The 144179-nt window shown below is 45.8% G+C and overlaps 2 protein-coding genes across 4 annotated transcripts; one reads left to right on the top strand and one right to left on the bottom strand.

Moving 5' to 3' along the window:
* The first annotated feature begins 32109 nt into the window (after positions 1 to 32109).
* DNASE2 (deoxyribonuclease 2, lysosomal) lies at positions 32110 to 101639 on the top strand. Of its 3 annotated transcripts, none has more exons than XM_044278952.1 (7): positions 32110 to 32156; positions 89394 to 89502; positions 90294 to 90465; positions 95691 to 95763; positions 99044 to 99205; positions 99282 to 99479; positions 100770 to 101639. In XM_044278952.1, the coding sequence occupies exons 2-7, from the start codon at positions 89411 to 89413 to the stop codon at positions 101102 to 101104; spliced, it is 1032 nt and encodes a 343-aa protein (XP_044134887.1). In that variant the 5' UTR covers positions 32110 to 32156; positions 89394 to 89410; the 3' UTR covers positions 101105 to 101639. The 3 variants fall into 3 exon arrangements, with proteins under 3 accessions (XP_044134887.1, XP_044134889.1, XP_044134886.1); XM_044278954.1 differs by lacking the exon at positions 32110 to 32156 and adding an exon at positions 88228 to 88312; XM_044278951.1 differs by lacking the exon at positions 32110 to 32156 and adding an exon at positions 88605 to 88778.
* Positions 61790 to 81879, bottom strand: LOC122925610 (tetraspanin-1-like). The gene is made up of 3 exons (XM_044276967.1): positions 81695 to 81879; positions 68237 to 68311; positions 61790 to 61909 (listed from the first exon to the last, which is right to left on the bottom strand). Exons 1-3 carry the CDS (start codon positions 81797 to 81799, stop codon positions 61790 to 61792), a joined length of 300 nt encoding a protein of 99 aa, XP_044132902.1. The 5' UTR covers positions 81800 to 81879.
* Positions 101640 to 144179: the final 42540 nt, after the last annotated feature.

Genomic DNA, 144179 nt, shown 5'->3' with positions numbered 1-144179 from the left:
AGGAATGGGAGGGCTCTGTTGGTGTTTCGCTTGCCAGGGAGGAATTTCATTTGGTAGGAAATAAAAAAAATCTGATTTGCTAGGTTATGGCAGAAATGGTTAAATAAAAACTGAGCGTTTTTGGGGAGGAAGAGTAGGGACCAGGGGCTGTGGGGAGGCGGGGTGATTGAGGATGGTAAGGAGAGGATAGATCTATAAGAAAGGAAAAATGTTTCCTTTTTTTATATATTTTTTTATTTTTCTCCTTCCTTCTTCGGAAGGAGCAAGCGGCACGCAAAGAGGGCGGCAATATATATAAATGTAATAATTGAATATGAGCAAATTTTTATATGGATGTAAAAATGCTATCTATTAAAAAATTGCAAATGGTTGAAAAAAATGTAATAAACATTTATATGAAAAAAAAAGGGGTGAAAACCAAGGGACTGCCAGGATAACGCCTTCAGGATCAGCCCAAAGTCAAACAACTTGGTTGACACAGTGGGTACACACTTACTACCTGTAACATTATAACTGTTACTGTGACACAGTGAGAGGTTTGGTCTGGAAAAACAGGTATTTTCCTCCCAGCATGTGCTGCTGGGCTGATTTACAGCCAGGTGAGGTCAAATACTGGACCGGATTTTAAGTGCCGGTCCGGGTTTTGGAAGCACCTGGCTGTCCTTAAATAGGCAGCTGGGCTCAGAAGCGACGTCTCTGTGTTGGGATCTGGGAGCCTTGTGTCTGGATGAAGGCTTGCTACCTGTTTGGCATGAAAACAGGTTGGTGCTGCTATGCTCAAGGACTCTTTGAGGCAGAATTGCCGCATGGTGTGAATTACCACCAACACCGCAAGGTGACTTTTTGTTTGAATATGACTGTTTGTTTTGTCACTTGCCTAAAGTGTGAATAAAACACTGAACTGTTTGATCCAAAGAACTTGTTGTTGCCTCTATACTGCGTCCGCTAATTCTGTCTACCAGAGTGAAACCCCACGGCACACTTATGGAAATAAGCCCAATTTTGTTCTTCTACCTGATTTAAAAATTGTGCTTTACTCTTCTCACTTGAAGGTGGCTACGCCCCACTGCAACGTAGCAGGCACTCTCTGGTGCCGAACAAGAGTAGAGAACCACATTAACGTCAACGTGTTACAAAGCAACACAATAGAACTGGAACAATGAGTCTTTTTTTCCCCTGTTCAGTGCCACTTGTACTGTACTTTACTTGCAGGAGGAGGTTACTACAGCCTCTGTTTCAGTAACTTACTGGTTTAGTCACCTGTAGATGCTTCCTCCAACTTCTTCAGTCAGAGCTTGGCCAGGTAGAACTTGGTTTAGCTTTTATGATGCTCTGTGGACAATAAGCAACTGCTACCCCTGTAGATGCTTCCTCCAACTTCTTCAGTCAGAGCTTGGCCAGGTAGAATTTGGTTATAGCTTTTATGATGCTCTGTGGAGAATAAGCAACTGCTACCTAATTAAACAGCAGTCTATTTCAGGCTCATCAGCCTCTGCGACTCTCTCAGTCTCTGCCATGAGTGCTTGCAGATCCAGGACTAATCTCACCCTGTCTCACAGCAGTGTCATAGACTCTACTCCTCAGACTTTAGTCACTTTTTTCCATGCCTCTTTCTCAGCTCTCCAGCATGCTCCTCAGTGGCTGACTATGCCCAGTCCTCCTCTCTAATAGTTGGTCTCTTTGTCTGACACGCACATTTCTTCACACACAAGGTGCCAAACCTTCGCGGTTGAGGACCCAGTTCCGTCACCATATACAGATGCTGGGACTGAAATGGGAACCACATTCACGCCAAGTTATAGTAATTGATATACAATAGGGGAATATGGGAACCTGTCCATATACACATAACAATGTAATGCTGACATAGAGGCACACAATTACTGGGTTCACACTTCACCCTAGGGCACCTGGACAATAGTTCTTTCTGACGGACACCATCCATTCCTCCTACAGGACGACATCCAGGAATGCCATAAATTAACACAGGAAATGGCGATACCAATGAAACAAAGGTTCAGTAGCTCTTACAATAGGTGATTAAATTATTATTTAATGTACAAGTAAATCTAATTTCTTCCTTAACCTGTTACGGACATAGGGCGTACCTGTATGCCTGATGTCCTGGTACTTAAGGACATAGGCATACAGGTACTGGGTGCCTGGGTCAATGCCGAGGGGGGTCCTGTGACCCCCCTGTATTGGCGATCGCTGCAAACTGCAGGTCAATTCAGACCTGCGGTTTGCAGCGCTTTCGGAAGTTTCTGATCCCTGCGCTCCGTGACCTCGGGGATCAGAAAGTTCAAAATACCTTTTTTTAATGTTTACCCTCCCACTGTGCAGCCCTCTTTGTGATGTGCCGGCAGGCGCAGCAGGGGGCGGGGAGTGTCATCCGCCAGCCCTCCCTCTCATTTTCAGGATGGCCGAGTGGTTAGCAAGCAGAGTGTCAGCACATTGCTGACACTCCGCTTGAAACGACTGACATCATCACACAGATGTCAGCCGTTTAACCCCTTCCATGCCGCGATCTGTAGGGACCGCTGTATGGAAGAGGTTTACAGGGGCTGCCTTTTAAGCCCCCGATTCTTGACGGGATCACGGGTTACCAGGCTTCCGGCTCTTCACAGGCTTCCGGCTGTCCATGGTGATGATCAGACTTCTGCTAAAGGCAGAAGTCTGATCAGACTAAGTAAAGTGAAAATACAGTACAGTACACTATATAGTGTACTGTATTGTATTATACAGACATCAGACCCACTGGATCTTCAAGAACCAAGAGGGTCTGGGTAAAAAAAAATGTAAAGAAAAGTGAAAAAAACACATTTATCACTGATTAAAAATTAAAAAAATTAAATTCCCTACCCATGTTTGATATCACCGCGTCCGTAACGACCTGATCTATAAAACGGTCATGTTACTTTCCCAGCACGGTGATCGCCATAAAAAATAAAAATAAAAACTATGATGAAATTGAAATTTTGCCCACCTTACTTCCCAAAAAAGGTAATAAAAGTGATCAAAAAAGTTGTATGTATGCCAAAATAGTACCAATCAAACTGTCACCTCATCCCACAAAAAATGAGCCCCTACATAAGAGAATGGCCCAAACTAAAAAAATTATAATAATGGCTCTCATTCTAAAACATTACTTTTTTGTTTCAAAAATGCTTTTTTATTTTAAATGTAAAAAAAAAAAATAGACATATTAGGTATCGCGGCATCCGTAAGAGCCTGCTCTATAAAAATACCACATGACCTAAACCCTGAGGTGAACACAGTAAAAAAATAAAAATGGTGTCAAAAAAGTCATTTTTTGTCACCTTATATAGCAAAAAGTCGTATGCCACCCAAAATAGTGCCAATCTAACCGTCATCTCATCCCACAAAAATGATACCCTACCTAAGACAATAGCCCAAAAACTGAAAAAACTATTACTCTCAGACTATGGAGACACTAAAACATGATTTTTTTTGTTTCAAATATGATATTATTGTGTAAAACTTTAAAAAATAAAAGAAAGTATACATATTAGGTATCACCATGTCCGTAACGACCGGCTCTATAAAAATATCATATGACATAACCCCTCAGGGGAACACTGTAAAAAAATGTAAAAAAATAAATAAACTGTGCTGAAAAAACATTTGTTTTGGCACCTCACTAAAAGTGCAACACCAAGCAATCAAAAAGGCATATGCCCCCCATGGTGCCAATCTAACCGTGACCTCATCCCGCAAAAAATGATACTTTACATAAGACAATCGCCCAAAAAATAAAAAAAACTATGACTCTCAGACTATGGAGACACTAAGACATGTTTTATTTTGTTTTTTCAAAAATGATATTATTGTGTAAAAACTAAATAAATAAAAATTGGGTATACATATTAGGTATTGCCATGTCCATAAGAACCTGCTCTATAAAAATACCACATGATCTAAACCATTTTTTATAAAAACGGTGTCAAAAAAGCAATTTTTTTGTTACCTTACATCACAAAAAGAGTAATAGCAAACGATCAAAAAGTCATATGCACCCCAAAATAGTGCGAATCTAACCGTCATCTCATCCCGCAAAAATGATACCCAACCTGAGACAATCGCCTAAAAACTAAAAAAACTATGGCTCTCAGACTATGGAGACACTAAAACATGATTTTCTTTGTTTCAAAAATGATATTATTGTGTAAAGCCTAAATAAATTAAAAAAAGGTATACATATTAGGTATCGTTGCATCCGTAAGAACCTCCTCTATAAAAATAGCACATGATCTAACCTGTCGGATGAACATTGTAAATAATAAAAAATAAAAACGGTGCCAAAACTGCTATTTTTGGGCAAATTTTCCATTTTAATCCATTTTTTCCTGTAACAAAGCAAGAGTTAATAGCCAAACAAAACTCAATATTTATTGCCCTGATTCTGTATTTTACAGAAATGTCCCATATGTGGTCGTAAACTTCTGTATGGCTACACGGCAGGGCACAGAAGAAAAGGAAAGCCATATGGTTTTTGAAAGGCAGTTTTTGCTTGACAGTTTTTTTCAAACCATGTCCCATTTGAAGTCCCCCTGATGCACCCATAGAGCAGTGATGGCCAGTTCGCATTGTTCGCCCGCGAACATATGCGGGCTGCCATCTTTTTTCACAAGTCCGGCGAGGCACAGGTAAGCCCTTACGTGTGCCTGTGCGCGAGCCGGTCTGAAAACAAGTGCGGTCAGCGGGAGCAGGCAGTTCCGAGAACAGCCACCGGGGGCCTTCATCGGGCTTTTCGCATGGTCGCCGCTATGGTAGATGACCTGGGGTATACTGATATAGTATAAACCTCAAAAGGGTTTTCCTGCCTTATTACATCTTAATGGGGTATGTAAATAGAGTTGTGTACACCAACCCTATCTATAGGCCCTATTAAGATGCAATCGGGGGTCTCCCACTCAAGATCCTCTGCCCATATTTAGTTTTGTTTTTTCAGGGACTGTCTCTCAGACCTGTTACAGGCAAGCTACAGGATAAACAAACTGATACCATATGAACTGCAGCCAGACTTCAGTTATCTGAAACAATAGGGACTACAATTGGAACCACATTAATGCCAAGTTACAGTAATTGATATATGCGAATATGGGAACTTGTCCGTTCATATAAACAATGGAACACTGGCATAGAAATTTCTTTTCTGAGAAGAGTTTGTAGACGATATCATCTTTATATAAGGGGGAATGAGCTTGGATGATTACCAGCTGCACCTCCATGTTACAGGCAGTGGGTGTGGCCCCACTGCGCCAACCCACTGGTTTGACCTCCGGCTAGACTTAAGGGCTTTATCCTGGCAGTCCCCTGGTATTCACCCTTTAACCCCTATACAGGGATCAGGATTTGGTTGCACTGGCGGCACCAGGCCGCTACCTCTTGAAATAGTTACAGAATGGGTTGCTTACCCATAGGGGTCAGAGACACAGAGGGGTCAGGCAATACTCATAGTCATAGGCAATACTCATAGATAACAAGCCAAGGACAGGGCAGGCAGAGTTCGTGTGAATCTGTTAAACTAGTCTGAGGTCAGACAGGAAAAGGTCAATACAGTAAACAGGCAGAGGTCGGTACATGGGTAGACAAACAGAACAGCACACCTTCACTAGGAACTAGCAAGCTAGATAACCTAAAGCTCAGACACCCTCCCATGGGGGATGTTGCCTTAAATAGCCTAAGGCAGTGATGGTGAACCTTTTAGAGACCGAGTGCCCAAACTGCAACCCAAAACCCACTTATTTATTGCAAAGTGCCAACATGGCAATTTAACCTGAATACCAATATAGTGTATCTTCCATGTACTTTATCATGCAGCTATAATAACCTGCCTGTATTCAATGTGCTGCCTATAGTGTGCCCTGCGCTGATGAATTGCAGGAAAAGTCTAAGGCACCATAGACTTTTTCCAGGGCACGGGTACCCACAGAGAGGGCTCTGAGGGCCGCCTCTGACACCCATGCCATAGGTTTGCCACCACTGGAGGGAGTAGGGTGCGTGCACTCTGGTGCTTTAAGAGCCGGGAAGCACGAACAGTAGTGGCATTCTAGGAGGGCCTAGCAGAGAGGTGCAGGCCACAGCCCGCAGAAGACATGTGGGATGCTGGCGGTTGGACCTGCTGCTGGTGGCTAGTGGAGGGCAAGCAGGTCCTGACCGCAGCTGAGGATCAGAAAGGAGGTCACTGGTGAGAAGAATACCTTCACTACAATTTACATCATGTACCTTTCTAACAGGTCAGAGAATAAAGATTTTTGTGTGAGTGTTTTTTAATTTGAGAGGTGAGCACATCCCACAGCTGCTCGATGGGATTGAGATCTGGGGAATTTGGAGACAAGTCAACTCCTTGACATGTTACTCAAACCATTCCTGAACAATTTTTGCAGTGTGGCCAGGGCATTATCCTGCTGAAAGAAGCCACTGTAATTAGAGAATAACGCAGTCATGAAGTGGGGGCTTGTAAAATGTTTGATTAGGTGGTTTATGTGACATACAGCAGCACTTTGACCAACTCCACCGGCTTGTCTTTTTCTTGTAGTGCTTCCTTGTGCCATATTCTCTGTAGGTAACATCTTGCAGAGTTCAATTTTATTTATTTTTTTATAATTGTGTTTTTATTAAAGTATTATTGAAAAGCATAATACAATAGTATCATTATACTGAGTATTTTCAATTATATTTTTTCAAATAATGCAAATATCCATACATCAAGGAAGAAGAGAAAAGATACGAACAACAAGTTACTGGTAGCAATGTCATCAGAACAGTAACAATGGGTCTAGACGATAGACCAACTACTATCTGGCACAGGGGTCCTCAAACTACGGCCCGCGGGTTACATGCGGCCCTCCGAGGACACTGATCCGGCCCGACGGGTGTTTTGGCCGTTTCCGCAATTCTGTAGGCAGCTGTGGTGGCTGCAGGGCACAGCAGGAGATGAGCGCTGCGCTTCCATTGCGCTCATCTCCATAGTGATCTGCATCGCCGTCCTCAGGACAGCGATACAGATTGCTGTTCTGTGGCAGGGGAGGGAGATGCGTCTCCCTTTCCTGTTCCTCATCGCGCAGCTTTAGCAGTACAGAGCGGGACACGGGTCAGAAGAGGCCTGCATCGCACCGCATCGTAGAGTATGAGTGTTTTTTTTATTTTATTAAATCAGCCAATTTTTCTGCCACACTTATTACTGGCACATGGGGGGGGGGGGGCAGCAATTGGCACTTATTACTGGCACATGGGGGGTGGCAGCAGAGAGGAGACTGGCACATGATGGGGGGAGAATTGGCACTTATTACTGGCAAATTGGGGTGGTGGAAGAGCAGAGAGGAGACTGGCACATGATGGGGGGAGAATTGCCACTTATTACTGGCACATGGGGTGGCAGCAGAGAGGAGACTGGCACATGATAGGGCGGAGAATTGGCACTTATTATTGGCACATGGGAGGTGGCAGCAGAGATGAGACTGGCACATGATGGGGGGGGGGGAATTGGCACTTTTTACTGGCACATGGGGGGTGGCAGCATAGAGGAGACTGGCACATGAGTGGGGGGGAGAGGAGAGTGGCACTTATTACTGGTACATGAGTGGGGAGGAGAGTGGCACTTATTACTGGTACATGAGTGGGGGGGAGAGGAGAGTGGCACTTATTACTGGTACATGAGTGGGGGGGAGAGGAGAGTGGCACTTATTACTGGTACACTAGTGGCGGGGAGAGGCACTTTTCACTAGCACATGATTGGGGGGCATCTATGGGGGCACCTCTTACTGGCACATTATTGGGGGGCACTATGGGGACATTTACTGAGGCCACAAAGAAGGGGTATTTTATATGGGGGACTCTGTGTGGCACTAATATTATCAGTGGTATTATCTGTTTCTGCAGTATAGTAGTGGGGAGCTCTGGATCCGCCACTGGTTCTATTCGCCTTGCCACGCAGGCGCACCTCCTTCCAGACCTGTGAACCTCATGTGCAGCTGCGTCACAGGAAGTCCGGAGAAGAAGAAAGGAGAAGGAGATGTTCAGGGGTAGGGAAATGTGTTTTCTCGCCCATTTTCCTTGGGGGACACAGACCTTGGGTATAGCTCAGCTCCCTAGGAGGCGTGACACTAAGTAAAACTGTTAAGCCCCTCCTCCATCAGCTATACCCTCAGCCTGGAGATAGAGGCTACCAGTTTTTAGCTTAGTGTCCAAGGAGGCAAGACACTCCCTGCTACTGCAGGGCTGTTTTCTCCTTGTTATTTTTACTTTTTCTTCTAATTTTGTTATTTTATTTTTTCCTAGGGATACCAGAGACGCATTAGACCTCTCTGCTCTCCCGGGGTTGAGCTGCGCCAGTGCCAACTTATCTGCACTGCTGCCTCCCCCACAGAAGCAATAGGAGGATCTGGGCAGCAATGGCTCCCCTACATCCCGCCAGCTAGGGGGTCGCCCGCACGCCAAGCCCCTCTTCCAGCTTCCTGCCACTGCGGTGCCAGTGGCTGAAGGGGCGACCCTGCTGGAAAGGACTGAGGGTGAAGACGTCGGACGGTGAGATGGCTATTCCAGCCCATACCCCGTCCCTATCTGCAGCATCTACCCCTCTGGGTAAGGGGGGCACCCGTGGTCGCTCATTCTGAGCGCTCATCTGCAGGACAATGCAGCACAGCAGCATCCTCAGCACCCCCACGCCGTTCCCCCCCCCCACGCTGCTATCTTTCTCCCCCCCCCTCCCCCTCATTCGGGGCTGACTCCATTTTTCTCTTCTCTCTCTCCCCCTTCCCGCCGAGAACGGGGGGCGGGGCTTAGCGGTCCCGGCAGGGGGCGGGGCTTACGCGCGCGTCATTTTGGGGGCGGAGCTACGTTCTCCTTCACAGGAGACATTTCAAGCGCTGGAGGGGGCGGAGCTTGTTCCCCGCGCTTTCTGCTGAGGTTTCCCGCGCTTCCTCACTCCTGACAGGAAGCTGGGACACGGTGGGGGACTCTAACCTCCTGTGTACATCGCTCGGCTTCTGTGGGCGCTCTCTGCTGCTCACTGCTGTTCACTGCTTCTCTGCTGCTGCTGATCTGGGCCATCTCCTGACGTTCTTCTGAGGCACTGGTAGGACAGTTAACCCTCTCCTAACCCTCCTGGTCATAGCTGCTATAACCCTTTGTGGTCTCTATATTAGAGTACAACCACACTTCAGCATGTCAGATCCCACAGGTGCCCCCAAACCCTGGTACCATGCCTGTACCGCCTGTAAGGAACTTTTTCCGCGTGGGCAATCTGAGCCGCATTGCCTTGCATGTCAGGCCCCGGTGCAGGGCCCGCTTCCCGCTGCGCCCCCCGGTGCCTCTGAACCCCCTGACTGGGCTAGGTCTCTGTCTCAGGCGGTGGAAAGCCTTACACACGTAGTGGGCCGTCTCGTGGATAGACCGCCTCTCCCGCAGGCTGCCACAATCCCTGTCGCACCCGCTGGGACTACCGTTTCTGCCGCCCCCACTGGTTCCCTGCCTCCCAGCGAATCTTCCAGGGCCCGGCATACTCAGAAACGTTCAAGGGTTGAGCGCACATCTTCTCCAGATGCTTCGCTCTCTCAGCCATGCGTGCGAGCTCAGTCAAGTCTATCCTCTCAAAGGGATACGCTTTCTGAGGGAGAACTGGCGGATTCGGACGTGGACATGGACTCAGAGCTTCCGTCCAAATTGGCGTCCGCGGTGGGGCATCTTGTCACTAGCATCCGTGATACCTTTCAGCTACACGATGACCCCCCCAGCTCTGAACAGGCCGGCGTGTCCTTTCTCCGCCCCAAACAGGCCTCCAAGGTTTTTCCCATACACGCTGATTTTTCTTCTGTGGTATCCAAGGCTTGGACTCGGCCTAACGTCCGCTTTATTACACCCAAAAAGCTGGACATTTGTTATCCCTTTCCAGCGGATTCTGTGACCACGTGGACATCCCCGCCTAAGGTTGATCCTCCCGTGGCTCGCCTGTCCAAAAGCACTACTATTCCTGTACAGGACGGATCTTCCCTCCAGTCTGTTGAGGACCGTCGTACGGAATCCCTCTCCAAGGCCATATTTACTGCCTCTGGTTCGGCCCTTAGACCGGTCTTTGCCTCCGCCTGGGTTGGCAAAGCGGTCTCTGAATGGGGTTGCAACTGGAACGGGAGTTAGGTTCGGACGTCCCTCTTCAGGACCTCCGTTCCTTAGCCCAACTAATTGTTCAGGCCGGAAAATTCGTCTGTGAGGCCTCCCTTGATGCGGGTGCCCTCATTGCCCGTTCCTCTGCCCTGGCAGTTTCTGTCAGGAAGGGAACTCTGGCTGAAGGTTTGGGCGGCGGACGCCGCTTCCAAACGCTCTTTGGCCGGCCTACCATTCACGGGTTCTCGCCTGTTCGGAACCCGTCTGGACGAACTTATATCAGAGGCCACGGGTGGGAAGAGTACTCACCTCCCCCAGTCCAGGCCAATGGGCGCCCCCCGTGGTCGCGCTGGTTCGTCCCGTTTTCGGTCCTTTCGCAAGCCCACCGGGTCTAGACCCGCGGCCAGTTCTTCTTCCTCTGGCCCAGCCCAGGATAGACGCAAGAAGCCGTTTTTTCGGACGCAACCTACCTGGCGCAAGTCCCAGCCTGCACGGGCTCCCACAGGCCAGCAGCCCTCTGCCTGAAGGTGCGCCCCCACCCACCCGGGTGGGGGGCCGCCTTCTCCTATTCAGGAACGTATGGCGGGCCCACATCTCAGACGCATGGGCGCTCGAGATTGTATCTTGCGGATACAAAATCGAATTTGCGTCCATTCCGCCAGACCGTTTCTTCCGATCCCGTCCTCCGCGAGATCCCGTACGAGTGGCCGCCTTCTTCGCGGCCATTCACTCTCTAATGGACAAGGGTGTCGTCGCCCCCGTGCCTCCGACGGAAAGGTTCAGGGGGTTCTACTCGAACCTCTTTGTGGTTCCCAAGAAGGAAGGCTCAGTGCGTCCGATCTTGGACCTAAAACGCCTGAACTGTTTTCTCTGACTGCAGAGATTCCGGATGGAGTCTCTCAGGTCCGCAGTGACCTCCCTGGAAAGAGGGGATTTCATGGCCTCAATCGACATTCAGGATGCATACCTCCACGTTCCGGTTGCTCCATGTCATCACCGCTTCCTGCGCTTCGCGGTGGGGGACGATCACTTCCAATTCGTCGCCCTTCCCTTTGGTCTGGCGACGGCTCCTCGAGTGTTCACCAAGGTCCTGGCCCCTGTCTTGGCCCTTCTACGTTCAAGAAGTGTTTTTCTTCTCCCATACTTGGACGACATCCTGGTCAAGGCACCCTCCTTCTCTCAGACATCCCGCAGTGTGGAACTCACTCTGGAGACCCTGACGCGGTTCGGTTGGATTATCAACCACCCCAAATCTTCCCTTACCCCCTCCAGACGGCTGATCTTCCTGGGGATGCTCCTGGATACAGAGTTGGCGGAGGTCCGCCTTCCGTCGGACAAGCGTCTGGCCCTTCGCGGGTCGGTTCGCAGTCTCCTCCGTCATCACCGCCCTTCCCTTTCGAAGCGGTGCCGTTCGCACAATTCCGATCCCGCACCTTTCAGAGGGCAATTCTGTCGGCCTGGGACAAATCACCGAGGAGTCTGGACAGGACCTTTCTTCTGCCTCCCCTGGCTCGGGCTTCCCTCGGCTGGTGGTTGCATATCCCTCTAAGGGGGAAGTCCTTCCTTCCACTGAACTGGCTGGTGATTACCACAGATGCCAGCTTACGGGGGTGGGGGGGGGGTTTTCCCTCCCCGGTCCGTCCAGGGCATTTGGTCTCTATCGGAGTCCAGACTTCCAATCAATATTCTGGAACTGAGGGCGATTCTTCTGTCCCTCAGACACTGGACCCATCTGCTGAGGGGCCACCCTGTTCGGATCCAATCGGACAATGCCACGGCTGTGGCATACATAAACCATCAGGGAGGCACTCGCAGCGCTGCAGCGATGCAAGAGGTGACCCTCATTCTCCTCTGGGCGGAGACGCACGTGCCGGCCTTATCTGCGATTTACATCCCGGGGGTGGACAACTGGGCGGCGGATTTCCTCAGCCGGTCCACCATCGACCCGGGAGAATGGTCCCTGCACCCAGAGGTGTTCGAAGCCCTTTGTCTTCGCTGGGGTCGCCCCGACGTGGACCTCATGGCCTCCAAATTCAACCACAAGGTCCCCCTATACCTGGCCAGGGCACGGGACCCGAAGGCATACGGCGCCGACGCGCTCGTCCTTCCGTGGCGCGAATTCTCCCTTCTGTACGTCTTTCCTCCTTTTCCCCTCCTGCCACGGGTTCTTCGGAGGATCGCGGCAGAGGGCGTCCCCGCGATTCTAATCGCCCCGGATTGGCCCCGCCGGTCTTGGTACGCCGACCTAATGTTGCTGTTGGCAGACGCACCGTGGCCACTGCCCTCCAGGGAAGACCTTCTCTCTCAGGGACCGATCTTTCACGAGCATTTAGGCTCGCTACGTTTGACGGCGTGGCTATTGAGACCGCCGTCTTAACGCGACGGGGTTTCTCCGCGGACGTAGTCCGCACCATGATCCGGGCTCGTAAGCCCGTATCCTCTAGGATCTGCTATCGGGTTTGGAGGTCCTATCTGGGGTTCTGTGAGTCCCGGAGCATCCCACCTCTCCGGTTTTCTCTTCCCACAATCCTGTCCTTCCTCCAGTCGGGTCTGGACCTGGGGCTGTGCCTCAGTTCTCTGACGGGTCAGATTTCAGCGCTGTCTATTCTTCTCCAGCGTCCCCTGGCCCCTCTAGGGCCAATTAAGACCTTTTACAAGGGGTGGCTCACTCTGTTCCGCCGTACCGCCCTCCAGTTCCTTCCTGGGACCTGAATGTGGTGCTCTCGGCGCTCCAATCAGCCCCCTTCGAGCCTTTACGGGAGGTCTCCCTTCGCCTTCTGTCCTGCAAGGTCATCTTTCTTGTGGCCGTCACGTCTCTCCGACGGGTGTCGGAGTTAGCGGCTCTTTCTTGCTCCGAGCCTTTCCTGATCTTCCACCAGGATAAGGTTGTGCTTCGGCCTGTCCCGACTTTCCTGCCAAAGGTGGTCTCCGCCTTTCACATCAATGAGGACATCGTCCTTCCGTCGCTCTGTCCCTCTCCTTCCCACCCCAGAGAACGGGAACTGCACCGTCTGGATGTGGTCAGGGCGTTGAGGATTTACTTGGAGGTCACCGGGTCCTTTCGGCGCACGGACTCCCTGTTTGTGGTTCCGGAGGGTTCGCGCAAAGGGTTGGCGGTCTCCAAGGTGGCTATTGCCCGTTTCATTAAGCTGGCGGTGTCTGAGGCTTATCGAGCCAAGGGCAGACCTCCGCCTTTCGGCGTCACTGCTCATTCCACCAGAGCAGTCGGAGCTTCCTGGGCGCAGAGGCATCGGGCCTCGGCTGAACAGTTGTGCAAAGCAGCCACTTGGTCCTCTCTGCACACTTTCACAAAGTTCTATAGGGTGCATACGCATGCATCAGCGGATGCTGCTTTGGGCCGCCTGGTTTTGCAGGCAGCGGTTTCCTGATGCTCTGGTGGTGTTCCGCCTTGGGTTTGTGGTCCCTCCCTTCTTGGACTGCTCTTGAACGTCCCAAGGTCTGTGTCCCCCAAGGAAAATGGGCGAGAAAAGGAGATTTTTGTATAACTTACCAGTTAAATCTCTTTCTCGCTCTTCCTTGGGGGACACAGCACCCACCCTTCTGTGTTTGGTTACAGGGTTATGGTCTGGCGCCCCGTTGGGTTGCTGGCTGGTTGTTTCCGTTATTGGTTGTTATCCTTTCACTACTTGGACACGCAACTGGTAGCCTCTATCTCCAGGCTGAGGGTATAGCTGATGGAGGAGGGGCTTAACAGTTTTACTTAGTGTCACGCCTCCTAGGGAGCTGAGCTATACCCAAGGTCTGTGTCCCCCCAAGGAAGAGCGAGAAAGAGATTTAACTGGTAAGTTATACAAAAATCTCCTTTTTTCACTTCAAAATAAGATATGTGCAGTGTGCATAGGAATTTGTTCATAGTTAAAGGGGTTTTCCCATCTTGGACAATGGGGGCATATCGCTAGGATATGCCCCCATTGTCCTATAGGTGCGGGTCCCACCGCTGGGACCCGCACCTATATAGAGAACGGAGCCCTGAAAGTGAAGGAGGGCGCACTACGCATGCGCAGCTGCCCTCCATTAATTTCTATGGGGCTGCCGAAAATAGCCAAGCGCTGGCTCGGCTATTTCCGTCGGCCTCATAGAAATGAATTGGAGCATGGGCAGTGCATGCGCGGTACGCTCCCATTCACTTTCGGGGCTCCGTTCTCTATATAGGTGCGGGTCCCAGCGGTGGGACCCGCACCTAACTATATGCCCCCATTGTCCAAGGTGGGAATACCCCTTTAAACTATAGTCTGGCCCTCCAACGGTCTGAGGGACAGTGAACTGGCCCCCTGTTTGAAAAGTTTGAGGACCCCTGATCTGGCACATGAAAATATTACATCATATCTCTTGACCGGTATATAAATGGCATCGCCATGTTTTATCCACAAGGCAACGAGAAACACATACTAGTGAAATACAACAAGACTGGACACAAAAGGGATAGACACATAGAAGTGTATCACCGTAATCATCCCAGGGTTGCCATATTCGGTTATATTTTCCAATCTGATCAGTTAGGGTAGCTGTAAGATATTCCATTCTTCTGATCTCTAATATACTGGCTAGTAAGTCTAAGTGAGCAGGCGAGTCTGTCCTCTTCCAGAAACTAGCTATCAGACGTCTAGCTGCCGTTAATATATGTAAAATCAATGTCAAAACGTGTTTTTTCAGAGGTGTAGGAGGCAAATTCAAGTAGAATAGGGGATCTAAGGGGAACCTAATGTTCGATGGCTGGAATAAGAGATTCTGAGTCGATTTCTAAAATGGGACCAGTAGTATACATTGCCAAAAAATATGCATATGGGAGCCCACCCCTGTTCCACATCTCCAACACCTATCCGAAATATTGGAGTCAAAGTATCTCAGTAATTGTGGAGTATGATACCAAAATATTAGTATCTTGTACAAATTCTCCTTGTGGGTAGTGCAAGTAGAGGATATTGCAGCTCTTCTCCAAATCAGCCCCCATTCTTTTAAGGAAATAGGACAATCTAAAATCGACTCCCACCTGGACATATATGAATGTTTATTGGTTGTGGAAGGAGAGGATGAAAACAGTATAAGGCTACTTTCACACTAGCATTCGGGGCTCCGCTTGTGAGTTCCGTTTGAATGCTCTCACAAGCGGCCCCGAACGCATCCGTACGGCCCCAATGCATTCTGAGTGGATGCGGATCCACTCAGAATGCCTCAGTCTGGCACTGTCTGGCCTCCGCTCTGCTTAGCAAACGGATCCGTCCAGACTAACAATGTAAGTCAATGGGGACGGATCCGTTTGAAATTGACACAATATGGCTCAATTTCAAACGGATCCGTCCTCCATTGACTTTCAATGTAAAGTCTGGACGGATCCGTCTGACTAACTTTCACACTTAAAATTTTTTCTGAAATATAATGCAGACGGATCCGTTCTGAACGGATCCCATCGTCTGCATTATAGGAGCGGATCCGTCTGTGCAGACACCAGACGGATCCGCTCCGAACGCAAGTGTGAAAGTAGCCTTACATAAATCTCAGAAATTAGTCCTCTAGTTGAATTCGAAAGTTTGCATAGTTTTTCAAATGCCGTCGGTGTGGAGACCTGTGATGAGCCAAATAGGCTAGTAAGCAAATGTCGTATCTGCAGGTATTGATAGTTGGCAGAATCTGGTAACTGAAATGAGGACCTGAGTGTATCAAATGGCAGCATTTGCAGGTTTCTGTAGTCTACCACATCGGCGAATCTGAACAACTTATTAGAGAACCATGGTTTGAAAAAAGATGCATGCATACCCATCGGAAATAAGGGGTTGAACAAAAAAGAGGTCATGGAGGAGTTGTCAGAGGCCAAGTGAAACCGTGTTTTGTACCTGCGCCACAACTCATATGTAAAAGACATTGGCCCCAACAACTGTAGTAGTAACGTAGGTGGGATAGGTGACCACAAAAGAGAGTTGGGCTGTATAGGCGACATCCACAGCTTCTCTATTTCTATCCACCTAGAATATGCATATAAAGCTGACCATGCCGGCAACCGCCTAAGATGAGTAGCCCAATAATAACGAGTGATATCTGGTGCCGCCAGCCCTCCTTGTGTCTTAAGAGCTGTAAGAGTACTACAAGCTATTCTATGTCTTTTCCAATTCCATATAAATTTTAATATTGCGGACTAAAGTGCTCTTAATTCCTTTCCAGGTACTGGAACTGGAAGGGTTTCAAATAAATATAGTATCTTGGGCAAAATAGACATTTTGACGGTGGCTATACGACCTAAAGGGAAATAGGTAAAGACATCCACTTAGTTAAAAGGGCCTTAATTTCTCTAAAAAGGGCCGGGAAATTTTGAGTGTATAAAGTAGAGTAAGAGGGAGTCAGCTGCACTCCCAAATAACGTAAAACCTTATCATTCCATCTGAAGTGAAAGTTAGACTGAAAAGTAGATAGCCTTTCCGGAGGGACGTTTAGTGGGAGTGCTTCTGTTTTTGTGGTGTTTATTTTATATCCTGACAATTTACTATAGGAATCTAGTAGTTTAAAGAGATTAGGGAGAGTGACATGCAGGTCAGTCAAAGTAAGTAAAATGTCGTCCGCGAATAGGGATATTTTAAATTTTACCTGATTGACCTTAACTCCATGTATATCAGGTTGGGATCTAATGGCAGCTGCCAGAGGTTCAATGCACAACACAAAAAGAAGAGGTGAAAGTGGGCATCCCTGACGTGTACCATTATGGATGGAAAACTGCTGAGATTGAATATGTGGCATTTTAAATTTGCAAGTACTGGTGCTGCCAAGCAAATAGTGGTAATATGTCTGTGGTTACCGTAGCCATGTTGCCTTGTTCAGGGATACCAGATGATATGGCTGGCCACACAAAGCTATGCTATGCTCAACCCCAGTTACCAATGGCCGCACGAGTTTACCACACCATCTGGTCTAGACCTTACATTTTTACTGTGATGCAGACATGTCAGTGTAAGAATCATCTCTATGCTCAGCTGTAGACTGTGAGATAGGAGCAATATTTACCGGTATAATTCTCCCCATGCTGCAGTATGTGCGGGTGTGGAAGATGCATTGGTTAATGCCCAGGGTGAGGTCATCTCTTAATTGTAGAGCTAATTGCACATCCAATTAAGTGGTTACAAGTCTTACTAACTAAAAATCTAAAGTGCAGTAGCAGGAACCAGAGCTCAAGGAGATCCTTTCACCTGGATTAATGGTGACTCTGAATCCAAAATTTCACCCTTCAGTAATAAATAAAGTATAAAATTAACTGTGCTGAATTGCAGCTGAGTTCACGCTCAGAATTGCAAGGAGATGTAATACAGCATCCAGACAAATCCTGTACCTGCATATGTCTCTGATGTAATACAGAAGCAATCTAACAAAATACAAATCCTGGCACGCTCCATTAGACTCCATATTATAAAGTTATTCTCCTCTAGATGCACTGCTTAAAAATCCAGCATCTCTGGAATATATTTTATTACATTTTTATGTCGTTTTTACTCCATTTTTAGTTTTACATTGTACAAAAAAATTGATTATTTTTTCTTTTCATCACCATTTTCTGACAGCTATAAACTTTGTAGTTATGCGTACGGAGCTGTGTGAGGGCTCATTTTTTGCGGTGAAATCTGTACTTTTCAGTGATATCGTTTTGAAAAGTGTATGACTTTTTGACCACTTTTTATAAAAAAAAAATTTGGGGAGTTAAAGTGACAAAAAATGGCGAATTGACCGTTTTTTCCCCCGTTGCCATATGGGATTAATATTGCTATATTTAAATAGTACAGGTGTTTTTGCACATGCCCATGATGTGTATTTTTTATTGGTTATGTATTTTTATTTTGGGGAAAGGGGAATAATATATTTTGAACCCGGACATATCCCCTTTTTTACCCAGGCAGGCCCTCTGATATGAGCATCGGAGCATTTCATACTCTGAGGCTCTTCTTTGCCCTGCGCTGAATCGCTAGGACAGCGCTAAAGCCAGCCCATTAGTGCCACGATACAGTGCAGGGCAAGGAAGAGCATCGGAGCATGAAATGCTTCGTTGCTCATGTCACAAGGCCTGCCTGGGTGAAAACGGGGATATGTTTGATCCCGGACAACCCGGGTGACTATAACTTGCAATCATTAGATTGCCTATTGTGTTCTGTGATGGCTATCAAACACCTAATTTCCAAAATAACAATACAGTGCTGCCACCTGCTGACCTGTATTGGTAAATTTTAGTAATAGCTACTGAAGCCTGCTTGAGGCTTCCGGCTATTACACTAATGTAACAGGTTCCCCAGTCTCAGATGGGAAATGCTGTTATGGGCCCAGAAGTGTGCAGCTCCCGCTTCTGGATCGCTCAGATGCCGTGTCGCCCCCCCCCCCCCCCCTCAGTCTCTTGGGGTTACAAGGAACTATTAACCCTGATTTATGTGTGGAGTATTATAGGCCATATCGTTCCTATTGCTGATTAAAGGTGTAGGGGTGAACCAAGCAATACAAAAAGGGTTAACTCTGCACTGAGGCTCCCAAGGAATGTGTTAGTTCATTTGTCCCTTTGTTCTATTGTGTTGGTGATGGGATTAACAGCCTCCCGACCGCTTAACGCACGGATGCGTCCGGGAGGTGGTCGATTCATTCCTCCTGGACGCATCCGTGGGTCATCTCGCGAGAGGCGAGATTTCCTGTGAACGCGCGCACACAGGCGCGCGCGTTCACAGGAACGGAAGGTAAGCGAGTGGATCTCCAGCCTGCCAGCGGCGATCGTTCGCTGGCAGGCTGGAGATGCAATTTTTTTAACCCCTAACAGGTATATTAGACGCTGTTTTGATAACAGCGTCTAATATACCTGCTACCTGGTCCTCTGGTGGTCCCCTTTTGTTTGGATCGACCACCAGAGGACACAGGTAGCTCAGTAAAGTACCACCAAACACCACTACACTACACTACACTACACCCCCCCCCTGTCACTTATTAACCCCTTATGAACCCCTGATCACCCATGATCACCCCATATAGACTCCCTGATCACCCCCCTGTCATTGATCACCACCCTGTAAGGCTCCATTCAGACATCCGTATGATTTTTACGGATCCACGGATACATGGATCGGATCCGCAAAACACATACGGACGTCTGAATGGAGCCTTACAGGGGGGTGATCAATGACAGGGGGTGATCAGGGAGTGTATATGAGGTGATCACCCCCCTGTCATTGACCACCCCCCTGTAAGGCTCCATTCAGACGTCCGTATGTGTTTTGCGGATCCGATCCATGTAAGGTGCTCTTTGGAATGTGTGCCCCTTTGCCCACCGCCTGCAAAAAAGTGTCACACATGTGGTATCGCCGTACTCAGGAGAAGTTGGGCAATGTGTTTTGGGGTGTCATTTTACATATACCCATGCTGGGTGAGATAAATATCTTGGTCAAATGCCAACTTTGTATAAAAAAATGGGAAAAGTTGTCTTTTGCCAAGATATTTCTCTCACCCAGCATGGGTATATGTAAAATGACACCCCAAAACACATTCCCCAACTTCTCCTGAGTACGGCGATACCAGATGTGTGACACTTTTTTGCCGCCTAGGTGGGCAAAGGGACACACATTCCAAAGAGTACCTTTCGGATTTCACAGGTCATTTTTTACAGATTTTGATTTCAAACTACTTCTCTCGCATCTGGGCCCCTAAAATGCCAGGGCAGTATAACTACCCCACAAGTGACCCCATTTTGGAAAGAAGACACCCCAAGGTATTTCGTGATGGGCATAGTGAGTTCATGGAAGTTTTTATTTTTTGTCACAAGTTAGTGGAATATGAGACTTATGGAATATGAGAGAAAAAAGAAAAAAGAAAAAAAGAAATCATCATATTCCGCTAACTTGTGACAAAAAATAAAAAGTTCTATGAACTCACTATGCCCATCAGTGAATACCTTAGGGTGTCTACTTTCCGAAATGGGGTCATTTGTGGGGGTTTTCTACTGTCTGGGCATTGTAGAACCTCAGGAAACATGACAGGTGCTCAGAAAGTCAGAGCTGCTTCAAAAAGCGAAAATTCACATTTTTGTACCATAGTTTGTACAATTTTTTTTTTTTACCCAAACATTTTTTTTTTATCAAAGACATGTAGAACAATAAATTTAGCGAAAAATTTATATATGGATGTCGTTTTTTTTGCAAAATTTCACAACTGAAAGTGAAAAATGTAATTTTTTTGCAAAAAAATCGTTACATTTCGATTAATAACAAAAAAAGTAAAAATGTCAGTAGCAATGAAATACCACCAAATGAAAGCTCTATTAGTGAGAAGAAAAGGAGGTAAAATTCATTTGGGTGGTAAGTTGCATGACCGAGCAATAAACGGTGAAAGTAGTGTAGTGCAGAAGTGTAAAAAGTGGCCTGGTCATTAAGGGTGTTTCAGCTAGGGGGGCTGAGGTGGTTAAGTAGCCGACTCCGGTGTAGAAGAGTAGATCACCCTCTGATACATTCAGGAGATAATCCCATCACATGTGTCTCCTCTTTCCCTATTGTTTCATTAAGACACTGGGGAGGGGATGTCTGTTTGCATGCTGTTCATGTTTGATTAAGTTGTGTTGTTAGACCTCTTGAACTGTATATGTATACTGAGTTAGTCCATTGTCTTCGTTAACTGTATCACAGGCACTGGGGGTGTGCCTCTGGCCTGTGGAATTGTATAAATTGTTAGTGCTCGCTGGCATTAAAGTGTCCTGTTTTACACTAAATGAAGTCTGGGCTCATGTTTGGGGGATTGGGGAACTACACTCTGGGGATTGCTATAATCATTATACTCTCCAATGTATAATCCCTAGCTCTTGTAAGAGCTGTTCCTGTTTCGCTCTCTGGACTAAGGAGAGGTTCACCCACTGGAAGCTGGAGCCCGGCCTTGGGTCCAGGGTGGGTGGAGTACGTCAAAACCCCAAACCAAGCTGCGGTGGTTCATGGGGTTTGCGGTGGTTATGGTGTAGAGTGCGGTGCTGATGGTCCTTGGCGAGTACTAGGAGCATCATTCGACGGAGGCACCCAGTCGGAGTGGCAGGCGATCCGTCACAGGCACCATCTTCAAAGTGCCAACTTCCTCCATACATGTACGGTGGAGGTCGCAAAGGGGTTAAAGGGTCATTAGGTTTTCATAAAACTTTTGATACAGCATAGAGAGTTCTGAGGGTCTGAGTGAAGAATGGTGATGATCGGCAGGGTTAATATTCGAATTCGCAATATTCCGCAAATATTTTGTAGAATATTGGTCATATATTCGCAAATTAGAGAATTCAAGATTATATTCTTGATTGAGAAAATCGGCAATGTATCATTTGTGTAATAACCCACGTGTGCAAAATACCGGCGTGGGTCACTTATGCTACATTTTTTAAGCTGGTATAAGTTTCGTGAGACTGGAGAAAATGGTTGACACGGCAGAACATTAGAATAGCTTTATTTGCAGATAGAGTGCTCCAATATATTTGCGCTTGCGCTTTTTGGGCAATTAATGATGCGCATATTTTTTCGCAATACGTGCAACTTGATAGTAAGGGGCAGGCAACTTTTCGTTGCTAAGCTGTGACAAAGCCTTCTCATTGGCCTACAAGCTAGAAGAAAGGAGGGATGATCACCTGATGTGTACTGTGTTAAAAAAACAAACCCAAAAAAAACTAATATTCATCATTACGAATATATAGCACTATATTTTAAAAAAATTGCGAATTCTTGAAGTGCCGATATTCGCGATAAAAATTCGCTTTCCGAATATTCACGCTCAACACTAGTGATTTTTTTTTATATATATACATTTAGGACCAACCTGGGTAAGGTTATTTTTACTGGATTTACAAATGCCTAACTAGGCAGAAAACCTATCTTGACCCAGATATTAAAACTTCACTTTTATTGGATTAACTCTAAAAGGTGTATATGCGACTTACAACCTTTGATTGGACTAGGACAAACCAAAGAATGAAAAGTTAAAAATACAAAGCACCTCAACTCAGGCGACAGTAGATGCCTACACTACATGAGGGAGAGAGAAAAAAATGCACTTGAGTGAGGCTCCTTTCATACCTGTGTTCAGGTGTCCGCTCGTGAGCTCCGTTTGAAGGGGCTCACAAGCGGCCCTGAACACAGCCGTCTGGCCCTAATGCATTCTCAGTGGAGGCGGATCCACTGAGAATGCATCCTTCTGCCAGCGCTTAGCTTCCGCTCCGCTCAGTGAGCGGACACCTGAACGCTGCAAGCAGCGTTCGGGTGTCCGCCTGGCCGTGCGGAGGCGAGCGGATCCGTTCCGACTTATAATGGAAGTCAATGGGGACGGATCCGCTTGAAGATGACACCATATGGCTCAATCTTCAAGCGGATCCGTCCCCAATTGACTTTCAATGTAAAGTCTGAACGGATCCGCTCAGGCTACTTTCACACTTAGAAATTTTTCTAAGTTATAATGCAGACGGATCCGTTCTGAACGGATGCAAACGTCTGCATTATAGGAGCGGATCCGTCTGATGAAACATCAGACGGACCCGCTCCGAACGCTAGTGTGAAAGTAGCCTGAGAGATAGTGCATTTTTTTCTCTCTCCCTCATGTAGTGTAGGCATCTACTGTCGCCTGAGTTGAGGTGCTTTGTATTTTTAACTTTTCATTCTTTGGTTTGTCCTAGTCCAGTCAAAGGTTGTAAGTCGCATAAACACCTTTTAGAGTGAAAATCGTATAAATTGAAAAGAGACTGGGCACACCTCCAGATATTTGGCCACTGTTTTTAATAGTTAAAATGGTTAAAAGTAATTTAAACAGACAATAATAGAGATAATGTTCAGACTGACATTTGTATAATCGGACAAGTAATGATCATAAAATTTTCAATAGATGGTGAGCACTATTATATAAAATCCTAGATAATAGATGACACTAAAATACTGACTCATAAAACTTAAAACACATAAAAGGCTTAGGTCACTTGAAATACCAAATCATTTGCGGTGATTTAAAAATGGAGTTCGATAGCAGTCATTAAAGTGGCATACGTATAGCCTAATTGCGGAGAATAGCTAGCACTGGTCTGGGAGAGTTCCTTGGGAGTTATCGTAAAAGGCTCCGTGTCTCATAGGCGGCTTTGTACTGCCTAATAGCGCATGCAGTGAGAGCAAGGAGAAGTTGAGCAAACAGCGGCGTCCCGCTGTATGTGCGCTAAAACAGTAGTGTCCTGTTAGATTGTGGGTATATTGACCTATAGGTCGAAATGGTCTTACCCTCTTGATGCGACTCCAGCCGTCCTGCGCAGATCTAGTATACTTGCGTTATCTTTTCCTCCAAAGAGTCTTACCCTGACGTAGACTTATACACGTGGGTCCGCCGGTTTGGCTTCGGATCCAATTCGGTGTAGTTTTCTACGTGGGTTTTTCCATGGACGCTGGGTAAAAGTCTTTATCCTTATGGGTAGTGCACTACTCCTTTGGTTGATAGGGGGGTCCGACCAAACGCGTTTCGGGGCTGAGATATCCCCTTCTTCAGTGGTAATCAGACCTCCCCCCCCCCCGAAGTGTCTCTTTTATAGTGAAAAAAGACTTCAAATCTAGGTCCGGCTCAGGTCATCACCCGGAACTACTCCCGGTTTTTTATTTATTTAACCCTTGCATTTCTTTTACCAACTTGAGCGCAATGGTTCCATTCTTTAATACATCCTCCCATTTTTCGTACGTATAGTACACTCGTCTATGGTTTCACATATATTGTAAATGACTGCAAAATATGTGCACGCACATCTATATATTTTTCCCTCATAATTGACCATTTTATTTTATTTCAGAGCGGTGTTTGGATAGTAGCGCTCTGTAACATTGATATACTTACATCTCAATAAACAGTGATAATAAAATATATAAAAAATGTATCATAAATTATGTCATAAAATATACAATGCACGGAAAACAAGGTACATAATGTCCCGAATTTATAGTTAATATTGTGAACACGTATATTTAAAATTATAAAATATATGCATGAAGGATGGAACACGGATACTTCCCATAGATTCTATGTGATAGAGTATGTGGTTTTTTATAATTTTTTATATTATTTATTTTAGATACTATCTTCCAAAACACGTAGTTTGTTAATAATAATTTATAATAATTTATTTGTGTACTAGGGGATCCTCCATCCGGAACACATAAGTGCCATGAGGGCTCACTGCCGAGGGGGACGCCCACCCAACTGCCAAAAACGTTGAGTGGAGATCACCCCCGGCAGGAAGCCCCCACTAAGTTCACAAGAAACCAAACAACTCGTATTCCGCATTGAGGCCTCCCGGAATCATGGTTTCCAATTCGAAAATTCTCCGTGTTTCCATCCTAGACATCCTATTAATATGATTACCTCCTCTCCAACTTCTAGGAACTTTGTCTATAGCCACAAATTTTAGGCAAGTTGGGTCACTATTGTGGGCAATCTTAAAGTGTTTGGATAACGAGTGAGTTTCCACGCCTTTTTTGATGTTTCCTATATGTTCCGCGATTCTTTTTTTCAAGGTTCTTTTAGTTCGACCTATATACTGTAATTTACACGGACACTCGATAATGTAAATTACATTCTCTGAGTGGCAGGTCAGAAACTCCTTTATGTTGTGTTTATACCCATTTGTTGTTGAAATCACCTCCTTAGTGTGTTTACCAAAGGAGGTGATTTTGCAATTGCAGCATTGTCCACATCTAGTGAAACCAATCAAATTCAACCATTTCTGTAAAGTTGGTTTTTCTAATCTGTCTTCCCTGACTGTTGGTGCTATTTTATTGCCCAAATTTGGTGCCTTTGTAAAGATTATTATAGGTTTGGGAGGGATGATTGTTCCCACCACCTTATCCTTTTTAATTGTATCCCAATGTTTATATATAATGTTTTTAACTTTTTTATGTTCACTACTATACGGTAAAATTATTTTCAACTGGTTTTCCTTTTTAGTTTGGTCTTTAGTCAATTTTTCTTTCTCTCTAAAAAATTCTCCCCTTTCCATGTTTCTCACCTTAGTCAATACTGATTCTAAAATTTCTTCTGGATACTCCTTATTTAAAAATTGTTGTTTCATTTTCACTGCTTCAAGTTCAAACTGTTCCACTGTTGTGCAGTTACGTTTCAATCTGCGGAATTGACCCTGGGGAATGTTTAAAAGCCAACTAGGTAGATGACAACTATTAAATAAAATGTAACTATTACGAGATGTTGGCTTTATATATGTGCAGGTCCTTATTTTTCCGTTTTCAACGTAAATTTTCAAGTCTAAAAATTCTAGGCTTTCTCTACTGTTTGTGCCCGAGAATTTAAGATTAAAAATATTATCATTGATGGAATTTAAAAATGTTTCAAGTTTTTCGGGTCCTGATCGCCAAATAAAAACCACGTCATCAATGTATCTCTGCCAGAGCACCAGGTCCGTCCCCAGTTTGGGGGCCACTATTTGGTCCTCCCACTCGGCCATAAACAGATTGGCATAACTGGGGGCGAACCTGGTGCCCATGGCAGTACCTCGGGTCTGTAGGTAAAAAGAACCGTTAAAATAAAAATAGTTGTGCATTAAAATGAATTCAATTCCTTCAGTTAAAAATTCTATTTGTTCTAATGTCAGTCTTTTTTCTTGTATTAGTTGTTTTCTAACGGCTTCCTTTCCCTGTCCATGATCTATAATTGTGTACAGGGATTGGACATCTAATGTGCCCATTATCCAATGATCCTCAAAATGCATATTTTCTATTTTTCTTATAATTTGTGTTGTGTCCTTTATATAAGAGGGTATTTTTTTAACTTTTACTTGGAGCAAGGAATCAATATATTGAGAAAGATTTGCAGTTAATGAGTCTATGCCAGAGACTATGGGACGACCTGGTGGATTATTTTTATCTTTGTGTATTTTGGGGATACAATAAAAAACTGGTAACCTTGGGTATTTGTTCAGAATAAAATCATATTCTTCATTATTTAAAATCCCAATGTCCCTCCCCTTTATACAAAATTTTTCTAGGTCTCCATAAAATTGGTCAGTTGGATCTTTGCTTAGTTTTTGGTATGTATTACTGTCTAATAACTGGCGTAAACATTCTATGTTATATTTTTCCACATCCTGAATTACAATAGACCCTCCTTTATCCGCCGGGCGGATAACAATATTCTTTTCTTTTTGTAATAATTTAAGTGCCGTGATTTCTCTATTTGTTAAGTTGTTACGTTTATATTTAGTATCTGTCTTAATTTTTCTGATATCTTTCATCACATATTCCCTAAAGCTTGTCATTTCCTGACTTAATTCGTTCCGTGGATACTTCTTGGACTTATTTTTAAGGGTCGTGTGTATAAAATCATCTTTCTGAATGGTAAAATTAATGACTGGATTTAATGGATTTTTCAAAAAATATTTTTTCAGACATAATTTCCGTATGAATTTTTCGACTCCAATAAAAGCCTCGAATTTGTTCAGAGGTTTTGTAGGGGCAAATTTCAATCCTTTATTTAATAGTTGCTTTTGGGTGTCTAGTAGTGTTACTGAACTCAAATTTATAATGGCGTCGTTCTCAACTGTGGGTGTTATTGTCTGTGATAATTGTGCCTTTTTTCTAAGACCTCTTCTTGTCTTCCTCTCTCTGACTCGTAGTGTCTTGTCCTGTATTGGTGATTGTGATTGTGATTGGGATAATCGTTCTGGGGATTGTGATTGTATCTGTGATAATCGTCTTGTTGATTGTGTGTTCTTTTGATTACAGGTGTTCTGTACCCCTGTTGTGTATTTTGGATTTTGTTTCTCAAATTGTATTGGTGATCTGAGTGAATGTTTTTTTGTGCATTTTGAGTCTTCATTATTGGTGATTTTTGTCTTGTTCGTGTTCGGTGATGTGGTGGGGTCCCATCTAAAAAATGGTCCCTTTCTTCTAAAATTTCAAACCTATTTTGAGTTGGTATATTAAATGCGCCACTTTTCACTGGATCCCTGATCTTGGATTGACCTTCCTTTCCATTAGATGTGGATGTTGCCCCCCCCAATATATATTCTGCTTCCACTTCCCTATTGGAAACTGCTCTTTCGTATGGGCCTCTTTTCCTATAGTTTAATTTTTTAACCTTTTTATCTATTATTTCCCGTTCTGTTTTATCTAGGTTACTGCAGACTTTACTTTGGATAGTCAGAAATTCTTCATTTTTCGGGATTTTGTCTATTTTTGCCTTCATATCTAAAATTTGTTTAGTGGTTTCTTCTAAAATTTCCTTACGTCTTTTTATAATCAATTGTGTTATAGCAACTGATTGTTCATATAGGAGAGTCTCCCATTCTTTCATAAAACCCGTATTACATAGATCAGATGCCGGAATTTTATTAATCAATAAACCTTTAGGAATTTTATTAATTTCTATACACCTGCTCAGTGTCTTGACTTCCCACCTTTGTTTTAATTGGCGGATTAGTAGTGTTTCCAATTCATTGAAGACACTAGTAATACATAAGTCTTCACCTATATGATCAGAATTTACACTTTCAAAAAGGAAATTTTCTACTTTTTGTTTTTTAGTTTCAATGTGGTCCCAAATATCCATGGTGGGGCAACGAACCGTGCAGTCAAACGGGGTGAGAACGTTACGATAAATACAAAATAGTTTAAGACGCACAGGTCTGAATGACCACCATACAGGGTGCCCACAGTCGAGTAGTAACACCCCACTACTCAAAAAGTGAAAATCGTATAAATTGAAAAGAGACTGGGCACACCTCCAGATATTTGGCCACTGTTTTTAATAGTTAAAATGGTTAAAAGTAATTTAAACAGACAATAATAGAGATAATGTTCAGACTGACATTTGTATAATCGGACAAGTAATGATCATAAAATTTTCAATAGATGGTGAGCACTATTATATAAAATCCTAGATAATAGATGACACTAAAATACTGACTCATAAAACTTAAAACACATAAAAGGCTTAGGTCACTTGAAATACCAAATCATTTGCGGTGATTTAAAAATGGAGTTCGATAGCAGTCATTAAAGTGGCATACGTATAGCCTAATTGCGGAGAATAGCTAGCACTGGTCTGGGAGAGTTCCTTGGGAGTTATCGTAAAAGGCTCCGTGTCTCATAGGCGGCTTTGTACTGCCTAATAGCGCATGCAGTGAGAGCAAGGAGAAGTTGAGCAAACAGCGGCGTCCCGCTGTATGTGCGCTAAAACAGTAGTGTCCTGTTAGATTGTGGGTATATTGACCTATAGGTCGAAATGGTCTTACCCTCTTGATGCGACTCCAGCCGTCCTGCGCAGATCTAGTATACTTGCGTTATCTTTTCCTCCAAAGAGTCTTACCCTGACGTAGACTTATACACGTGGGTCCGCCGGTTTGGCTTCGGATCCAATTCGGTGTAGTTTTCTACGTGGGTTTTTCCATGGACGCTGGGTAAAAGTCTTTATCCTTATGGGTAGTGCACTACTCCTTTGGTTGATAGGGGGGTCCGACCAAACGCGTTTCGGGGCTGAGATATCCCCTTCTTCAGTGGTAATCAGACCTCCCCCCCCCCCGAAGTGTCTCTTTTATAGTGAAAAAAGACTTCAAATCTAGGTCCGGCTCAGGTCATCACCCGGAACTACTCCCGGTTTTTTATTTATTTAACCCTTGCATTTCTTTTACCAACTTGAGCGCAATGGTTCCATTCTTTAATACATCCTCCCATTTTTCGTACGTATAGTACACTCGTCTATGGTTTCACATATATTGTAAATGACTGCAAAATATGTGCACGCACATCTATATATTTTTCCCTCATAATTGACCATTTTATTTTATTTCAGAGCGGTGTTTGGATAGTAGCGCTCTGTAACATTGATATACTTACATCTCAATAAACAGTGATAATAAAAATATATAAAAAATGTATCATAAATTATGTCATAAAATATACAATGCACGGAAAACAAGGTACATAATGTCCCGAATTTATAGTTAATATTGTGAACACGTATATTTAAAATTATAAAATATATGCATGAAGGATGGAACACGGATACTTCCCATAGATTCTATGTGATAGAGTATGTGGTTTTTTATAATTTTTTATATTATTTATTTTAGATACTATCTTCCAAAACACGTAGTTTGTTAATAATAATTTATAATAATTTATTTGTGTACTAGGGGATCCTCCATCCGGAACACATATGTTCCGGATGTGTTCCGGATGGAGGATCCCCTAGTACACAAATAAATTATTATAAATTATTATTAACAAACTACGTGTTTTGGAAGATAGTATCTAAAATAAATAATATAAAAAATTATAAAAAACCACATACTCTATCACATAGAATCTATGGGAAGTATCCGTGTTCCATCCTTCATGCATATATTTTATAATTTTAAATATACGTGTTCACAATATTAACTATAAATTCGGGACATTATGTACCTTGTTTTCCGTGCATTGTATATTTTATGACATAATTTATGATACATTTTTTATATATTTTTATTATCACTGTTTATTGAGATGTAAGTATATCAATGTTACAGAGCGCTACTATCCAAACACCGCTCTGAAATAAAATAAAATGGTCAATTATGAGGGAAAAATATATAGATGTGCGTGCACATATTTTGCAGTCATTTACAATATATGTGAAACCATAGACGAGTGTACTATACGTACGAAAAATGGGAGGATGTATTAAAGAATGGAACCATTGCGCTCAAGTTGGTAAAAGAAATGCAAGGGTTAAATAAATAAAAAACCGGGAGTAGTTCCGGGTGATGACCTGAGCCGGACCTAGATTTGAAGTCTTTTTTCACTATAAAAGAGACACTTCGGGGGGGGGGGAGGTCTGATTACCACTGAAGAAGGGGATATCTCAGCCCCGAAACGCGTTTGGTCGGACCCCCCTATCAACCAAAGGAGTAGTGCACTACCCATAAGGATAAAGACTTTTACCCAGCGTCCATGGAAAAACCCACGTAGAAAACTACACCGAATTGGATCCGAAGCCAAACCGGCGGACCCACGTGTATAAGTCTACGTCAGGGTAAGACTCTTTGGAGGAAAAGATAACGCAAGTATACTAGATCTGCGCAGGACGGCTGGAGTCGCATCAAGAGGGTAAGACCATTTCGACCTATAGGTCAATATACCCACAATCTAACAGGACACTACTGTTTTAGCGCACATACAGCGGGACGCCGCTGTTTGCTCAACTTCTCCTTGCTCTCACTGCATGCGCTATTAGGCAGTACAAAGCCGCCTATGAGACACGGAGCCTTTTACGATAACTCCCAAGGAACTCTCCCAGACCAGTGCTAGCTATTCTCCGCAATTAGGCTATACGTATGCCACTTTAATGACTGCTATCGAACTCCATTTTTAAATCACCGCAAATGATTTGGTATTTCAAGTGACCTAAGCCTTTTATGTGTTTTAAGTTTTATGAGTCAGTATTTTAGTGTCATCTATTATCTAGGATTTTATATAATAGTGCTCACCATCTATTGAAAATTTTATGATCATTACTTGTCCGATTATACAAATGTCAGTCTGAACATTATCTCTATTATTGTCTGTTTAAATTACTTTTAACCATTTTAACTATTAAAAACAGTGGCCAAATATCTGGAGGTGTGCCCAGTCTCTTTTCAATTTATACGATTTTCACTTTTTGAGTAGTGGGGTGTTACTACTCGACTGTGGGCACCCTGTATGGTGGTCATTCAGACCTGTGCGTCTTAAACTATTTTGTATTTACCTTTTAGAGTTAATCCAATAAAAGTGAAGTTTTAATATCTGGGTCAAGATAGGTTTTCTGCCTAGTTGGCATTTGTAAATACAACACTAGTGAAGAGACCGCAAACAGTCGCTAGAAGGAGTAGGGCTGTTTCACACGAGCGGATGCCGTGCGTGACATCCGCTGCGTGAATGACAGCCAAGACCCGATGCGGACAGCAGAAGCACGGAGCACTAACATAATTGATAATGCTCCGTGCCTCTCTGTGATCTCTTTACTACGAAATCATAGTGACAACTTTATCTCACTGTGATTTTGTAGTAAAGGGGTCATAGAGAGGCACGGAGCATTATCAGTCATGTTAATGCTCCGTGCTTCTGCTGTCCGCATCAGGTCTTGGCTGTCATTCACGCAGCGGATGTCACGCACGGCATCTGCTCGTGTGAAACAGCCCGTAAGAAGCACTTATATATGATACTCTCTCTCCTTGCTGCTGAAGAAGAAATGAAACAGACTCAGTAGAATGTCTTTGGGCCTGTCTTGATTTCGTCCCCTGCAATGAAGAAAGAGAATGTTATATGCAAATGCTTCTCTCTCCTCGTTCCAGGGATGGTTGTGGTTCTCAGCCCCACTGATCAAAATCTTTGGTATGCCTCTACAAAATATCAAATGTTTTATGAAAAATCAGTGATCCTTTACCTTGTCAATATCTTGGTTAAGACAGCAGTGGCACCAACATTTCAGCAGATAGGCCTTCTCATCAGCAGTGATGATAAATAATGCTCTGTGGTAGGGGTGTAGCTATAAGGGGGTGCAGAGGTAGCATTTGTACCCAGGCCCTGCTGCCTGATGGGGCCCAAAGGCTCCTGTGCTATGTAAATACCTTGGGGCCCATAAGCTTTAGTTTATGCCCCTGCTCTATCGATATTCTTCTTTCACACTGATACTAGTAGAGCAACATGGAGTTTGGGGAACTGAGCTCCATTTCAGAGAAAGGCTAGAGTCGCTCCTGTAGTACCTCTGCAGATCCCCGCCTCCCATATATAGTCCCACTTCTGTAGTCATCTCCAAGGTGGAATACGCACATGTGCTCCCTGATGCTCACTGTCTGCCTGCTCATTGCACTTTTGCATTAGACTTTTGTAATTGTTCTGTTTGTGCTGAGAGTGCTCCTCATGTAGATGGAGTGTAACCTGTGAGAGAAGGAGGCAGTCTCACGCCCACTGTACATGACATAGTTTTCCTGTGACTGTTCCAGGAAGTTCGAGGATGGCTTTTGTTCAGCTTCTCTGAGGCGCAGGAAGGTAAATAGGCAGCAGATATATTACTATGTGTTCTTGTACATAAGTGTAAACCCACTTGACTAACACAATGCTAACACATTCACTGCCGGTCCTGCCTGACAGACTGACAGCACAAACATGGGGAAATGTAAATAAACCTCAGAAATCGTCTCACTATGAGGAATGGCACATGCTTCCTGTTTAGTGACGTCTGTCCAGCGTGCAGAGACGTAAATCTCAGTGGACAGTGCATACACAGTGACAACCCCCTCTATGATGTCTATCTGCAATTGAATGAAACATCCCACTACTGCCACTGTCCACAATTCTCCAGGTCTTCCATACATACCTGGTCAGCGGAGTCATTTGATGGCTTGGTCCCTCGCAAGAGTAGCTGGAGGACCTATTATGAGAATGCATATTTGCATCCCTTTCTTCCCAGAATTCCAGAGTAGCATGTATTGCTTATAAGTCTCCTCACACCTATTAATGCGCTCTCTCCCCAAGGAGAGCTAGTACCCCCAGAGTAGCATGTATTGCTTATAAGTCTCCTCACACCTATTAATGCGCTCCCCCCCCCCCCCCCCAGATCCTGACTTAGGCCTCTCACCCAGTTAGGCCCTTAGGCCAGTACTCTCTGCACTGCACTGATGAGGGGCAATCACTCCAAAACAGCGGTCTGCAGATGAGGTGTTGGCTTATTTAATATCCAAGTCATGTCTCAAGGCCTATTTAAAAGCCTCTTTCAGACGGGCGTTGCGGGAAAAGGTGCGGGTGCGTTGCAGGAAAGGAACATGTGTGATTTTTCCGTGCGAGTGCAAAACATTGTAATGCGTTTTGTACGCGCGGGAGAAAAATCTGCATGTTTGGTACCCAAACCCGAACTTCTTCACAGAAGTTCGGGCTTGGGATCGGTGTTCTGTAGATTGTATTATTTTCCCTTATAAGATGGTTATAAGTGAAAATAATAGCATTCTTAATACAGAATGCATAGTAAAATAGCGCTGGAGGGGTTAAAAAAAATAAAAAATAATTTAACTCACCTTAATCCACTTGATCGCCCAGCCGGCATCTCTTCTGTCTTCTTTCTTTGCTGTGTGCAGGAACAGGACCTGTGGTGACGTCACTCCGGTCATCACATGATCTATCTCCATGGTAAAAGATCATGTGATGGATCATGTGATGACCGGAGTGACGTCACCACAGGTCCTGTTCCTGCACACAGCAAAGAAAGAAGACAGAAGAGATGCCGGCTGGGCGATCAAGTGGATTAAGGCGAGTTAAATTATTTTTTATTTTTTTTAACCCCTCCAGCGCTATTTTACTATGCATTCTGTATTCAGAATGCTATTATTTTCCTTTATAACCATGTTATAAGGGAAAATAATAATGATCGGGTCTTGTGACTTTCACGCAACCCCATTTATTTCTATGGGGCCTGCGTTACGTAAAAAAGGACAAAATAGAGCATGCTGCGATTTTCACGCAACGCATAAGTGATGCGTGAAAATCACCGCTCATGTGAACAGCCCCATAGAAATGAGTGGGTCGGGATTCAGTGCGGGTGCAATGCGTTCAACTCACGCATCGCATGCTCGCGGAAAACTCGCCCGTGTGAAAGGGGCCAAAGGGTTTAACATCTGTTGGCATTAGAGGCAGAGCTTGCTAAGAGCTCATCTGCCTCATTTATAAGCCTCCTTAAATGGATTCTGTCACCTGGATTTTAGCTACCGAGATTTTCACAACTTCCTTTTCGAGTCGAGCGAAGTGCGCAGACAGCCGGCGCATGCGCGATTGCTTACATGAAGCTGCTGCCAGGACACTGCGCGGGCCGAGACCAGTGTAACCAGGGCGCAAGCGCGAGATTACAGCACACTGGAAAAAATCGAAATAAGCAAGGAGAGGAGTGAATAATTAAAAGAGGGGCGGTGCTGGGCTCCGAGATAATGGGCGCAGCTGGGCTCCAACAGACAGAGGAAAATCCCCTTCGGCTCCTTATAGAGGTAATTTGCATATTAATAAAAGCGATTTTTACCCTAAATGACAAGACGGATGGGGGTATGACTAGTATATTTTAAACTAAATCGTGGAGACTGCTGTAGTGATGTGAAAATCTCAGTAGCTAAAATCCAGGTGACAGAATCCCTTTAAGGCGCTCTCCCCAAGGAGCGATTGTACCCCCCAAATCTTAGCACTACACATGTAATGGTGACATATTCTATTGTGTAATTTGGTATGTGTGATACCATGGATATAGTGAGTAGTGTTTACTGTTACTTGCTGCTCCACCACTTGTGAGTGCAGCAACTAAGCCAAATTTTAAAGCAGTTGGCCATTTTTAAATACCTCATTAGGGAATAATTACAGTGTCTCATTCAGGACTTTCCCCATATAACTGGACTGGAAAGCAATTGAAAAAAACAAGTCTCTCTGTCTGGAGGGCTGGGCATATCGGTGCATTACATGAGCCCTGATTACAATGGGCACTATGTAATGCATCTTTCCCCCTGTGGTGGCGCTGCAGAGTAACAATTGCTAACGTTCTGAATGTTCTAGGTTCTAGGAGAACCATCTAAAAAAAAATCGGATATCAGAAGTGGACAATTCCCTGAACATGGAGTGCTTTTGTTTTACGATCTTTTGGTTGAATTTGTGTGAAAGGAATATAGAGATTAGAGCGCCTGCTACCTTCTTCTGCTTCCCAGAAATATCCATAGTTCTCCTGGCAGCTCCAGATGACCACATATGGAAATGTCTGATTTACTGTTTGCCTTGGACATTCTCTGTCAGTGATGTTATCCAGGGTGTCTTACTGACTAATAGTAGATTACATGTTTTACATTAATTAAAAGGGCTTAGTGTAGGCCATCAATATATAATCCATGGGGGTCTGCCTCTGGGCACTGATGCGAATCAGATTTTGGAAGGGGCCACACCTCGGCCTGTTCCTTGGCCTGTGGCTGTGACTGGGAAGCATAGCCACTATACAATGTACAGTGCTGTGCTAGTTATACTACGAAAAGATTGCGCACTTTTCTGAGCTCTGAGCACAGCAGCCTCTTCAAACAGCTGATCAATGGGTGTTCTGAGAGTGGGATCCCCACCGACCAGATAATGATAACCTAACCTGAGAATATTTAACTCCTAGAAAACCCCTTTAAAGGGATCAACAGTATCACATACATCACAGTGCTAAGTAAGACTGAGGGCACCGAGGGCAGGCCCTAGCCACTCAGCTCCTCCGTTCTGTTTGTTCAGCCACTCCCCTCTCTTGTTGATTGACAGGGCAAAGATCCGATGACAATTAGGATGCCTAACCATGTCAGTTTAGCAGAGGTGATATTGGTTGTGTCTATAGGTCATCAACAGGGCCGGCGTCAGCACCTGGCATACCTGGGCAAGTTCCAGGGCTCACTGCTTCTGGGGGGCCCACTGCGCTGCTATGAGCGCTTCCATCAATACAGATGGAAGAGTCATTGCTGGAGCGCAGGGAGCTTTGTCACATGAAAGCCTTTTTCAGCAGCATGCAGAGTCCGGCTTCCGCTGTCCCCCTTACAAGCTTCCCTGCTGTGGAGACTCAGACACGCCCCCTCTTCACTCCAGCAGAGCAGCACCTTACCATACCAGCTTCAGACACGCCCCCGCTTTACTACAGCAGAGCAGCACCTTACCATACCAGCTTCAGACACGCCCCCGCTTTACTACAGCAGAGCAGCACCTTACCATACCAGCTTCAGACACGCCTCCTCTTCACTCCAGCAGAGCAGCACCTTACCATACCAGCTTCAGACACGCCCCCGCTTTACTACAGCAGAGCAGCACCTTACCATACCAGCTTCAGACACGCCCCCGCTTTACTACAGCAGAGCAGCACCTTACCATACCAGCTTCAGACACGCCCCCGCTTCACTTCAGTAGAGCAGCACCTTACCATACCAGCTTCAGACACGCCCCCGCTTCACTACAGCAGAGCAGCAGCTTACCATACCAGCTTCAGACACGCCCCCGCTTTACTACAGCAGAGCAGCAGCTTACCATACCAGCTTCAGAGACGCCCTCCCTTGCTGGAGCGCAGGGAGCTTTGTCACATGAAAGCCTTTTTCAGCAGCATGCAGAGTCCGGCTTCCGCTGTCCCCCTTACAAGCTTCCCTGCTGTGGAGACTCAGACACGCCCCCTCTTCACTCCAGCAGAGCAGCACCTTACCATACCAGCTTCAGACACGCCCCCGCTTTACTACAGCAGAGCAGCACCTTACCATACCAGCTTCAGACACGCCCCCGCTTTACTACAGCAGAGCAGCACCTTACCATACCAGCTTCAGACACGCCTCCTCTTCACTCCAGCAGAGCAGCACCTTACCATACCAGCTTCAGACACGCCCCCGCTTTACTACAGCAGAGCAGCACCTTACCATACCAGCTTCAGACACGCCCCCGCTTTACTACAGCAGAGCAGCACCTTACCATACCAGCTTCAGACACGCCCCCGCTTCACTTCAGTAGAGCAGCACCTTACCATACCAGCTTCAGACACGCCCCCGCTTCACTACAGCAGAGCAGCAGCTTACCATACCAGCTTCAGACACGCCCCCGCTTTACTACAGCAGAGCCGCACCTTACCATACCAGCTTCAGACACGCTCCCTCTTCACTCCAGCAGAGCAGCACCTTACCATACCAGCTTCAGACACGCCCCCGCTTCACTACAGCAGAGCAGCAGCTTACCATACCAGCTTCAGAGACGCCCTCTCTTAACTACAGCAGAGCAGCACCTTACCATACCAGCTTCAGACACGCCCTCTCTTCACTCCAGCAGAGTAGCACCTTACCATACCAGCTTCAGACACGCCCCCGCTTCACTCCAGCAGAGCAGAACCTTACCATACCAGCTTAAGACACGCCCCCTCTTCACTCCAGCAGAGTAGCACCTTACCATACCAGCTTCAGACACGCCCCCTCTTCACTCCAGCAGAGCAGCACCTTACCATACCAGCTTCAGACACGCCCCCTCTTCACTACAGCAGAGCAGCTGCTTACCATTCCAGCTTCAGACACGCCCCCTCTTCACTCCAGCAGAGCAGCACCTTACCATGCCAGCTTCAGACACGCCCCCTCTTCACTACAGCAGAGCAGCAGCTTACCATACCAGCTTCAGACACGCCCCCTCTTCACTCCAGCAGAGCAGCACCTTACCATACCAGCCTCAGACACGCCCCCACTTCACTCCAGCAGAGCAGCACCTTACCATACCAGCTTCAGTCACGCCCCCGCTTCACTACAGCAGAGCAGCAGCTTACCATACCAGCTTCAGACACGCCCCCGCTTCACTACAGCAGAGCAGCACCTTACCATACCAGCTTCAGACACGCCCCCTCTTCACTCCAGCAGAGCCGCAGCTTACCATACCAGCTTCAGACACGCCCCCACTTCACTACAGCAGAGCAGCACCTTACCATACCAGCTTAAGACACGCCCCCACTTCACTACAGCAGAGCAGCACCTTACCATACCAGCTTCAGACACACCCTCTACACAGGACGTGCTGCCTGAGGAAGAGAGAGACCCCAGCGAAGCAGAAGTGTGAAGTCTGTGAGTGAGGCCGCACTGTGACTGTGTCTTTTCTGTGGGACAGGACCGGGGGGGGGGGTGTCAGGGAACTCTTCAAGCTGCTGCTGGATGCTGTAGTAGACCAGCAGCTTCATGCTATTTGGTTGTTTTACTGCCTCATTAAGCAGTTTGCCTCCATGACACATGCCCTATATCCTTGTCTCCTTTCCTCCCTCATGTATGCAGAGCTCCTGTTCCACCCTCTGATCTCCTATTGCTGCCCTGCACAGACCTCCTGCCACTACTTCTTGTATGAATCCCCCTCAGAGCCCCTTCCACCTACTTGCTGTGTCCACCCCTCCTGTCCATCCAGGGCCCCAGTCACCTGTCTTAGTTCTCTGCCATTCATTATAGTGGTGTATAAACTACATGTACCATAAGGATCTTCTAATGTCACAGGGTCACGTGACTGTACCCCCCCACCCTGTACTATGCCCCCTTATACCCTGCATTGTGCCCTCTTACCATACCCTGTACAGTGCCCCTTGTCATTCCCTTTACTGTGCCCTCTTATACCCTTTTATCCGATCACTGTATGGTGGTGTTATCCAGTTACTGTATGGCGGTTTTATTTGGTCACTGTATGGAGGTGTTATTCAATAACTGTATGGCCATAACTGTATCCCCCTTCCCTGCCTACGCCACCTATGGTATATTTAGACTTGCATGAGTGGGGAAAAGTTGCAGATTGCTGACCACCAGGACCAGGCTGTGCGCTCTGCCAGTACATGGCGGCCCCCCTCTCTGCCCCACTGTGTACTAGTGCTTATTCTGACACTAAGGCTGGGTTCACATCACATTTTTGCTATCCGTTTAATGTATACCAAAAACATATACATTAAATAATGACTCAGACCATACAGTTCCATAGTAAAAAAAAATACATATATGTTAACGTAAGTATTTTTTTTACTGGAATCTGCAGTAGGGTTGTTGCGGGTATCGAAATTTCGATATCCAATCGATACTTTTGTCCCGGTATCGATACCATACCAGGATTTCAGTTTTTTCGATACTGGGCTGCGCTTCTGCGCAGTCTAGTATCGCTGAACATGCGCGAGCTGCTATCGGCGCGCTCATGTTCTCTCAGCAGCACGGGGAGAAGGAAGCTGTCCTCCTCCTCCCTCCCCCCTGTGCTGCTGCCGCTGCCACCAATGAGAAAAGAGGGGAGGAGGAGGGGCGGGCGCACTGCGCCACCAATGAGAAGAGAGGGGCGGTCGCACTGAGCCACCAATGATAGGACTATTCCCACACAGAGCAGCGCCCAGCGATGTCTCAGCACTCACCATTAGTCCTGGGCGCCGCTCCGTTCGCCCGCAGTGCCCCATTACTGTCTCCTCTCCTGCTCCACATGCAGCTGATTACTATCGGAGCGATGTGGAGGAGACATCAGCTTCACTAGTGGGCGTTCCTTCTCCCTGCGCTGCGATTGGACAGCGCTACAGCCAGGGAGAAGGAACGCCCACTAGTGAAGCTGATGTCTCCTCCCCATTGCTCTGATAGTAATCAGCATGTGGAGCAGGAGAGGAGACAGTAATGGGGTACTGCGGGCGAACAGAGCGGCGCCCAGGACTAATGGTGAGTGCTGGGACATCGCTGGGCGCCGCTCTGTGTAGCCTGATACTTAGTCTGGACCCAGGAAAAGTAGTCAGCCAGTCTTTAACACAATACAGGAGGCGGGTGCCGGCAGCAGAATCACATTGCCGGCACCCTGCCCCTGACAGGGTGCTGCGATCAGCGGCAGTTAACCCCTCAGGTGCGGCACCTAAGGGGTTAACTGCCGCTGATCTGCCAGTACCCGCCTCCTGTATAAAGGGGTAATTATGATTGGTGGTGCAGTGTGCCCCCCTCAACCCCCCATCCCATTAAAATCATTGGTGGCACAGTGCGCCGGCCCCTCTCAACCACCCAGTATTAAAATCATTGGTGGCAGTGGGCACAGGCTCCCCTCCCCCTCATTGGTGGTGCAGTGGCAGCTTCTGATCGGAGCCCCAGCTGTGTAAGCCTGGGGCTCCGATCGGTTACCATGGCAGCCAGGACGCTACAGAAGCCCTGGCTGCCATGGTAACATCCCTGATGCTGTGTGGACAAAGCTGTCATGGTCTTACCTCCTTGCTGTTCCCTTCGTTTGACATGTGCTGGCGGCCATCTTGGTTTCTGGGTTTTCTTGTAGCCTCCCACCCTGCGGCTCCTCCTTCCCACTGGGAGGAGCTGGATGCCCAGCTCATATATATAGGAGGTCTGTGGCTTCAGTTCCTTGCTTGGTCCTCCTGTGTTCACATGCTTCCAAGACTGCTGCTGCTTTTGGTTCCTGATCCTGGCCTCGTCTGACTACCCCGTTGGTTCCTGATTCCGGCTTCGTCTGACTACCCCGTTGGTTCCTGATCCTGGCTACGTCTGACTACCCCGTTGGTTCCTGATTCCGGCTTCGTCTGACTACCCCGTTGGTTCCTGATCCTGGCTACGTCTGACTACCCTTCTGGTTCCTGACCTCTGTCTCCGCAAGACCCTGCTTCGGTCTAGCCATCCGTTTGGACTTTGCTTACGGCTTGCTCTTCAATAAAACCTTCTTCTTCTCCACTTATCTCTGTTGTACGTCTGGTTCATGGTTCCTTGACATTAGGACCAAGCCATGAATTCTGACGGTACAGGGCCACCCTCGCTACCTACGCTGGTTGCCAGACTTGATCAGCAGGATCACCTGTTGGGTCGGTTCGCTGTGGCGTTGCAAACCCTGCTTGAACGCACGGCTCATTTAGCTTCCGTTGCCGATGGGTCGGTTGTCGCTCCTGGGCCCGCTCCTACTGCCACTCCAGTTGTTGCGCCAGAGTCTACCCCGACACCTGTTGCTGCGCCTGTGGTGTTTCGGGGTATGACCGGTTCTGCCCCCCTTCCACAGCGCTTTGGGGGAGAGCCAACTCAGTGCCGAGGTTTCCTTAACCAGGTGGGCATTTACTTCGAGTTGCTGCCACATGCCTTTCCTACTGAGAGATCAAAGGTGGGCTTCTTGATCTCGCTGCTCTCGGACAAGGCCTTGGCCTGGGCCAGCCCTTTATGGGAGAACAACAATCCGGTGGTTGCCGAGTTTTCCGGTTTTGTTGCTTCTCTTCGGAAGGTATTCGATGTGCCGGCTCGTGCTGCCTCTGCTGCGAAGCTCCTTATGTCCATCAGACAGGGTTCACGATCCGTAGCTGAATACGCCATTGAGTTTCGTACCCTGGCAGCAGAGGTGGGCTGGAATAATGAGGCTCTGGTCGCTGCTTTCTCTCATGGTCTCTCGGATGCCTTGAAGGATGAGGTTGCAGCTAAGGACCTACCAGTGGAGCTCGAGTCTCTTATTTCTTTCCTGATTTTGATTGACACCAGACTCAGGGAGAGACCTTCCTTTAAGGAGAGCCTGCGGAGGTCTCCTAACAGATTGGCGCCTACGTTTGCTGTCCCACCCGTGCCTCCCTCTCCTCCCACGCCTCCTGGGGATGACTTGTCTGGGGGTGAACCCATGCAGCGGGGGTTTGCTCGCCTTTCCGAGGGGGAGAGGGCACTCCGGAGACGCGAGGGCCGATGCATGTACTGTGGTCTCGGTGGGCATTTTCGGTTGGCATGTCCGAACCGTCCGGGAGAACGCTCGCACCTGAGGTCCTGTCGGGGGCAGATCTTGGGTGGAGTCTCCTCGTCCCCGGTTTCCCGTGTTGACAAACCACTGATTACTGTTGTCCTCTCCTGGGTCGGGGGCTCGGTGACGACCCAGGCGTTGGTGGACTCTGGTGCTGGTGGTTTGTTTATTGATGGTGTGTTCGCCGCCGCCAATTCCATTCCTCTGCAGCCTCGAGGTTCCCCACTGGCTCTTGAGGCGATAGACGGCAGACCCCTTCTGCCGCCACACGTGACTCATGAGATCCCTTCCAGTGGGGATGGTCATTGGTGCCGTTCACAGAGAGTCGGTCTGTCTCCAGGTTATTTCGTCTCCACACTACTCGGTGGTCTTGGGGTACCCCTGGCTCCAGAAGCATAATCCGACTTTCGATTGGAAATCGGCCGAGATCCTCTCGTGGTCACCGCAGTGTGGGGCTAGTTGCATCCATGGGCCTGTCAAGTTGCTGAGTACTTCCTCGGACTCTCTGTTGCCTCCTGAATACGAGGAGTACCGGGATGTATTCGATAAGGTGCGTGCGGTTGCCCTACCTCCGCACCGCCCATACGATTGTGCCATAGAGTTACAATCTGGTGCCGTTCCTCCTCGTGGCAAAGTCTATCCACTGTCGGTAGCGGAGAATGAGGCCATGGAGGAGTACGTGAGGGAGGCGCTTTCACGCGGACACATTCGCAAATCCTCGTCCCCGGCAGGGGCTGGATTTTTCTTTGTGAAAAAGAAGGGCGGTGAGTTGAGGCCTTGCATCGATTACAGGGGTCTCAATCGCATCACGATCAAGAACGCTTACCCGATACCCTTGATTTCCGAGCTGTTCGATCGCCTCAAAGGGGCCACGGTCTTTACCAAACTCGACCTGAGGGCGGCATATAACCTGGTAAGGATCAAGGCGGGCGATGAGTGGAAGACCGCGTTTAACACCAGGACCGGTCATTATGAATCCTTGGTTATGCCCTTTGGGTTGTGCAATGCGCCCGCAGTCTTCCAGGAATTCATCAACGATGTTTTCCGTGACCTGTTGCAGCAGTGTGTGGTGGTCTATTTGGATGACATCTTGGTATATTCTGAATCCATGGAGGCCCACATTCTGGATGTCAGACGAGTGTTGCAAAGGTTACGAGAGAACAAGCTGTTCGGTAAGCTTGAGAAATGTGAATTTCACCGATCCCAGGTAACCTTCTTAGGTTACATCATTTCCGCTGAGGGGTTCTCCATGGATCCTGAGAAGGTTTCGGCTGTCTTACAGTGGCCCCAGCCCAGTGGTCTTCGTGCCCTGCAGCGCTTTTTGGGCTTCGCCAATTATTATCGGAAGTTCATCAGGGACTTTTCCTTGCTAGCCAAGCCTCTCACGGATCTGACCAGGAAGGGAAGTAATCCCCAGGTCTGGCCGCCCGAGGCCATCCGAGCTTTTGAGGCTCTAAAATCCGCATTTGTGTCGGCTCCGATTCTGTCGCATCCCAACCCTGGGTTGCCGTTTGTCCTCGAGGTGGACGCGTCTGAGACGGGAGTAGGCGCCCTCCTGTCTCAGCGTAGAACACCGGAGGGTCCTCTGCTTCCTTGTGGGTTTTACTCCCGGAAACTGTCTTCCGCGGAGTGCAACTATCAGATTGGTGACAGGGAGTTATTGGCCATCGTGCAGGCCCTTAAAGAATGGAGGCACTTGCTCGAGGGCTCGGTGGTTCCGGTTCTCATCCTGACGGACCACAAGAATCTGACCTACCTCTCTGAGGCCAAGAGATTGACACCACGTCAGGCCAGATGGGCTCTGTTCTTGTCACGTTTTAATTACGTGGTCTCCTACCTACCCGGTTCCAAGAACATCAGAGCGGATGCCTTATCACGGCAGTACTCCGAGCTGTCCGGGGAGGAGTCGATTCCGACTTCGGTCATACCTCCGAATCAGATCCTGGCCGCCATTCGCACCAGCCTGACCTCTCCCCTGGGTGAGCAGATTTTGGCGGCTCAATCTGGTGCTCCCTCTGGGAGACCCAACGGCAGGTGTTTTGTGCCTGAGGAGTTGCGCACTCGGTTGTTGCGAACCTACCATAACTCCAAGGCCGCGGGGCATCCTGGAAAGAATCAGCTGTCCTGGGCTGTTTCACGTCTGTTCTGGTGGCCTTCCCTACGTTCCGACATCGCCGCATATGTAGCGGCATGCTCCGTTTGTGCCCAGAGTAAGTCCCCTCGGCACCTTCCGTTGGGCCTTTTGCAACCCATAGCCACCGGGGAGCGTCCATGGTCACACCTGGGGATGGATTTCATTGTGGACCTCCCTGCATCCCGAGGCCATACGGTCATTCTCATGATAGTGGATCGGTTTTCCAAAATGTGCCACTGTGTTCCTCTCAAGAAGTTACCCTCTGCACAAGAGTTGGCCTCGATTTTTGCCAGGGAGGTCTTCCGGTTGCACGGTTTGCCCAAGGAGATTGTGTCGGATCGGGGGAGTCAGTTTGTGTCCAGGTTCTGGCGCGCATTTTGCTCCCAGTTGGGGATTCATCTCTCTTTCTCCTCGGCCTACCACCCTCAGTCCAATGGGGCCGCAGAACGATCCAATCAGGCCTTGGAGCAATTCCTTCGTTGCTATGTCTCCGATCACCAAGACAATTGGGTTGACCTCCTGCCTTGGGCTGAGTTTGCCAGGAACACGGCGGTGAACTCTTCCTCTGGGACGTCTCCCTTCATGGCCAATTATGGGTTCCAACCTGCCGTGTTACCGGAGATATTCTCTCCCCAGGATATTCCGGCTGTGGAGGATCACCTTTCCGTCCTACGTGCTTCTTGGGTACAGATCCAGAGGTCCCTTGAGGTCTCTGCGCAGCGCCAGAAACTCCAGGCTGATCGCAGACGAGCGCCCGCTCCTTCCTACCAGGTCGGAGACCGCGTATGGTTGTCCACCCGCAACCTCAACCTTCGAGTGCCCACTCCCAAGCTGGCGCCTCGCTTTGTTGGTCCCTTCCGAGTGCTTCGCAGGGTAAACCCGGTAGCCTATGCCCTTGCGCTTCCTCCTGGCATGCGGATCTCCAACGTGTTTCATGTCTCCCTGTTGAAGCCGCTGGTGTGTAATCGTTTCACTTCCTCGATTCCTCGGCCTCGTCCGGTCCAAGTGGGCAATCGTGAGGAGTATGAGGTGAGCAATATCCTGGACTCACGCCTGGTCCGCGGCCGGGTGCAGTTTTTGGTCCATTGGCGTGGTTATGGTCCAGAGGAGCGTTCCTGGGTTCCCTCCGCAGATGTCCATGCTCCTGTCTTGCTCCGAGCCTTCCACGCACGCTTCCCTCAGAAACCGTTCCTTACTCCGCGGAGGAGGGGCCCTTGAGGGGGAGGTACTGTCATGGTCTTACCTCCTTGCTGTTCCCTTCGTTTGACATGTGCTGGCGGCCATCTTGGTTTCTGGGTTTTCTTGTAGCCTCCCACCCTGCGGCTCCTCCTTCCCACTGGGAGGAGCTGGATGCCCAGCTCATATATATAGGAGGTCTGTGGCTTCAGTTCCTTGCTTGGTCCTCCTGTGTTCACATGCTTCCAAGACTGCTGCTGCTTTTGGTTCCTGATCCTGGCCTCGTCTGACTACCCCGTTGGTTCCTGATTCCGGCTTCGTCTGACTACCCCGTTGGTTCCTGATCCTGGCTACGTCTGACTACCCCGTTGGTTCCTGATTCCGGCTTCGTCTGACTACCCCGTTGGTTCCTGATCCTGGCTACGTCTGACTACCCTTCTGGTTCCTGACCTCTGTCTCCGCAAGACCCTGCTTCGGTCTAGCCATCCGTTTGGACTTTGCTTACGGCTTGCTCTTCAATAAAACCTTCTTCTTCTCCACTTATCTCTGTTGTACGTCTGGTTCATGGTTCCTTGACAAAAGCACAGAGCAGCAGGGACAGTGTGAAGTCCTATTCACCCTGATAGAGATCTATCAGGCTGAATAGGACAAGGGATGAAAGATCCCAGGTTCTAGCCCCTAAGGGGGGAAATAGTTATTAAATAAAAAGTGTAAAAAAAAAAAAGTTTAAAAAAACCCCCACCAAAATATGAAGTATAAATCACCCCCTTTTCCCAATTTCACATATAAAATATATAAATAATAAACATATTACATATCGCCACGATATAAAAAAAATCTAGGTGGTGAACGCCGGAACAGAAAAAAAAAATAAAAACTGCGCGATTCGCCATTTTTTTAAATGCGGAATGCATGTGGCTTTTTTGGTTTATTTTTTTCGCGTGGTATCGAATGGTATCGAGTATCGCAATACTTTTTCATGGTATTGAAACCGAATCAAAAATTTGGTATCGCAACAACTCTAATCTGCAGGACACAAAAATGTGGTATGCTGCACATTTGTATACGGTACCTTTTTTGGTATACATCAAACTGATAGAAAAATGTGATGTGAACCCACTGGGGGGGGGGGGGGGGTTCGTACAAAAATTTGCTGTGGGGTCCGGTCAGTTCTAGCTAGTGAGGGCCCCTTACACAGTATAATGACTCCTAATAACCCCCATACAGTATAATGACCCCCAGTGCCCGCTCCATATAGTATAACCCCCAGTATGGGGGCCACTGGAGGGTCATTATTCTGAATGGGGGGCAACTGGGGGGTCATTATTCTGATTGAAGGGCCACTGTGGGGGTCATACTATTGTGTAGGGGGGCCCACTGAGATTTATTGCCCAAGGGCCCACATGAAACTGGAGCCGGCCCTGGTCATCAATATCAGATCGGCAGAGGTCCAAGTCCTGGGACCCTCGCCGATCAGCTATTCGAAGAGGCCACGGCACTCTGTGAGAGCTTAGGTCTCTTCCTAGACCAGTGATGTCACCATACGTTGGTCACATGGCCTAGGTGCAGCTCAGTCCCATTCAAGTTAATGGGGCTGAACAGCTGTATGACCAAGGATAGCCTCTATACAATGTACAGTAAGCTGGTTATTTGTGAAGGAGCTCCAGTGAGTGCAGCGGGTCGGCGGGGGTCTGACTCCCAGCACCGATATTGATGACCGACCCTCATCATCCTTTATTAACAATTGTTTCTATCCTCAGCATAAGTCATCAATATCAATTTCTTGGACAACCCCTTTAAGGGCCCATTCAGATGGCTGTAGTGCTTTGCGGATCCGCAAAACACAGATACCGGCCATGTGCGTTCTGCAATTTGCGGACCGCACATGGCCGCAACCATAATAGAAAATGCCTATTCTTGTCCGCGGACAAGAATAGGACATGTTTTATCTTTTCTGCGGAGCCGAGGTACGGAATAACGGATGCAGACAGCACACGGTGTGCTGTCCGCATCTTTTGAGGGCCCATAGAAATGAATGGATCCGCAAAATTGTTCGTACGGGCCGTGTGAATGAGCCCTCAGGCTAGTTTCACACTGGCAGCAAGGAACTCGGGCAGGCTGTCCCGGCGGGTGAACAGCCTGTCGGATCCGTGCTGCCGCTAGTGCACGCGTACCCCCGCACTACCGCTCTGTTCACCCTCTGGGACAGCCTACCGGAGTTCCTTGCCGCTAGTGTGAAAGTACCCTAAATTGAATATGATGGGCTGAAGTTCCCTGCACAACCAGGTGTGCCTGTGTGCACAGAGAACTAAGAAGGGGACGCAGTGCTAACCCAATGTGGCTCCTTCATATTCTGATGATACAGTATATACTGGCAACGTGCCATTACTTTATAGGATGGGAATACCGCTAGAAGCATTCCTATTGCTCCAGGACTAAAGAGGTAAATGCTGAGTGATGGGTCTAGTTGCCATTGTGCTGAAATCATCATACATGGTGAATATTGAGAACCCATCATCTACAATTATCCGATGAACTTATGTAGAGGCCAGCACCTCTACATAACTCCGGCGGAGCGTCTAAAAGGTGCCAAAGGCTGCTAAATGAGGAAAACTGATCAGGCAAAAAATCTTGTAATTTTGCTGTGCTATACTGAGCACTTCATTACATGACTGTCATCTCATTCACCAGATTTATATCTTATACTGTACAATGATCTGTATCTTTAATGTACGGTAGTTGATTTAGTATTAGGTGAACCCGCTGTATCTTTTTAAGACTACTAGCGCCCTCTAGTGTGCGAATACTGGAACTACAAGCAGCTGTAGTACCTTCATCATACAGTATGTAGGGATACATAGGAGATTATTTTGTGAGAAACAAAGCAATGGTGATGCCCATAGCAACCAATCATGTTCTGGACTGCTTCATATCTAAAACTCCATTGGATGCCACAATTTTTCTTTGGCCTCAGTATCGAAAAAAAATCCTAAAATTGCCTGTTATCTCCATTGTTCCTTTCGTAAAAAGGCAGCAATCAGGTGCACATTGCTGCTGATGTTCAGTTTCTAATTACTCTTACCACAGCCGGCTATTGTGCTGTGTACAATGTAAGATGAGATTGGAGGGAGACTCATTACCAGAAATGAACACGGTAGAAAAGCTCAGCGTGAGCGAATAATACATTAAGTGCCATATTATATTGTATGGTTAAGGGTCTGTGGAAAGAAGAATTGGAAATCATGGGCTGCGCCCTACAGACGCAGCGTTAGAATGGTTTTCTATGCATTTAATTATTTTTCTCCTACAAATTGCCATTCTCCAGAGACACAATACAAGAACTATTTTCCATCCTAACAATGCAAATACAATATTTTGCAAAAGGTAATAATAAAAGTAACAAAGGAACACTCAAGTCTGAACGGTTAAGAGAAAGGACCCTGCGGATGAGAACATTGCGCTGTAAGTCCATATTGTCGACTACTCACTGTCCAGTGAATGGTAAGGTGAATAGGGAAGGTCTCTCAGCGGACAGCAGGCGTCAGCCCAGCTTGACAAATAACACCAGTGCAACAATGATGGAAGACAGCTGCAAACATAAAGATAAAATATATAAATTAATTAACCAAAATGATCCGAAACTATATAAAATCTAAACAAATATACAATAGGGTCATTTATTATACTGAAATACGCCTTTATTAGGTGGATTTCAGGCACAGATCTCCCGCTCACGGCAGGTCTAAAATTGTGGGACTAGCGTGGGCAGGAAAGGGGCCGGCAGGGCCATCTCATTCAGAATTTTCTACGACTGTTTTAGGCGTAGAAAATGGTCTAAATGTAAAACAGCTCAGAAGTTGTCTTACATTTAGACAGGCACTGGATGCGCTGAAGTTAAATGAGAGGCCGGCGCCTCATCAAAACTCCGGCGGAACCAGAGTCATTAAGACCAGCGTCTAGATGTGCTCTGGGAGAGAGGCAGGCCACCTCCATTAAGGATATGTTCACACGGCAGAAAAATCTGCTGCAGAATCAAAGGCTGAAACTCTGATTTCTGCAGCGGATTTGCCACGGACCTACACAAGTATTAGTTCCATCCAACCGATAATCCGTGACTGACTGTCACTGTTACCACATGGAATTCACAGAGATTCCACCTTTTTTCCGAGATGCGTATTTCAAATATGCCCATGGATAGAAAACAATGTAAGGTGTTATACAAGTGGATTTCACATGGAGTTTAGCACAGAATATGCGTCAGAATGTGAATGAAAATTTCTGCCATGTGTACATAGACTAGGGAGTATCTGAAATAACCCTACAGATGGATTCTCTACCCTTCCTCTCAGACTCGGCAGGATTATGCTGGTGACAAGCCATCATCAGTAAGATCAAAATACTGTTTCTCACACTAGTCTAACCACAGCTCACCCTCTCCATAAGGGGGTACACTGTCGAATGACTGGAGAATTCTGCACAGTGAATAATATATCAGAGATTTCCACGCTCTCACACCATTTCTTCCTCTGCTGTTTGGGTCAGATCCTTAGCATAGGTAGGTGACAGATGTGAAACGTCCGGTCATCAGCTAGAGGTATGCTTTGTACTGCTGCTAGCATCTATTGTGAGATTGATTCATCACAGCACCATTTTAAACAAAAGCCATATAGCTTTATCTGGGTTGGGTTAGCTGTGTTCGCCTTGATCTCCCTGCAGACAAGCAGTGCAGTAGGAGAGAAAAGTGGGAATAATTCACCTCCGCAGAACATTGCCATTTAGGGCCTTAAAGGGGTTGTGCAGTCGTATTATTCTGATGACCTATCCTCAGGATCGGCGGGGGTCTGACAGTCGGTACTCCCATTCTTCAGCTGTTTGGAAAGGAGACAGCGCTCCATGCCAGAGCTGCTTCCTGTTTATTACACTGCTCGTCGCCTTGGAAGCAAGTGTAGTTACAAGTACTCGCTCTATTCACTTGTATGGAACAAGTACTTGTAATTACACTGTGCACCACTGCAAGAGGAGACTATGCTTATGTGTAATTAGGAAGCAGCACCAGAACCCCATAGATCAGATATTGATGACCTATCCTGAGGATACAGTGCCTTGAAAAAGTATTCATACCCCTTGAACTTTTCCACATTTTTTTCTTTTACACCCACAAACTTAAATGTATTTTATTGAGATTTTATGTGATAGACCAACACAAAATAGCAAATATGTGTGAAGTGAAAAGACAATGATACATGGTTTTCAAAATGTTTAATAAATAAATAAAAAAGTGTGTTGTGCACTTGTATTCAGCCCCCTGTACTCTGATACCCCTTAATAAAATCCAGTGCGACCAATGGCCTTTGGAAATCACCTAATTAGTAAATAGATTCCACTGTGTGTAATGTGTTCTCAGCATAACTAGCTGTTCTGTGAAGGCCTCAGAGGTTTGTTAGAGAACATTAGTGATTAAACATCATCATGAATACCAAGGAACACACCAGACAGGTCAGGGATAAAGCTGTGGTGAAGTGTAAAGCAGGGTTAGGTTATAAAAAATTATCCTAAACTCTGAACATCGTTCAATCCATCATCTGAAAATGGAAGGGTTATGGCACAACTGCAAACCTACTAAGACATGGCCGCCCATCTAAACTGACACCCCAGGCAAGGAGAGCACTAATTAGAGAAGGAGATAAGAGGCTCATGGTCACTCTGGAGGAGCTGCAGAGATCCACACCTCAGGTGGGAGAATCTGTCCACAGGAGAACTATTAGTCATGTACTCCACAAATATGGCCTTTATGGATGAGTGGCAAGAAGAAAGCTATTTTTGGAAGCAAGCCATGAGAAGTCTCGTTTGCAGTTTGCCACAAGCCATTTAGGGGACACAGTAAACATGTGGAAGAAGGTGCTCTGGTCAGATGAGACTAAAGTTGCAACTTTTTGCACTAAATGCAAAACGCTATGTGCGACAGAAAAGTAACACTGCACATCACCCTGAACACACCATCCCTACCGTGAAACATAGTGGTGGCGCCATCATGTTGTGGGACGCTTTGCTTCAGCACAGACAGGGAAGCTGGTTAGAGATGATGGGAAGATGGATGGAGCTAAATACAGGGTAATCCTGGAGGAAAACCTGGTAAAGGCTGCAAAATACATAAGATATTGAGTATATGGGACGGCTCACCCTATATCTGGAATGATACGGTGCTCCAACCAAAATTGATGCACCAAAATCAAGAGGTTATGTAAAAAATGTAGAAGGGCACTCAATAATCAGAGTCACACAGAAATGTAGTGGGGTCTAAAATAATCCGATTTATTAAACATATGTCTAAAAACATGCGATAATTATGGCATAAAACAAATGGATAAGACAATAAGCTGATAGTTCCACTGAGATGTCCAATGCAGCTAAAGAAATGTAAAAGTCAATAGCACATCCAACCTTAGATCATAAATCGTGTGCGCACAAAGACTTTAGATATAAAGTATCGTAAGCTGGAGTTTCGATATAGGTACGTGCAAAATCGTATGTTGGAATCAGTCTCTGCTAAACTAATTTGTGGCGTCCCACGTTTTCGTATAAGAGCATAATCGAAAGAGCAGCAATAATTGACAAAGTAATGTACATAGAATCTGTACTTATCTTTCTGTGTAAGGTCTTTTATTCAGCCATCCACTGATAGCCTGATTGCTGCTGCAGAGACTATGTGCTGTGAAGTGTGGTAAGTTCGTATTCGGCGTCCCACATGTCTTGGACTATAGTTTCGGCGTCCCACATGTCTCCTCCTTCGATTGCGAATTCTTCAACCCAGACACTGAAAATTTGGAGTCCGATCGCAATCTTTAATCTTTTTCCCATAACAAAACTTCCTGGTTAACCAGGAAGTTTTGTTATGGGAAAAAGATTAACCAGAAAGTTTTGTTATGGGAAAAAGATTAAAAATCGCTATTTAGAAACACCCGAAAGACACAGACTCTGGAGAAGAATGCCCATAGGATCAAGGAAGAGGTGAACGGTGGTTTGCTGTACCCGAAAAAAGATCAGTTTAATGTGTGGGACTCCAAATTCGCAGTGTCTGGGTTGAAGAAATTACCAAATTCGTAATCGAAGGCGGAGACACGTGGGACGCCAAAACTGTAGTCCAAGACACGTGGGACGCCGAATACGAACTTACCACACTCCACAGCACATACCCTAATTGCTGCTGCAGAGACTATCAGCGGAGGGCAGAAAAAACAACAACCCTAAAGATACAGCCAGAAATACAATGGAATGGTTTAAATCAAAGCATATTCCTGTGTTAGAATGGCCCAGTCACAGTCCAGACCTAAATCCCACTGAGAATCTGGGACAAGACCTGAGAATTGCTGTTCACGGACGCTCTCCATCCAATCTGACTGAGCACAAGCTATTTTACAAAGAAGAATGGGGAAAAATTCCAGCTTCTAGATGTACAAAGCTGGTAGAGACATACCCCAAAAGACTGCAGCTTGAATTACAGCAAAACGTAGTCCTACAAAGTAGTGACTCAGGGGGCTAAATACAACTGCACACCACACTTTCTAGATTTTAATTTATTAAATAAAGATTAAACATTTTGAAAACCATGTATCATTTTCTTTTCACTTCACACATACTTGCTACTTTGTGTTGGTCTATCACATAGAATCTTAATAAAATACATTTAAGTTTGTGGGTGTAACGTGAAAAAATGTGGAAAAGTTCAAGGGGCGTGAATGCTTTTTCAAGGCACTGTAGATCATCAATATAAAACCCTGCACAACCCCTTTATCCTGGGCAACAATGCCTATGGGCAGTGAAAAAGCTGCCAATTCCATTAGAACCCATTTTAGGTAATTTCATATAAGACTAAGAAAACTTGGTATTGGCTGAACAAAAGGTTTTCTGGGGAACATTTAGTCAGATATAGAATTTTGACCTATTATTTAGAAAAGTAACAAATGTTGGTGCAAGTGCCATTTTATGCCAATGTTTTTGCTGTTTTATGCCACTTTGAAAAGTGGTGTCAAAATGGTTGTGGTTTGGTATGTTCATTATTTCCATGCCAGATTTATCACTGCACAAAAAAAGTAATGGAATCACTCTAGTAAGGGCTGTGCCATAGGAAACATGCAGTAGCATTTGTAGACGGCTTAAAGGTAATCTGTCACCATGATTTTGGACTATTATCTGCAGTAACACACGAGTAGTATGTCACGGCTGATGATGGGGGAAACCCTCAGCCGTGCGGTACCCATAGATGTTTGGTCGCTGCTTGGCCAGGACCACAGGATCAGGGAGCAGGTCACCTCCTAAAGCCTCCCTAATCTGACCCTAACTCCTAGCGGCATGAGCCGACATTAAAGGTAGGAGGACTCATGCTCTGGAACCTTGGGTCCCTACTAACCCTCCGCAGGTCCCTAAGCTAGGAGCTGGGTAGACTACCTGTTCCTACCTGTTCCTCCTGTAAATAAGGGGAATCCAATACAACTTATGGCAGTGGCAGGTACGTGGAAACTACAACCTCACCTACCTGCCACAGACACACAGCCTGGAACCCATGTAAAAGTGCTGTTTGTCCACAACAACAGAAATGACAACAGCACACACCATACATCACACGGGAAACCAGGAAACCATAAGGTGCAATAAACAAGCAACCATATACACATAAACATCACATTAGACAAGGTAACATTTTATGACCAGAAGGGTGGCCCCCACTGGCAGTTGTTAAATAACCAGGAGGATGTCTCCAGCAAGCATGGCTGAAGCACCCTCTCTGACTACTGCCTTCCACTGAGGCTTTATAGGGCCAAGTAGCCACACCCACAGTCAGACACACCCAGTGCACACACACACTAGGAAGGAAGTTAACCCTTCCAACACCAGGGAAGGGAAAACACCAACTCAAAGGGGAAGTGCACACAATAACTCCCGTGCACACCAGACAAGGGAAGTGCACACAAACACACGTTGCCAAGGGCAACCGCACGCTTACCTGTTGTCCGCGGCAACCGTACTTGAGGCAAACCACTAAGTGCCCCCAGCTGCGGTTGACACAACACCAAACCGCGGGCAACTGCATGCGGCTCCCAAGGAGTCACGACCATGACCAAGGGTCGTGACATAGTAGTGCACAGTGATGGCCAGCTCGCATTGTTCACCCGTGAACATATGCGGGCTGCGATCTTTTTTCACAAGTCCGGCGAAGCACAGGTAAGCCCTTACCTGTGCGCGAGCCGGTCTGAAAACAAATGCAGTCACCGGGAGGAGGCAGTTCCGAGAACAGCCACCAGGGGCCTCCATTAGGCTGTTCTCGGAACTGCCTGCTCCCGGTGACCGCATTTCTTTCAGACCGGCTCGCGGCACAGGTAAGGGCTTACCTGTGCCTCGCCGGAATTGTGAAAAAACCGGGGAAGGAGGGGGGGGAGTGAATAAGAGGATAAAAAAAAAATACGGATCTGGATCTGGACTCCTTATCTGCAATACTGTAGTTCAAGATCGTAGTGATGATTCCATTTAAAGGTGAACCAAATTTAACAAACATCATGTGATTTTGGAGAAATTTGGCACAGCTTTGACCAACTCCAAGGCCTGTTTCCCGTGGTCAGTATTTTGCATCAGTATTTGTAAGCCAAAACCAGAAATGGAACCTACAGAGAAAAGGTATAACAGAAGTATTTGTACCTCTTTTTTGTGTTTTGGACCCACTCCTGGTTTTGGCTTACAAATACTGATGCAAAAATACTGACCAAATACTGACTGTGTGAAAGAGGCCAAAGTCAAAGCAAAACTGACTCCAAAAAGTTCCCCCATGATACATTCCCCCTACATGTTGAATCATAACACCTGAATCTGAATTCATCAGATAGGTAAGATTACTAAAGAGGTTTTCTGGAGGAATAATAAAAAATGGGTTGGAATGAGTCAAAATAACAAATGATCATTACTCACCTCACTGATCCCAGCCGCTTCTGTTTTCGCTGGTGCTCCAGGTCCCACTCCTCTCCACTTCCTGGTGTCAGGCCCAATGAGCAGGAAATGGCCTGGGCTGCCTACTTGAAGGATCAGTGAGATAAGTAAAGATCGTTTGATCGTTTTTAAATAAAATTATTCCCCGGGAAAAACTCTTTAAATGCTTTTCATATGCAAACAGAGAATATAAATCAGTAATGAATGTATACCATAATTAGCTCCATTTCCTCACCTCCCATCCTGTTATAACAGCTGCTGTGATCCCTAGAGCCATGCTGTTCTTTTTCACTTCTTCAAGAATAGCAGGAAAACAGCCCTGAATAGCAAAAGATGTAAGTATGAGGTCAATATAAACTGTGATTATGTGAAGAAGAGATTTGTTGGACATAGGAGATGTTATTGGAGTTTACCATGACTGTGGAAAGTGAGAGTCTGGGCCTACTTGTGTCACGGGCATAGTCCTTTATTATATACACAAAGCTGAGCTGTGTGCTCGGAGCCTGTACACATTTTGTGCTATGAAGCCATAGTGTGTGTGCCACTGTATGGTGTTATATTATGTAGATATCTTCCTTTAGATGTGATTCTCCTAGGGGCGAATATTTCTGTGATATGACATCCGATGTGGGTGGAACATGGCATGTTTGGATACTATATCAAATTGGAGGCATATAGAAGTACAGTGTGGTTCCACATACTCCTATGGGTGCCAAATTTCAGCTCTGGACAGAGCCGTAAGACAACCATGTGATTAAAGCAGGTGTGCACAACCGCAGCCTGGGGGCCACAAGCGGCCCTTGACACCATTCTGTGCAGCCCCCAACCACCTGGTAACAGACATGTACAGACGTGGACAAAATTGTTGGTACCCTTTGGTCAATGAAAGAAAAAGTCACAATGGTCACAGAAATAACTTTAATCTGACAAAAGTAATAATAAATTAAAATTCTATAAATGTTAACCAATGAAAGTCAGACATTGTTTTTCAACCATGCTTCAACAGAATTATGTAAAAAAATAAACTCATGAAACAGGCATGGACAAAAATGATGGTACCCCTAACTTAATATTTTGTTGCGCAACCTTTTGAGGCAATCACTGCAATCAAACGCTTCCTGTAACTGTCAATGAGACATCTGCACCTCTCAGCAGGTATTTTGGCCCACTCCTCATGAGCAAACTGCTCCAGTTGTGTCCGGTTTGAAGGGTGCCTTTTCCAGACTGCATGTTTCAGCTCCTTCCAAAGATGCTCAATAGGATTGAGGTCAGGGCTCATAGAAGGCCACTTTAGAATAGTCCAATTTTTTCCTCTTAGCCATTCTTGGGTGTTTTTAGCGGTGTGTTTTGGGTCATTGTCCTGTTGCAAGACCCATGACCTGCGACTGAGACCAAGCTTTCTGACACTGGCTAGTACATTTCTCTCTAGAATTCCTTGATAGTCTTGAGATTTCATTGTACCCTGCACAGATTCAAGACACCCTGTGCCAGACGCAGCAAAGCAGCCCCAGAACATAACAGAGCCTCCTCCATGTTTCACAGTAGGGACAGTGTTCTTTTCTTGATATGCTTCATTTTTTCGTCTGTGAACATACAGCTGATGTGCCTTGGCAAAAACTTCGATTTTTGTCTCATCTGTCCACAGGACATTCTCCCAGAAGCTTTGTGGCTTGTCAACATGTAGTTTGGCATATTCCAGTCTTGCTTTTTTATGATTCGTTTTCAACAATGGTGTCCTCCTTGGTCGTCTCCCATGTAGTCCACTTTGGCTCAAACAACGACGGATGGTGCGATCTGACACTGATGTTCCTTGAGCATGAAGTTCACCTTGAATCTCTTTAGAAGTCTTTCTAGGCTCTTTTGTTACCATTCGGATTATCCGTCTCTTAGATTTGTCATCAATTTTCCTCCTGCGGCCACGTCCAGGGAGGTTGGCTACAGTCCCATGGATCTTAAACTTATGAATAATATGTGCAACTGTACTCACAGGAACATCTAGTTGCTTGGAGATGGTCTTATAGCCTTTACCTTTAACATGCTTGTCTATAATTTTCTTTCTGATCTCTTGAGACAGCTCTTTCCTTTGCTTCCTCTGGTCCATGTCGAGTGTGGTACACACCATATCACCAAACAACACAGTGATTACCTGGAGCCATATATATAGGCCCAATGGCTGATTACAAGGTTGTAGACACCTGTGATGCTAATTAGTGGACACACCTTGAATTAACATGTCCCTTTGGTCACATTATGTTCTGTGTTTTCTAGGGGTACCATCATTTTTGTCCATGCCTGTTTCATGAGTTTATTTTTTTACATAATTCTGTTGAAGCATGGTTGAAAAACAATGTCTGACTTTCATTGGTTAACATTTATAGAATTTTAATTTATTATTACTTTTGTCAGATTAAAGTTATTTCTGTGACCATTGTGACTTTTTCTTTCATTGACCAAAGGGTACCAACAATTTTGTCCACGTCTGTATGTCTATGTCTTGTGGCTGTTCACATGTATCTTTCATGTATTAGATGGGAGTCCTGGAAGTGTAACTAGACATTTATGATATATATATATATATATATATATATACACTATTTGTTCAATATGCCATAAATACAATATGTCAGTTGGTAATACCCCTTTAAGTTCTATTTTCGGCCCTTGGAATTGGTTCAGTCTGACAATGTGGCCTCCAACCAGAAAAGGCTGCACTACAGAGGTTCTGCAGTTTGTTTATCCTCTGGATAGATCATCAGCATCTGATCGGCGGGGGTCCGACACCCGGGACCCCTGTCGATCAGCAGTTTGAGAAGGCCAGTGACGTCACAACTAGTATCAACTGGCCTGGGCGCGGCTAAGCTCCATTCAAGTGAACAGAGCATAGCTGTGCCCAGGCCAGTTGATACTAGTCGTGACGTCACTGGGCCTGCGGTAAACAGCTAGAAGGCCGCAGCGCTCCTGGAGCGCCGCTGCCTTCTCAAACAGCTGGTCAGCAGGGGTCCCGGGTGTTGGTTCAGTCTGACAATGTGGCCTCCAACCAGAAAAGGCTGCACTACAGAGGTTCTGCAGTTTGTTTATCCTCTGGATAGATCATCAGCATCTGATCGGCGGGGGTCCGACACCCGGGACCCCTGTCGATCAGCAGTTTGAGAAGGCCAGTGACGTCACAACTAGTATCAACTGGCCTGGGCGCGGCTAAGCTCCATTCAAGTGAACAGAGCATAGCTGTGCCCAGGCCAGTTGATACTAGTCGTGACGTCACTGGGCCTGCGGTAAACAGCTAGAAGGCCGCAGCGCTCCTGGAGCGCCGCTGCCTTCTCAAACAGCTGGTCAGCAGGGGTCCCGGGTGTTGGACCCCCGACGATCAGATGCTGATGATCTATCCAGAGGATAGATCATCAGTTTAAACAAACTGCAGAACCCCTTTAAAGAGAAGTAGAGGGGTCATCTTTTGCCCTTGCTCACCTTGATATGAGTTGGGTGTCATGGTAGGGGTAGGAGCATCAATGCAGTAATAGCCCAAGAATTACCAGCACTAGGACTTCCAGTAAAATCAAAGTTTATTGGAGCGTATGCGTATGGCATAAATGGGTAATGATGGGAAATCGTGGTGCTGGTCATTTTTGAGTGAATACACCCTTATAAGATCCTGTTAAAGGGGTTGTCCAGGCTGCCCTATGTCTATGGGACAGCAGCGAGCAGGAAGAGAGAAGGGGGCGGCATGTGTGCACTGTGTGTGCCGTCTCCCTGTACAGCAGATCAGAGGGGGCGTTGGGTGTCGGACCCCCGCCAATCTGATATTGATGACCAATCCTGAGGACAGGCCATCAATATTAAAAAGCCCGGACAACCTCCAGACATGGAGGAATATTTCAGCTGCGATCTTGCCACAAACACAGTGGGCTGATTGTGCGCGGATTCAATGTGGATTTCTGCTCTATACAATGAAGATGTGAAATCCATAGTGAAAATCTGCAGCATTTCCACAACCAAATGCAACAGTATGCAGCAGATGTGAAAATCCATTCGCAGCATGAAAACTTCACCACCATTCTGGCACATTTTGAGTTGTAAATTTCCCCCGTTGTTTTTTAAGAGTCGCTTATCCCCTCACTTGCCTGTGTATAGATAACTTGGTCAGAAATGGTTTGGCCATTGCAATCCGTCAGTGTGGGATTTTTGCAACAAGTTTTGGGATACTTTAATCCGGTTTTCACAGAGAAAGTCGAGTTGACAAAATCTTCATAACCAAAGAATCCACAGCAGTTAAACTTATTGATAGAAGAATATAAAGTTACAATTATATATATATCAGCGTCACACATTAAAGTGACCCTCAGATTCAAGAAAAAAAAAATCACATTATACAGCGAACAAACAGTAGACTTAGGCCTCATGCACACGGCCTTGCCGTTTTTTGCGGTCCTCAAACCGCGGATCCGCAAAAAACGGAAGCCGTCTGTGTTGCCTTTCGCAATTTGTGGAACGGAACGGGCGCCGGCAATATAAATGCCTATTGTTGTCCGCAAAACGCGGAAAAGAATAAGACATGTTATATTTTTTTAACGGGGCCGCGGAACGGAGCCACGGATGTGGACAGCACACGGAGTGTTGTCCGCATCTTTTGCGGTCTCATTGAAGTGAATGGGTCCGCATCCGAGACGCCAAACAACGGTCGTGTGCATGAGGCCTTACTTGGTGTCCTCCTGTTCATCTTTTCAGCTGCAGATCAGTTAGTTCCTGAGCTCATCCACAATGGCCGCACAATTTTTTCTGACTACCTAGTGCATGATGTGCATTTTGTGGTCCAAGATAAGTGTGCATTGGGTAGTCTGAGAAGTACGGTAATTTTTCTCCCTTCAATCGGAGGGTCATTTTATTATTAGAAATCTTTTCAATTGAGAAAACTGTTCATTAGAATTGAAGTCAATACTGTACTTAAAACTTACCTCTATCCAATAGTGAAAACTTGTCTCTAGAAGCCTTATCTATAGTCACTGTCTTATACAACCATCCAGGGCATATTCTGCATTCCTGTCAGCCATATTAACTTCCATAAAGCTATTAGCATCCAGCCAAGCATAATTTCAGCTGAACTATTTCTCTGTGGTATCTTCAAGTATCCGTCTGCCACAAAAGTGTCAGGCTGTATAGGGACCCACCCCATTGACAAGGGAAATGGTGACACCCAGTTGTCAATTTGTTCACACTTTTCCAACAGAGAAAAGAAAGGAACGACATAATGCAGTTCTACAGTATTCAATAAAAAAAAATGACGTTTAAAAAAAATGACGTAAACAAACAATCGCTTCATATAATGTGTACTTGGTCATATAATGCAGAGATCAGCAACCAATCCACCTGCTGTAAAACTACAACTCTCAGCATGCAAACATGATAATCTGTTCTTCTAACTCCCAGAGAAGTGAATGGAGCATTCTGGGAGCTGTAGTTTCAGAACACCTGGAGTGCTGGAGGTTGCTGATCCTAATATAATGTATACAGTACTCAGTCCAAACTTGAACACACAGGCTGGCTTAAGTCCACAATGCTTGTAATGTTCATCCATTGGCAAAAAGGCAGGTTAAAGGGGTATTCCGGTTGGTACAAGTTATCCCCTAACCACAGGATAGGGGATAACTATCAGATCGGTGGGGGCCCTACCGCTGGGACCCCCACCGATCACGAGAATGGGGCCCCGTACCCTCTGCAGGCCCATTGCTGGTCCCCTAAAATGACCGGAGTGGCCGGCCGCTCCATTTATTTCTAGGGGAGTTCTAGAGATAGTGGAGCGCTATACTAAGCTATCTCCAGAACTCGCATAAAAAAGAATGGAGTCACTGCCCACATGTGCGATTGGCCGCTCCAGTCGTTTTAGGGGAGCAGCAAGGGGCCTATTTTCATGATCAGTGGGGGTCCCAGCGGTAGGACCTCTACCGATCTTGTACCTACCAGGAGTAATGGAGTAATTCCAAGGGAAAAGCTACAAGCATCATGAGTAGCTCTTTAACAAGAGGAAAATTTAGATTTAACCTGCCTTTTTGCTAACATTTGAAATGAGTGCCAAGTGAGCAGGGACTGAAACGCAGTCTGTGCGTGAAATGCGTTGTCTGGGAGCTCTAGAAATTCTCTGCATTTGTTTTGTATTTTTAACTATTTATTCTTGAACTAAATGTACAGGCTCTAAGAACAGCAACAATTTATAGTGAGTGGAGATATCTGCCAAGAAGGGAAGCTTTTTCTTATCGAATATTGTGCATTTGTATAGCGGTGATCAGGCATTACCCGGGGCATTCTACTTTCTGGGCATTACAGGTTGGCACACCCACGATTCACATGTACTCATTATTGCCCTATTCAAAAAGTGCTCTCCTTCGTATAAGCAACTGCCCTCACCATGTACCATATCTCTCCCAGGTACACGAGGGTATGAGGACATTACAATAGAACACAAACTACAGGGTGGGCCATTTATATGGATACACCTTAATAAAATGGGAATGGTTGATGATATTAACTTCCTGTTTGTGGCACATTAGTATATGTGAGGGGGGAAACTTTTCAAGATGGGAGGTGACCATGGCAGCCATTTTGAAGTTGGCCATTTTGAATCCAACTTTTGTTTTTTCAATAGGAAGAGGGTCATGTGACACATCAAACTTATTGGGAATTTCACAAGACAATGGTGTGCTTGGTTTTAACGTAACTTTATTCTTTCATGAGTTATTTACAAGTTTCTGACCACTTATAAAATGTGTTCAATGTGCTGCCCATTGTGTTGGATTGTCAATGCAACCCTCTTCTCCCACTCTTCACACACTGATAGCAACACCGCAGGAGAAATGCTAGCACAGGCTTCCAGTATCCGTAGTTTCAGGTGCTGCACATCTCGTATCTTCACAGCATAGACAATTGCGCCTTTCTTGTGAAATTCCCAATAAGTTTGATGTGTCACATGACCCTCTTCCTATTGAAAAAACAAAAGTTGGATTCAAAATGGCCAACTTCAAAATGGCTGCCATGGTCACCACCCATCTTGAAAAGTTTCCCCCCTCACATATACTAATGTGCCACAAACAGGAAGTTAATATCACCAACCATTCCCATTTTATTAAGGTGTATCCATATAAATGGCCCACCCTGTACAAGCTCAGGTACTCACCTTTTTCATAATAGCATCCCAGCTTTCAGCCACCAGTCCTTTGCCATCATTCTCATAATAGGTCTTCTTGATAGACTGCAGACCTTTGTCTTTTATAATGCTATCAGCCTTACAAGGGGAAAAAAAGGAGATTTTTGTATAACTTACCAGTAAAATCTATTTCTCGCTCTTCATTGGGGGACACAGGAACCGTGGGTCCTATAGGAGGGGTTGACACTAGTAAAAGCTGTTAGCTCTTCCCCTGGCAGCTATACCCCCTCCAGCCTGGAGAGAGAGCTTCAGTTTGTGTACAAGCAGTAGGAGAAGCAAGCCAACTAAAGAAAAAACATGGAACACCAACCATGGCAAAAGGACCCAACGGGGTTCAAACCAGCAACTGCTCAACTGTGGTCGAACAACAATACTGGGTGGGTGCTGTGTCCCCAATGAAGAGCGAGAAACTGAGTTTACTGGTAAGTTATACAAAAATCTCCTTTTCTCGCCCATATTCATTGGGGGACACAGGAACCATGGGACGTCCAAAAGAAGTCCACAGGGAGGGAAAAACCACAGACCCATGGAAGCAATCGTCCCGGCAGGCTTTTTTACGAAACTGCCGCCTACAAGACCATGCGGCCTAAGGCAGCGTCCGCCGATGCATAAGTATGCACCTGGTAAAATTTGTGAATGTGTATAAGGAGGACAAGTAGCCGCCTTACACAGCTAAGCAGCCGAAGCGTGATTCCTCCGAGCCCAAGATGCGCCCACCGCTCTGGTGGAGTAAGTCGTGACAGCTAAGGTCGGAACCCTGCCTCGGGCGCGGTATGCTTCAGCAATTGCAGACCTTGAAAGCCGCCAATCCCCTTTGAGGACCCTCCGGAATGACAAAAAGGGGATCCGTACGGCGGAAGGGACCAGAGGCTGCTAAACAGCTCTTCAGAGCTCTGACAACGTCCAAATCGTGTAACTCCTTTTCCTTAGGGTGTGAAGGTGATGGGCACAGTAAGGGAAGGACAATTTCCTTGTTAATATGGAAGGTGTCGACGCCTTACTCTTCAAGAACTAAAGGCCAGACCAAGGTCCAACCCTGATTGTAGAAAGGAGAGGACCGTGGAGAGAAAAACGAAGTGGCGGAACATTTCGGCTTCCACAGAAACCCAGGAAGGACATCCAGGTCCTGAGTAGATCCTGGACGATGCAGGTTTGCGGATGGCATCCGCCGAAAAAATCTCTTCGCATACAATGGCGGTCTTAATAGCCACGCCGGCAAACAAAGAGACCTTCAATACTAATGGAAGACCGGACTCTGTGAAAGAAGGTCATCTCTGAGTGGCAGTAACCAGGACGTCTCCTAGAAGGAGGAGGTCGGCATACCACGTGCGATAGCCAATCCCCAGGGCGACTAGGATAGTCGGAATACCCTCCATCCTGATCTTCCGTAGAACTCTGGGTAGGAGGGGGAAGGGGGGGAAAACGCAAAGGAGAGAGAACCCTGCCAAGGGGAATCAGGGCGTCAACGCCGCAAGCTTCTGGATCTCTGCTCGGGAGAGAAAGGTGGGGAGCTTCCGAGATCAAGTCCACGTCTGGGCGACTCCAAAGCAGACAGACCGCCTCGAACACCTTCCTCAGTCCAGGAATACAAAAGTGATAGGCCGGCAGCCATTTTTTCGAGGTGGAAGAAGAAATAGAAGGGTGTTCCGTACCAGGAATGGAACGTCTATCATCGCGGCAAGACGTGACAGCAACCCCGCTCCGTCTGGTGTGGGGAGTCTCGTAGTCTACCCCCGGAATGGGCGGTGGGAAGTATGATCACCAGAGGGCTGACGTGACTTAGACATTAGTCATATCTTAATAGAGGTAATATATATACAGGTAGCACACCCAGGACCAATGGGAAGGATTCACCTGCAGAAGGAGAGATGTGGAACGCGCCACATCCCACCAGCCGGGTCCGGAACTCTGGAATAGAAGGCCACTAAAGAATACCCCGTGCAAATGCAGATGTAGCCAGGGATTTAGTGGCTGTGCCAAAACTCCGCCTGAGTAGTAAGCCAAGTAAGGGGAGCCACAACTGTATCGCTAGCCCATACCCCAGTGGAGGAGGGGGCCATACCGCAGAGGCCACAAATTCTGAGCTAGAAGAATCCGCCACCTGACGGAGGAGCTGTGCAGTAAGAACCATAGTATGTAGTGGTAACGCAAATACCACTCTCCCAGAAGTAGCCAGCGCCTGCCCCATTGTTGCAAAATTAAAGGGGAGACGTGAGGCTATCCCGTAGAAGCCATGCTGCCCCATATAAGAAGAGCTAGCTTTAACCTTTACCTGGAAGGGCTCTGAACAGGAGCAACAGAAAGCTAGCGTCAGGGTAGAACCCCCAGCTGAGGGGGGACTACAGAATCAGTGGACACTCGACTCGCTAAAAACGTACTCCCCATAATATGCGCAATGGCATATGCACTACGTATTGATGAGGACAATGTCCTGACCGACTGGAACCGAGGCCCATGGAGAAGGGTGGTCTCCAGGACACAAGTGTTGCAAGGCAACCCCTCTGAGAGACAGAGGATGTCACAACCATGCTCCAAACCAGCATCGAAAGATAAGAAGGATACCAAATGGAAATAGCGACCGTATCCACTGGCAGCACCCATACACCACAGATGCAGAGCACCGGCATCCGCGGGTATCGACTGTTGCCACGCCCCACTGAAGAAGCTAAGGCATCTAGAGCCATGGCATAGTTGAACTGCAGCAATCCAAGATGCTTAGGTATTCCCCTGTAGGCGGATCACTTGTGGAAGGGGAAATGCAACAGGAAGCACGGAGATGGGAGAAAGCTAATGCATACGGCAGGTACAGACCCCAGTGGAGATGCAATGCCGCCACCTACCAAAGCGGGGATGCATACATCCGGCACTAAAACCAGTGTAACTGTACTTAGTCCACCTACCGCAGGGGGCAGAATATAAGGCAAGTACTGTATCCACAGTAGTGCAATTACTCCGCCTATGGAAGGGGTGATGCATACAAGTGCTGCCAACAGAAGTGGTCATGCTTACGGCAGGAACAGAATGCAACGGTAGAGAGATTACGCCGTTTATGGAAGGGCAATGCATATGGCGACTCCAGTACACTGTGAGAGTGCAATTACTCCACCAAGGAAGGGGTAATGCCTACTGTAAACGCTGTAACCGGTGATAATGCCATAACGCCACCTATGGAAGAGGCTAATGCATATGGTACGTACTGTACCCAGTGGAATGCAATTCCGTCCCCTAAGGAAGGGGAAACGCCTACTGGCGTCACTGAAACAGCGCTCTAGCAGCTGGTTCACCTATAATGCCTAAGGTAAGTATTGTATGCAGCAATGGTGCAAATACTCCGCCTGAGGGAGAGGGTAATGCAGACGACAAGGATTGCTGGCTACCGTGGACGCAATCTTAAAGATTGCAACGGGTTCGAGTGAGAGCCCGAATTACTGATCCACCCACCCCTCGGACCGAACCTCTCCAGGGATGGAGAGTGTGTCTGAGCGAGACCCTAGGGAGGAAAGGTGGGGGTGCAAAGGCGGCCGAGGAGAAAATGTTTTGCTCTGGCCCGCTTGCGCGCAGTTCTACCTTTTAGAAGCTTGCCCGTGGCAGTTGTAGGCCACGCCGGTGGGAATACATCAACCAAACTACCCAGAGGGTGGAGTGGGAACTAGAGTTCCGTCCACTGGAGTGTTTAGGCGGAGCTTGATCAACCAAACGACCCCGGAGGATGGATAGGAACTTCCAGAGGTTCTCCACTGGATCGCGCAGGTGGAGAATTATCAACCATACGAAGCCGGAGGATGGATTGGGAACTTCCAGATGTTCTGCACTGGATCACGCAGGTGGAGAATGATCAACCAGACGACCCCGGAGGATGGAATGGGAACTTTCAGAGGTTCTGCACCAGATCGCGCTGGTGGAGAATTATAAACCAAAGGCCCCGGAGGACGGATTGGGAATCCAGAGGTCCTTGTGAAGTGCGCTAGAGAACTATCAACCACACGACTCAGAGGGTGGATTGGAATACTTCAGCTGTCCTCCCTGGATCTGCGCAGCTAGAGGATTATCAACCAACGACCCTGGAGGGCGGATTGGGAACTATGAGAGGTCCTCCTTTGACACGGGACCAGCTTGGTACCACACAGACCGGGGGGTCCTGCGGTGATGAGGCTGAGGGGTGGGGGGGGGGGGCCCTTATGAATGCGCATCTTTCTTGTCTTTTTTTTTTTTTTAAACTAGGATGTCCAACGTGGGCAGAGAGGCAGGAAGGGGTTAACTGTTTCAACTTTCAGGCACCTTGTACTGAAGATAGAATCCTCAGAAATCTGGGGCTGGCTGCAGGAGGTGGCTGGCCAGAAGGGGTTAAAGGGCTTCTGTCACCCCACTAAAGTCATTTATCATTTTTTGGGTGCACTCTGGCGGGGAAGAAATTGCGCCAGAGTGCACCCCCACCCCTGCCAGGGATGTTATTAACCCCCTAGTGCCCTGACACCAGCGATCATATATAGGGGGGAGCCTCCTCCACTCCCTTCCCTGTTTGTCCGCCGCTGCATGCTCCTGGTTCGCAGCGGGGGTGGTCAGGTCCAAGCATGTTGCGCACGGCTGACCAGAGCCGTCGGTTGGCCAGGGCGCAGAGGGACTCCGAGTGAGACCGCATGACGGCGAGCTCTCTTACTGTGCAATACACTCTGTTCCTACTTAGTCCTGTCCGTTTTGCTCCACTGATCCCCATGGAACAGCGTGGGCCTGGAATGCTGCGGCGGCCGGCATCGCTTGGGCGTTAACCCCCTCCGGAGCGGCGCTTCTGGTGCCCGCTCCAGAAAGGGTGGAATCTGGTGGTGGCCGGGGGCCGAGAGGGCAGCGCGCTCACCTGAAATAAGCCCTGTGCATGGCCTCCCACCGTGCGAAGCAGCGCCTGCCCGGATGCCATTAACCCCCTAGTGCCCGCGAGCGGTCGGCCCAGAGGGGAGCGAGAGGGAGTCTGGTGCTACCTAATAAAGGCAGGTGTCTGTTTTCTGGTACCCATTTCCTAAAAACAACTGCCACCAAAGAGGAAGGGAGGGATACTTACCTAATCCTGTGTACTCACCTCATCTTCATCCTCTTCTCTTCACCCTCCCCTAAGTGGACCCGCAAGGTCACCTTTTCCAGCAGGGTCACCTCCTCAGTAGCTGGCACAGGAGTGGCAGGAGTCTGGCGGTGGGAGGGTCTTCTCTTTAGCGGACCTGGGTGACCCTTCTGCTGGCGGAATGCAGGGAGCAAGGCTGCCCTGGTCCACCTTGTCTTCTTGTGGGGGAGGAGGCAGCGTGGCGAACCAACGCTGGCGTGCTCTCCCGGGTGAACAGGGAGGCTAGGCGACCACTGTTTACCACCTGAAAAGAAGGAAAATAAAAAACTAAAATAAAAAATCTTCAGGAGGTCTTGCTTCCTATTGACACTAGAAAAAACTGAAGCTCTCTCTCCAAGCTGGAGGGGGTATAGCTGCCAGGGGAGGAGCTAACAGCTTTTACTAGTGTCAACACCTCCTAGAGGACATAGCTATACCCACGGTTCCTGTGTCACCCAATGAATATGGATGAGAAAGACATGTTTAAAGGGAACCTGTCATGTTGAACATGGTGTCTGAGCTGCAGGCAGCATGTTATAAAGCAGGAGGAGCTGAGCAGATTGATATATAGTTTATGGGAAAAGATTCAGTAGAACTTATCATTTATACATTTATATTCCGGCTCATTCTGATTTTTGAAGTCCAGGAGGCGTTCCTAGCAGTGACAGCCTGCCCTCTATGACTGTGTATACAGACAGCTGTCAGTCACTGATAGGACCGCCTCCTGGACTTCAAAGCCCTGAATGAGCAGGAATTTAAATGTACAAAATACAAGTTATACTGAATCTTTTCCCATAAAACTATACATCAATCTGCTCAGCTCCTCCTGCTCTATAACCTGCTGCCTTAAACCTTGGCATCTATAAGTTGGGCGTATGGGTGCTCCTGCACTCACCAAGCAGGCCCCTAACCTAAATACTTCATTCATAAATATTAATTTACTAGTCCTGTGATGCCTTACGGCCAATTATCCGGAAGGGATATGATGGTGGCATAAAGTGTGCATGTGTTCATTATGTGAAGCTGTGCCATAGGCACCATTAAATGAGGACATCTAACAGACCATGTTTAAAGAAGACAGCCCATATCCCTTGTAATCACTCTTCTAATAAAACCACAAAAATTCCATTGTATGTAAATGCAGAAATTAGACGAATAATTATTATACATCTGCCTGATGTGGTGGCACGCTGCGCTATAGCTCTACAGTGCAGCCTGACACATAAGGCACTGTATGTCCTATAGGGCAGGTAACTGTATCTGTACTACAGTACCATCATCCTCTGTGCAGACAATGAACAATTACTACTACTCACCACATCAGCGAAAGCCAGAACCACAACAGCTGCCACAATCTCACAGATAAACAGAGCCAGCATTATCAGGAAAAACTGCACAGGAACAATGACACTCATTTAGAAAGTGACTCAAAACAGGGGGAAATGAGGATCACAAATATATTGACAAAAAGACAAAACACAATGATAAATATGAATACTTGTATTATGCAGCGAGGGGAATCTGCTGGCTTTCAGCATTGTCGGGATGAATAATGCACTGTTGATGGAGGACAATCTAGCCATTGACTTCATTTCTGGAGGGAGCATTATTATGTTATGTGATTTCCCATCAGTCCAATTACCTTTCCAGGAGCTTTATCCAGTGATCCCTTTTACATGGGACGATGATTGTATCTCGTCTAAACAATTAGCCATCAAGCCTTTGGTCGGCTGATCGTATCTGTAAGGCTTGGTTCACATGACGTTCTTCCCATCCATTTAACGTATACAAAAAACGCATACGTTAAACGGATGTCTCAGACTGATGCAATACAGTGACATCGGTTCACCATAGAGTTCAATTGTAAAAAAAAAAAGAATAAGCTTTTTTTTTTACCAGACTGTGCAGGATACAATAACGTGGTGTGCTGCATTTTTGTATCTTTTTTTCTCTAACATATACATCAAACAGATTTCACATAAAACGTGACGTGAAGCCACCCTTATGCAGACATTAAAATCATGGTTTGTCAGCGGCACATGCCCTCATGTAAGCAATGATAAAACTGTGAACAAACAATCACATTAGTGATCATTTGGTCACATGCGGTGATGATGATTGCTGCATAAGCGCTGATTGATTTACTATATCATTGATCCCCGCTTGTTACTGGCCACAAATTTTTTCTGCTGGATTTGTATGAAAACTGACTGAAAAAACCCACTGTATACTTCTGTATGAAAATGGGAATACACAGAAGTACAGTGAGAACTCATGCATCTCTTTGGAAGCCCCATAAAGGCTCTGTACAAATGGACATAATAAGCTGTGTGCACTGCCTTGGCAGATTTAAATAATTTAAAGGGGTTCTGCCTCTGGATAGATCATCAGCATCTGATCAGCTGAGGTCTGACACCCGGGACCCCCACCGATCAGCTGTTTGAGAATGCAGCGGTGCTGACAGTAGCGCCGCGGCCTTCTCGCTGTTTACCGCAGGCCGAGTGACATCACGACTAGTATCAATGGCCTGGGTGGGGCTAAGCTCCATTCAAGTGCCAGCGCCGCTGCCTTCTCAAACAGCTGATCTACAGGGGTCCCGGGTGTCTGACTCCTGATGATTAGATGCTGATGATCTATCCAGACTATAGATCATCAGTTTAAAAAAACTGCAGAACCCCTTTAATATTATAATGTCACTGCCTCCCCTGTGAGAGATCTGAGAAGATCGGATAGACTTGCAGCACGTGAGTCTATCTGACAGGTCTTTCTCTGTTTCCTTTCTGTTTGTTGTTGCTGGCAGAATCCCACCTCTCCACAGGTTCTGCTCGTTATCTGTGAAGAGGCTCTATTTAAGTCCGCCTCTTACTGCTGACTTTGCGGTTCATATTTTCCTTCTGGAGTTCTATGCTGGTTGTTTGTGGATCATTTGCTTCCCTCTCGTCTCAAGCTAAGTTCTCCTGTTTCTCCTTGGTGTGTGTGTTGTTTCTAGGTCTCAGGGAGACGCTGGTCCCTTCACGGTGGAAGGTACCGGCTGTCTCATTCCCTGCTCCCGAAGTTAGGGTTTGCGACAGTATCAGCAGGGCATAGGTTCCAGCGTATGAGTTTGTTCACCATCAGGACTTGCTCATACTGTCAGCAGTCAGGGAGAGGCTCAGGGATTGTTAGGAGGTTACCATTCCCTCTTCCCTAGCTTTGAGGCCTAGTCTGTTTTCCTGTCGATGTTTGTTAATTTGGTGTTCCTCTTATCCCCACTTACCGTGACATTTATATGATGAAATGTGGCAGCCCCATACATTAGTTGCTCTTTTATGAAGGATATGCCTCTCACATGTTGTTTCGGTATTGGCTTTCTAGGACTATTGTGCAGAAATGAATGATATAATGTGTGGATTACCTGATTTATAGTCAGTGGGGAGGCCTGTGATTTCATAGCAGCTTACATGGCAGAATGTTTTCAGCACCTAGTACCTGTACTATACCCCAAAGGCTTTAAAGGGAACCTGTCATGCTGAACTGAGTCTGAGCAGCAGGCAGCATGTTATAGAGCAGGAGGAGCTGAGCAGATTGATATACAGTTTTTTGGGAGAAGATTCAGTAAAAACGAGATTTTTGTATAACTTACCAGTAAAATCTCTTTCTCGCTCTTTCCTTGGGGGACACAGAAGACCTTGGGTATAGCTCATCTCCATAGGAGGCGTGACACTAAGTGAAAACTGTTAAGCCCCTCCTCCACAGCTATACCCTCAGCCTGGAGAGAGAGACTGCCAGTTGCGTGTCCAAGCAGTGAGAAAAGGCAAAGTCCAACAAGGAACCAACAAGCCAACTACCCAACGGGTAACAAAAACTTGGAAACAGTACAGAGAAAAACAATGAATGGGTGGGTGCTGTGTCCCCCAAGGAAAGAGCGAGAAAGAGATTTTACTGGTAAGTTATACAAAAATCTCGTTTTCTCGCCCAGTTTCCTTGGGGGACACAGAAGACCTTGGGACGTTCAAAAGCAGTCCAAAAGGGGGAGGGACCACAGCACCAAGGTGAAGCACCCGAAAGGCATCAATGAACCGCCGCCCGCAAACCCAGGCGGGGCAGGCAGCATCTGCCAAAGTCAGAGTATGCACCCTGTAGAACTTGTCAAGGCGTGCAAGGTAGACCTGTGGCCGCCTTGCCCAAATGCATGGCCGAAGCCCAATGCCTCCGGCCCAGGAGGCACCGACCGCTCTGGTGAAATGAACGGTGACACCAAGACAGAACCCTGCCCTAGGTGCGGGAACCTCAGCAATAGCCAATCTGAGCAAGCGGAGGACAACCACCCTGGAGTCCGTCAACCCTATGCACAGACCTCCTGGAAACCCAAGAGGCCGAACATCTACAAGAGTCGGAGATCTCCAAGGAAAAAAACGGCAAGGCCCAAACAACGTCCAAATAGGTGAGGTGCTGAAGCGAAAGGCAAACACCACCTTCAGAAGGAAGGAAGGAAGGAACGAACGAAGAAAAACGGGATGTAGAACAGCCCTGTCCTGGAAAAGACAGAAGGCTCGTAACAAAAGAAGGGCCATTCCGGCACCCGTCAGAGAAACGACTGATACAGAACACAACCGTACCGGACAGAGGGGTTAGAGAGAACCTCTGTAACGGCCCCAAGGACAAGATTGGAGCGCCGAGAGCTCAGTATATAGTCCCAGGGCGGTACCGAAGGACAGTACAGAGGAACCAAAGAGCCACTCCGAGGAAGGAGGTCTTGGCAGGCCCAGAGGGCCGGGAACGCTGGAAGAGGAAGAACAGCGCCGACACTAGACACCCCAAGTAAACGACAGAACCATGGGGAGAGAAATTCAGAGTGGGGAATGCACAGCTCCCCACAGAACCCCATACAAAAAAACCCCAAGCCTTACGACAGATCCTGGACGAAACACAGCCAGGAGTGGACAGTAGCGAACCCGCTGGAGTCGCCTGGCAAGCGGGCGAAAACCCAATGTGATCAGGCGCAGACCAGTAACACGGGCAGAAGGGTCGACAAAACTAGCCCCGTCGGCCCTCGAACAACGTTGTCCCGTATCCACCCGAGTGGGGGAGCAGAGGACAGATGGAAAAAACCCAAAGGATCCGCCAGATACCAGGAGAAGACAGGCAAAAATCCATGCTGATGTAACCACGTTGTACAGCCCCGGTGTGGGAGATCAAAGGACAATCCGGATCGAAAAAGGTAGTCCCCCCAAGTTATCAAGAAGGCAAGTCTACAGCAGGACCATGCAATCTGCACTCAGCGGGAGGACAGCACGCGGTAGACTCAGTAAATAGGCACACAGCTAATACAGCCAGTGTGAACCAGGGAGACAGCACGAGGCCAAAAGGAACACCGGAACCATCCACATGAACAACCATGCTCTCCCCAGAGGGGAGGACAGTGAAAGAACAGCCTCTGAAGTCCGGCGGGAAGCCACATCGGAGTGATCCGTACCGAGCGGGAGCCAAACAAAGCCGGCGAGATAAGGCAGCGGAGACAGAGGCCGGCATAACACCCTCCAACCGAAAGGAGGAGGGGAGGGCAACAGGGAAGCCATAGGCCAGCTGAAAAGCAGAACCCGCTACACTGAGAGACGCCCAGTCCACCGCCTCGCAGAAGGCGAATACCTTGGCGAACCCAAGGCGGAGGTCCTCCGGACCTGGGTAATCGAGCACCCAAGAGAAGTTGGGTGACCTTCCAGAGAATAGCAGCCCGAACCTGGCAGCAGATCAGACAGAAGCGCAGAGGCGCCAAGACGAAGGACTCATACCACACTGCATCCGAAGAGGAGGAAATTGCAGCAGGCAAGGGAATCGCAGTCCTGTACGAGCCAACGAAGCATTCGAGAGGCGCTGCAGACAACAGCACTCTCGAGCATGTGACCACTAGCGCAGGGGAACAATGCCGCGGGAGAACGAATGGGTACGCATCTAGGGACCACGAACACACCCCGGGCGGAAGGGCCACGAAAGGAATGAGTACCACCCAGCCAGGTGCAGTAGCGAACAAGTAGAGCCCGTCTACTGATAAAAAAGGTAGGTACCTTGAATACATTGGGCATTCATCTGCTGTTTGTTGGACACCACCTCAGGCCCACACAGTTGGACCGAATGAGCTCCTTAGAGAATAGTGCAAGGCTTGCTGGAAGCACCATATCCCAAGAGAAAAAAGTACATCTCAGGATAAAGGGGGGCATACGGACGAGCAGCCCCGTAAGCAGTGAGAAGGCCAACCCACCAATGGGAGAAGGCATACACGGCCCAAACAACGGATAGAGCGCACAAGAAAGTCCGCCCACTGCAAAAATAGTCACTCAGCGAAGAATCAGCCAGAGTCCAACCGTAGCAATGGAAGTGCAAAGTGCAACCCGAAAGGTAGTCATGCACAAGACTAGCACGGCATGCGATGGAACGCAAACAGTCCGCCCAGAAAAGGGGGAAAATGTACCTGGCAACCACTGCAGAGGCCTGCCCAAAAAAAGGGGGGGATGCCAAGGCCAGAACCTACTCCGGAAAGGTAGGACATACCATACTCCGCCCAGAAGGGGGCCATGCCCATGGCCGCACATATCCAGCAGAACGCAGGAAGGTCCACTTTAGTGAAAGGGGGCATGCACAGGTTATTCTATCATTAAGTGATTGTGCAAAAAAATCCACCCAACACCGAATGTCGTGAGAGTGCACCACTCCTCCAATGACGGGGGACGTGTACCAGTCCAGCACAGCATAAACAAGGACAGCCGTGGATCGTGTGAGCGTGCAAAATGCCGCCCATGGAATAATGGGGGGTTAAGCACAAGACCAGCACCGTATCCAATGGAAGTGCCAGCATTCCACCCAAGCTAGAGGGCAGGCTCCTGACCGGCAACGCATCCAGTGAGTGCAGTATTCCGCCCAGAAAAGGGGGTCATGCATATGGCCAGCCACGCATCCAGTGAGAGCGCCGCCATGGATGAGAGTGCACGTATGTCGCCTGAGGAAAGGAGACATGTCCATGGCCGGCAGCGAATCCAGTGAGAGTGCGGCACACCACCTACGGAAGGGGGGGTGGTCATGCAGATGGCCTGCAACGGATCCAGTGAGAGTGCAGTGTACCTATGAAAGGGGTTCACGCACACGGCCGGCACCGTATCCGGTGAAAGTGCAGTATTCCGCCTATGGAAGGTTTCATGCACATGGCCGGCAGCGAATCCAGTGTTCCGCCCATGGAAGGGGAACGTGCACAAGGCCGGCACCGTAACCGGGGAAAGTGCAGTACACCTCCTTATCCGGGGAGAGTGCAGTAGACCTCTCATGGAAGGGGTTCATGCACATGGCCAGCACCGTATCCGGTAAGAGTGCAATATTCCACTTATGGAAGGGTTCATGCACAAAGCCGGCAGCGAATCCAGTGAGTGCAGCGTCCCGCCTGTGGAAGGGGGTCGTGCATATGGCCAACACAGCATCCGGCGAGAGTGCAGCAGTCCGCCTAGAAAAAGGGGGATCATGCATGAGGCCAGGCCGCAGCCAGGGAGAGTGCAGTATTCCGCCTAGGAAGGAGGGTCATGCACCTGCAGCCACCAGAACTGGAGTGGGTGACGAAGTCTGGTCAGAAAAAAATCTGCATGCACTTGGCCAGCGCCGAATCCCGGGCGAGGGCAAGAAAAAAACCGCCTGGGAGGCGCCGCGGCCGGGGAACACGACACACCGCCTAAGAGAGGGGGGCATGCATACAGACAGCAGTACTGAATGATGAGGCTCCCGCATCCTGCGCAGCCCACAAGTCCAGTTATTTAAAACAAAATAATAGTATTTTTTTTTTTTTTTTTTTTTATTATTATTATTATTTCTATTATCATTATTATTTATTTATTAATATTACAGCCTCCCTGAGGCAGAAAGGGGGCCACCATACAGGGGCACAGGTCGTACAGGCCCTCAGGAGCCGGCCAGTACCCCAAGGGTTAACCGGCATCTGGCCTGGGGGCGGCGCAGCGAACCCCTGGGGGTGGGGGAACCTCCAGGCGGGAAATCAGCGCCTGGAGAGTTCCCGCCCCCCCCCCCCAGAGGCCAGAATGTTGCGGCCTAGCAGGCCGTGAAGCCGGGGCCTAAATTTTTGCGTCGCCCGGCTGACCGGGGCCGCAAGTATTTAAAGTATCGGCCGGGCCTAAGCCGGCCGCGGGAGCACCCGTACCGGTCGCGGGTGCCCAACCCGAGCGCCGGAAGTGCGCAGCAGGCCGCTAAACAAACTATGCAGCGCCCCGGCCGGCCGCGCCGCCATGGATGAGAGAATGCACCGACGGCCGGCCGGGACCCGTTGGAACACAGCGCTATCCAATGCCGGCTGCGGGAGCCCACCCGGCAGCCGGGAGAATCAGGGACCCGAGAGGAGCGTGAGGTGCGGCCCAGTAGGCCGCGATGTCTGGGCCCAAAGTTGTGGCGTCCGGCCAACCGGACGGATGGTCGGCCGGCCCAGTTATAGCATAGTGCGCACATGCAATGCAGACCGCGGGTGCTCACCCCGCGGCCCGGAAAAGTCAGGGGCCCGAGGAAAGAGCACCGGATGGTGCGGGCCAGCAGGCCGCGAAGCCTGGACTAAATTGTGGCTGCGCCCAGGATTACCCATGCCGTCAGGAGCGGCAGCAGGTCCTGAGCAGCGCACCGGTAAGCGCCCCCTCTTCGGTATGATCTATGGCGGGAGAGAGAGGGAGCAGATTGCCGCCTTGCGGCACCCCAGGGACCACCCTAGGTCCAGCAGGGCCACCCTATAGCCACTCTGCTATAAGAGACAAACATATTAAAACTGTCTTAGGTAAAGCAATGTCAGCCAGAGTCCTATGGGGGGTCAGTCACGCAGGAGACCGGGGAGGGAGGGGACGTAGGGCTGGAGAAGCCACTCTCTCACCACAGATGTCTTCGCCCTCGGTCCGTTCCAGCAGGGTCGCCCCTTCAGCTACTGGCACCGTAGTGGCAGGACGCTGGAAGAGGGGCTTGGCGTGCGGGCGACCCTTCCGCTGGCGGGATGCAGGGGAGCTGGGCTGCCCTGGTCCACCTTGCCTTCTGTGGGGGAGGCAGCAGTGCGGATGACCGGCACTGGCGCAGCTCAACCCCGGGAGAAACAGAGAGGTCTAGTGCGTCTCTGTTGTCCCGTATTCTGGAACAAAAAGAAAAGAAAAAGTAAAAATCAAAAATTTTAAAAACAACAAAGGAGAAAAGAGCCCTGCAGAGCAGGGAGTGTCTTGCCTCCTTGGACACTAAGCAAAAACTGGCAGTCTCTCTCTCCAGGCTGAGGGTATAGCTGTGGAGGAGGGGCTTAACAGTTTTCACTTAGTGTCACGCCTCCTATGGAGATGAGCTATACCCAAGGTCTTCTGTGTCCCCCAAGGAAACTGGGCGAGAAATTTGTATTACATTCATTTAAATTCCTGCTCATTATGGACCTATCAGTGATTTACAGCCTGCCCTCTATGACTGTGCATACAGAGAGCTGTCAATCACTTCACAGCCCAGAATGAGCAGGGATATACGGTAAATATATATAATACAAGTTATGCTGAATAGTTTCCCATAAAACTATATATCAATCTGCTCAGCTCCTCCTGCTCTATAACCTGCTGCATGCAGATTACATTGCATTTTCATGGTGAAAAGTTACCTTTAAGCGCATGTTCACCTTTGATTGCTTATTTTATGGCTCATGAACACGACTGTATGCATTTTGCGGTCCACAAAACACGGATCTGCAAAAAATACGTATGACGTCCGTGTGCATTTTGTATTTTGCGGAACGGAACAGCCGGCCCCTAATAGAGAAGTCCTATACTTGTCCGCAATGTGGACAATAATAGGACATGTTCTATTTTTTTCTGGAACGGAAATACGGACATAAGAAAAAGGAATCACACGGAGTAACTTTTTTTGCAGACCCATTGAAATGAATGGTTCCGCATACGGTCTGCAAAAAAAAAAACGGAACAAACACGGAAAGAAAATACATTTGTGTGCATGAGCCCTAAACTGGGTAAGGCTACATTCACATCTGCATTGTGAAACCAGCCTGCCAGATTTCACTGTATGCTAGATAATGCCACAAACCGCTGGATCCCCTCTGACTACAATAAGATCTGACTGGGATACGGCCGCTGTCCTGCACAATGCCAGCTTTTGGATAGACAAAGAGTTGTACATGCAGGATTTATTGTCCAGACAAAAGCCGGTATTTATGTTGGATTTCACAACAAAGATAGGAATGTAGGGTAAAGGCTCATTCAGACAAACGTAAGGGCTCCGTGCCTGTACTGCGGACAGCAAATGGACCTATTGACTTTAATTGCAATCCGCAAGACACGGTGCTTCTGTCCTCTTTCAGATTTGTGCTGCTGCACCGCATGTCCTATTTTTTCCCGTATCTTGTGGATCGCGCACTCATTCAAGTCAACGGGTCCGCACAGCAAAACGGGATTCACACAGGCATTTCGGACCGCTATTTGTGGACCATACCGTTGTGTGTGAATGAGCCCTAACTTTGTGACTACATCCCTTTACCTGTCTTGTACCTATCCTGAGTTACAGCTTGTGAGGGAATAACTGTGTCATATAAATATCAGGCACTGGCTGCTGAAACCTTACTGGGACAGTAAATACAGGGAGCTGTGCAGCATCCAAAGAGCTTTTAAATTGTTGACTGTAGTTTTCCTTTCTGATTATTAAACTGACCTCTGTATCATATCTGCTATGAGTAAGATGAATCACTCAAAGTAAGGAATACAATTAGAGAGGTTTTCCTTACAGGGTAAGTATGTGCTATAACTGGTGGGAGTCTGACCTGTGAGACCCAAAGCTATTCCTGCACAGAAAATGCCATAAATGTCTGATAGCCGGGACTCCACATTATCAGGAGAATGCCAAGTTGGACAGCGGCAGTGGTATGTAGGGGAATACAGAACATAGAGGAGGCGGTATATGTGCACGGTTCTTTCCATTAGGCCTCCTGCACACGACAGTATTTTTTAACGTCCCGCAAAACGTGGTTCCGTTGTACCGTGATCCGTGTCCATTTTTTCTTCCGTGGGTCTTCTGTGATTTTTAGAGGATCCACGGACATGAAAAATGAAAAAAAAATCTAAGTTAAGTTTGCCATTGAAAAGATAGGAAAAAACGGACACGGATCACGGACGCGGATGACAATCTTGTGTGCATCCGTGATTTTTCACGGACCCATTGACTTGAATGGGTCCGTGAACCGTTGGCCGTGGAAAAAATAGGACAGGTCATATTTTTTTCATGGCCAGGAAACACGGATCACGGATGCGGCTGCCAAACGGTGCAGTTTCCGATTTTTCCACGGACCCATTGAAAGTCAATGGGACTGCAGAAAAACATGTTAAACGGGACAACGGCCACGGGTGCACACAACGGTCGTGTGCAGGAGGCCTCATGCACACGACCGTTGTGTGCATCCGTGGCCGTTGTGCCGTTTTCCGTTTTTTTCCGCGGACCCATTGACTTTCAATGGGTCCGTGGAAAAATCGGAAAATGCACCGTTTTGCAGCCGAGGCCGTGATCCGTGTATCCTGTCCGTCAAAAAAATATGACCTGTCCTATTTTTTTGACGGACAACGGTTCACGGACCCATTCAAGTCAATGGGTCCGTGAAAGAACACGGATGCACACAAGATTGGCATCCGTGTCCGTGATCCGTGGCCGTAGGTTGCTTTCATACAGACGGATCCGAAGATCCGTCTGCATAAAAGCTTTTTCTGATCTAAGTTTTCACTTCGTGAAAACTCATTTCCGACAGTATATTCTAACACAGAAGCGTTCCCATGGTGATGGGGACGCTTCTAGTTAGAATACACTGCAAACTTTGTACAAGACTGCCCCCTGCTGCCTGGCAGCACCCGATCTCTTACAGGGGGATATGATAGCACAATTAACCCCTTCAGGTGTGGCACCTAAAGGGGTTAATTGTACTATCATATTCCCCTGTAAGAGATCAGGGCTGCCAGGCAGCAGGGGGCAGACCCCCCCCCCCCTCCCCAGTTTGAATATCGTTGGTGGCACAGTGTGCCAACCACCATCGCCCCCCCCCTCCCTCCCTCTATTGTATTAAATCGTTGGTGGCACAGTGTGCCAACCACCATCGGCCCCCCTCCCTCCCTCTATTGTATTAAATCGTTGGTGGCACAGTGTGCCAACCACCATCGCCCCCCCCCCCCCCCCCCCCCCCCTTTAGCAGTAACATTGGTGGCAGTGTGCGGTCTCAACAGTAGAAGATTCATACTTACCTGCTTGCTGCTGCGATGTCTGTGAACGGCCGGGAGCTCCTCCTACTGGTAAGTGACAGTTCTTTAGCAATGCGCCGCACAGACCTTTCACTTACCAGTAGGAGGAGCTCCCGGCCGGACACAGACATCGCAGCAGCAAGCCGGTAAGTATGAATCTTCTACTGTTGAGACCGCACACTGCCACCAATGTTACTGCTATAGAGGGAGGGGGGGGGGGGGGGCGATGGTGGTTGGCACACTGTGCCACCAACGATTTAATACAATAGAGGGAGGGAGGGGGGCCGATGGTGGTTGGCACACTGTGCCACCAACGATTTAATACAATAGAGGGAGGGAGGGGGGGGGCGATGGTGGGGGCACACTGTGCCACCAACGATATTCAAACTGGGGAGGGGGGGGGGCTGCCCCCTGCTGCCTGGCAGCCCTGATCTCCTACAGGGGAATATGATAGTACAATTAACCCCTTTAGGTGCCGCACCTAAAGGGGTTAATTGTGCTATCATATCCCCCAGTAAGAGATCGGGTGCTGCCAGGCAGCAGGGGGCAGTCTTGTACAAAGTTTGTAGTGTATTCTAACCTGAAGCGTCCCCATCACCATGGGAACGCCTCTGTGTTAGAATATACTGTCGGATCTGAGGTTCACGAAGTAGCTCATATCCGACAGTATATTCTAACATAGAGGCGTTCCCATGGTGATGGGGACGCTTCAAGTTAAAATATACCATCGGATTGGAGAAAACTCCAATCCGATGGTATAAAAGAACTCCAGACTTTACATTGAAAGTCAATGGGGACGGATCCGTTTGAAATGGCACCATATTGTGTCAACATCAAACGGATCCGTCCCCATTGACTTGCATTGTAATTCAGGACGGATCCGTTTGGCTCCGCACGGCCAGGCGGACACCAAAACGACTTTTTTTTCATGTCCGTGGATCCTCCAAAAATCAAGGAAGACCCACGGACGAAAAAACGGTCACGGATCACGGACCCCGTTTTTGCGGACCGTGAAAAAAAACTGTCGTGTGCATGAGGCCTTAGAGTGTATGGTAGCTGCTGAAGCTAGTTTGCAGGCTCACCATTAGGCCTCTTGCACATGAATGTTGTTCATACGTTCCGTGCATTGGGACCGAAAATGCACAGGCAACGTCAGTGCGGCGGCTGGGACGGATCGAGACCCTTTCAACTTGAATGGGTCCGTGATCCGTCCGCACTGCAAAAAAATAGAACAAGTTCTATTTTTTTTGTGGTGCGGAGGCACAGATAGAAACACCACGGAAGCACTCCGTAGTGCCTCCGTGGGGTTCCGATCCGTGCTTCCGTTCCGCATCTCCGTGATTGCGGAACCATTCAAGTGTGCCCGCAATATGGACACGGGCAGGAGGCCTAAGAGTTAGTCTCCTGTGTGCAGTCCCCGCCGGCCTCTTCAGCTAGCAGAATGAGTGTTTTATGAAAGCAGGGTGTACTAAAGGCAGGTTCCTTCCTAATGGGATTGTCTTATGTTAGAAAAAAGTGGGGCACAGGGGAGAAGAGGATGGTGTAAAATATTGAGATAAGCAATACTAGTGCTGCCATTCCAGTCCTACCCGCTGCTCTTTGATTACAGGGCTGCAGTGGTGACATCATGTGACCGCTGCAGCCAGTCATTAGGGTCCATTCACACGTCCGTAATTTGGGTCCGCATTCGTTCCGCAATTTGCGGACCCATTCATTTTCAATGGGGCTGGAACGGATGCAAATCCACATTTTCGGGATCTGCATCCCTTTTTTCGAGATCTGCAATTCTGTTCCTGAAAAAAATAGAACATGTCCTATTCTTGTCTGCAATTGCAGACCAGAAAAGGCATTTTCTATTATAGTGTATGTGATGTGCGGTCCGCAAATTGCGGATCACACATTGCAGGTGTCCGTGTTTTGCGGATCCGCAAAACACTTACGGACGTGTGAATGGACCCTTAGTCTTATAGGTATACTGCTGATGCCACTGACTGGATTTAGGTGACATCTTGTCAATATGATGTCAGAGCTGCAGCCCTATAAACCAGGAGTAGTTGAGGGGACCAGAACTGTGGTGCAGAAATAGCAGGCGATTCGCTAGGTAGGTATGCTTATTTCACCATCCCTTGTCTATGCCCCACTTATTGCTATTCCTTTTAGGACTCATGCAAACAAACGTTGCTTGAGACCGCATCCAAGCTGCATTTTTTGCGGCTCGGGTGAGGACCCATTCACTTCAATGGGGCCCCAAAAGATGTGGACAGCACTATGTGTGCTGTCCACATCTGTACCTCCATTCCTTGGCCACGTATCACTGTCAAGGATAAGACTGGTCTATTGAGGACCAGGCCTTCTGTTCTGCATTTTCAGGCTGATATCCATGTTTTGCAGATCCACGATTTGCGGACGATGTGCATGAGGCCTTACACTGTGATTAGGCGATAAATGTCTAAAGTGCGCAAAAACCCTTAAATAATAACTTGCTTGGAACAAGTTTCAGTGGCAACTCACAATTAATAGTAGGTAGCGCTTCTCCTTGAGGGCCCCGTAGCAGCCTAAAAATCCCAAAATGACCATAATAATTCCTGCAACGATGCAGAACAGGCTCACGTGCATGAAGTATGCGGAATGGCTTCCTAGAGCCTTCACAAAGGAGTCACTCCCGTACTTAATCCACAGTCCCAGTCCTATCAGTATAGCGCCGCAAATCTAGAGAGGGAGGAAAAGTAATAAAAATGAATAAACAGAAGAAATAGCGCAGGTCTCATGACAAAAAAATTTCAAAAGTTTTTGTTCTACAGCCTTCACTTTCCTTGTATTTGCGGACTATCTTGCGTTCTGTTTTACAGTGAATCCGTTTGGCAGTGCTTGATAGGAGCATAGTGACTCTCCCATGGACTGCAATGGTAAATCATAGCAGTCTATGGGAGAAGCCAGATGATAGCATGTTCAGGTCATCTAAGTGGGCTGAAAATAAATGTAAAAAAAAAGTTAAGAAAGTTTTTAAAATATAGAAAAAAGATATAAAAATACAAATCACCCACTTTTCTGGTAATAAAAATGAATAAACAAAAGATATCACCGCTTCCCAAAATGCCCAAACTATTAAAATATAAGCATGTTTATTCCGTCAGGAGATTGGTGTAATGAGAAAAAAAATCTAAATGGCTGATTTAACATTTTTTGGGTTGCTTCACCTCCCAAAAATTGAATAAAAAGTCATACACCCCCAAAATGGTATCGATAAAAAATACACCCACAAAAAAATGACCCCTCACACAGCTCCCTAAATATAAGAAAGTTATGGGGGTCAGAATATGGTGATGCAAGAATTTTTTAAAATATTTTTTCATGTTTTTTTTTTTTTTTTTTTAAACCCCGTTCTGACCAGATGACTTTCCATTTTTGCATATTTGTTTTTTACTCCCTGCCTATCTGTAGATCTAACTTTTTTATTTTTCAGCCATATAAAGGCTTGGTTTTTTTACAGGGCACCGTTTAGAATTAAAAATGTTAAAATTCCAAATGACGTAGAATTGGGAAAAAAACTCAATTCTGACATAGTTCTATATTCTAACCCCCTATAACATTTTATAGTTAGGTCTATGGAGCTGTGTGAGAGCACATTTTTTCCGGGGCAATCTATAGTTTTTATTGATACTATTTTGGGGAGTGTATGACTTTTGCATCACTTTTTATAAAATATTTTTTTTTTAGGTAAATCAACAAACGGCAAATTAGCCATTTTTATTTAATTTACGGCGTTCACTATTCAAGATAAATACGTTTATATTTTAATGGTTTGGGCGTTTAGGGATAGGAGTTCAAATTATCTCTATTTTTTTATTGTTTATTTTTAATATAGAGAAATGGGGTGATTTCTTGAATTTTTATATTTTTTAAACTTTTTTTTTAATATTTTTTTTAAATCTTCCCCCTCCAGGGGACTGGAACATGTAATTGTCAAAGAGCTTCTCCAGTAGTCTGCAGTGAATTACCATTGCGGTCTATGAGAGATTTTCTATGTCCTATGGAGCCCTGCAACAGGCACGGCTCCATAGGAACATCTCTGTGCCAAGCCTTGGAGCCTAAAGAAGGCCCGAGGCTGCCAGAGCAAAGGAATGGCTACCCTGATCTCAGCACAGGGAAGCAGTTCAGGCCCTGAGAGCACAGATCTTCTGGAGAAGGATCACTCAAATGCCAAGGTCACAATTGACCACGGCATCTTGAGGGTTCAAAGAACGTGATTGGAGTTATTTCCAATTACAGACTTTACCTTTGGGTGTCTGCTGTGTAAAACATGTCTATGGAGCCCACTCAGCTTCTTAGCGGGCGCCACCTTTAAAGAATTGACATACGTCATACATGTACGGCACATGTCAGGAAGGGGTTGAATATTAAAACACAAGAAAATCTAGAAAAAAATTGGCATTTCTGTTATCATATTGATGGATGCCGTAAAAAACGGCATTTCACCCCAATTTCCAATTTCACCCCATTTAGGATTTTTTTTCCAGCTTCCTGCTACATCGTATGCAATATTAAATGGTGTCATTAGAAAGCACATCTTGTCCCACATATACAGTGCTGCCTAATTATTTATTCATACCCCTGGCAAATTTTGAATTAAAGTTACTTTTATTCAACCAGCAAGTAATTTTTTGACGAGAAATGACATAGGCGTCTCCCAAAAGATTATAAGACGATGTACAAGAGGCATTATTGTGGAAAAAAACATTTCTCAGCTTTTATTTACATTTGAGCAAAAAGTGTCCAGTCCAAAATTATTCATACCCTTCTCAATAATCAATAGAAAAGCCTTTATTGGCTATTACAGCAATCAAAAGCTTCCTATAATTGCAGACCAGCTTTTTGCAGGTCTCCACAGGTATTTTTGCCCATTCATCTTTAACAATGAGCTCCAAATCTTTCAGGTTGGAGGGTCTTCTTGCCATCACCCTGATCTTTAGCTCCTTCCACAGATTCTCAATTGGACTCTGGCTGGGCCACTCCAAAACGTTAATGTTGTTGTCTGCTAACCATTTCTTCACCACTTTTGCTGTGTGTTTTGGGTCATTGTCATGCTGAAATGTCCACTGGTGCCCAAGGCCAAGTTTCTCTGCAGACTGCCTGATGTTGTCGTTGAGAATCCTCATGTATTGCTCTTTTTTCATGGTGCCGTTTACTGTGATTAGGTTCCCTGGTCCATTGGCTGAAAAACACCCCCAAGGCATTAGTTTCCCACCACCATGTTTGACAGTGGGGATGGTGTTCTTTGGGTTGAAGGGTTCTCCTTTTTTACGCCAAATGATGGAAACATCATTGTGACCAAACAATTCAATTTTTGTTTCATCTGACCATAACACAGAAGACCAGAAGTCTTCTTCTTTGTCCAGATGAGCTTTTGCAAAGGCCAAGCGAGCTTTTGTGTGCCTTATCTGGAGAAGTGGCGTCCTCCTTGGTCTGCATTGTGCAGTGTCCGTTGGATTGTCTGCCGTGAGACATTGCCACCAGCAGAGCCCAGATTCACCAGGATGGCCTTGGTGGTGATTCTTGGATTCTTTTTCACCTCTCTGAGGCTGGGTTCACACTTGAGCGTTGCGCAAACGCGCGTTTTACGCGCGTTTTTGACGCACATTTTTATGCGCGTTTTTGTGATTCACTACAGTGTCCTATGGCCACAAACGCCCCAAAAGTCGCTCATGTACTTTTTGGAGCGTCGGGCGTTTTACAGCGCGATCGTACGCGCTGTAAAACGCCCAAGTGTGAACCATTCCCATAGGGAATCATTGGTTTCTCCTTGTTGAGCGTTTTACAGCGCGTAGGAACGCGCTGTAAAACGCTCAGGTGTGAACCCAGCCTAACTATCCTCCTGGCCAGCACAGGTGTCACTTTTGGTTCCGACCACGTCCTATGAGATTTTCCACAGTGCGGAACATCTTGTATTTTTTGCTCAAATGTAAATAAAAGCTGAGAAATGTTTTTTTCCCACAATAATGCCTCTTGTACATTGTCTTATTATCTTTTGGGAGACACCTATGTCATTTCCCGTCAAAAAATTACTTGCTGGTTGAATAAAAGTAACTTTAAGTCAAAATTTGCCAGGGGTCTGAATGATTATGGGCAGCACTGTAGCTATATTAATGAAGACATTTAAAAGTCATGGCTTCTGGTACCAGAAGGTTCTCCTCCTGTGTAAATCACACAAGATTACACTTACAAATAGGGCAGAATTTACGAAGACCATGACATATTTCAAGAAGGCGTAGATATTATGTAGTCTGGATCCACTTGTGGTATTGTCCTCCATTGTTGTAAGTCACCAATCGCAGCACCTATGACAAGAAGAAGTCCACACTATACATAGAGCATGGCAGTAATGGGAGGGTCTGATGGATGGCGCACACTGTTATGAGGAGATTTGTGGATGGTGCATACTTTTATGAGGAGATTTGTGGATGATGCACACTGTTATGAGGAGATTTGTGGATGGTGCACACTGTTATGAGGAGATTTGTGGATGGTGCACACTGTTATGAGGAGATTTGTGGATGGTGCACACTGTTATGAGATTTGTGGATGGTGCACACTGTTATCAGGAGATTTGTGGATGGTGCACACTGTTATCAGGAGATTTGTGGATGGTGCACACTGTTATAAGATATGTGGATGGTTCACACTGTTATGAGTGTTATGAGGAGATATGTGGATGGTGCACACTGTTATGAGATTTGTGGATGGTGCACACTGTTATGAGATTTGTGGATGGTGCACACTGTTATGAGATTTGTGGATGGTGCACACTGCTATGGGAGATTTGTGGATGGTGCACACTGCTATGGGAGATTTGTGGATGGTGCACACTGTTATGAGGAGATATGTGGATGGTGCACACTGTTATGAGGAGATATGTGGATGGTGCACACTGTTATGAGATTTGTGGATGGTGCACACTGCTATGGGAGATTTGTGGATGGTGCACACTGCTATGGGAGATTTGTGGATGGTGCACACAGTTATGAGGAGATTTGTGGATGGTGCACACTGTTATGAGGAGATTTGTGGACGGTGCACACTGTTATGAGGAGATTTGTGGACGGTGCACACTGTTATGAGGAGATTTGTGGATGGTGCACACTGTTATGAGATTTGTGGATGGTGCACACTGCTATGGGAGATTTGTGGACGGTGCACACTGTTATGAGGAGATTTGTGGATGGTGCACACAGTTATGAGGAGATTTGTGGATGGTGCACACTGTTATGAGGAGATTTGTGGACGGTGCACACTGTTATGAGGAGATTTGTGGATGGTGCACACTGCTATGAGATTTGTGGATGGTGCACACTGTTATGAGATTTGTGGATGGTGCACACTGTTATGAGGAGATTTGTGGATGGTGCACACTGCTATGGGAGATTTGTGGATGGTGCACACAGTTATGAGGAGATTTGTGGATGGTGCACACTGTTATGAGGAGATTTGTGGACGGTGCACACTGTTATGAGGAGATTTGTGGACGGTGCACACTGTTATGAGGAGATTTGTGGATGGTGCACACTGTTATGAGATTTGTGGATGGTGCACACTGTTATGAGATTTGTGGATGGTGCACACTGTTATGAGGAGATTTGTGGATGGCGCACACTGTTATGAGGAGATTTGTGGATGGTGCACACTGTTATGAGGAGATTTGTGGATGGTGCACACTGTTATGAGGAGATTTGTGGATGGTTCACACTGTTATGAGGAGATTTGTGGATGGTGCACACTGTTATGAGGAGATTTGTGGATGGTGCACACTGTTATGAGATTTGTGGACGGTGCACACTGTTATGAGGAGATTTGTGGATGGTGCACACTGTTATGAGATTTGTGGATGGTGCACACTGTTATGAGATTTGTGGATGGTGCACACTGTTAGGGTCCATTCACACGTCCGTTTTTTCTTTCCTGATCTGTTCCGTTTTTTCAGGAACAGATCAGGACCAGATCTGGACCCATTCATTTTCAATGGGTCCTGGAAAAAATCGGACAGCACAATGTGTGCTGTCCGTTTCCGTTGTTCCGTTCCGCATGTCCGTTTAAATATAAAACATGTCCTATTCTTGTCCTGAAAAATCGGATCCTGGTACAATACAAAGTCAATGGATCCGCAAAAAACGGATGACATTCGGATGTCATTCCGTATGTCATCCGTTTTTTGCGGATTCCGTTCCTGGAAACACATAACAATTTTTTTTTTTTCTATTTTTTTTCAAAGAAATCCAAACAACTTTATTTGATTATTGAAATGTATACATGTTCCCGTTTTTTGCGGATCCGCAAAAACGGATGACATACGGATGACATACGGAAACATTTTCAGGAACAACGGATCCGCAAAAAACGGACCGTTTTTCAGGATGAAAAAAAACAGGACGTGTGAATGGACCCTTATGAGGAGATTTGTGGATGGTGCACACTGTTATGAGGAGATTTGTGGATGATGCACACTGTTATGAGGAGATTTGTGGACGGTGCACACTGTTATGGGAGATTTGTGGATGGTTCACACTGTTATGAGGAGATTTGTGGATGGTGCACACTGTTATGAGGAGATTTGTGGATGGTGCACACTGTTATGAGGAGGTTTGTGGATGGAGCACACAGTTGTCACTTTAGCTAACATACATGCTTTCACTGGGTAATATGTCGTTTTTCACAAGTATTCATGTGGTAGCAAAATATAATGCCTTCACCTAGCTCCTTTTTACTCTCACATTTATCCTCAGCTCAGCACATAATATATATGATACACGTCCTTGCTCGTCCCGTTACCGCTCCCTGGTATCACAAAAACAGCAGCTCCGGCCTCCGACAACAACTGAATCTATTCACGTAAAAAGGCGGGAAACTGGTGACGCGCACTGGGCATGCGCTGAACACCGAGTTCGGCTTTGTGCGCAGGCGCGCTGTGAATACTATTGGCCGACCAAGAGGTAATGCGCAGGCGCTCTAAGAAGACTTTGTGCGGGGACTGGAAGAGTACTTTGTGTTGCACATGCAGTGTGCTGTCACTTGTGACTTGGGGGCGCTAGACTGTGTTCTGGTTATTTGCATTGGTTGCTTGTATCTAGCACAACTTTGGTCAGTTGCTTAAGTAGCAATCCCATAATGTTCTCAGTTTGCATACAGGGGGTTTGATGGTATGTAAAGGGCAGCAATGCTGAGCAGCTCAGTTTGCATTACCGTAGTTTGCTTTCAGCAGTGTACTAGAGAATTGTGATTTAAAGGGGAACTCCAGTATACAATTCTCTGGACCTGTCATCAGATGCTATCAATCCTGGTATAGCAGGGTGCCTAGACTTTTGCACACCCCTCCTCTGACCGTCCTGTTGTGGGTAAAGCTGACATGAGGGAAGCAGTACTAGAAAAGGGGAAGTGAGTGCGGTCATGGAGGCCGGCGTTAGTCTCCTCTGAACATAGAGCTGTGAGAGCGAGCTCTCCGTGTATCTGATCGCCTGGCGTCTGAGTCTTTACATTTCTTTTTAGTTTCTGGGTTTTCACCTCGGTTTAGATTTGCCGACACCAAGAGCAAGTGACCTGAGCTGAGGTGTGTATTAGGAGGTTCTGCGGGAGCTGAGGTGTGTATTCTGAGGTTCTGCAGCAGCTGAGGCGTGTATTAGGAGGTTCTGCGGGAGCTGAGGCGTGTATTCTGAGGTTCTGCAGCAGCTGAGGCGTGTATTAGGAGGTTCTGCGGCAGCTGAGGCGTGTGTTCTGAGGTTCTGCGGCAGCTGAGGCGTGTGTTCTGAGGTTCTGCGGTGGCTGAGGCGTGTAGTATAAGGTTCTGCGGCAGCTGAGGCGTGTGTTCTGAGGTTCTGCGGCAGCTGAGGCGTGTAGTATGAGGTTCTGCATACCATAGAATACGTTTTCAAACCTGAGAATGAAGGAGCCAGGAGCCTTCTAGATACAACGCTCCATGGCATGACCAGTGGTGGACCTAGCAGTTGGGCGCTGGTCATCACTACCACCCATGACAGGAGGACTTGGGGCTCACCTATCATGTTTCCACAGCAGATGTCTTAGTTTTCTAGTCAGACATGTATGACATACCTATAGAATAGATGTGGGTCTTACCTTTAGGACCTCTCACTGGAACGGTGGTCCTCAGACCTTACTCATACAGCTTTGTTAGATACATTGACCACTGTTCATTTCTTCTCCTCAGAATCCTCCGGCCATAAGATGCCTCTCCAGATCCTGATGAGCCTCATCCTTCCCGGTCTCTGCTCTGCCGCCATCTCTTGCTATGGAGACCATGGACAACCTGTAGACTGGTGAGTTCTTTGAGTTGTCTTCTCCAAGACCTCCTCACGGGGGACAAAGAGGATCATAAATTTTTTAGGACAAATAAAAGCACGTAATTTGACACCAGTGATACAGCACCCTAAGTACTGATGGTCATGGGGGGGTACCTCATATGTGAAGGGTGCCCCATAACCAGTCAGAATCCCTCCACCCGCATTATGGTGCGATGTGGTTTAATTTGCCACATGCAAATTTTTTCACAAATTTTTGTCAGTTTGGAAAGTATTTGGCTTTGTTTTCACATTATGTCCCCTCCAGTGTGACACCACTGCCCATTGTTAGGCAATAGTCCATAATCATTTGGTGGAGTTCTCCCTTAGGTTTTTATTTTTTCCCCAAAAACTTTTGGCCTCTTTTTTTTTTTTTTATTTAAAGGGATTTTTCCGATTTTTATTCTGATGATCGGCGGGGTCCCGGGTGTCCCCCACCGATCAGATACTGATGACCTATGCAGAGGGTAGGTTATCAGTATAAAAAAAAGTCGGAAAACCACTTTAAGGTAAAGGCTTCACTTGTAGGGAGTTCCATAGTGTGACCACTCTAAGCGCACAATCTAAGGTCCCTATCAGTATGTCTTTGGAGGGTGGGAGGAACATACAAACTCCATGCAGATGTTGTCCTTGGTCAGATTTGATCCTAGCTCTGCAAGTCACCACTGCTAACCACTGAGCCACCGCGCCGCTCTCCAGGTGTAGGAGACGATTTCTTCTCGGTCACGCTTTTCACTGCAGTTATGATTAATACCGTTTTCTGCCCCCAGGTTCATTGTCTACAAGTTGCCTCATTTAGATCACACCCCTGAGGACGGCTTGAAATACATGTACCAAGACAGTGACAGCGGGGGATGGGTGCACGGGGCCGCACTAATAAATAGCACAGAAAGCGCAGTGGGAAGCACGCTCAGTCAGCTCTACCAATCTTCTAAGTCAAAGGTAATACCGTACTATACTCTACTGCAGTATAATTGTGGTAATCCGGCAATCTGCCTGTACATTGGGGGAAAAGCACCTGTAGACTTCAGGTGCTAATTGTGAGCAGGGCTAGGTCTGCACAGCATTTGGAAGTAAGAATGTTTCCATTCACTTACAGGAGGCAGAGATCCTGAAAATGAGATGTTTCAGAACTTTTCATTGTACAATGATTAAAGGGATTATCCAACTCCTATAATGCCTCCCCCCCAAATGGCCGGGCCCCACATACTGGTCTTACTTACCCCGCTCCCCGACACTCTGATGCCGCACGCCGCCTCTGCATCTTCCTGTCGTGCGGATCAAAGCATACAACGTCGGGTTGGGCAGCCAATAGCAGGCCGCGACGGGAACGGGCCTCCCTAGCATTGGGGCTGATGCTATGGAGGCTTGTCCCTGTCACAACCTGCTATTGGCTGCCCCAAACCCCACCCCGTCCCAAGATGTTTAGCTCCACGTGATGGGGAGATGCAGCGGTGGGCGTGCCAGCATCAGAAGCGAAGTGGGTTCTGGGCAGCGGGGTAAGTATGTCTAGTATGAGGGGCCCGGGCATTTTGGGTGGCATTATAAGAGTTGGATAACCCCTTTAAGGTGCAGCTGTCCCATCTCCTGACATGTCTGTTTTACTAACTACTCCCCCCCCCCCATCCCCTTCCCCCCCATAATAACAATTCTGGAGCATCCATTCTTACGAAGTTATTAATTAATTTCAAGGAGTTTGTGGGGAAGGTCCAGCTGGGTGTTACAAGTTGGGTGGGGTGTCCCTGCATAGTCTGACACTGGCAACACTGATTGTATGGTGTCAGACTGCAGGGACACCCCACGTCAATTGGTAACACCCATCTGGACCTTCGCTGAAAACTGATAGCAATTTATTCATATAACGTCTAGCTGGAATAATACAGGAATGGCACATCATAGAGACATGAGAATAGATGCTTTAGAATAGAGGGCTGTGTGGTTTAATAGTTGCTAAAACAAAAGATGTCAGGAGAAGTTACAGGTTTTTTTTAAAGGGGTTGTCTGGGACTAATTTTATGGCCTGACCTTAGTATAGGTTGTGAATATTAGATTGGTGGGGGTTCAACTTCCTGCACCCCTAAAGATCAGCTGCTTGAAGTGGTAGCAGTGCCAGGCGTTTTGTAGGAGCTGCCAATGGTATGTATGGCATTGTATCTGGTAATGAAGAGGCTACAGCGCGTGTTCAGGTACTGCATCTGATTGGTGGGTCACCCATCTGATATTAACGACCTACCCTACGCTTGCCTGCTACAGACAACCCCTTTAAACTTTATTTCTAAGAAACAAAAGAACCCTTTTTAAACCAATTCTGGCTGCCTACAGCCACCACCAGGGGGAGCTAGCTGAAGACTGAGTTATTATTCAGAGCTGTATGAATCTGTCTTCAGTGAGCTCCCCCTAGTGGCAACTGTAGACCGGCAGAATGTATGTTGTGTAGTTTAAATTTTCTATATATCCATTATTATATACCGTACATAAATCTGGCATCTGGTGATCTGTATATCCTTATAATCCAGTAATAGACTTCTAATCGTAGTTAATATTAGTGTTGGTGTGGAGTTTTAGAACAAGAAGGCCTCTGTAGACCCTGCTGCTGCCATAGATGTCTGTTGTACGTGCCAATCCCAGCCATAGAGCCCTGTGATGCCATGAGTTTGTTCATTAGACCCATGGTCAGGCTGGCATTGGAGTCCATAATATGCCGGGCAGATACTATGTGGCATCCCTGTAGACGATATATTGGGCAATATGCTTGCTGGAAATATTCCCTTCAAGCTTCTGCTTTCACAATTAGTAGTACTTCCCATAAATGTCGCTCGCTGCAGGTCGGTTTTCCTGACCACAGGGCAGATTTTGCTGAGAAAGTGATGAGCACAGCGATACGTGAGAGCCGTGGAGTACTAATGTAAAAAATCCCTTTAGTGTACGTTACAATTGTGAAAACCATATTTTAATATGTCACTTCCATGTAGAGATACGACTGCTTGAAGTTACAGGCCCAAAGCCTGAGGCTGCCCCACTGGGAGATTCTGTTAACAGCAGGGCCTCCCGATTACTGTCGTGGAGACCTTGCGTGGTATACAGTAAACCAGTACATCAATATCTACACAGCCTTACTGGCATATACACTACATGGAGAAAAGTATGGTGACACCTACTCATTACACCTGCAGGAGCTTTTATGATGTCCCAGTCTACATCCATGGGCATTAACATGGAGTTGTTCCTCCTTTGCTCTTCTGGGAAGTTTTTCTACAAGATGTTTGAGGGTGTTTGTGAGATATTTTGCCCATTCATCCAGGAGAGCATGTGTGAGGTCCCTGATGTTGGAAAAGGCCTGGCTCACAATCTCTGTTCTGGTGTTGGATGGGGTTGAGGTCAGGCCGGTCAGGTTCTTCCACACCAGACTCCCCCAACCATGCCTTTATGCTTTGTGCACTGGGGACAGTCCTGCTGGAACAGAAAAAGGCCTTCCACAAAGTTGGAAGCATACAATTGTCCGCAATATCTTGGTCTGCTGAAACATTACGATTTCTCTTCACTGGGACTAAGGAGCCGACCCCTGACAGGGGTGTGAAAATTTAAAAAAAAACTACTTGTCGAAGGTCTAGATACTTGTCCTGATACAAAAAATAATTTTAAATCAAAACCATATTTCCATGCACCGCCGCGCTTCCTTATGCAGGGAGGTTTCTGGCTTGCGTTCCAGTCTTTGTGGTGTGAAATGACTCTAAGTTTAGTCCTCGTTCACACCAGATGATTCTGTCCAGAATGCACTACATCGCGGCCGGCTCGCTATGTTGTGGGGCAGGAGGGGGGGGGGCGTGACGATCCATTGAAGTGAATGGCACCGTAGCCACAGCCGCAGGCGATCGGATGCACGGGATTGCACAGCACAAATATGCCTGAGGTCCGGTCACAATGCTGCTTGCAGCATTTTGTTTGGACTGGATTGCAGGCATAATGTGCCTTACGATCCTTTGCAGCCAATCGCATTGCATCCATTGGGCATGGTTATGGTGCCAATCACTTCAACAGACCACTACGCCCCTCCTGCCCCACAATATAGTTAGCCGGCCGCAATGTGGTGCATTCTGGACAGAATCGGGCCGGAACGCACTGCCTGGTGTGAACGAGGCCTTAATGTGATCACAGCTCCCTGTCAGAGGTCGGGTGCCGGGAATGTTTCTACAATGTTTGCATTGGTCGGCAGTGCGCTTTGCCCCACCCCCCCTCTGGTATTAAAATCATTGGTGGGCAGTGTGCCCCCCCCCCCCATCATTGGTGGCAGCAATATAAGCATAAGCAATGCGCCGCACAGACCTGTGAGTTACAAGAAGGAGCAACCGGGCAGCCACAGCGCATGTAATTATAATGCTGCAGAGTAACTGGCCATGGCAGACAGGACTTCAGTAGCGTCCTGGCTGCCATGGTAACCGATCGGAGCCACAGCATTACACTGCTGGCACTCCGATCGGAACTGCTGCTGCCCACCAATGATTTTAATACCAGGGAGGGCGCACTGCCCACCAATGCAAACATTGTAGAAGCATTCCCGGCACCCGACCTCTGACAGCGAGCTGCCGTCCGCGCAATTAACCCCTCAGGTGCCGCGGATGGCAGCGCCCTGTCAGAGGTGAGTCCCCATCACCATGGGAACACTTCGGGTTTAGAATATACCATTAGATTTTAACTTCAAGCGTCCCCATCACCATGGGAACGCCTCTCCACGCCCAGCTCGTCGCCGATACACTGCGTGCACTGCTCCGGTAAACAAAGCCATCTCAGCCCTGCTACTTGCCCGCAGCAGGGCTAAGCTACTGAACAAACTACCTGCCCGGCGCCCGAAACTGCATGTCCCGGGCGTCGGGCGATACGATTTCCACACCCCTGCCTTAAGAACACCCCCATAGCATTATCCTCCTCCACCATCTGTAGAGCTGGCACAATGCAGTCAGGTAGGTAATGTTCTCCTGGCATTCACCAGACTTGTCCATCAGATGCCAGATAGAGAAGTGTGCTTCATCACTCCACAGAAGATGTTTCTACCGCTCCAGAGTCCGGTGTGACGTGCTTTACACATTGTGCTTGGTGATGTGAGGCTGGCATGCAGCGGCTCGGCCATGAAACCCATGCTACGAAACTCCCAGCACAGCACAGGTTTTGTGCTGATGTTAATGGCAGAGGAGGTGTTGGACCCGCGCAGATCTGATATTGATGCTCTATCCCTGAGGAGACAGCCCCTTTAAGGGGTTAACACCAGGATTTCAGTATTTCATTACCTTATGTACTTATGGAGTAAAGGTCCAGTAGTCCGGCATCCAGTGTTCTCTAAGGCTGGGTTCAGACCTGAGCATTCTGAAACGAGCGCTCTGTATGCGCGATTGTACGGGCGTTTACAATCGCGCATACAGAGACAGGCGTGCACACATTGTCGCGCGTTCCCGAATATCTATGTGCGGGAACGCGCGACAAACGCCAAAAAAAAAGCTCAAGCACTTGTTTGAGCGTCGGGCGTTTTACAGCGCGATCGTACGCGCTGTAAAACGCCCAGGTGAGAACCATTCCCATAGGGAATCGTTGGTTCTTGCCTGTTGTGCGTTTTACAGCGCGTAGGAACGCGCTGTAAAACGCTCAGGTGTGAACCCAGCCTTAATCTTGCTAGTCCAGCATATCAAATAATAAATCCCGATGCCAGATTGGCAGAAGTATAATGATGGGCCGCCATTGAGCTCACGTTGCTGAGGCAGCATGGCGCCTGTGTGTCAGCAGAGCAGCAGGATAAGGGTCTATTCACACGTCCGCAGAATGGGTCCGCATCCGTTCCGGAGTGCGGACCTATTCATTCTCTATGGGGCAGGAATGGATGCGTCCGCATTTTCGGAGCGCTCCCCCGATCTTCCGGTCCGCGGCTCCGGAAAAAAAAAATTGAACATGACCTAAATTGCGGACAAGAATAGGCAGTTCTAAGGGGGGTGCCGGACGGGTGTATTGCGGATCCGCAATACACTACGGACGTGCGAATGGACCCTTAGTCTGTATTAGACCTGTATCCGCTCACATTATGTCGTATAATCTGGCACCTCTGTGATTATGCTGAATTACTGGAATTTATTTCACTTCATGTTTATTCTTCAAGTGTACTAAGTTTTATATTTGCCTTACAGAACGTGGCTTATGTGCTGTACAATGACCAGCCTCCTGTGAATGGATCCAATGCCATCCGCGGCCACACCAAAGGTGCCCAAACACGTCACCCCGATTCTTAACCATTCTACATATAACCACAGGAGAACACTTGTACTGAAGCAGTAGCACTTCGGGTCCGGACCTCTTGTGATGGTTCCTAGGTGGCCCGTAAGGTTGCAATAATACTGGTTTTCACCACTACTATTGGTCACCCTGTTACCATAGCCCTAGTCTAAAATTAAATGGGCTGGCCTAAACCACCCTGTCACCCTCACTCCTCCTGATTCCTCTGCCAGCCCTTCCCTTTCCTTCTTGAAAGGTTCCTGCATAGTCATCTTACCTGGCCCTGTCAATCAAGAAGAAGAGCTGGCAGAGGATGAAGGAGGAGAAAAGGTGCACAGAGTAACGTGGACCCGCCCTTGGTGCATTTAAAGAGGTTGGCCTATCTGATATTGAACGGGTATTCTGGTAGGTGCAAGTTATCCACAGGATAGGGGAGAACAGATCGGTGGGGGTTCTAGCAATGGGACCCCCACCAATCATGAGAACTAGGGCCCCCGAACTAGAGCAAAATGCAGAACAGAATTGCGGTGGAGCCTAAAACTGTGGCAGAATAGTTTTTTGTTTTTTTTTCAATTCCACCCCATTTGGATTTTTTTTATTAAATGGTGGCGTTGGAAAGTACAACTTATCCCGCATGTGAACAGAAAAATAAAAATAAAGTTATTGCTCTGGGAAGGCAGGGAGCGCAAAACGAAAACACACAAACAAAAAAACCTCTGGGGTAGAAAGGGTAAAAGGGCATCAGATTTGTACCTTTGAAATTGGCTAACCAGTTGCATGTGCACTTGGCAGCTGAAGCCTCTAGGAGCAACGGGGACATTACCATTACTCCTAGAGCAGGGATGTCAAACTCGTGGCCCTCCAGCTGTTGCAAAACTACAACTCCCATCATGCCTGGGCATACTACAGCTATTAGGGAATGATGGGAGTTGTAGTTTTGCAACATCTGGAGGGCCATGAGTTTGACATTCATGTCCTAGAGTCTCCACTCTCTCTGCAACTGCCGCGTCCTGACAAGACCAGGCAGAGGTTGCAGCGGTTACAGAGAGAGCAGAGCCTCTAGGTGTAATGGTAACGCCGCCGTTGCTCCTAGAGGCTCATTTGCATATAATATAACATAATTTTTCTCAGCAATGTGGACAGATATGAACATGGGACCAACACAGATGCCTTCAGCTGCCGAGCGCACATGTAACAGGTCGGTCCAGTGTCATAGGTACAAATCTGCTGACAGATGGGCTTTAATGGCACATGCTCTCCGTTCACTGCTATGGGAGTTATGAAATAATCAAGCCAGCACTCTATTTTTAAAACTCCGATAGTGTTGAATGGTCAGATGAATGTTGTAAAAAATAAAAACTGCCAAAATATCCATTTTTTGGTTACTTTGCCTAACAATGTTTTTTTATATAGAGCAATTAAAAATTATATGTACCCCAAAATAGTACCAATAAAACTGGCACCTTATCCCCTAGTTTCCAAAATGGGGTCACTTTTTGGGAGTTTCTACAAGGGTGCATCAGGGGGGCTTCAAATGGGACATGGCATCTAAAAACCAGTTCAGGTAAATCTGCCTTACAAAAACCATACAGCGTTCCTTTTCTTCTGCGCCCTGCCGTGTGCCCTTACATCAGTTTACGACCACATGTGAAGTGTTTCTGTAAATCGCAGAATCGGGTAATAAATATTGAGTTTTGTTTAGCTGATTGATAACCCTCGATGTGTTAAAGAAAAAAATGGACTAAAATGGAAAATCTGCCAAAAAAGTAAAATTTTGAAATGTGTTCTCCATTTTCCCTTCAATTCTTGTGGAACACCTAAAGGGTTAACAAAGTTTGTAAAATCAGTTTTAAGTAACTTGAGGGGTGTAGTTTCTACAATGGGGACATTTAGGGGGGTATCCACTATGTAGGCCCCACAAAGTGACTTCAGAACTAAACTGGTCCTTTTAAAAAGTGGGTTTTGGAAATTTTCTTAAAAATGTTAAGAATTGCTTCTAAAATTCTAAGCCTTCTAACGTCCTAAAAAAATAAAATGACATTTCGAAAATGATGCCAACATAAAGTAGACTTATGGGGGATGTTAAGTAATAAATATTTTGAGGTATCATTTTCTGTTTTAAAAGCAGAGAAATAGAAATGTTGAAAATTGCTAATTTTTCAAATTTTTGTTGTTGTAAATTTTGGATTATTTTATAAATAAAGGTGAAATATATCGACTCAAATTTACCACTGTCATGAAGTACAACGTGACACGAGAAAACAGTCTCAGAATGGCTTGGATAAGTAAAAGCGTTCCAAAGTTATTACCACATAACGTGACACAGGTCAGATTTGCAAAATTAGGCTCTGTCAGGAAGGGGGAAATGGCCCGGATGTGAAATGCTTAATATTATACACTGCATTATACGATCCATCAGTGGTGGTTGTGCTTGCACACTATAGGAAAAAGCATCAGCCTCTCTGGTGGCCGGGACCATGGGAGCACACATAGGCTGGTGCTTTTTCCTATATTGTGCAAGCACGGACACCACTGCTGGATTGCAGGATGGTTTGTAACCATGGCAACAAGCAGTGTGTAATGTGATAGAAAAATTAATCCAGCCAGCAAAGAAAGCAATATGCATAATAACAATATATTAGTAAGTGCCTTGTATTAACTTCCTCTACAATATAAATTCCATTTGCTGAAGTGAGACAACCCCTTTCAGACGAGCTAGTGTCACGCTGCACTTCCAGCACTGCTGGGGTCGCATAGCATTATATTGATTTATGATGCTATGTAACCCTTACAGTTCTAGAATGTATTGGATAACACTGACAGCATTATGTCAGTGTTGTCCAGTACATTCCAGACCTCTAAGGGTTACATAGCCTAATAAATCAATATAATGCTATGCGACCCATGAGTGCTGGGAGGTCAGTACGGGAGCTGTGCATGACACTAGCTCGTCTGCAAGAAATCTTTTGATGTGGTGGGGTTCCACATGCCATCTTAATGGAGCTTAGCCGCGCCCACTCTAGTTGATACAAGTCGTGACGTCAGTGGGCGGGCGGCCCGGCGGTAAACAGTGAGAAGGCCGCGGCGCTGCTGGAGCGCCGCTGCCTTCTCAAACAGCTGATCGGCGGGGGTCCCGGGTGTCGGACCCCCGCCGATCAGAAGCTGATGATCTATCCAGAGGATAGATCATCAGTTAAATGAAGGTGCAGAACCCCTTTAAAGGAGCACGTTGATGATGAATATGACACCCATCATCATCTTTTTTCAGGTGTCGTTCTCCTCGACAAAAAGCAAGGCTTCTGGCTCGTACACAGCACCCCTCACTTCCCACCACTGAGTTCACAGAAGTATGACTGGCCCTCAAATGCCTTTAAAAATGGTCAGTCCTTCATCTGCGTCACTTACCCCTATGCACAGTTCATAGAGATTGGTAAGTAGCGAGCAAAGCTTTACACATATTGCAGGTCAGGAAGGATTGATGTTCATACATTTTCTATGTGTCATAGGCACCCAGCTCTTGTACAACACCATCACCCCTTATGACTCCTCAATTCCCAGTACCTTCAGTGACGACCTACCTGACCTAATGTCTGCAGCAATGAAGAAGAAAGTTACTAAGTCACCATGGAATCGGCAAGTCACCCTGACCTCAGCTGGGGGCAAGCAGTTCACAAGTTTTGCCAAAGATGGAAGATTTGGAGATGGTGAGAATTGTTTGTATTGGGATGTGAAACGGCTGATACTAGTCTGAGAAGTCAGGTTACTGTAATAAGATGTTACAGGGTAATAAGAGGATCAGGAGCCGGGTTACTGTAATAAGATGTTACAGGGGTAATAAGAGGATCAGGAGCCGGGTTACTGTAATAAGATGTTACAGGGTAATAAGAGGGTCAGGAGCCGGGTTATTGTAATAAGATGTTACAGGGGTAATAAGAGGATCAGGATCCAGGTTACATGGTAATAAGAGGATCAGGAGCCGGGTTACTGTAATAAGATGTTACAGGGTAATAAGAGGATCAGGATCCAGGTTACTGTAATAAGATGTTACAGGGTAATAAGAGGATCAGGATCCAGGTTACATGGTAATAAGAGGATCAGGAGCCGGGTTACTGTAATAAGATGTTACAGGGTAGTAAGAGGATCAGGAGCCGGGTTACTGTAACAAGATGTTACTGGGGTAATAAGAGGATCAGGAGCCGGGTTACTGTAATAAGATGTTACTGCGGTAATAAGAGGGTCAGGAGCCGGGTTACTGTAATACGATGTTACAGGGGTAATAAGAGGGTCAGGAGCCGGGTTATTGTAATAAGATGTTACAGGGGTAATAAGAGGATCAGGATCCAGGTTACATGGTAATAAGAGGATCAGGAGCCGGGTTACTGTAATAAGATGTTACAGGGTAGTAAGAGGATCAGGAGCCGGGTTACTGTAATAAGATGTTACAGGGGTAATAAGAGGATCAGGAGCCGGGATACTGTTATAAGATGTTAGAGGGTAACAGGAGGATCAGGAGCCGGGTTACTGTAATAAGAGGGTCAGGAGCCGGGTTACTGTAATTAGATGTTACTGGGGTAATAAGAGGATCAGGAGCCGGGTTACTGTAATAAGAGGGTCAGGAGCCGGGTTACTGTAATAAGATGTTACAGGGGTAATAAGAGGATCAGGAGCCGGGTTACTGTAATAAGATGTTACAGGGTAATAAGAGGATCAGGAGCCGGGTTACTGTAATAAGATGTTACAGGGTAATAAAGAGGATCAGGAGCCGGGTTACTGTAATAAGATGTTACTGGGGTAATAAGAGGATCAGGAGCCGGGTTACTGTAATAAGATGTTACAGGGTAATAAGAGGATCAGGAGCCGGGTTACTGTAATAAGATGTTACTGGGGTAATAAGAGGATCAGGAGCCGGGTTACTGTAATAAGATGTTACAGGGTAATAAGAGGGTCAGGAGCCGGGTTACTGTTACTGTTAACACTCTGTATTATCTCCACAGATCTGTATTCAGGATGGGTATCCGAGGTCTTGAAGTCAGACCTGTATGTTCAGTTCTGGTTGAATTCCCGGGGCATCCTTCTGTCCAATTGCTCGTTGACATATCACACATATGACGTTGTGACAATCTCCTTTGGCTCATCTATCAGTTACTCGTCTAACAAGGACCACTCCAAGTGGTGTGTGACCTCTTCTGACTCCCCGGGCTGGGCTTGTGTTGGTGATATGAATCGGGATCTGGAGGAGATGCAAAGAGGAGGGGGCACGTTGTGTAGCTCAGATCCCAGAATCTGGAAATCCTTTAAAACTCTGGTGTCTAAATACAGCACGTGCTGAGAAATTGTATGAACCCCTGTGACCGTACCTAACATTGTAGACCAAGTATCAAACAGTGATATCATCACTGTTGATGACATCATAAAACTGTTGAATTATGTGATGTCACTGTGGTCCTATAACAGGAAGTGTTGGCATCCTCTGATGTATTTGGTAGTGATTGAACAGTTGATATTATGATGTCACCATGTGAGGGACAGAACCTTGTGATGTCACAAAGCAATTTCTGCCACAGTAATATAGAACAATTTATGATCATCGTGTGACTTTGGTGGCAGCCTGTGGTGTCACTACTGACTTTTTTTAGTGATGTCATCACGTTACTGGTATTCGGCAGTAGCTGACACTGGAGAGTGCTGGCATTGAGTGAGGTCTTTGGTATGTGGGTGCACCCGTGGACTTCTCTGATTTTGCCAAGCTGTTTAGCTGTTTAGGTGTTTAATCATTGCTTTGTGATGGTGATTTATTTCCTATGATACTTGATTCTGGGATATTTAATCAATTTAATAAAATTCTGAATTTTGTCTTTTTTTCATCTGCCAGTACTAACTTGATATTTCCTACTGTAGCAACCAGTGTCAGGCAGCTGCTGTCAAAGCGTCAGACGTGGCCTGGATAGAAGCATCGACCTCACGATGCAGTATATCAGCAGATGACTTGATGCTTTTTTTGAACTATAGAAATAATGCCGATATGAACCACAAGAGGGCGACATCCCGTCATTGTCCACCCGTCGACTGAATAAGTAGGTATATTATACAGTGACTCATTGCAGCCATTACTAATGAACGGCAGGAAACCATTCCAGAAACACCTCCGATTTAAATCTAGGTTTCGTCTAAGGCAGTAGGTCAATCCGACATGCTACTTCTTCAAATGCCATGTCTGCACTTTCACAGCATGTGCGAACAGGCTCGTAAATGGATTTAAAGCAAGACTTGCCCTAATAAAAGGACTATAAAGACTGTATACTGCCTAGTTGCAGTGACGTTTCGGGTTTATGACTTTGGTGTAATGATAGCAGTCATTCTAAATGTTTTGCAACCTGCTCACACCTACAGAGAATAATGGAAAATGATGACTGCTTGCAATCACCACTAGGGGGAGCTCACTGCATACAGACTTATTAAAGGGCATCTATCAGCAGATTTGTACCTATGAAACTGTCTGACCTGCTCATGGCATTTGTTGGTCTCATATTCATTGCTGAGAAAAATGATGTTTTAATATATGCAAATGAGCCTCTAGGAGCAACGGGGGCGTTACTATTACACCTAGAGGCTCTGCTCACTCTGCAACTGCCGCGCCCTCTGCACTTTAATCAACAGGGCCAGGTGTGATGACGTTTATGCTGCTTGGTCCTATTAATGAAAGTGCAGAGGGCGTGGCAGTTGCAGAGTGAGCAGAGCCTCTAGGTGTAATGGTAACACCCCCCTCTTGCTCCTAGAGGCTCATTTGCATATATTAAAACATCATTTTTCTCAGCAGTACGGGCACATATGAACATGGGACCTACACAGATGTCTTCAGCTGCCAAGTGCACCTGTAACAGGTCAGCCGGGTACAAATCTGCTGACAGATGCCCTTTAATTGCAATGGGAGCTGTGTGAATACGTATGCACTGAGCTCCCCCTAGTGGTGACTGAGTAAAGTCAGGGGTTTGGAGCTCTGTATCAGGCTTTTGACAATAACTGAAGCAGCCACACCAGTGAATATTGCTTCTGGGAAGGTGTACATTGCGGGCACTTGTCATGGCACATACCAAACGGCTGCAAAAGCGGATTCGTGTTTTTGACACAGACAATGCGGTTGTGGAGATGGATTTCACCCTATACATCTGCGACTTTGAAACGCCACATCCAGGTGGATTTTTCTGCTACTGCAGATGGAGTTTTAAAGACCTCATATTCATGTATTATACAGTAAATTGCTATGGATTTTTGGTGCAGAATCCACATGTAAATCCATGGAAATACCGCCGTGTTTTGTCCCTGCCATAAAGAGAACCTGTAACTAGAGATGAGCGAACTTCTGTTTTAAGTTCGGCGTCTAAAGTTCGGGGGCGGGTTAGCGGAGAATCCCGATCTGGAACCGGATATGGATTCCGACTTCCGTTGTGGTCCGTGGTAGCGGAATCAATAATCGGCCATTATTGATTCCGCTACCACGGACCACAACGGAAGTCGGAATCCATATCCGGTTCCAGATCGGGATTCTCCGCTAACCCGCCCCCGAACTTTAGACGCCGAACTTAAAACAGAAGTTCGCTCATCTCTACCTGTAACCCCCCCCCCCCCCCATATGTCTTTTTTACCTACTCGGATTCTCCATGTAATAGCAATTATGCAGTGTTTATTCTTAAGACTCTGTTGTGTCATCCCTCTATTATTCCTACTAGAAACCATGAATGAATTACTAGCAGTTTGCAATGAAGGTCCAGTCTGTGCTGCCATTGTCACTGAGCAGGGACACTCCTCTCCCAACTGGTAACACCCGTCTGGAGCTTAATTGCAAACTGCTAGCAATTCAGTCATACTTTATAGTAGGAATAATAGAGGAAGGGCACATCATGGAGTCATAAGAATAGATGCTCCAGAATTGTTATTACATGGAGGATGCAAGTAGTTAATTAAATCAGCATGTCAGGAGAGATTACAGGTCCTCTTTAACCCTTTCCAGACTGCTGCCGTACATGTTCAGCGGAAATCAGGATGTTAAAGAGAGTGCCTGCGCAGGAGCTAAGCTGGATTTTACACAGCAGAATCCATTATAGGCGATAATGCCAATCATGAACTTTTAACCCCTCAGATGCTATGGTCAATTGCGACCATGGCATCTGAGCGGTGAAACCCCAGGAGTGCTGCGCTGCCCTGACCTGAATGGCTCCCCCACGCCGAGATCTGTTGCTGTGGGAGCCTTGAGACCTCTGAAGGATCTGAGGCCTGCGCTGGACTCCATAGGTACATAGCGAATCTCCTGTGGACGATAATAGTAATTTATTGCAGTCTATGGGAGAAGTTATCTGACGATCGCATGTTAATTATCTTTAAAAATATAAAATTATTCACCTTTACCCAAATAAAAAATTGTCACAAAATGCCTAAACACCTAAAATGTAATGAAAAAAAAAATGTCCGATTTGCCGTTTTTTATCATCGCTTAACCTCTTAAAAAAAGTGATCCAAACAGCATATATCTACAAAATGGTATCGATTAAAAAAAATACACATTGCCCCACAAAAAAAAGTCCTTGCACAGCTCCCTATATAAAAACTAAAACTTATGGTGGGGGTCAGAGTATGGTGACGCTAAGAAAAAAAAAAAAGAAAAAATCCCCAAAGATTTTATATATTTTTAGGTATTAAAATGCAAGAAAAACTGTATAAATGTGATATCGTTGTAATTGTCCTGCTGTAAAAACAAAACCTACTAAACTGTCGGAATTATGTTTTTTCCCAAATCCACCCTATTTGGATTTTTTTTTTTTACGTGGTTTCCCACGCAACCATTAGAAAGTACAACTTGTCCTGCAAAAAACAAACTCTCATATGTCTATGTGAACTGAAAAATAAAAAAGTTATGGCTACTTAAAATCGTTATGTCGGAAAGGGGTTAAGGATCAGATAAGATTTTAAAGAGGTTATGCCCTAATTGATGTAAAAAATGAAAATCAGAAATGATATAGAACATGACGAAAATATCTAACACAGCTACGACCGGCCCTGTACCTCACCTGGATCCAGAGATCTCCACATTCTCTTTTCCAATTCCTCTGCTAAATTGTGTTCAGCTTGGAGCTCCGGAGGCGCGTCCTTTCTGCTGCAGCTCTCTCCCTATCACAGATCCGGAGGCGTGTCCTTTCTGCTGCAGCTCTCTCCCTATCACAGATCCGGAGGCGTGTCCTTTCTGCTGCAGCTCTCTCCCTATCACAGCTCCGGAGGCGTGTCCTTTCTGCTGCAGCTCTCTCCCTATCACAGCTCCGGAGGCGTGTCCTTTCTGCTGCAGCTCTCTCCCTACCACAGCTCCAGAGGTGTGTCCACAGCTTCTAACAGAACATATGGCTGGTGGCAGCTGAATTTTTAAACTGAGCGTGAGATGGACAAAAAAATAAGGAAAAGAACAAACAGCAGGTGGCGCTATACAGATACATTTCATTGAATAACTCAGTGGCTATGCTAAATTATTAATTACATGCAATTACAAAAGTATTCAGATCCGGGTGCTGGTTTGACATAGGTAAAGTTTGTTTCATGACACAACCCTTTTAAAGGGGATCAGAATATTGGCCCCTCTGCCCTCTTGGCCCCTCAGCTTTTAGAGGGGCCTTGCATCGGTCCGTCTTCCTACATGCCTTCTACTGATTAACGGCAGGGAGGGATATTGCAAGTTTTTCCTAATCGCTTGAATGGGGGGTGAAGCTGTTCCTTAAAACATCTGATTGTTGGGGGTGGTGGGAGTCCGACCCCCACCCATCTTCTTGGCCATCAGTTTTGTGATCCTAGAAGACCTCTGTAGATTTACTATTCCATAGCTGACCCCACGCAGTACAATTTTCCTCGGGCAGCAGGAATCACCCTTAAGTGCACCCGGTGTGGGGGTTCGCTCTGGTAGGCAGGGTAAGCGGACGCAGTACAGAGGCGAAAACAAGTTTGTAAAGCAAAACTTCAGTGTTTATTCACACATAAGGCAAAAGTAAAACGACTCTGTACAGTCTTGGTGTTAGTTCACACAATGCAAAGTCCACAGAACAAAAATATCACGTTCTTGTTGGCCGCTTTATCGCCAGCGGTCCACAGCAGGCTTTAGGAGGCCTGTTTCCCAGCGTGCGTCTCTCGGCCCTCCAGCACGGCACCATGCCTCAGATCCCAAAACAGAGGCACCCTGCTGCTGAGCCCAGCTGTCTTTTAAGGACAACTAGGTGTTGTCAAACCGGACCGGCACTTAACATCAATTAAAATCCAGTCCTGGCTGCAAATTAGACCAGCAGCACACACTGGGAGGAAAATACCTGTCCTCCCAGACCATACCCCTCACTGTGTCACACCTGTTATATTCATCCTGTCCTCTGCACCTATTTTATGGGACTCGCCCCTTGTAAAATTCTTTACTTTCCCCAGATTGACCTTAATATGGGAGAAATCCCATCAAGTGGAAGGAGCTCATTACTCTGCACTCCCACTGTTCTCAGTTATCCTGGGAACGAAGTGCACCGCTCTGTATCCTCAGTTCACCTGTCGCAGGAAGAACACTCTCACCCATATATTTACCAGGCAGATCACCCACCTGGTATGTGCACGCCCGCCATGTCCTTCATCATGATCGTATCGTATACAGCTCCACACAGTTACTTCATTTCACTCAATGTTCTGTTTTATCACCAATTGTATCAATGCGACACTGACCCCAACTGCACTGTACAGTCGTTGCCAAAAGTTTTGAGAATGACACAAATATTCGTTTTCACAAAGTTTGCTGCTAAACTGCTTTTAGATCTTTGTTTCAGTTGTTTCTGTGATGTAGTGAAATATAATTACATGCACTTCATATGTTTCAAAGGCTTTTATCGACAATTACATGACATTTATGCAAAGAGTCAGTATTTGCAGTGTTGGCCCTTCTTTTTCAGGACCTCTGCAATCCGACTGGGCATGCTCTCAATCAACTTCTGGGCCAATTCCTGACTGATAGCAACCCATTCTTTCATAATCACTTCTTGGAGTTTGTCAGAATTAGTGGGTTTTTGTTTGTCCACCCGCCTCTTGAGGGTTGACCACAAGTTCTCAATGGGATTAAGATCTGGGGAGTTTCCAGGGCACGGACCCAAAATGTCAACGTTTTGGTCCCCGAGCCACTTAGTTATCACTTTTGCCTTATGGCACGGTGCTCCATCGTGCTGGAAAATGCATTGTTCTTCACCAAACTGTTGTTGGATTGTTGGAAGAAGTTGCTGTTGGAGGGTGTTTTGGTACCATTCTTTATTCATGGCTGTGTTTTGGGGCAAAATTGTGAGTGAGCCCACTCCCTTGGATGAGAAGCTACCCCACACATGAATGGTCTCAGGATGCTTTACTGTTGGCATGACACAGGACTGATGGTAGCGCTCACCTTTTCTTCTCCGGACAAGCCTTTTTCCTGATGCCCCAAACGACCGGAAAGAGGCTTCATCGGAGAATATGACTTTGCCCCAGTCCTCAGCAGTCCATTCACCATATTTTCTGCAGAATATCAATCTGTCCCTGATGTTTTTTTTGTAGAGAAGTGGATTCTTTGCTGCCCTTCTTGACACCAGGCCATCTTCCAAAAGTCCTCGCCTCACTGTGCGTGCAGATGTGCTCACACCTGCCTGCTGCCAATCCTGAGCAAGCTCTGCACTGGTGGCACTCCGATCCCACAGCTGAATCCTCTTTAGGAGACGATCCTGGTGCTTGCTGGACTTTCTTGGATGCCCTGAAGCCTTCTTAACAAGAATTGAACCTCTTTCCTTGAAGTTCTTGATGATCTTATAAATTGTTGAATGAGGTGCAGTCTTAGTAGCCACAATATCCTTGCCTGTGAAGCCATTTTTATGCAACGCAATGATGGCTGCACGCGTTTCTTTGCAGGTCACCATGGTTAACAATGGAAGAACAATGATTTCAAGCATCGCCCTCCTTTTAACAGGTCAAGTCTGCCATTTTAACCCAATCAGCCTGACATAATGATCTACAGCCTTGTGCTCGTCAACATTCTCACCTGAGTTAACAAGACGATTACTGAAATGATCTCAGCAGGTCCTTTAATGACAGCAATGAAATGCAGTGGAAAGGTTTTTTTGGGATTAAGTTAATTTTCATGGCAAAGAAGGACTATGCAATTCATCTGATCACTCTACGTAACGTTCTGGAGTATATGCAAGTTGCTAGTATAAAAACTTTAGTAGCAACTTTTCCAATATTTACAGTTGCAAGAAAAAGTATGTGAACCCTTTGGAATGATATGGATTTCTGCACAAATTGGTCATAAAATGTGATCTGATCTTCATCTAAGTCACAACAATAGACAATCACAGTCTGCTCAAACTAATAACACACAAATAATTAAATGTTACCATGTTTTTATTGAACACACCATGTAAACATTCACAGTACAGGTGTAAAAAGTATGTGAACCCCTTGACTAATGACATCTTCAAGAGCTAATTGGAGTGAGGTGTCAGCCAACTGGGGTCCAATCAATGAGATGAGATTGGAGGTGTTGGTTACAGCTGCCCTGCCCTATAAAAACACACACCAGTTCTGGGTTTGCTTTTCACAAGAAGCATTGCCTGATTTGAATGATGCCTCGCACAAAAGACCTCTCAGAAGACCTATGATTAAGAATTGTTGACTTGCATAATGCTGGAAAGGGTTATAAAAGTATTTTCAAAAGCCTTGCTGTTCATCGGTCCACGGTAAGACAAATGGTCTATAAATGGAGAAAGTTCAGCGCTGCTGCTACTCTCCCTAGGAGTGGCCGTCCTGTAAAGATGACTGCAAGAGCACAGCGCAGACTGCTCAATGAGGTGAAGAGGAATCCTAGAGTGTCAGCTAAAGACTTACAGAAGTCTCTGGCATATGGTAAAACACTAAACAAGAATGGATTTCATGGGAGGATACCACAGAGGAAGCCACTGCTGTCCAAAAAAACATTGCTGCACATTTACAGTTTGCACAAGAGCACCTGGATGTTCCACAGCAGTACTGGCAAAATATTCTGTGGACAGATGAAACCAAAGTTGAATTGTTTGGAATAAACACACAACACTATGTGTGTAGAAAAAGAGGCACAGCACACCAACATCAAAACCTCATCCCCACTGTGAGGTATGGTGGTGGGGGCATCATGGTTTGGGGCTGCTTTGCTGCGTCAGGGCCTGGACGGATTGCTATCATCGAAGGAAAAATGAATTCCCAAGTTTATCAAGACATTTTGCAGGAGAACTTAAGGCCATCTGTCCACCAGCTGAAGCTCAACAGAAGATGGGTGTTGCAACAGGACAACGACCCAAAGCATAGAAGTAAATCAACAACAGAATGGCTTAAACAGAAGAAAATACGCCTTCTGGAGTGGCCCAGTCAGTCCTGACCTCAACCCGATTGAGATGCTGTGGCATGACCTCAAGAAAGCGATTCACACCAGACATCCCAAGAATATTGCTGAACTGAAACAGTCCTGTAAAGAGTAATGGTCAAGAATTACTCCTGACCATTGTGCACGTCTGATCTGCAACTACAGGAAACGTTTGGTTGAAGTTATTGCTGCCAAAGGAGGTTTAACCAGTTATTAAATCCAAGGGTTCACATACTTTTTCCACCTGCACTGTGAATGTTTACATGATGTGTTCAATAAAAACATGGTGACATTCAATTCTTTGTGTGTTATTAGTTTAAGCAGACTGTGATTGTCTATTGTGACTTAGATGAAGATCAGATCACATTTTATGAACAATTTGTGCAAAAATACATATCATTCCAAAGGGTTCACATACTTTTTCTTGCAACTGTATGTATTATCTCAAAACTTTTGGCCACGACTGTATAGTAAAACGCTCCATACCTGCAGTATTATACTAGGTATAGTATATTCTTATACACAGGAGGCGGTATATAGTAATTATATTCTTGTACATAGGAGGCAGTATTATAGTAGTTATATTCTTGTACATAGGAGGCAGTATTATAGTAGTTATATTCTTGTACATAGGAGCAGTATTATAGTAGTTATATTCTTGTACATAGGAGCAGTATTATAGTAGTTATATTCTTGTACATAGGAGCAGTATTATAGTAGTTATATTCTTGTACATAGGAGCAGTATTATAGTAGTTATATTCTTGTACATAGAGCAGTATTATAGTAGTTATATTCTTGTACATAGGAGCAGTATTATAATAGTTATATTATTGTACGTAGGAGCAGTATTATAGTAGTTATATTCTTGTACATAGGAGCAGTATTATAGTAGTTATATTCTTGTACACAGGAGGCAGTATTATAGTAGTTATATTCTTGTACACAGGAGCAGTATTATAGTAGTTATATTCTTGTACATAGGAGCAATATTATAGTAGTTATATTCTTGTACATAGGAGGCAGTATTATAGTAGTTATATTCTTGTACATAGGAGCAGTATTATAGTAGTTATATTCTTGTACATAGGAGCAGTATTATAGTAGTTATATTCTTGTACATAGGAGGCAGTATTATAGTAGTTATATTCTTGTACATAGAGCAGTATTATAGTAGTTATATTCCTGTACATAGGAGCAGTATTATAATAGTTATATTATTGTACGTAGGAGCAGTATTATAGTAGTTATATTCTTGTACATAGGAGCAGTATTATAGTAGTTATATTCTTGTACACAGGAGGCAGTATTATAATAGTTATATTCTTGTACACAGGAGCAGTATTATAGTAGTTATATTCTTGTACATAGGAGGCAGTATTATAGTAGATATATTCTTGTACACAGGAGCAGTATTATAGTAGTTATATTCTTGTACATAGGAACAGTATTATAGTAGTTATATTCTTGTACATAGAGCAGTATTATAGTAGTTATATTCCTGTACATAGGAGCAGTATTATAATAGTTATATTATTGTACGTAGGAGCAGTATTATAGTAGTTATATTCTTGTACATAGGAGCAGTATTATAGTAGTTATATTCTTGTACACAGGAGGCAGTATTATAGTAGTTATATTCTTGTACACAGGAGCAGTATTATAGTAGTTATATTCTTGTACATAGGAACAGTATTATAGTAGTTATATTCTTATACATAAGAGGCAGTATTATAGTAGTTATATTCTTAACCATATTTCTTTTTATTGAAAGAAAAAGCAGAGGCTAAACGCCCATACATGACTACATCACAATGACAAGGAATCACAATATGAGTCCGACATTTACATCATGCATAGACATCATATACAATCACGTTTATCAAACATAAAATAAAATTTAGCCAAGGGGTGGGAGACATAGGTGGGGAACACACAAGAGGGGAAAGAACGGGGAGAACAGGGAAGTGTGAGATTCTGCTCTGCTAAGCAAAGTTTCTATATGTTTTCCATGGAGACCACAGTTTTAGGAAGCGGGAACGTGAGTTAGTTTCCCAGTGTGCCAGCTCCTCAAAACGGTAGATCTGGTCTACCTTGTCTGTCCACATTAGGGTAGTCGGGGGAGAGTCATTTTTCCATAGAAAAGGAATAAGCAGCTTAGCTGCTGTAAGCATCATGGTCGGGAGGTTATCTTTGGCAGGGGTAAGGGTTGTATTGGGGCACCATAATAAAATAAGTTTAGCATCCAGAACTATCCTAGAATTGCAAATTTGGTTAATCAATGGCTCAATTGATTTCCAAAATGTCTGGATTTTTCGACATGACCACCAAATATGTGACAGGGAACCAATTTCCAAGCCGCACCTCCAACAAGCTTCTGGAACTTCCGGGTTCAACTTATGTAAGAATTCAGGCGTCTTATACCATCTACTGAGGAGTTTGAAGGAATTCTCCTGAATCCTCACGCAGTGGTTAAAGCCGTGCGAATGTGCCAGAATAAAGGCTCTTTCCGGCTCCGTAAGGCTCAAAGAAAGCTCCCTCTCCCAGGAGGTCAGAAAACGGAGCTCCGGGGGGAGTGAGGAGAGTATTTCTTTATACATCTGAGATAGCGGCCTAATGGCGGGTTTAGTGGCCATGACCTTCTTCTCAAGCCAAGATAAAGAGTTGTTAACAGGAAGGGACCTAACACCCCCTGTAATAATATCTCTCTTAAAATCAGCCAGGTGGAAAAATGGCGCAGTCTTGACCTCGGGGAGGTCCAGCAACGAATCCAAATTCAAGCTGCCATCCGGTAAGAGGACATCCCGCAGAAACTTGCCAGCGAGCCTAGACCAGATACCGGAGGGGCTTAAGATGGATGGATGGAGGTAGTTTTGTAGCAGTTTAAGTGGCATACCTGGGTTAGGAAAGTTAAATGTTTGAGATTGGACCATTTTAGACCACTCTACCAGCATACCCTTCCAGACCAGGGAGGATGCACAATGGTTAGCCAAAAAGGCTCGGACACCCCACAGAGTGAGCTGATCTTGGTTAGTGAGCAGTGCAGACTCCAGGCGAGAGCAAAGGGAGCTAGATTGACGAGACATAGCAGCAATGCATCTACAAAGTTGTACAGCAGTATAATAAACTTTAACATCTGGCATCCCAAAGCCTCCGAGCTTCTTATCCCTAGTGAGGACTGAATAGGCAATACGAGGAGATTTGCCATTCCAAAGAAAGCGTGTGAACACCCGGCGGACTTCTGCGAAATATGAGTTTGGTAACCAAATAGGGAGGGTCTGTAGCAGATATAGGAATTTGGGGAGGATAAAGGTTTTAAGGTAATTTGTCCTACCAACCCAAGATACGAAAGGTAGTTTCAGAGTCTGGAGGTGGGTACGGACTGACTGAAGCAGTGGCGTGTAATTGAGTGAGGCCAACTCCTGGATATTAGCCGATATACGTGTCCCTAGGAACGTAATGTCCCTGGATGCCCATACAAATGGGGTATCGCGTTTAAGCGTATTAATCACAGCTTGGGAGCATGAAATGTTGAGTGCCATAGACTTCCCATAATTAATTTTAAAATTACATACAAACCCAAAGTCCTCAAATATATTCAATAACTGAGGTAAGGCCTCTCTAGGGTTAGATGTTATAACCAAAAGGTCGTCCGCAAATGCTGCAGTAACATGGGTGCCGGCGCCCACCTGGAGGCCCTTTATATCTGGGTCCGCCCTAATCTTACACAGAAGAGTCTCCATCACCAATACAAATAAATAGTAGTTATATTCTTGTACATAGGAGCAGTATTATAGTAGTTATATTCTTGTACACAGGAACAGTATTATAGTAGTTATATTCTTGTACACAGGAGCAGTATAATAGTAGTTATATTCTTGTACACAGGAGCAGTATTATAGCAGTTATATTATTGTACACAGGAGCAGTATTATAGCAGTTATATTATTGTACACAGGAGGCAGTATTATAGCAGTTATATTCTTATACACAGGAGGCAGTATTATAGCAGTTATATTCTTGTACACAGGAGGCAGTATTATAGCAGTTATATTCTTATACACTGGAGGCAGTATTATAGCAGTTATATTCTTGTACACAGGAGCAGTATTATAGTAGTTACTGCTCCTGTGTACAAGAATATAACTGCTATAATACTGCTCCTGTGTACAAGAATATATTATAGTAGTTATATTCTTGTATATAGGAGGCAGTATTATAGTAGTTATATTCTTGTACATAGGAGCAGTATTATAGTAGGTATATTCTTGTACATAGGAGCAGTATTATAGCAGTTATATTCTTGTACATAGGAGCAGTATTATAGTTATATTCTTGTACATAGGTAAACTTGACGGAAGTTAAGGGCCAGTTTTATAGTATGTCTTTTTAATATGTAACTCGGGAATGGTTCATTCACCATCTATGCTGATATCAGCTGCAATTGGACTTTCACTTTAAGTAGAGATTTAAATTTATACCCGACGAAATGTAACCTGACAGCATGGCGTGCTTCAGCATTAAATGACGTCCGTCCATTAATTAATTAACATCCATTACTGCCTCGTGGTTCCTGTGGGATTGCCATCAAGCGCTTGTCTTCACTAGATACAGACATGCTCTTAGCATCAAATGAATATGGGGGGGGGGGGCATTGGCATTTGTAGGGTTAAGCTGCTTTGGTTCAGAGTCTGTGCGCAGCAGTGTACAAGTTGTTATGTTCTGGTTGATCACTTGCTATGTATTTGTGGGTCTGCAGACAGCTACGTGCAGACTGTCAGTTTTACATTAACAAGCTCTGGGCTTCTGTCCAGACGGGCGTTTGAGGACAAGCAAGTATAAGGAGGTGGCACAGCTCGTCCCCTCTTCTACTCTCTGGGCCATTACTATATCTGCCAGTTGTTTATATCGACCCAGCTGCCCGCCTACCCATGATCGCACAAGCTGGATACTGTGTGAATGGAATAGGCGAGTCTACGTTCTGCGCCGGAGGGTCGGAGAAGTCCTGAACATTACGTTTCCAATAACATTGTGTCTACGCTACTTGTACTGGAGACAGTGCTGCCGCAGATTGGACGCCACATGGAGTCTCCCAGAGCTGCCTCCATTCGGTCGAGGGTGGGGCTGGGGGTGCTCCGAGTTTGGAAAATATTCTAAGCTGGGATCACTGTTTGTGTAGTACAGTATGCCCAGCTGACCTCAGCTTGGCCAATCATTTGTGATCTGATGCTCACCAAGAATGGCGTTACACAGCCGATTGGAATGCTAGCAGTTTTTCAGTTGCCAAAAATACAGCACTCATCCATTCCCGTACTGTAGAGAAAGGGGAGCACACGTCTCTGTACTCATCAAATCAGCTTACAGTATTCTCATACCGCTGCTACTTCATGTTCTTAACCATAGTGGGTAGTAGTATTATAGTAGTTATATTCTTGTACATAGGAGCAGTATTATAGTAGTTATATTCTTGTACATAGGAGCAGTATTATAGTAGTTATATTCTTGTACATAGGAGGCAGTATTATAGTAGTTATTATCTTGTACATAGGAGCAGTATTATAGTAGTTATATTCTTGTACATAGGAGCAGTATTATAGTAGTTATATTCCTGTACATAGAAGCAGTATTATAGTAGTTATATTCCTGTACATAGGAGCAGTATTATAGTAGTTATATTCCTGTACATAGGAGTCAGTATTATAGTAGTTATATTCCTGTACATAGGAGTCAGTATTATAGTAGTTATATTCTTGTACATAGGAGGCAGTATTATAGTAGTTATATTCTTGTACATAGGAGCAGTATTATAGTAGTTATATTCTTGTACATAGGAGGCAGTATTATAGTAGTTATATTCTTGTACATAGGAGCAGTATTATAGTAGTTATATTCTTGTACATAGGAGCAGTATTATAGTAGTTATATTCCTGTACATAGAAGCAGTATTATAGTAGTTATATTCCTGTACATAGGAGCAGTATTATAGTAGTTATATTCCTGTACATAGGAGTCAGTATTATAGTAGTTATATTCCTGTACATAGGAGCAGTATTATAGTAGTTATATTCCTGTACATAGGAGTCTGTATTATAGTCGTTATATTCCTGTACATAGGAGTCAGTATTATAGTAGTTATATTCTTGTACATAGGAGGCAGTATTATAGTAGTTATATTCTTGTACATAGGAGCAGTATTATAGTAGTTATATTCTTGTACATAGGAGGCAGTATTATAGTAGTTATATTCTTGTACATAGGAGCAGTATTATAGTAGTTATATTCTTGTACATAGGAGGCAGTATTATAGTAGTTATATTCTTGTACATAGGAGCAGTATTATAGTAGTTATATTATTGTACATAGGAGCAGTATTATAGTAGTTATATTCTTGTACATAGGAGGCAGTATTATAGCAGTTATATTCTTGTACATAGGAGGCAGTATTATAGTAGTTATATTCTTGTACATAGGAGCAGTATTATAGTAGTTATATTCTTGTACGTAGGAGCAGTATTATAGTAGTTATATTCTTGTACATAGGAGCAGTATTATAGTAGTTATATTCTTGTACATAGGAGCAGTATTATAGTAGTTATATTCTTGTATATAGGAGCAGTATTATAGTAGTTATATTCTTGTACATGGAGGCAGTATTATAGTAGTTATATTCTTGTACATAGGGGCAGTATTATAGTAGTTATATTCTTGTACATAGGAGCAGTATTATAGTAGTTATATTCTTGTACATAGGAGGCAGTATTATAGTAGTTATATTCTTGTCCATAGGAGCAGTATTATAGTAGTTATATTATTGTACATAGGAGCAGTATTATAGTAGCTATATTCTTGTACATAGGAGCAGTATTATAGTAGTTATATTCTTGTACATAGGAGGCAGTATTATATTAGTTATATTATTGTGCAATAGGAGGCAGTATTATAGTAGTTATATATTTGTACATAGGAGGCAGTATTATAGTAGTTATATTCTTGTGTACATAGGAGCAGTTTTATAGTAGTTATATTATTGTACAAAGGAGCAGTATTATAGTAGTTATATTCTTGTACATAGGAGGCAGTATTTTAGCAGTTATATTCTTGTACATAGGAGCAGTATTATAGTAGTATAGTAGTTATATTCTTGTACGTAGGAGCAGTATTATAGTAGTTATATTCTTGTACGTAGGAGCAGTATTATAGTAGTTATATTCTTGTATATAGGAGCAGTATTATAGTAGTTATATTCTTGTACATGGGAGGCAGTATTATAGTAGTTATATTCTTGTACATAGGGGCAGTATTATAGTAGTTATATTCTTGTACATAGGAGCAGTATTATAGTAGTTATATTCTTGTACATAGGAGGCAGTATTATAGTAGTTATATTCTTGTCCATAGGAGCAGTATTATAGTAGTTATATTATTGTACATAGGAGCAGTATTATAGTAGCTATATTCTTGTACATAGGAGCAGTATTATAGTAGTTATATTCTTGTACATAGGAGGCAGTATTATATTAGTTATATTATTGTGCAAAGGAGGCAGTATTATAATAGTTATATATTTGTACATAGGAGCAGTATTATAATAGTTAGATATTTGTACATAGGAGCAGTATTACAGTAGTTATATACTTGAACATAGGAGGCAGTATTATAGTAGTTATATTCCTGTACATAGGAGCAGTATTATAGTAGTTATATTCTTGTACATAGGGGCAGTATTATAGTAGTTATATTCTTGTACATAGGAGAGCAGTATTATAGTAGTTATATTCTTGTACATAGGAGCAGTATTATAGTAGTTATATTCTTGTACATAGGAGCAGTATTATAGTAGTTATATTCTTGTACATAGGAGGCAGTATTATAGTAGTTATATTCTTGTACATAAAAGGCAGTATCATAGTAGCTATATTCTTGTACATAGAAGGCAGTATTATAGTAGTTATATTCTTGTACATAGGAAGCAGTATTATAGTAGTTATATTCTTGTACATAGGAGCAGTATTATAGTAGTTATATTCTTGTACATAGGAGCAGTATTATAGTAGTTATATTCTTGTACATAGGAGGCAGTATTATAGTAGTTATATTCTTGTACATAGGAGGCAGTATTATAGTAGTTATATTCTTGTACATAGGAGGCAGTATTATGATCTCCCAGGTTGCAGTTCTCTCGCAGACTACAGCAGGTTTTTATATATTGTTAAATTGGCTTGGTAGCACTGTATGTCTCCTGTTCAATGTGGTGTTTCATTTTCTTTTTCAGTATTTTAGCTGTATATGTTTGCATTAAAATCCTGCTTATGCTGCTACTCAATCCCAGACATCACCTCCAGACAGTCCTACACGCCAGCTGCCTTTTAAAGCCCAGATTACTGTAAGATCTGTTTTATAAACCCGGGTCATGTACTATCCATCCTGACAGTCTGCTGCATTAGGGTAAAGTGTATAGCAGTTACATTTGGTAAGTATTATATTATCTCTTGTATTAGGCGATTCCCTTCTGTAACATTGAGGCTGTAATCATGGCCCCTTAGTTATAACACAGGGATAAATAGTTGAGTAATAGCCTGCCTGTCAATGGGCGTTGTGTAATTCTTTATTGGTCCCAGCCACTGTGAGGCCCAGTGTCCCTCTGAAAACACTGTGAGCACATTGACAGGAAGTGTAGCTGCAGTGACCCACACATAGAAGCCATTTTTCAGTTCAGATCTGATATATTGCTTGATTAAAGATTGTACACCAGTTTTCTGACATGGGAAAGTTGCCAATTTTTGCACCTTCAGTATTTTGACACTTTTTGCATTTTTTTCTGGTTTAAGGTCTTGCATCTTGCATATGGTGGTGTTGTGGTAGCATGGGTAAAACCATCTTTGGTATTTTTCCACATAGTGGACTACATACCACAGTTCTGTTCCTCCAGTCACTTCAGTTATTACAGTGACGCATCACAGTTTTGTCACCTGAGGGACACACCTTAAGAGAGGCTCTGTCACTGGGATCAACACTATGAAACCAGGCATACTGGCTGGTAGGGATCATCATGCTGATTAACCACTTCCCGACCAGCGCCGTAGTACTACAGCTCGCTGATTGGGCGTGTGCAGGAGCTGCGTCCACCCGATCAGCTGCAGGGGACCGGCTGTTCCCGATGCCGGCGCATTAACCCTCACTATGGCGCGGTCAGCACTGACCGCTGGGAGTGTGGAGGAAGGGAGCTCCCTCCCCTTCCCCATCAGGTCCCCGCGCTGCTGTTACGGGGACCCGATGGCAGGGAAGGCAGCCCGATGCCTTCCTTAGGCATCGGGGCTGCCTTCCATGTAAGCCTGTGCGATCCAGGAAGGCTGGAAGGGTATTACACTGGTAATGGTAATGCACTATCAACAGTCCCGAGAAAACAATGTGAACAAAATAAGGGGTATAGAACAATACAAAGCCAAACATGCCAATAGGTTGGCTGGTCACTATATCAAACTTCCTTAATAGACTTTGCCCCAAAAAAGGCAAATTTTATTTGGGTAAAAAACATTTCAAGCATGAACACTTGGTCCCCTGAGAGGCCTTGGGTGGGCTCCTTACCTCCATGCAGGCAATGATGTCCAAGCCACACTACTTTATCAGTAACATATTTGAAAAGGAAAGGAGTTGTCTCATCTTGCTATTAGTAAAGTGAGATGAGAGTAAAATGGCTGACCACCAGGCAGCTGGCAAAAAGTGTGATCTGGCGCTGTTTCAGTAGCTCCCGTTTATCAAACTTTTAATTAGCATAGCCTTTTCTGCTGTAACCATGCTCTGCAATGGGAATTACTGAAACAGCCCCAGACCATTCCATTGTTTCCCAGCCACCTGGTGGTTGGGGCTATTAGTTTCTTCTCGCCTGAGTAATGGCGAGATAAGACCACCCCTTTAAAAAAAAAAAAAATATGTATTGTAACTCTGTACATGGACGGCAGATGTTATCTCTTTGAAGCTTACCTGAGTTTTCTAAAAAAGTTAGCTGTGCTTCTTTGTACAATCATAACTGAGAAGGAACAGATGTTTATTGTATATTATTCCCTGTTTCATCTGCACAGCTAGATGCATTTCACTCAGAAGCAGGGGGTGTCTCCCTTCTGTGGAATCTCCCAGCACTGTACTGCTGTGACGTCCTTTCCCTTACTTCACACTATGTTTGTGTTTAGGTTTGGAGCTTACAGAACAGATTCTCTATTTAACGAAATGATATTGTGTGACAGTACAATGACCCTTTAATGATAGCTCCAGTTCAGGAGAGAAGTGGGCGCCATAGCTGCCAGGTGCCTGCTGTTTCACACAGGAGACACCCCAGGGCTAGTGTCTGTGATCAGCGATAAGGCAATTTAAAATAATAAATGCATAACGATTGCAATTTGCATATCCCTCGTCCCCCTAGGTGTGCGCTGCCTGTTTGTTGGCTTTTTGCATTAGCATTCGCAGCATATTTGCACCTGACTGTTTATTTCACTTGCTAGGAGGTGCCGATTAACTTTTTAGATTACAACATATTATGCACTTTCACAAGGTGCCATGTGACATTAATGACTCTGTATCTGTCACGCTGTGTGTGATACTTCATTGCAGAAGTATTGAGAGGATGATTTATGTCACTTGTGTCATCAACTTTCAGCACTTGTAATTAGTGTTGTGACATTATTGCCAGGTTCTGAATTATAAGGATGCCTTTCAAGGTTAAAGGCGACCTGTCACCTCTCCTGACATTTCTGTGTTAATAGCTACTTGCATTACCCATGCAATAACAATTCTGGAGCATATATTCCTATGTTATGCTGAACCTCTAATATTCCTGCCAGAAGTCATAAATGAATTGCTAGCAGTTTCCAGTGCTATTCCATTATTATTCCTGCTAGAATTTATGAAAGAATTAATAGCAGTTTACAATGAAGGTCCAGATGGTGGGTGTTACTGCATAGTCTGGCACTAATGGGATAGTGCAGGAACACCCATCTGGACCTTCATTGTAAACTGCTAGCAATTCTTTCATAGCTGGAATAATATTGCAATAGCACAACACAGAGTCATATGTATAGATGCGACAGAACTGTTATTACATGGGGGATTGAAGTAGTTTCTAAAACAGACATGTGAGTAGAGTTTTTTCATTGCATTATGTAGCATACTGTGGCTTGTCAATCGGGTGTACATAGAAATCACAGGGTCGTATAACAAAGGTTGAGCCATTTTTGTAGTGTACTTGCTGTGACCCCTTGCTGTCCTGTGCTAGCAGCGCTGCAGGTACCTACTTTGTCCACTATGCAATGGTCGGAGCTGTATAGTTCTGGTGCCGAGGGGGTTGTCAGACCTGGTGATCTGATATTGATGGTGTATCCACATCAAAATCCTTGATAACCCACCCCTTTATGTTCGCTGTCCCTGTGAAATCGGTGCACACTAGATCAGAGGACAAAAAACGAATTGGCGCACTCTATATCAAACGCGGAGGGACAAATCAGTGCACACTATATCAGTGGACAAGAAACAAATCGGTGCACGCTTTATCAGAGGACAAGAAAAACAATTGGTGTATGCTACATCAGACGCCAAGTGACATATCGGTGCACACTAGATCAGACAGAAGGTGACAAATTGGTGCATGCTGTATCAGACATCAAATGAGAAATTGGTGCACAGTTATATCAGACGCCAAATGACAAATCGATTCACATTGTAACAGATACCAGGTGACAAATTGGTGTACATTGTATCAAAGTGGTGCACACTATATCAAGTACCAAGTATCAAATTGGTGTATTCTACAGGGTGGGCCATTTATATGGATACACCTTAATAAAATGGGAATGGTTGGTGATATTAACTTCCTGTTTGTGGCACATTAGTATATGTGAGGGGGAAAACTTTTCAAGATGGGTGGTGACCATGGCGGCCATTTTGAAGTCGGCCATTTTGAATCCAACTTTTGTTTTTTCAATAGGAAGAGGGTCATGTGACACATCAAACTTATTGGGAATTTCACAATTTTAACGTAACTTTATTCTTTCATGAGTCATTTACAAGTTTCTGACCACTTATAAAATGTGTTCAATGTGCTGCCCATTGTGTTGGATTGTCAATGCAACCCTCTTCTCCCACTCTTCACACACTGATAGCCACACCGCAGGAGACATGCTAGCACAGGCTTCCAGTATCCGTAGTTTCAGGTGCTGCACATCTCGTATCTTCACAGCATATGCTGGATTGTCAATGCAACCCTCTTCTCCCACTCTTCACACACTGGTGATGCGTTTCCCTCTTTATGCACTGAAGCTGGCACGTTCCCTGAGTTTTTCCAGCAAGATGGTGCACCACCACATTATGGGTGTCAGGTCCGAGCATTCCTAGAGGAACAGTTTCCTGGAAAGTGGATTGGTCGTCGTGGCCAGTTCAATGGCCCCCAAGGTCTCCCGATCTGACCCCCTTAGGCCTCGTTCACACTTCAGTGTTTGGTCAGTGATTTCCATCAGTGATTTGTGAGCCAAAACCAGGTGCAGCTCTAAACATAGAACAGGAGCAGATCTTTCCCTTCTACCTAATGTCTATGGAGGCTCCACTTCTGGTTTTGGCTCACAAATCACTGATGGAAATCACTGACCAAACACTGAAGTGTGAACTAGGCCTTAGACTTTTATCTTTGGGGTCATCTGAAGGCAATTGTCTATGCTGTGAAGATACGAGATGTGCAGCACCTGAAACTACGGATACTGGAAGCCTGTGCTAGCATGTCTCCTGCGGTGTTGCTATCAGTGTGTGAAGAGGAAGTTAATATCACCAACCATTCCCATTTTATTAAGGTGTATCCATATAAATGGCCCACCCTGTATATTAAACACCAAGTGACACAATGGTGCACCCTATATCGGACAGCAGGTGATAAATTGGTGCACAAAATATCAGGTGCCAACTGGGAAATGTGTGCACAGTACATCCATACAAGATACATTGGAATGAATAAATCCAAGCCTGAAAACAGTCATGGCCACAGTATCACAGAGCCTTGCACCCTGTCCAGAAGGCCGGACCTACCTGTGGTTAGGTGCCGGCTGCTGGGCTGAGGGCTGTTTTTCTCACCTATCAATAGACGGACACTCTGGGCACTACTGATGTCATATAGAGGAGGCTGCAATAACATTATTACCACCAAAAAAAGGTTCCAGGATGTAGAGGCCACATGGCAGCATCACATAATACATCTGCCAAATACTACGCCAGCCAGGCCAAAGGGGGTGTGAAAACTTTTTTTTGTCTGTTTATGTAACAAAACCAACACTAGTTACATAAAAATATCTGCATAGAAACGTGGAGCGATACTCTGCCAGTGTAACCCCTCACGCCTCTTATGGGCCGCATTCTAAAAGCCATATTTGTTTTTTGGCCAGCATTTTAGGGGGGCGTATAACTTATGAACTTTGATTAACTCTTGCCATCCAGCATATTTTTTTATATTTTTCTATGCACTTTATTATTTGGGTTTTATGTTACTACATTTAAAACCTATTACCCTTTTTATTTTTTTGGTCGATGAAGCTGAGTGAGGGTTTCCCATAGTTGTTATTGGTACCATTTTGGGGTGCATACTACTTTTTGATCACTTTTTATAAGGAGGGATAAGAATACAATTCTGACAAAAAGTTTTTTTACGCTGTTTATTGTATTGAACTTAATTTTATGGTACTTTTTTTATTGTTTTATATGTTATTTACACAGTGGGGGTGCTGGAAGTCAACCCCCCCATCCCCCCGACCAGATATTGATGATGTATCCTGAGGATCGGCCATCCATATATTAGTCCTGGAAAATCCCTTTAACTGCGCTATTGCTTGATCTGTTATGTAACACATTGCAATACGTCTTTGTAAACCTGACAGGCATCCTATCAGGCAGAGTGGGTTCCCCGTCCATCTAAGTCAGGCATCCTCAAACTGCGGCCTTCCAGCTGTTGCAAAACTACAACTCCCAGCATGCCCGAACAGCCTACAGGTATCAGCCAACAGCAGGGCATTGTGGGAGTTGTAGTTTTACAACAGCTGGAGGGCCGCAGTTTGAGGATGCCTGGTCTAAGCACTGAGATGCTGCAGTCATTATTGAGGAATGTATCTAAGGCCCCTTTCACATGGGCGAGTTTTCCGCACGGGTGCAATGCGTGACGTGAACGCATTGCACCCGCACTGAATCCTGACCCATTTATTTCAATGGGGCTGTGTACATGAAAAATGTTTTTCACTTGTGCGTTGCGCGAAAATCACAGCATGTTCTATATTCTGCATTTTTTCATGCAACGGTGGCCCCATAGAAGTGAATGGGGCTGCTTGAAAATCGCATTGCATCCGAAAGCAAGTGCGGATGCAATACGATTTTCACGGATGGTTGCTAAGGAGATGATGTTAATAAATAGGGATGAGCCCCGGGACCCCATTAAAGTCCATTTACTTTATTATTTTCCATTATAACATGGTTATAATGGAAAATAATAGCATTCTAATGCTAAGTAAAATGTCCATTGAGGGTTAAAAAAATAATAAAAAAATGACTCACCTCATCCACTTGATCGCGCAGCCGTTATCGTCTTTCTTCTTCTTGCAGGACCTGCAAAAGGACCTGCGCTGACATCATCGCGTTCACCACGCAGCGCAGGTCCTGCTGAATGAAGATAGAAGAACCTTCATTCAGCAGGACCTGCGCTGACGTGAGCGCGATAACGTCATGGCAGGTCCTTTTAGAGGTCCTGCAAGAAGAAGAAAGAAGACGATAGCGGCTGCGCGATCAAGTGGATGAGGTGAGTAATTGTTTTATTATTGTTTAACCCTCAATGGACATTTTACTTAGCATTCTGTATTAAAGAATGCTATTATTTTCTATTATAACCATATTATAATGGTGAAGAAGTCCGGGTTCGGGTCTGGGTACCAACATTCAGTTTTTCATCACGCGCGTGCAGAAAAAAAACTGAACAACGCAATCGCAGACAAATTGAGTGCGAACTCGAGCGGGTTTCCCTGAACCCGCCGGCAAGGCATCCGGACTGAATCCGGCACACTCGTCTGCAAGGGGCCTAAGAGTTTTTATACAGCCAGGATGACAGTTATCTTTGAATTCAGCCTTTAGAGCAGGCATGCTCAACCTGCAGCCCTCCAGCTGTTGTAAAACTACAACTCCCACAATCTCCTGCTGTAGGCTGATAGCTGTAGGCTGTTCGGGCATGCTGGGAGTTGTAGTTTTGCAACAGCTGGAGGGCCGCAGGTTGAGCATGCCTGCTTTAAAGCTAATGTTGCAGGCTCAGCTACTGCCATGCAAGCACCATACATCTGTGGCGTTTCATGTAAATGCTCCATGCCTGTGCCATAGCTATATTGACTGGTTAAAGGATCGGTTTCCTTGCAATTTTTGTACACGAAGGGTTAAAGTTGCAACATGTTACCTGTGTTGTGGCGTTAGGTTGGGATTAGTGCCGATCCCCTCAGTTAGCGGTACTTCGAAATACTGCATTATCGAGATGCCAGTCTGAGCTTTGTATCTCCATGCAAAATTATTTTGCTAGGATAGAAACCTGAACATCGAGCAAAGGCCTGACACACTGACTGGGGAAGACCAAGGGCCACTTACACTCTCAAGGGCCCACACTACATCTTTTAATCAACCCAGAGAGTGTTTTACAAAGAGCATTTCCTTCTCTGGAGGACCAAATACATCTGTACTTAGAACACGGAACGTCCATTAGTTTCAATAGGAAACATGTAATACTTCATTTCCCCTGCGGGGGTGCTGTAGGTCGATTGAATGCTTTTTGCGGGATTCCGAAACAGATTACAGGTCACTGGGGTCCAAACAGAGAGGCACCTTGTGATCAGCTTACTGTCGCAAAACCCTTCTAAGAAAAAGGGACAGTTCATTATAAGCAACCCTTTTAAGAAGGACACTGTAATAGTTTGTTCATGTGCATATTATTGGAGCTGTCCCCTCTCCTGACATGTCTGTTTTAGCAACTACTTGCATTTCCCATGTAATAAAAATCATAGAGCATCTATTCTTATGACTCTATATCGTGCTATTCCTTTATTACTCCTGCTAGAAGTTATGAATGAATTGCTAGCAGTTTGCAACGACGGTCCAGATGGGTGTTACCAGTTGAGGGTGTGTCCCTGCATAGTCTGACAGTGGCAACACTGATTGGATAGTGTCAGACTGTGCAGGTGCACACCCCAAATTGGTAACACCCATCTGGACCTATATTGCAAATAATAAATTAATAACTGCTGGCAGTAATAATAGAGGAATGACACCATAAGGTCATAAAAAGAGATGATCCAAATTATTACAAGAGGAATGCAAGTAGTTGATAAAGCAGATATGTCAGGAGAGGGGACAGGTCCTCTTTAAAGGAGTTGTATGAGATTATAAAAAGGACTACTTTATTTCTATAGACAACGCCCCTCTTGCCTGCAGGACACGTCTGGTATTGCGGTTCAGCCCTCTTCACTTGAATAGGGCTAAACAGCAATAGCCGACACTTAACAAGAGTGGCGCCATTTCTGGGTGAAAAACACCTTATTTTCTATTCTTACACCTCCCTATTAAGTCCTCATGTGGACGACCGTATGTATTTTGAGGTCCGCAAATTGCGGATACCCATCTGTGTTGCATCCACATTTTTTGCAGACCCGTTGACTTCAAGTCTAGGACACATTGTATCATTTTGCAGAATGGACATACGGATACGGAAAGCACATGGGCCACCCGTGTGCTTTCCACATGCATACGTCCATTCCGCAAAAAGATACGGTCGTGTGCATGGTCGCCTAAGTGAGTGGTTGTCTTCTCCAGTTCCCATCTGGATGTAATAGTTTAGGAACATGGGTTTGCAGGTCTCAGGCAGAAAACGTTAATATGTTTTTCTACTCTATGAATGAGGAGCAATGCTCTGCAGGTATTTGTAGGGGGTAATGCTCTGCCTGCCTCTGGTTTGGGAGGGATTAGTAGCAATGTACAAGGTTTGCTGTCACCATATGCTGACTGTGTCCTTAAATACCCCATACCCCGCCCTGCAGCCTTGGATGTGTTTTTCTAAGAAAAGCAGGACATTAAGGGCAGACTGAATGATAAACGATGGGGGGGGGGGGGGGGGGGGCAGGGAGGGGCGGCTGGTGCATGTACTGAGGCTGCAAAAAGAGGGAGGGGAAAAAGCCAAAGGGGGGATCACAAGCAGCCATACATATAAGCCCTGCCATTCCATATAACTTGTTCCCGTAACGCCCCTCATTGCCACAAATAACCCGGACTATTATACTGCGCTGCTCCTGTGATCTCTCTGTATAAGGATGTGCTCATCAGTCCAGCAGTATTAGAGGGGGTCAACTGGATTTTATACAGGAGCTCAAATAGCAGCAGTAGCCGTGTACACGCGTGGCCAAAAGTTTTGAGAATGACACAAATATTAGTTTTCACAAAGTTTGCTGCTAAACTGCTTTTAGATCTTTGTTTCAGTTGTTTCTGTGATGTAGTGAAATATAATTACACGCACTTCATACGTTTCAAAGGCTTTTATCGACAATTACATGACATTTATGCAAAGAGTCAGTATTTGCAGTGTTGGCCCTTCTTTTTCAGGACCTCTGCAATTCGACTGGGCATGCTCTCAATCAACTTCTGGGCCAATTCCTGACTGATAGCAACCCATTCTTTCATAATCACTTCTTGGAGTTTGTCAGAATTAGTGGGTTTTTGTTTGTCCATCCGCCTCTTGAGGATTGACCAAAAGTTCTCAATGGGATTAAGATCTGGGGCGTTTCCAGGCCATGGACCCAAAATTTCAACGTTTTGGTCCCCGAGCCACTTAGTTATCACTTTTGCCTTATGGCACGGTGCTCCATCGTGCTGGAAAATGCATTGTTCTTCACCAAACTGTTGTTGGATTGTTGGAAGAAGTTGCTGTTGGAGGGTGTTTTGGTACCATTCTTTATTCATGGCTGTGTTTTTGTGCAAAATTGTGAGTGAGCCCTTGGATGAGAAGCAACCCCACACATGAATGGTCTCAGGATGCTTTACTGTTGGCATGACACAGGACTGATGGTAGCGCTCACCTTTTCTTCTCCGGACAAGCCTTTTTCCAGGTGCCCCAAACAATCGGAAAGAGGCTTCATCGGAGAATATGACTTTGCCCCAGTCCTCAGCAGTCCATTCACCATATTTTCTGCAGACGATCAATCTGTCCCTGATGGTTTTTTTTGGAGAGAAGTGGCTTCTTTGCTGCCCTTCTTGACACCAGGCCATCTTCCAAAAGTCCTCGCCTCACTGTGCGTGCAGATGCGCTCACACCTGCCTGCTGCCATTCCTGAGCAAGCTCTGCACTGGTGGCACTCCGATCCCGCAGCTGAATCCTCTATAGGAGACGATCCTGGCGCTTGCTGGACTTTCTTGGACGCCCTGAAGCCTTCTTAACAAGAATTGAACCTCTTTCCTTGAAGTTCTTGATGATCCTATAAATTGTTGATTGAAGTGCAATCTTAGTAGCCACAATATCCTTGCCTGTGAAGCCATTTTTATGCAATGCAATGATGGCTGCACGCGTTTCTTTGCAGGTCACCATGGTTAACAATGGAAGAACAATGATTTCAAGCATCACCCTCCTTTTATCAGGTCAAGTCATTTTAACCCAATCAGCCTGACATAATGATCTCCAGCCTTGTGCTCGTCAACATTCTCACCTGAGTTAACAAGACGATTACTGAAATGATCTCAGCAGGTCCTTTAATGACAGCAATGAAATGCAGTGGAAACTTTTTTGGGGATTAAGTTAATTTTCATGGCAAAGAAGGACTATGCAATTCATCTGATCACTCTTCATAACATTCTGGAGTATATGCAAATTGCTATTATAAAAACTTAAGCAGCAACTTTTCCAATTTCCAATATTTATGTAATTCTCAAAACTTTTGGCCACGACTGTACATGCGTGTAATAAATTCTCGATAAATGTTCAGTTTCAAGCACCGGGACAAAGGAGCAGTGTCTGTTTATATACTGTATGTCTATATAGCTCCATTGACAAATTTCTGTGACGTTAAAGGGGTTGTACGGGAGCAGGGCTGCCATCAGGAATTTCAGGGCCCCGTACAGGCAAGTTTAGTGCCCCCAAAGTCTCCCTACCTGCTGCCTGGTTATAGAGAAGAACACCGCACTACACACCTCTTACACCCAGTAATGTCTTCTCTGATGTAAACGTTCTCTGTCCTCATCTTCTCCATTCGGACCAGACCACCATGACGACTTCTTTCAGCCAAGTCTCGTTTCTGCAGAGTTTGTTAAAAACACATTTTATATTTCTCAATTTTCCATCGTCCTCCTCGTCTTGGTGCCCCAACACTGTCATCCTGGTGCCACCCCCAACACTGTGCATGCTGTGCTCCTCAATGCACCAAAATACTGCAAAAAAAGTGTCCCAATAGTAATACAGCCCCCTTAAAATACCCCCAGTAATAATAGTGCTTCCTATAATTCCAGCACTAATAACAGTGCCCCCTACATTCCAGCAATAATGCCATGTTTCCCCATAATAATAATGCCCAATAGTAATACCCGTTATCATGTCACCAGTAATAACAATGCCCTTTATTATGCCTCCAGTATAGTGCATATACCAATAATAGTAATAATTGTGTCTCTAATTATAATAATTCCCCCAGTGTTAGACATGTCATCATAGTAACCTCGGTAATGCCCTTTAGAGTCCCCGGTCACCATAGTAACCTTTATGGTCATCAAGTGGTCAGTAAAAAAAAAAAAAAAAACTAATACTCACCTGGCTCCCATTCCCTGATGCTGTCTGTGGAGCAGACCACAGGCCTCTTGCATCCTGCGTCCTGGTGCAGTAAGTCACAATGACATTATTGCGGCACCTGCTTCCTCCATATAACCTCTCCTATATCGCCTCCTATTACTCCATATAATATCTCCTATATCTCCTCCTATTACTCCATATAACCTCTCCTATATCTCCTCCTATTACTCCATATAATATCTCCTATATCTCCTCCTATTACTCCATATAACCTCTCCTGTATTTCTTCCTATTACTCCATATAACCTCTCCTATATTTCTTACTATTACTCCATATAACCTCTCCTATATCTCCTCCTATTACCCCATATAATATCTCCTATATATCCTCTTATTACTTCATATAACCTCACCTGTTAATCCATATTTACTCTCCTATATATCCTATTACTCCATTTAATCTCTTATATCTCCTCCTATTACTCCATATAACCTCTCCTATATCTCCTCCTATTACTCCATATAACCTCTCCTATATCTCCTCCTATTACTCCATATAACCTCTCCTATATCTCCTCCTATTACTCGATATAACCTCTCCTATATCTCTTCCTATTACTCCATATAATATCTCCTATATCTCCTATTACCCCATATAACCTCTCCTATATCTTCTCCTATTACTTAATATTTCCTCCCACTATATTTCCAATAACACTATACAACTGCTCTTTGTATTTCCTCCTATTACTATGATACATCTCTAATTCCTCCTCCTCACATAATTTCTGCATATTACCCCAGATGACCTCGCTTTAAAAAAAAAACTCACTCTACTTTCTGTTCCCCTTTCCCTGCTCCCCCTCCTCCTCTCTCTCCCGTTCTCTCACACTAACACCGTTCCTGTCGCTGAGAAATCTATTAATAGCTTTGTCAAAGTACATTCTGTTCTCCTCATTACACAAGTCTGTTTACTCCCTTGCAGGGATCCAAAAGAGAGGGAGGGGAGCAAACATAACAGTCCTCAGATCCCCTTTCACACTAGTGACCCTGTAACATCTCAGTGAAGTCATTCTGTGTTTCACTTTAACATTACATTACATAGGGACTCCGTCTACCCCTGTAACGTCTTATTACAGTAACCCGGCTCCTGATCCTCTTATTACCCCTGTAACACCTTATTACAGTAACCCGGCTCCTGATCCTCTTATTACCCTGTAACATCTTATTACAGTAACCCGGCTCCTGATCCTCTTATTACCCCTGTAACATCTTATTACAGTAACCCGGCTCCTGATCCTCTTATTACCCCTGTAACATCTTATTACAGTAACCCGGCTCCTGATCCTCTTATTACCCTGTAACATCTTATTACAGTAACCCGGCTCCTGATCCTCTTATTACCCCAGTAACATCTTATTACAGTAACCCGGCTCCTGATCCTCTTATTACCCCTGTAACATCTTATTACAGTAACCCGGCTCCTGATCCTCTTATTACCACTGTAACATCTTATTACAGTAACCCGGCTCCTGATCCTCTTATTACCCTGTAACATCTTATTACAGTAACCCGGCTCCTGATCCTCTTATTACCCTGTAACATCTTATTACAGTAACCCGGCTCCTGATCCTCTTATTACCCTGTAACATCTTATTACAGTAACCCGGCTCCTGATCCTCTTATTACCCCTGTAACATCTTATTATAGTAACCCGGCTCCTGATCCTCTTATTACCCTGTAACATCTTATTACAGTAACCCAGCTCCTGATTCTCTTATTACCCTGTAACATCTTATTACAGTAACCCGGCTCCTGATCCTCTTATTACCCCTGTAACATCTTATTACAGTAACCCGGACCCTGATCCTCTTATTACCCCCTGTAACATCTTATTACAGTAACTCGGATCCTGATCCTCTTATTACCCTGTAACATCTTATTACAGTAACCCGGCTCCTGATCCTCTTATTACCCCTGTAATATCTTATTACAGTAACCCGGCTCCTGATCCTCTTATTACCCCTGTAACATCTTATTACAGTAACCCGGCGCCTGATCCTCTTATTACCCCTGTAACATCTTATTACAGTAACCCGGCTCCTGATCCTCTTATTACCCCTGTTACATCTTATTACAGTAACCCGGCTCCTGATTCTCTTATTACCCCTGTAACATATTATTACAGTAACCCGGCTCCTGATCCTCTTATTACCCCTGTAATATCTTATTACAGTAACCCGGCTCCTGATCCTCTTATTACCCCAGTAACATCTTATTACAGTAACCCGGCTCCTGAGCCTCTTATTACCCTGTAACATCTTATTACAGTAACCTGGCTCCTGATCCTCTTATAACCCTGTAACATCTTATTACAGTAACCCAGCTCCTGATCCTCTTATTACCCTGTAACATCTTATTACAGTAACCCAGCTCCTGATCATCTTATTACCCCTGTAACATCTTATTACAGTAACCCGGCTCCTGATCCTCTTATTACCCTGTAACATCTACTTACAGTAACCCGGCTCCTGATCATCTTATTACCCCTGTAACATCTTATTACAGTAACCCGGCTCCTGATCCTCTTATTACCCTGTAACATCTAATTACAGTAACCCGGCTCCTGATCCTCTTATTACCCCTGTAACATCTTATTACAGTAACCCGGCTTCTGATCCTCTTATTACCCTGTAACATCTTATTACAGTAACCCAGCTCCTGATCCTCTTATTACCCCTGTAGCATCTTATTACAGTAACCAGGCTCCTGATCCTCTTATTACCCCTGTAACATCTTATTACAGTAACCCGGCTCCTGAACCTCTTATTACCCTGTAACATCTTATTATAGTAATCCGGCTCCTGATCATCTTATTACCATGTAGCATCTTATTACAGTATCCCGGATCCTGATCCTCTTATTAACCCTGTAACATTTCATTACAGGATCCCGGCTCCTGATCCTCTTATTACCCCTGGAGCATCATATCGCAGTAACCCGGCTCCTGATCCTCTTATTATCCCTGTAACATCTTATTACAGTAACCCGGCTCCTGATCCTCTTATTACCCTGTGACATCTTATTACAGAAACCCGGTTCATGATCCTCTTCTTACCGTGTAACATCTTATTGCTGTACTCCAGCTCCTGATCCTCTTATTACCCCTGTAACATCTTATTACAGTAACCCAGCTCCTGATCCTCTTATTACCCTATAACATCTTTTTACAGAAACCCGGCTCCTGATCCTCTTATTACCCCTGTAACATCTTATTATAGGATCCTAACTCCTGATCCTCTTAACATCCTATAACATTTTATTATAACCCAGCTCCTAATTATGTTATTATCCACTCAGCCCCTGTTCCTTTTGTTAACCCTGTAATATCTTACAGTAATCCGGCTCTTGATCCTTTTATCACCCCTATAACATCTTTTTACAGAAACCCGGCTCCTGATCCTCTTATTACCCTGTAACATCTTATTACAGTAACCCGGCTCCTGATCCTCTTATTACCCTATAACATCTTTTTACAGAAACCCGGCTCCTGATCCTCTTATTACCCTGTAACATCTTATTACAGTAACCCGGCTCCTGATCCTCTTATTACCCCTGTAGCATCTTATTACAGTAACCCGGCTCCTGATCCTCTTATTACCCCTGTAACATCTTATTACAGTAACCCGGCTCCTGATCCTCTTATTACACCTGTAGCATCTTATTACAGCAACCCGGCTCCTGATCCTCTTATTACCCTGTAACATCTTATTACAGTAACCCGGCTCCTGATCCTCTTATTACCCTGTAACATCTTATTACAGTAACCCGGCTCCTGATCCTCTTATTACCCCTGTAGCATCTTATTACAGTAACCCGGCTCCTGATCCTCTTATTACCCCTGTAGCATCTTATTACAGTAATCTGGCGCCTTATTCTCTTATTACCCCTGTAACATCTTATTACAGTAACCTGGTTTCTGATCCTCTTATTACCCTGTAACATCTTATTACAGTAACCTGGTTTCTGATCCTCTTGTTACCTCTGTAACATCTTATTAAGGTATCCCGACTCCTGATCCTCTTATGACTCCTATAATATCTTATTAGAGTACTCAGGCTCCTGATTCTCTTATTACCCCTGTAGCATCTTATTACAGTAATCTGGCGCCTTATTCTCTTATTACCCCTGTAACATCTTATTACAGTAACCTGGTTTCTGATCCTCTTATTACCCTGTAACATCTTATTACAGTAACCTGGTTTCTGATCCTCTTGTTACCTCTGTAACATCTTATTAAGGTATCCCGACTCCTGATCCTCTTATGACTTCTATAATGTCTTATTAGAGTACTCAGGCTCCTGATCATCCTATTACCCTTGTAAGATCTTATTATAGTAACCTGGCTCATGATCCTAATATTAATCTTGTAACATATCTATTGTATGGTTCGTTATCAGAGTAATTTGCAATTACATTGGCAGTAGTATTTTATATAATTTAAAATCTTCTTTTTGCCACGCGGACTGTGTGCTTACGGTTGCATTCGTAGCTGTTGCGGGTATTTCGCTGGCACAAGGACATGGAGGAAGTCTTTCAGGGTCCCCCTCTCTGTTTTCGCTCATTCATCTGCCAATTTGGCTGTACAGCCCAGAGTAGCGTAACTGTTATGTAATGCTCGGGGAGGGAGGTAGCTGCACGCGCTGTTATGTTGTTACTGCTGTTCTTTTGCTAGAATATGAAATGTCTTATACACTTAGGAGATGTTTTTATTGTCCCTTTTACAATGTTTTTTTAACCACATCTTTAGAATATAATACAGTATGTTATATAAATTGTAATTTCTTTTGTAATGGGTCTGTTGGTAATTGTTATCACAAAAATTTGATTCGGAAACCACCATTTGTTTTTATTTGATCCAAATTTATTCACGAGTTTAAAATCAGCTATTTCCCGGACAACACTGTGCATTACAGAAACATACATAGCTAGTCCACTGTGGTAGTAAAACAGTTACTGTGCGTCGGTATGACAGGCAGATGACAGATGTCACTCTTAGAATCACTTCACACTTCACTTATTTGGGCAGTTACGGGGCCAAAACTGACCAAATAACTCAAGTGTGAACTCAGCCTTACAGGTCGATGTTAGTGTCAGGTCTTAAGAACCGTGCATTGGCCCAAGTTTGTACCATATCATGAAAGAGTGCACTTCTTTTACACTGTCAGCTAATTCCACATAGATTTCTACAGAACCTCTTCTGTTACACGCTGATACAAGTAGTGGCCCCATGACAGAGTGGAGATGGTGTCAGCAGTAAGTTTGAGTTGAATTCCCTGTGTATCTTTACCTTCTTTTGAACCATCACAAGAACAACCCCCAAAAAAACGGATCCTGTCTTTTGAGCCCTTACCTTTACACGGTCAGCATTTGGTGAGTAATCCATCAATATTGCTAAGGCCAAAAAAAAAAACAGGAGTGGATCCAGAACAGAGATCACATGTGATCAGAAAGTTTGCATGTCTTCTGTGTTTTGTACCCACTCCTGCTTTTGGCTTCCAAATCATGAGCATATCCTGATGGAAAAATATAGACTATATGATACAGGCCTTAAAGCTGCTCCAAAGTCAGGATCCATTGTGTTTTTCATTTTTCCGTCCTTCAAACAGATCAGAAGGGTAAAATAAATGGTGATGTCAACAAGGCCAAACAGGGGCACTAGCGGTCCTGTTACAGAGTGGAAGGGTGGCAACTGCATGAGGAGTCAACACAGTGGCCCAGTCACAGTGTAAGGAGGGTGGCAACCACATGAGGAGTAAACAAAGTGTCCGAGTCACAGTGTAGAGAGGGTGGCAACCACATGAGGAGTCAACACAATGGCCCAGTTACAGAGTGGTGAGGTGGAAACCGCATGAGAAGTCAACACAGTTACCCAGTCACAGAATGGTGAGGGTAGCAACCGCATGAGAAATAAACACAGTGGCCTCGTCACAGAGTGGTGAGGGTGGCAATCGCATGACGATTCAACACAGTGGCCCAGTCACAAAGTAGGGAGGGTGGCAACCACATTAGGCGTCAACATAGTGGCCCAGTCACAGAGTGGGGAGGGTGGCAACTGCTTGAGGAGTCAACATAGTGGCCCAGTCACAGAGTGGTGAGGTGGGGGGGCAAAAGCAGTGGTAGTAACAGCACAAGATGGTGGGTGGCAGTAGAAGAAGATTGCAGCAGAGGCAGAAGGTGGGTGGCAGCATCAGAATAGTGGCTGAAGCAGGTGGAGAGAAGAAACAGGTCTTTTTTCAAAAAGTTTGTGTGTGGTACCCAGAATTATCTAGTCTGATGCATCAGGCACTGGCGTGTGTAAATCCTGTCTGATCCATGCCTGATTCATCTTTACAAAGGTCAGTCTCTTAACATTTTGGCTGCTGCTGCTGGTGGGTGGTTTCTTCAGTAAGAGGTTGAAGAAAAGTTTATTTTTTTGCCTTCCTCTAGATCAACTTGCAGGATGACAGGCCGAACTGGATGGACAAATGTATTTTTTCGGCCTTATGTACTATGTTACTATGTTAATAGAGACTCCACACTTTAGTTGCTGATGATGGAGCTAGTGCTGCTCCTGCCCCCTCAAGCAGTCATGGCAGTGGAGCATGAGCGCAGAGGGCCCCAGTCAGACCTTCGTGAGGATGGATGATGGCGCAGCGACCAACTGACTACTGTCAAGGAACCATGAACCAGACGTACAACAAGAGATAAGTGGAAAATAAGAAGGCTTTATTGAAAATCAAGCCGTAAGCAAAAGTCCAAACGGATGGCTAAACCGAAGCAGGGTCTTGCGTATACAGAGGTCAGGAACCAGAAGGGTAGTCAGACGAAGCCTGGATCAGGAACCAGCAGGGTAGTCAGACGAAGCCAGGATCAGGAACCAACGGGGTAGTCAGACGAAGCCAGGATCAGGAACCAACGGGGTAGTCAGACGAGGCCAGGATCAGGAACCAGAAGCAGCAGCAGTCTTAGAAGCATGTGAACACAGGAGGACCAAGCAAGGAACTGAAGCCACAGACCTCCTATATATATGAGCTAGGCATCCAGCTCCTCCCAGTGGGAAGGAGAAGCCGCAGGGTGGGAGGCTACAAGAAACCCAGAAACCAAGATGGCCGCCAGCACATGTCAAACGAAGGAGAACAGTGAGAAGGTAAGACCATGACAACTACATAGGATGTTTCGATAGTAGTTGAGTTTTTCCTTCCTCTCATCAGGTGGAAAAAAGGCCCCCATTTTGGACCAGTAGCGAGGGTCTAACATGGTGGAGAGCCAGTAGTCATCCCTCTGCTGAATGGTGATCATAGAGCTGTCACTAAGCAAGAAACTCAGCATGCATCTGGCCATTTGAGTAAAAGACTTGGAGGGACTCCCTGCCTCCATCTCCACTGCGTGCTACCACAGTGTGTCGGGGTCATCTGCCTAGCCTTCCTCATCACCCTCCTGCTCCTCTCCTGTCACTTGTGCAGATAAACCACTCATTTCTCTATATGTTGCTTGTGCGTGAATGTCCTCCTCCTCTGCCAGTTCAGCCCCCACAGGGCTCAGGTGGCCTTGAGATGTAGGCGCAGCGGCTCCTGTCCCCTGGCCAGCCAGATTTATCAGCATCTGCTCCAGGATGTGAAGGAATAGAATGATGACATCCATCCTGTATTCCTGGTGACGGACAAATAAAGTGGCCTCCTCAAAGGGCCTGAGCAAACGGCAGGTGTCACGCATGAGCTGCCACTGGCTAACGTCAAAGTTACACAGGGGAGTGCTCCTGTTTGTCTGCATCATCAAGACACATTTACGGCCTTCCTCAGCTCATATAGTCGGTACAACATGTGGAGGGTTGAGTTCCAATGAGTGGAAATATTGCATATCAGGCAATGTTGGGGAATGCTATTCTGCCCCTGCAGCTCAAAGAGGGCGTGCTTTGCAGTGTAACAGTGGCTGATGAGCATGCACCATTTCCTGGTCATTTTCAGGATGTCTTGCAGTTGGGTGGATGACTTCAGGAACCTCTTTACAATCAGATTAAAGACGTGCGCCATGCAACCCTCCTTGAAACAGCGCAAACGCAATATTCTTCTTGTTTTCTGTGACGATGGTTCCAATCTTCAGTTGGTGAGGAGACAGCGAGGATTCCATTTCCTCTTGATGAATGAGGAGCAGTTCCTCCCCAGTGTGACTCATTTTGCCCAGGTGCACAACAACGTATCACTGCCGTGCTCTGCATCGGTGGCAGGCTGGAGGAGCACTCCAAATTGTGGCTACAGTGGAGGCTGAGGACAAGGTTGGGGATTAGGAGGAAGTTGGCGCAGGACTCACAGCTTGAGAAGTGGGAGGCAGCTGTGCCGTCACCTGGCCAAGTTGCTGGTGTGGATGGGAAGTAACCACATTTACCCAGTGGTCCGTAAAGCACATATTTTGTCCTTGACCGTAGTTACATCTCCACACATCGGTGCTGCCGTGAACTTTAGCAGACACAGACAGGCTAAAGGACTGGCCCACCTTATGTTCAACATAAGTGTGCAGGGCTAGTACAGCCTTTTTGGAGAAGTAATGACTGTTTGGGATTCTCCACCTCGGCTCGGCACAAGCCATCAGTTCTCTGAAATGTGCAGAGTCCACCACATGGAAAGGGAGGGACTGTAGCACCAGCAACTTGGCCAGGAGCACGTTCAGCTTCTGCGCCGTTGGATAAGGGTATCGGGGATAACGGGGAATCAGGGTTCCATGCCGAAGAGGGAGCCTGAGAAAGGGATACCACATCCAAGAGAGGTCAACGGCTTAAATCTGATCGGAAGAATCGAAGGAAAGGAGGGGGCGCGGCAATTACCCACTCCCGACTCGGGGAGGTAGTGATGATAAATAACAATACAGGACTCTTAAGATGCCCTGTTATTGGAATGAGTAATAAAAAATTACAGGGAATGTCACTGCTGTATTTTGGATGAAGAAACGTTATACAGGAGAGGCTCTGCTGACACTTTGTTGACTCTAGATAACTTCTGCCTGACCGCACGTCCCGTGATGTCCACAATCCAATTGGATATCTTCTCTATCAGCTTTCGATGTTCATTTATGCGCCTACCATGGTGATCACAGGTAACGGGGAATCAGGGTTCCATGCCGGAGAGGGAGCCTGAGAAAGGGATAGCACATCCAAGGGAGGTCAATGGCTGAAATCTAATCGGGTGGAAATGTGGGACAAGTTATTAAATTAAATTCAGCATATGCGCCAGGCAAGGGATGTAGGCCCAGAGCTGCTACAAGATTTCACCCATTATCGCACACCACCAGGCCGGGCTTGAGGCTCACTGGCACCATCCATTCATCGGTCTGTTGTTCCATGCCTGTCCACAGCTCCTGTGCGGTGTGGGGTTTGTCCCCCAAACAGATAAGTTTCAAAACTGCCTGCTGTCGTTTCCTCCTTGCTGTGCTGAAGTTGGTGGTGAAGGTGTTATGCTGACTGGATGAGGAGGCGGTAGAGGATGAGGAAGCGGAGTAGGAGGAGGAAGCAACAGGAGGCAAACTGAAGCGCCCTGCAATCCTCGGTGGTGAAAGGACATGCGCCAAACTGCTATCCGCCTCAGGCCCAGCCGCTATCGCATTTACCCAGTGTGAGGTTAGGGAGATATAACGTCCCTGACTGTGCTGACTGGTCCACGTATCCGCAGTTAGGTGGACCTTGCCACAGATGGCGTTGAGCAGTGCAGACCTGATTTTGTCCCCCACTTGGTTGTGCAAGGCAGGGATGGCTCGCCTGGAAAAATAGTGTCGGCTGGGCACAACGTACTGTGGGACAGCCACCGCCATCAAATTCTTAAAACTGTCCGTGTCCACCAGACGGAATGACAGCATTTCAAAGGCCAGTAATTTGAAAATGCTGGCATTCAGGGCCAGGGATCGGGGGTGGGTAGGGGGGTACTTCCTCTTTCGCTCTAGTGTTTGGGAGATAAACAGCTGAATTCTTCCATGGGACATTGTGGAGATGCTTGGTGACCAAGGTGGTAGCGTTGCTGGCACATCCTCTGTTTGCGGGGTGGCAGGTGCCACTGTCACTCCAGAGGGGGATGAAGAGCCCGAGACTGCAGCAGGAGGAGCCAAAGACCTTTCTTGGTTTTTGAGGTGTCTACTCCAGTGCAGCTTGTGCTTTGAACTTAGATGCCTGGTCATGCAGGTTATGCTCAGGTTTAGAATGTTTATGCCTCGCTTCAGGCTCTGATTGCACAGAGCCTGATTGGTCGTCAGCACATTGTCTAAAGAACTGCCATGCCAGGGAACTCCTTGGAGCTGGCTTTGGTGTGCTCGGTCCCTTGCTGCGTTAAGCAGTAGCATGCGTACTGTCTAGAGGACGACCGCTCCGCTTTTGTACCCTGCTCCCTCTTTTGCTGTGCTGGTGGCTCTGTGCGACCACCGCCTCTTCCTCCGAACGACACAGGTCACTCGCATGACCTTGATTCCATGCGGGGTCGAGGACCTCATCGTCCTCCACATCATCTTCCACCCAGTCTTCACCCCTGCCCTCCTTGTCGGTCTGCACACTGCAGAAAGCCACAGTAGTTGGCACTTGTGTTTCGTCCTCATCCGAGACGTGCTGTGGTGGTCCTCCCATGTACTCATCCTGAAAGATAAGTGGTTGGGCCTCGGTGCACTCAATCTCTTCCACTTCTGGGGCAGGGCTATGTGGATGGCCCTGGAAAACCCTGCTAGCAGAGTGATAAAAAAGCAGAAGAGACTGCTGCCTAACTTTGGGCTCAGACTGCTTGGCTGATTTGCAAGGAGATGAGGTGAAAGACTGATGGCCATGGGCTGCAGGTGCCAACTCTGATCTTTCAGCAGGGGACTGGGTGGGAGACAATGTGAAGGAACTGGAGGCACTGTCAGCAACCCAATCTACTATCGCCTGTACTTGTTCTGGCCTCACCATTCGTAGAGCGGCATTCGGGCTTACCAAATAACGCTGAAGGTTATGTCGCCTACTCGCACCTTAGGAAGGTGTTTCACTTGTGCGTGTAGCTGGCACAGATCAACCACATCCTCTCCCTGCAACAGGAGCTCCACCAACACCAGCAGCACCACGACTAGGGCCACGTCCCTTATTTGACGCTCTCCTCATTTTTTGGAGTCACCCACCGAAGTAACAGACATTTTTACTAAATTTAGTTCCCTGTCAGCAATGCAGAGGTTTTTCAACGGCAAAAATGGGTTAATGTCACCCACCAATGGAACAGATGATTTTTTTGAAATTTCGGTCCCTGTCACCTATGCAGAACAGGGGTGGGCCAAGCTGAGATCTTGCACCAGGGCCCATGAGCCATTAGCTACGCTCCTGCATAGCATTATGGGTGATCCCTATTTCCCAGGCTTCTTACTTTCACTTTGTAACGTGTAGCAGCATTTTAGAAAAAATCTGATTCATTACCATGAATCACCAGGAAATTTGGATTTGTGACTAATCTAATTTTTCCTGAAATGGATCGAATTCCACTTTGTAAACTTTGTAGACCATCTGGAGGAGCAGGACAGCACCAGAACGCGAGGGAATCTTTGGACAGCTTGTTGGTCCCTATCTGATTGGGCTCCTGGTATATCTGACCTTCTGTTGTGCTAAGTGGGATGTATCTGTTGGTCCCCCTGGTCCTATGCTCACACCAATGTCCGCGTTATCTGGCCTTGGATCCTCCATATGTATCATATATATAATAATATATAATAATTTTTTGATTGTGTTATGACGGTTTACCCATGACCAGTTATATGCCCCCTGATGAACCTAAAAGATAGGGGAAACGCGTCGGGGTTTGTTTCAGTAAGCCAAGGGAGCCTACTGATATCTTGGCGTCCTATAAGGGGCTACTGTATGGTGCTATAGGTGAGACATACACCGTTGCACCGTTTGTTTTGTTGTCTTTTCATCTACATGGGCTTTTGTCAATACAGGTGATAGTATATACCTGTGACACAGATTCTATCTGTCTTTTATATAGGGTACCGGGATATTGGCTATTAGGAGGAGGGTGCACGTAGAAAAGGGAGTCCCCACCATCAGGGGACGTCCCTGGGCTGAGGCTCTATACAGGGTGAGTGGAGGGACAGGATAGATATTCCGACACTCCCCAGTACTGCCCTTTACACGCCTACCTTCATAAACCACATCAATGGTTGGATACCCTATATAGTTGTTTATTTGTATGATTATCATTTGTCTCACAGATTCTCACTGGTGAACCACGGATGTGGTGTCATTATATTAAATATATTTAAGTAAAAGTTATGTTTTAATAGGGTCAATTTTGCTGGAACACTGTAGATTTCATGATCCCACTATAATTCTTTATAATTTAGCTGGACATATACACTTTGTAAACTTCGATTCGCTCAACACTAGTCTTAACCTTTGCCCAGTTAAAAAACAAACAAACACCTGTTGCTCCATTCTCAGCTGCATCCGATCCCTGGCAGGCTGAAAGTGGCTTGGTCCAGTGACTGGTGCAACCAGTCAATTGTCTCGGCAGTCACATGTGCTAGCACAGTACACCACTAGCAGGGACACGCTGTATTCTCACTGGACCGCTGAGGCCAGTGATTGACTGCACCAGTCACGGGACCAAGGCACTTCAAGTCCACCAGGAACTGGAAGCCGCCAGGAACGGGGCAGAGGCAGGACTGCAGACAGCAGTTTTTTTGTTACTTCCCCAAACACCATTAAGGCAGTCAGCTCCTAGTCTGGACAACGCCTTTAAAGAGGTACTCCCATGCTTACCAGGCACTGGTCTCTATCTCCTGGTCCAGTCTCGACACACAGAAGATGTCTGCTCAGCCGATCACTGACTGAGGCTGGTGGAGATCAGATCAGGAAGCAGAGACCAGAGAGGACCCGATAGGTGCTAGAGCGAGAGTGGTGGGATTCGGTGAGGGTGAGAATCCCTCCCTTTATTTTTTTCCCCCTTGGACAACCCCTTTAATTTTTGTATCGGGCACTGTATTCTTGATTGATCAGCTCTGTTCCTTCTCTGTACCAAATGCAGACTCTTATGAATGGAGTGCCAGTCAGTCAGTCTCTTTATGCACAGAGAGACAATGAGGGGGCAGCCATCTTATCGACCTCAATAGTAGAGTGTTGTGGGCATGCTCTGTGACATGTGCAGAGGTCACTGTGCAGGGAGGGGGATCATATCTAATAAGGTGCTTCACATCATTGTGAACCTGCCCTGTGATAATAATGAGATGACTGCTGCCCCATCACAAGCTGAAAAGGAAGTTTTAGCCTATTGGTAGTCTCTAGATAACAAAGTCTAAATAAATAATTTTAAGTAAGAAAAAACACTAATAAAAATACTAAAGTCTTTATTCTTACTCTAAGCTATTACCTCCAGTAACCTAACACATGTAATAATGTGTACGATAATATGTAGATGACTCATGTGTTCTGTACTGTCATATGTGCTATGTTTGTTACGTGGGTGTTACTGTGATAAGATGCCTTTGATGTGGGCAAATAGGGCCCCGCTGTGTCTGTTTATTGTAATAAGAGGTAATTGGGCTCTGAGCAGTGATAATATGATCGGCTAATGCTTCATCTCGGGGAATGTAACAAGCCGAAATTGCTTTATTCAATGAAAATTTTATTATGTGCTGTAAATATTGTAGTAACCATAACATTAAAAGTCGAATGGGATGTACGTGTTTTCTAACTGTCCACGTGATTTACATTTCAGTGCAACCCTTCCATCCCTGCTAGAGTCACGAGCAACTATTGACTGTATGCCAAGATGCATCCTCAGATTGCTGCTGTGCCAATGCACGTAGATATATCTAGTGTCCAGTGCAGAGTCCCAGCAAATCTAGTGGTTACCTGTCATATCGCTGGTGAGACCACGTGTTCAGCATCCTGAAGATACACTGTCCGAGGTGGAGATGAGTGAATCAATTCCACACTAATCAAATTTGTTACAAATTTGCCAAAAATTCAGCTTCCCAAATTTTGGCGATTTCATACGGAAGAATTGTGCAAAACTGCAAGCGCCATCAAATTCAGTACACTATATATGAAATATATATGTTAAAGAGGACCTCTCACCACTCCTGACATGCCTGTTTTAATAGCTTCATGCATTCCCCCATGTAATAACAATTCTGGATCATCTATAGTTATGTCTGTATGTTGTGCCATTCCTTTATTATTTCTACTAGAAGTTATGAATGAATTGCTAGCAGTCTGCAGTAAGGGTACAGAGGGGTGGTAACAAGTTGGGGGTGTGTCCCTGCACAGACTCACTGTATCCAATCAGTGCTGCCATTTTCAGACTGTGCAGGTGCACCCCCCCAACTTGTTACCACCCCTCGGTACCCTTACTGCAGACTGCTAGCAATTCATTCATAACTTCTAGTAGAAATAATAAAGGAATGGCACAACATAGAGACATAAGAATAGATGCTTCAGAATTGTTATTACATGGGGAATGCATGAAGCTATTAAAACAGGCAAGTCAGGAGCGGTGAGAGGTCCTCTTTAAGGGGGTGAGTCCCTGTAGAGGTCAGTGTTTAGAGGGCAGGCTCTGTGAAGGTCACTGTTAATGGGGCAGGACACTGTTAAGTGGGCCGGGGTGCTGTAGAAGTTACTTTTAAGGGGACTGGCGCTGTGGAGGTTACAGTTAAGATGGCGGAGTACTGTGGATGCCAATGTTAAGGGGGTGAGGTACTGTAGAAGTCACTGTTAAGGGTGCGGGCAATGTGGAGGTCACTGTTAAGGAGGTGGGCCACTGTGGAGGTCACGGGGGTAAGGTAAGGTTAAGGGGGTAAGGTGTTGTGGATGTCATTGTTTAGGGGTCGGTACTCTGTGAAGGTCACTGTTAAAGGGGTGGGATGCAGTGAAGGTCAAAGGTAAGAGGGTTGGCTTCTGTGGAGAGTCCATGTTAAGAGGACAGGCCGCTGTGGAGAACGCTATTATGGGAGTGGGGAGCTGTGCAGGTCACAGTTAACGGGGTGGGGCACTGCGGAGGTCACTGTTAAAGGGCTGGGCTGCTGTGAAGGTCGAAGTTAAGGGGGTGGGTTGCTGTAGAGGTCACTGTCAAGGGAGAGGGGTGCTGTAGAGCTCACTGTTATGGGGAACACTGGATATTATTTAACCTTACACAAAAACAATAAATGA

Source organism: Bufo gargarizans, chromosome 2 (genome assembly GCF_014858855.1).
Source record: "Bufo gargarizans isolate SCDJY-AF-19 chromosome 2, ASM1485885v1, whole genome shotgun sequence".
In the NCBI taxonomy this organism is placed as follows: domain Eukaryota; kingdom Metazoa; phylum Chordata; class Amphibia; order Anura; family Bufonidae; genus Bufo; species Bufo gargarizans.
This window is presented reverse-complemented; position numbering and strand designations above follow the sequence as displayed.

What these genes read in the sequence shown, in the direction of transcription:
- LOC122925610 (XM_044276967.1), bottom strand. Translation starts at nt 81,799, where the DNA reads ATGCACGTGAGCCTGTTCTGCATCGTTGCAGGAATTATTATGGTCATT. An exon ending in AGCGCTACCTACTATTAATT is followed by an intron (nt 68,312 to 81,694) that starts GTGAGTTGCCAC and finishes GTTCCTGTGCAG; the next exon opens with TTTTTCCTGATAATGCTGGC. An exon ending in TTCTGGCTTTCGCTGATGTG is followed by an intron (nt 61,910 to 68,236) that starts GTGAGTAGTAGT and finishes TCCCCTTGTAAG; the next exon opens with GCTGATAGCATTATAAAAGA.
- DNASE2 (XM_044278952.1), top strand. Translation starts at nt 89,411, where the DNA reads ATGCCTCTCCAGATCCTGATGAGCCTCATCCTTCCCGGTCTCTGCTCT. An exon ending in CATCCGCGGCCACACCAAAG is followed by an intron (nt 95,764 to 99,043) that starts GTGCCCAAACAC and finishes ATCTTTTTTCAG; the next exon opens with GTGTCGTTCTCCTCGACAAA. An exon ending in AGATGGAAGATTTGGAGATG is followed by an intron (nt 99,480 to 100,769) that starts GTGAGAATTGTT and finishes TTATCTCCACAG; the next exon opens with ATCTGTATTCAGGATGGGTA.